Source organism: Strigops habroptila, chromosome 8 (genome assembly GCF_004027225.2).
Source record: "Strigops habroptila isolate Jane chromosome 8, bStrHab1.2.pri, whole genome shotgun sequence".
NCBI lineage: Eukaryota > Metazoa > Chordata > Aves > Psittaciformes > Psittacidae > Strigops > Strigops habroptila.
This window is the reverse complement of record NC_044284.2, coordinates 53,219,407-53,359,158: the sequence shown is the minus strand read 5'-3', so window position 1 is coordinate 53,359,158 and position 139,752 is coordinate 53,219,407. Positions and strand designations below refer to the sequence as shown.

At 47.2% G+C, this 139,752-nt stretch overlaps 7 protein-coding genes across 22 annotated transcripts in view; 4 read left to right on the top strand and 3 right to left on the bottom strand.

The window, feature by feature from the left end:
- The window catches only part of DMBX1 (diencephalon/mesencephalon homeobox 1), a 21,701-nt gene extending 16,593 nt beyond the window's left edge, over positions 1–5,108 (top strand). Inside the window, exons 3-5 of one of the 2 annotated variants that reach the window (XM_030495183.1) lie at positions 2,720–2,898; positions 3,880–4,234; positions 4,708–5,108. In XM_030495183.1, the coding sequence (XP_030351043.1) occupies positions 2,720–2,898; positions 3,880–4,234; positions 4,708–5,108 (935 nt within the window). Of the gene's footprint in view, positions 1–2,702; positions 2,899–3,879; positions 4,235–4,707 lie in introns of both variants that reach the window. The other variant, XM_030495184.1, reaches the window with a different exon arrangement.
- Positions 5,109–37,676: 32,568 nt separating this feature from the next.
- Positions 37,677–79,148, top strand: LOC115611544 (fatty-acid amide hydrolase 1-like). 2 transcript variants are annotated; one of them, XM_030494640.1, is made up of 16 exons: positions 37,686–37,941; positions 39,008–39,121; positions 39,824–39,967; positions 40,285–40,418; positions 41,461–41,667; positions 42,092–42,132; positions 43,270–43,394; positions 43,609–43,734; positions 44,891–44,988; positions 45,372–45,468; positions 45,762–45,802; positions 46,442–46,481; positions 47,028–47,136; positions 47,461–47,606; positions 47,699–47,711; positions 78,567–79,148. In XM_030494640.1, exons 1-16 carry the CDS (start codon positions 37,771–37,773, stop codon positions 78,824–78,826), a joined length of 1,866 nt encoding a protein of 621 aa, XP_030350500.1. In that variant the 5' UTR covers positions 37,686–37,770; the 3' UTR covers positions 78,827–79,148. The 2 variants fall into 2 exon arrangements, with proteins under 2 accessions (XP_030350501.1, XP_030350500.1); XM_030494641.1 differs by lacking the exon at positions 78,567–79,148 and having other exon boundaries at positions 37,677–37,941; positions 47,699–48,048.
- Positions 50,806–62,348, top strand: LOC115611543 (vitamin D3 hydroxylase-associated protein-like). Of its 8 annotated transcripts, none has more exons than XM_030494635.1 (16): positions 50,867–51,208; positions 52,170–52,283; positions 52,631–52,774; positions 53,117–53,250; positions 53,577–53,783; positions 53,881–53,921; positions 54,163–54,287; positions 55,062–55,187; positions 55,945–56,042; positions 56,669–56,768; positions 57,321–57,364; positions 57,547–57,675; positions 58,013–58,052; positions 60,254–60,362; positions 61,288–61,397; positions 62,112–62,348. In XM_030494635.1, the coding sequence occupies exons 1-16, from the start codon at positions 50,999–51,001 to the stop codon at positions 62,238–62,240; spliced, it is 1,860 nt and encodes a 619-aa protein (XP_030350495.1). In that variant the 5' UTR covers positions 50,867–50,998; the 3' UTR covers positions 62,241–62,348. The 8 variants fall into 8 exon arrangements, 5 of the variants coding, with proteins under 5 accessions (XP_030350495.1, XP_030350498.1, XP_030350494.1 ...); XM_030494634.1 differs by having other exon boundaries at positions 50,871–51,208; positions 61,252–61,397; XR_003992609.1 differs by lacking the exon at positions 60,254–60,362 and having other exon boundaries at positions 50,809–51,208; positions 61,252–61,397.
- A 510-nt stretch (positions 79,149–79,658) lies between the features above and the next one.
- On the bottom strand, positions 79,659–84,203 carry NSUN4 (NOP2/Sun RNA methyltransferase 4). Its single transcript, XM_030494642.1, has 6 exons — positions 84,067–84,203; positions 83,086–83,507; positions 82,769–82,923; positions 82,454–82,608; positions 80,828–80,952; positions 79,659–80,096 (listed from the first exon to the last, which is right to left on the bottom strand). The coding sequence occupies exons 1-6, from the start codon at positions 84,172–84,174 to the stop codon at positions 79,826–79,828; spliced, it is 1,236 nt and encodes a 411-aa protein (XP_030350502.1). The 5' UTR covers positions 84,175–84,203; the 3' UTR covers positions 79,659–79,825.
- A 922-nt stretch (positions 84,204–85,125) lies between these two features.
- On the bottom strand, positions 85,126–87,488 carry LOC115611428 (cytochrome b-c1 complex subunit 6, mitochondrial). 2 transcript variants are annotated; one of them, XM_030494328.1, is made up of 4 exons: positions 86,927–87,488; positions 86,818–86,841; positions 85,807–85,968; positions 85,126–85,356 (listed from the first exon to the last, which is right to left on the bottom strand). In XM_030494328.1, the coding sequence occupies exons 1-4, from the start codon at positions 86,966–86,968 to the stop codon at positions 85,324–85,326; spliced, it is 261 nt and encodes an 86-aa protein (XP_030350188.1). In that variant the 5' UTR covers positions 86,969–87,488; the 3' UTR covers positions 85,126–85,323. The 2 variants fall into 2 exon arrangements, with proteins under 2 accessions (XP_030350188.1, XP_030350189.1); XM_030494329.2 differs by having other exon boundaries at positions 86,818–86,838; positions 86,927–87,043.
- A 142-nt stretch (positions 87,489–87,630) lies between these two features.
- On the top strand, positions 87,631–95,706 carry LRRC41 (leucine rich repeat containing 41). Of its 5 annotated transcripts, none has more exons than XM_030494324.1 (10): positions 87,631–87,779; positions 87,866–87,960; positions 88,531–88,601; positions 89,373–90,528; positions 90,901–91,146; positions 92,044–92,208; positions 92,543–92,641; positions 93,116–93,238; positions 94,164–94,239; positions 95,210–95,706. In XM_030494324.1, the coding sequence occupies exons 3-10, from the start codon at positions 88,575–88,577 to the stop codon at positions 95,442–95,444; spliced, it is 2,127 nt and encodes a 708-aa protein (XP_030350184.1). In that variant the 5' UTR covers positions 87,631–87,779; positions 87,866–87,960; positions 88,531–88,574; the 3' UTR covers positions 95,445–95,706. The 5 variants fall into 5 exon arrangements, with proteins under 5 accessions (XP_030350184.1, XP_030350185.1, XP_030350180.1 ...); XM_030494320.1 differs by having other exon boundaries at positions 87,640–87,779; positions 87,866–87,952; XM_030494325.1 differs by lacking the exon at positions 88,531–88,601 and having other exon boundaries at positions 87,866–87,952.
- Positions 95,645–114,187, bottom strand: RAD54L (RAD54 like). 2 transcript variants are annotated; one of them, XM_030494326.1, is made up of 18 exons: positions 114,106–114,187; positions 113,947–114,027; positions 112,859–112,978; positions 112,040–112,100; positions 110,131–110,266; positions 109,283–109,352; positions 106,584–106,872; positions 105,989–106,113; positions 104,598–104,748; positions 102,972–103,098; positions 100,780–100,854; positions 100,218–100,348; positions 100,002–100,112; positions 99,745–99,868; positions 99,382–99,460; positions 99,096–99,275; positions 97,630–97,793; positions 95,645–96,510 (listed from the first exon to the last, which is right to left on the bottom strand). In XM_030494326.1, exons 1-18 carry the CDS (start codon positions 114,106–114,108, stop codon positions 96,309–96,311), a joined length of 2,229 nt encoding a protein of 742 aa, XP_030350186.1. In that variant the 5' UTR covers positions 114,109–114,187; the 3' UTR covers positions 95,645–96,308. The 2 variants fall into 2 exon arrangements, with proteins under 2 accessions (XP_030350186.1, XP_030350187.1); XM_030494327.2 differs by lacking the exon at positions 114,106–114,187 and having other exon boundaries at positions 95,807–96,510; positions 109,283–110,460; positions 112,040–112,978; positions 113,947–114,018.
- Positions 114,188–139,752: the final 25,565 nt, after the last annotated feature.

Below are 139,752 nucleotides of genomic sequence, written 5' to 3'. Positions count from 1 at the left end.
CCCTTATCCAGCTGCTAGCAGTGACCTCCTTAACATGACTCCTCAGACCACTCACTGTGGCCTGTGGGATCTCTGGGGGACTGTTGGGCAGAGCTGGGAGTTGTTTTCCTCATCAAGAAGGAACTGAAGTGGGATCAAGGAGACCTGGACTCTAATCCTGGCGCTACTGCTGGGCTGCAGAGTAATGACAGTCGGGCACTTTCCTTGTCCTGGTCATCCATCCCCTCCTTCCCTCATCCTTTCAGCACGTAGATGGTCAGATGGGAGTAGATGGTCCTGAACTCTGCAATGTGCCTTGCAGACCTTGGGTCTCAAGGTGCTCCTTTCCAAGATGCGAGTATCTCTTGAAAGATTTTTGTGATCACCTGTATCTTTTACAGCAGAGCATGGAGGACTTAATGTCTTTGACCCAATCTATGGTAAAGCAGAGGGAGATAAAAAAAGAATAAAAAAGCTATTCTCGTGTTCTTGCCCAGGAGATTCAATTGGTTTTCTGACCTCTTATCTTTAAAATTAATAACCCACCTGGAAGACTTTCCAAATTAAATCCCACAGTCCCCTTCTCTGCTTATATCATAGGCAGGGTAGGCATTATATACCTACGAGCTGGTTCCTTTGTAGTTGCTTCACATTCTGTTACTTCAGAATATCTTTCAGTGCAGGTTATAGATCTCATTTGCCTTCCAGGGACAGTCAAAATAAAGCAGCACAAAAGCAAATGACCTTAAGTCAGAAAACAGAGGTTTCTGATTGTAACTGCAAAGCCTCACCTGCAATTTATATTCTCCTTCATGCACAAAGCCTGAAAACATAGTTAAAACATTAAAATAATTGCTGGTTGGCTCTCGTTGGAGCGACCAAACTTAATGCATGAGCTGCCGCCTCTGGGGAACTGGTAGGTCTAACCTCTGCTCTAGAAATTTGGGAATATTACAGCCTGCAGGTAGGGTGTTTAACCAGTGTCCTTTCTCCTGATGTCTTGTACTTGAAACACAAATGTTAGCTTTGTAAAATATTTTGGGGTAGCTTCAATTTCTTGTGCTGGAACATCCCTTCTCCTCTCCTGGCTGCACTGTGGCTGTGTCTGAATGCATCAAGGATGGTCTCTTTACCTCTAAAGTGGCAACTACTACTACCAGCCTTTTAATTCTCTGAGTTGCTCCAATACTTCGAACACAAAAGTCTCTTGTATGCCATCAACACTATGTTGTATTTGGCCAAAGACCTTTAGCCTGATCACATCTTTTCCAGCTTGCCAAAACCACGTGGCTTTGGCAATTGCTCAGAAAGGCGCTGCAAATGCTGACCTAGAATGAAACAGCTGGAAGTTTGGAAGAGAAATGTTTGAGCAGTGCAAAGCTGATTTGCTACGCTCGTTAGACAACGTATTTGGAACCTGGCTGTGTGGTTCTAGGGCTAGCCTGACAGAAGGTTTTATCGTTTAGATTCATACCACAGTGCTCGTGACAAAAGCACAAATAAACAGCAGCAAGAGCCTTCATCTGGCTCCACAGGCTGATAATGCTGACTTTCCTCTCTGTTAGCTTGTTTTCTAGTGCGTTCATTCCTCCCTTCTACTGGAAGTCACATTCTTAACTGAATTAAAAATGATACCAGATACTGCTCTTTCTGCATTTCCTCTTTGAGAACAAACCTTTTGCCAGACTATTTCATTCCAATGCTGTAGCACAGCATGTCCCAACTTGCACAATAAAGGTTTCTTTTTTCTTTATTTTTTTTTTTTCATTTTAAATAAAGTAACTTATTTTCATTGATTTGAGATCTTTCTACTCCCACTAACTGTTGTGCAATAATAACGCCTCTGGTAAAATAATAAGCCCTGTAATGTTTGCCTCAGATTTTCCCCAGTCTGAATTTCTTCTCTGCCTGTTATTTTGCAAGCGCAGTTTGCAAAGTCAGACTTGTGAGTGGCTCCTCTAGTGAGAAGAGCTCAGCACATGAGCCCTGGGCTTGCAGTCAGTGGGGCTGGACTTGGTCCTGGCTAGTGTTTCCACCCCAGATGCTGGAGAGTGTCTGCGCTCGGTAACCCAGAACATCTCTCCAATATCATGCCTTGATAACTACAGTGAGCTACATACGAGACGCTAAAGAAGAGCCAACTCAGCCTGGTTTCGGGGAAGATGCACGTCTTTTAAGGCAGCTGCAGCCAACAAAATGAGCTAGAGGCAGCTGTGCTCAAGCTGCATGTACTCTTCCCACCGATCAGCACCTCGTGGCAGTGATGAAGCCTGCAGAATCTCAGCCCTCGGCTTTAAGGAGAACACAAGACATAGTGCTGGGCCCTTCTTCTGATTACAGTGGTGAATATCCCCACCTTGTTTTTAATTGTGTTTCTTAATGAAGGAGGCTTATTTATGCCACATTGAGGTCTGGGCATCTGCATGTCCTGCCCTGCTGCTGTTGGAACAGATTGGTTTATTTCAATCAAATTTAGCATTGGAATCTCAACAGTTTCTACAGCTGCCATAGAAAGAGGTTCCCTCTCCAGAACAAGCTTGCTAGTGAGAGGTTTTATCACCTGCAACACCTCAATTAATCAACAAAATGTGTGTATGTGTTTCGTTAGATCTAGAGCCATGAAAAGAATGTTTGATAGGTTTGTCTGGTGTCTGCGAGTGCTTTATTCAACTGTCAGCATACAAATTCCAATAATTAAATTGGCCACTTTTCTTGTCTTCCAACGGCTGTACATTTCAAGACATCATTTTGGAGGCACGTTATGGATCCCAGCACCGCAAACAAAGGCGAAGCCGCACAGCCTTCACTGCCCAACAGCTGGAGGCACTGGAGAAGACCTTCCAGAAGACTCACTACCCAGATGTGGTGATGAGAGAGCGGCTGGCCATGTGCACAAACCTCCCTGAGGCCAGAGTCCAGGTACTGATATTCTGTGGGTTTGCGAGTGGGGATGTTTAAAAGAGTATAGAGGGGTTTCCAAAGGCCTTTCAAGATCCTTCCAGTGTAACTAAAGATTTTGGGGCAGTGAAGTTGTCAAAGATGAGGGTGGAGGCAGGGGAGGGTGAAATCATCCAAAGTCATACATCTGCTAAAGAAATTCTTAATCCACACGCACATTTTTTAGATTTAGGATTGTCTGAAGTGTACACTGGTTTTCATTTGTTCTTTCACATTTCTTTGGGGGAAATTTTAGAAACATCAACAGAAGTCTACTTATTTATTTATTTGTGAGGCTTTTCTGGCTTTCTCAGAAGAGCAGAAACCCAAGTAATTCCAGCTGCTCTTTTCCACCAATGTCAATATTTGTAACATCTCAGGCCAAGGTTTGGGTTTGTGTTGTGTGGTTTTTTTTTTAGTTTCAACTAGTGCAATGTGCTTCATAACCTGCTGGTGGGAAGGTTCTTGCATTGCTGGGCTTTAAAAGACTAATAGCAAGTTCTTCAGTGAGAAGTGGATAAGTAGTAAAAAAAATAGTTCTTTTTTACAAATGTAAAGACATTTTGAGCTTTAAAATTTTTGTTTCCTCATCTAACTAACCAAACAACACTAACAAGATTTATTGTTTCCAATCCACATTTACTGCTTTAGGTTAAAAAAACATGGATTGTCTCCTCCCTCCTTAAATTCAGTTCCCAGATAGCAGCCTATGCCTGTAATGAATTATTTTGAGTGTTGCTGCCACAGTTTTGGTACATTTATAACCAGAGTGTTTTAGAAACTAACAGAGCACTGTCCTGTAAGTCAATGTAAGGTCATCGAACTCAGATATGAGACATTCTGGTTAGATGCAGCACCTCATTACTTGGGGTTACCCTGAAGCTTCCGGGCTGAATGGTGCTGAATCTGTCACTAAGCAGGATTCTCACCAGCTTTTTCCCCTTGCTGTTTGTGGCACTGAAGGTTTGGTTCAAGAACCGGAGAGCCAAATTCCGGAAGAAGCAGCGTAGCCTGCAGAAGGAGCAGCTGCAGAAGCAGAAGGACTGTGAAGGGAGCCACAGCGAGGGAAAGATGGAGCTGCCCGTGCTGGAGACCCAGGCCGCCACCCCGGACACTGAGAAGGTCCAGAGCCTCCCGAGTGAGGTAGGCACGGACCTCAACCTAACCCTGTCGGAGCAGTCAGCAAGTGAGTCAGCACCTGAGGACCAGACTGACAGAGAGGAGGAGTTTAAGAGCACCTTGGATGAGGTTAAAGTGGACAAGAGCCCTGGTGTGGACAGCAAGACTTTGAACTGCAAGAGAGCGAGCCCAAAAGCAGGTGAGGAGCAGCATCCTGATGGGGGTTGGTGTAAGTACTTGGTGTTTCCAAGGGGGACGTTGGTGGTTGGATACAGTCCCTTATTCCCTATGATGTGGGTGCTTGTATGTAGGCTGCCCAGACTTGTCTTCTTGTCCTCAGCACTAAATGGGACACACATAGGGGCATGATGTCTATTTTAGCAGCAGCACATAAAGAGCAAAGACCTTATGCTCAAGTCAGAGCTTGGGGAGAACAGTGCCCAGTGAACGCAGGAAAGCCATAGCAAGGAGTTCAGCACCGTTTCCATGATGTAAGATACTAAGTATAGAACAAACACAAGTTTAGCTCTCCTGAGCTAACACAACCCCTCTCATTTGCCCTCTTGGTGCAAAAGAGAAGCCCATGCTGCAGCCTGAGCCTGGCTGGGGTGTGGATCAGCACCTGCATCCAGCTGTAGAAATAACCCCCATCCCCTCTGTCTCCTGCTACAGAGTCCCCTATCAGCGTGACTGTGACGCCTTCATCCAGCAGTAGCTTGGCTCAGACTCACTCCTACTCATCCTCACCCCTGAGCCTCTTCCGCCTGCAGGAGCAATTCCGCCAGCACATGGCAGCCACCAACAACTTGGTCCATTACTCCTCCTTCGAAATGGGGACACCATCTGCTATGCCCTACTTGGGCATGAACGTCAACATGGCCCCGCTGAGCTCCCTGCACTGTCAGTCCTATTACCAGTCACTCTCCCACGCTCAGCAGGTCTGGTCCTCACCCATCCTGCAGGCCTCCAGCTCCCTTCCAAGCCTGAACAGTAAAACGACGAGTATTGAGAATCTGAGGCTCCGGGCAAAACAACATGCAGCATCTCTTGGGCTTGACACCCTACCCAACTGACTGCCAGATGAGCTACCAGTGCTCATGAGAAGATGCACCAGAGGTTGGCACTAGACATGTTATTCCTTGAGCCCCCGCCTACCCTCATCTCTTCCTGGAGTAAGGTGCTCCCTTTCAGGGAAAACTTTGCATTTATTAACATCCTGTTAGCAACGCGATTGCATCAGGCGTTGCTACTGCCCTGGTCTTCACTAAATATTTAAGGAGGAAGGGGGAGAGGATGTATGTTTAGACAGATAAACTGTCCTCTGGACTGCCATGAGTTAAGTCTGTAACTTTCAGGAGAAGCCTCCTTTCCTCATCCCCGCGATAATGTGCCAACTGTGTTATATACACCTTTTTTTTGTTGTTGTTACGTTCTTTGGGAAAAGAAAGAGTCCTGCTTTGTCTTGTACATAGTTTATAATGTTGACAGCACCCATCACCTGCGTGTTACTGTCAGTGTTACTGAACTGTGACGTCTTTTGCTTTTATTCCCCCTTCCTTCTCAATTTTAGTCGCTAGTATCCAAGTTACAAATCAGCCATCCTCCCGACCTCAGCTCGTAGCTAATTGCACTTCTTGGGCCAGCATTCTAAAGGTGTCTATGACAAAGAGAAATAATCGTGCACTTCACTGCTCTGCTTCTTTCTCTGCTAAACCTAATTTTGTAACACCCGGGAAACTATATGAAGGTGAATTTTCTGTTTAAGCACTTCCTATAAGGCAAGTATTTTTTGTTTATTTTTTTAATAGCACTTGTTCAAAGACAGAGGACAAAGTATTAGCCAAATGCTGCTGGCTGGGGACAAAAATGACAGCCAAATTCACGGGATTGTTTTTGATCTAGGTTGTTTGCTCGTTGATCTTCAGTGAAGTGTAAACTCCTCTATTTACAAACTATGGAGGGTTTTTTTCTTTTGGACAGCATTTTGGTCTAACTTTGACAATAGAGAATAATAAAAACTTTGTATGAACTCCTGGTGTGTTCATACACCATGAATTATATGGTTCTTTGACAAAAACTTGATTAATGCAAGCTGTGTCTAGAAAAAAGCTCTGATCACCAAGTTCTACCCTCAAGCCTTGCAGCTTCAGAAACTGGTTAGCAAGTGAAAATGCAACAAGTGAAAAATGCTGAAATGCTGGAGGCAAAGCAGGTGATAATCAGGGGCTTTATATTTCCTTTATATTTGCTGAGGCTGAGATGAACTTGCCAAAAATGACAGGCTTGCAAGTAACCAAAACCCGCCATCTTCAAAATTATTTCAGTGAACACTTTCATTGGCTGACCCATCATTCAACCTAGGGTGGTTTTCCTTGTTGAGAAGCAATGTTTCTGCCAAATCACATCATTGCTGGCAGAATAATGGACCAAATTAATCCTTTGAACCCACTGCTGTTATCCTGAGCATTAGGAAGGGATGATAACCAGATCTAATTTCTAATATTGCCTAGGACCAAACATCTGGACTGGCTCTGCGGCAGGTGCTAGGTTTGAATCCTAAGGGTGTCATCTGGGTTTGCTGCTAACACATTGGGCAGAACTGTGCTAATTCACTGCAGATGATCAGCTGGTCCATACTTGATTTAACCTTGATGAAGTGTAGACCCATAGCCTACAGCCCTTCTGTTCCACCTTGCTTCATACCAGGGCAGAAGCCAGGGGTCAAATTGCATCTTTAAACATGGGGGCGAAGAGTGTTTCAGCTTCACTAATGCCTCTTGAAAAAGCATCTAACTCCTGCAAATAGAGATGCAAGAATAGCCAAGTTTGATGGGAAATGGTGTTTTATCCCTCATGAAGTTGTGGTAAGAGCAGACCTCTGGAGGGGGCAGCTCATCGACTGCCCCAGCTTCCAAAATGGAGCAACTTCCTTAAATATTTCTGTTCTGCCAAACACTGCAGTTTTGGGATTTTTTTTTTTTTTTATTTTTTTTTTTTTTTTTTTTCTAATTTAGTTTTTCTGACTTTGTCAAATCAGGCCCCGTGAATGGCAGAATTCTCTACTTTGCTAAAACCAAATGTATTCATAGGAAGTAGATTTTTGGCCACCATTTTCAAAGGAGTCTGATTAAATTAAAACCACCAAAGTACATTTACTGTCTCCAAAAAGATCCTTTGAAAGTCCCAGCTTTCATTTTTTAGCCTGTCACTCAAACCAGGGACACTAGAACAAAGCTTTAATTTTTCTCCTTATCCTTCCTCAAAAAGCTATATTCATCTTTATTTTTTTCTGCCTCCTGCTAGCCTCAGAGCATTTGTAGGCCATGGAGTTGCTTTGCCAAGGCAGAGCAACTGCAGATTTAATTAATGCCCCTTCTGACGTTTTTCCCTAGTGCCAGTCTATACTGAGCTGACGAAGATGAACAGGGGTGGTAATAGGCAATGAGACCAGATCTGGATTTCAGCTCTTCTTTAAGTAATTAAAGATACCCATGAAACTGTGACTCATGTCAGTTGGTGGTTCAGGCAGAGAACAGAGGGTCATAGTTGCTCTTGTACTGTCCCAGGTCAGACAGGCTTCTCTTCTCTGCTGGGTACCATGGCTCTGGAAAGGACAAAATTAGCTTAGATCAGGGCAGAAGCAGCCTTGCTGTAGTCATGATGGATACCACAGCACCTACCACAGGAAGGTCAAAATATGTGGATTTATGCTCTGCTTCTGCAAGACAGGGACAGGGAGCACAGGAGATAAGCTCACTTAATCCAGCACTAGATTTACTGTGATCCCCGAGATAAGACCTTCCCTGCCAAACCATGGAGGGAAACTCACCCCCATGTCTCAGTGCAAAAATTCATTTTAACATTCACCATCTTCACACCTCTCGATGGACCCTGGTACCTGGCACCCTTCATCCTCTGTGGTATCACTAACATTCCCACAGCAGGCTTGGAGCAGTTACTGGGAACTTCCCAGACTGAGTATCTGGCACACCATTAAAACAATGCACATCAGGATAAAGTCAGCACAGCTCAGAGAGCAAACTGAATCAAAAGACATCTAGATATTCATCAGTCCCTAGGGATATCTGCTCAGTGCCACCTTCATCTGCCTCTGTGTGGTGCCACAGCTGACCAAGGTGCAGCTGGTCCTGGACCACGTGAATATTTCTTACATGGAGATTATTTATCCCATTCTGAAGTAGGCTGAGAATGCCTAAATTTTAAAAATAAACAAAAGAAAACAAAAATTGCCCTAAATACGTGTGAGTCCCTGAAGTATTTTATGCCAAATTTGGGTTTTGACTTCTTATGGTCAAAACAAAACATCCATGATGGGAGCAAGCTGACACGTAAAGCCAAAATTGATATAGAAATGCAAAAAAGCAATAATTTAGGATCCCAGCTTGCAAAATTTTAATTATTATCCATCAAAACTGACACTTTCCTACATCTGTTTTAATGGCTCTGGGCTTTTGGGCTTTTTCTGACAAAAAAAAACAAACCAAACCAAACAAACCAATAATCAGAAAAGCTCCCCATCTAATTCAAGCAAGTGTATGTAGCGGAGAGACCACAGGAAGCAATACTGCATCATTCCTCTTTGAACTTTGCAAATGCAAACACTTTTTCAGGTGGGAAGCACTCCTGCAAATCTCCCCTGATTTACAATGTGAGGTCTATTTGTTCCCTTCCTTTGCAGCAGTCCCAGCTATTTAGGAAAGTGAGATTGCTGATGGAATCTCAGGAACAAAATGGAGTGAGTTTCCTCTCCCCTCACTCTCCAGGCAGGTCTGATGCATTTTAACAAACATTACAGTTGGATATATCACAGTTTCTTCCATCACAGGCATAAAATGCTTGGAGTGTAACCCTAAGATCCTACCTTGTCAGATAGATGAACTATTGTGGGGGAAAAAGAGCTGTCTGTCTTCTCTGAATGCTGTGCTAACCTGGTGCTGGGGCAGGGCATGCCCAGTACAGTTTCAGCCACAGGGAGATAAGCACAAAAAGAGAATCAACATTTCATAATGCAGACTATCAAGTTGATTTTTTTAATGCATGAAAGGAATGCCAAATAAATACAGAGCAGGGCATGGATGGTGGGAGAAGGATATGCCCAGTCCTTTAAAAACAGTGATGAAGAGAGTGGAACCAGTCTAACGAATTCCTATTTTGAAACAGGTTATGATGTAGAGATTTCTTCTGTAGGTCTTTTCTCCTTTCTATCACTTTGCTTACACTGCCTCTCCTTGCCTCTCTGGCTCTAAACCCCACTTACTGAATTTTTGAAGGTTTTAGCTATGGTCCTTGTGGGATCAGGAGAAAACAGCTCACAGTATTCAGGGTAAGACTTTGCAGTTAAATTTCTTCTGCTCTTCAAGAGAATTCTGATAGGTATTAATAAAATAAAGGAAGTATTTAAACAGTGCAGGACAAATACTAAATACTACCAGTGCTAAAAGATCCAGTAATGATACTGGGAGGCAGAAAGAGAACCTCTTTTTTCACTTTTTTATTCTTTTTTACTTTTTGGCTAGCAAGTGGAAATATCTTTGATGGTGAATAAGCGAATAATGAGAGTGAGAAGTTTTGCCTGTGTTTCATCCACCAAAAATCATCATTTGATGTGTAGAAAACACAAAAATATTCCCAAACACAAAAATAACCATCGATATTAAGCAAATCCCCCCACATCTCATTTCTCATTTAGGTATTTCACCATGTAAAGGATACTAACCAGCTCTAGGTTTCTGTTGCCACCGCAGCCAGCCAAAGAGATGCTGAAGAAACACCAAAGTGGGTGGACACAGAGGAGAGAACTGGAGATATTTCTGTCCCTGTGTGCCCCATGTAGTACTTCCATTGACACGACGATTTTGAGCACTTTCAGGACACTTCTGAAGAGTTCATACGTAAAGGATTAAATAAACTTCTGTAGAAAGGCAATGCAAATTCAAATCCACCATATTCTATTAGTTTAATTACAGTAGCTATGAAACATAATTCAATTAAGCTGGAAAAAAAGTCAATTACAGAACTTTCCTGCTGGTTTTTACAAGCTGTGTTGATTTTTCTTTTCCTCCCTCCTTACCCTTCCATGTGCCCCTTGCTGATTTTTTATGGTGTGTTCTAGAGCAGCATAATGCATCTACTGTTTTTAATGTTGAGTGAAAAAAGCTATTTCTCTGACTGGGTCTGCTCTCAGACCAAATCCATGGCAGAGGGATAAGAAAAGGTTGGTGTTATAAACAAAAACAAAAAGCCCCAAACAAACAAATTTCCAGCAAAGCAAGATCAAACAAACAAAAGAATCCCCTGCTCTGATGTGTGTGTGAGACTTTCCCACCATGTTACAAAACAGCCCAGGAATGATTAACGTCCTCTGTTTTCCACAGACTTTGCAGACGCGCTGTTTTTTTCCCAGCTGCACAGATAGCAGTGTCCATGTTGTCCCCTGCTTTCTCAGGCTGCCTGGGGAAGGGATGCAAGACCTGAGACGCTAATGTCGCCTGTTCTCTATACGGGTGCTTCTCATTAATGAAGGGTCCCATTAATGCCAATGCTGAGTGTGGCCTTAGGACCTCATACAAAGTTCAGGATGTGTTCCAGGTCAGTCAGTCTTACTGGTTTCATAGGAACCTGCTGTGACTTGTAAAGTAAGACCCAGACACTACGTGAAGACCCTCATCACTGTTGTATAGTGGAGTAATGGCACTGAGTTCAGTGGAGCAATGCCACAGCTAAGGACAAAATTAAGCCACCAAATTAATTTCAAAAGAACATAAAGTTTGTCATGTACCAACAAAAACATATTACTTTTTTGAATTTTTTGAATAGTCTGGGCTCCAAGATATAAGCTTTCTGCAAAAGCTGTCTAACAAAGACACACATTAAACCCACAACAAGTTAAATAGCACATCTAGTGCCCTACAAATGGTCAAAGCCTTTTCTAACTGCTCTAGCAATTGAGCAGGGCCATCTCATACAGCAGAAATTTAGATGTGTCTGTGCAATGGAAAATAACTTTTTGGTTTATTTTCTCCTGCCAGGAGGCAATCAATTTATTTTTTTCCCAGCTTCTGACCCAAGGCATACAGTTAGCTCCAAAGTGTAACCGTGTTTGTGTGTCAAACCTATCTTGCAAAGGAACAAAGGCTTTTAAAGAACAAAAAGGAAATCAAAATAATATACTGTACAGATCGCTGTAAAATTGAGCTGTAGTGTAAGAACTTGTGCTTTAGAATTCACTATCGAGGAACTCAAATGTGTATCATATTTATTTATTCTGGTAGGTAAAAGAAGAAGAAAAAAAGAGTTTATATTCATTTCCAAAAAGCTGCAGCATGATGCTATGTACCAATTGTGCCAGTCCTGCTTTCTGTAAAATTATTGCCTGTTTTCATACTCCGCTAATAAAAAAGGAAAAAAAAAAAAATCAAGGAAAATTTATTTTGTGAATCCTTCATTAACACCTACCTGAGCCATTGGGCAGGGGTGCAAGTAAAAGCAGACTGACCTGTTTTGTACCTGAGTCACGTCACTGGTGGGCTGTGAGGTGTTTTCTAGTGCAGGAAACATGGACACAGAAAGTGGGTCAGGTAACAATGCTTACATCAAAATCCGTGCTCCCTGCCTGGCCCAACGGCACCATCACATCCCTGCTGATGGTGGTGAGTGCCGTTGCCTGTGGGCTATAGGAGGCTGGCACCATGCAGAAAGGTCTGCTCAAAAAGGTGCAGAATATCAGCTTCACACTCTTGGGGTCACTGTCTCCATCTGGGGTGGCAGGAGAAAAGCCCCCTTTGGTTGCAAGACACAAGGGGTCCACTCTCTCATCATCTTCCAGCACAAGCCAGGAGACAAACTCATTCCTGATGAGCTGATGATGGCAAAGGCCTGACCAGAGATCTTGTCTTTAAAAGCAGTGGCGCAGGATAAATCTGGCTATTATCAAATCACTGGGGCTTTCATGAAATTTTGGGGATATTTCTGTTGTTTTGATGGAAGACCTGTCCCCTTTTCTAGATCTAGCCATGGTGGGCTGTGCTCAACAAAATAGCAGAGAAGCTTTTACAAAGCTTGTTTCTCTACTATGCTGCTCCCTCAGGGTTACTTTGAACATCACCTAGATGATGAAACCTGTATTTGGGCAAGAAGTTACTAACAATGTCAAGCGCTTTCACAGAATCACAGAATGGTTGAGGTTGGAAGTAATAGCTAGAGGTCATCTAGTCCAACCTCCCTGCTCAAGCAGGGTCACCTAGAGCACGTTGCTCAGGATTGTCTCCAGATGACTCTTGAACATCTCCAGGGAAGACTACACAACCTCTCTGGGCAGCATATTACAATGCTCAGTTCTCCCCATAGTAAAGAAGCTCTTCCTCTTGTTGAGGTGGAACTTACTGTGGTTTAGTTTATGCCCATTTGCTCTTGTCCATCTTTGCTACAGGAATAATTTGGTGCCTGTTGAAGCTGATGGAAAACAAAATCTGAATAATGTTGAGATTTTCCTGACGTCATCTGATAATGATGCTCTTGAAAAAGAATCACATTATTCAGTTTCAGAATGTCATCCCTCTCCAATATGATTTCCTAGTTTCTTTTCTCAACCATAGAAACATTGCATAGGAAAAAAATCATAGTATGGAAAAAGTCATCAGGAAGTAAAAGCAAGTGCATTTGCAGTAATAACTAATAACTTTTCTGACATTCTCAAAAAAAGTGACTTTCTCTTAAACCAGGCAGAGAGCTGGGAACAGTGGGAATAGGCGTAGAGCTTGGGAACACCCCTGCCTGAAATATTTTTAATGCTAATGTTTTTGACACGATTCCATCAGTGCTTTTGAGGACCATTTGATAACATGCACCCAAAATACCAGCCAGCCACAGTTGTCCTAGACTACAAGCATTGCTATTTTTTTCCCCACAATAAGGGGAATATTTTCACTGCTGTTACAGGTTTGCTTTGAATACCAAAAACCCTGTGGATAAGGAGTGTTTGTGACCTTAAAGGCAACCAAACAGCTTGGTCAATTCCTGCCTCCACCAAGAGGGAAATGAATGGATGAGCTATGATGATGTCCTTGCACATGGTTTTCTGCAATTAACAATAAGACCCAATTTTTCCCCTCTCACAAGGTTGATGAGGTGAAGTCAACCGTCTGCTAAGACTAGAATCCAAACTTGCAGGAAGTTTAAGGTGATGTTTTGGCCTAAAGACCATGTCCTAAAGTTATCAGGAGGTTTGTTCCAGAAAAATACAATGTAAGGGGAAAAATGAGATTTGAAAGAGCTCCAGAGCTCAGTATTAACTGCACATGTGGCATTTTGATCCATTTCCATAAGGCATAACATAATATTTGCTAAAGAAGGAGGAGGAGGAAAGGGAAAAAAAAGACCACAGTTAATATTCTCCTTCGGATCCCCATTTGCTGATTACTCTGCAAGCTGTGTAATTGGGTGTCTCTGGCAATATGATGAAATGTGCCACAAACATCAAAAAACGGTGCTATATTAAATCTGCTTTTCATAATCTCTTCTCATTTCCCAGACCTGAGACATTTTATTCAATTTTCCTGACTAAGTTGGTATGTAAAGCCATATAAACATATCAATGCAAATAAATACATATATATTTTTCAAATGCTCATCAAAATGCAGTCATTACAAAGATTTGCATCAAGGCTCTCTCACATCACCCTTAGCCAAAGAAACCCATTTTTTTAATGTTGCATTATTTTTAAGAATAGTTTACGGAGCTACAGGCTACTTCTTTGTATTTCATTAACTAGCCCAACTCTATCTATCATGTTTCAGCCTTATCTCACCTGATTAGAAAATCATTTCCCTATTTGCATTAAGGGCAAAAATCTATGCAAAGTCACCATAATGTTATTCAAGCCCTGGAATAGCAGTGAAGATCCTATTACACACTGGGGCTGGCTCTGTTTTGAGGAGCTGCAAGCCCAGAAAGGACCATGCTGTTCTTTTATTTTAACCTGCTGCAAGGCACATGTCAGAGAAACCTATCTCACCTTTGACAAAGCAAGTATTAATGATGCCTGAGTGACTTAAATACCTTCAACTTTTGTCCATATATCACTCGAGGCTTTTGCTTATGTTTTACTTGGTGTCTTCAGGATTTGTGGCCGCTTTCTACTCCACCCTGGGAAAATCTGCAGCTCCGTTCCTCTGGTCTCTTCCAGCACCAGGTACGGTCAGCCCAGCATCCCCAGGTAAGCGTGACTTCCCAGTGGCAAGAAGCCCAGCCTCCCAGCTGTCAGACTACATCCTTTGATCCTTTGCCTCTTCCAGTTGATGGAGGAAAATATTTCCGTTGCTGTAGCGGCTAGATAGTGTCCAAGTGCAGAAGTGGTTGGACTGCATCTCACCTACACTATACTTACCAGTTTAGACCCAGAGCCTGGAAGGTGTTTAGCTGCCTGACTGCCATAGAAATCCACAAATGTGAGCGAAATAGTTTTCTCCAAGCCCTGATTCACCAAGGACTCATCCAGGTGGGTCAGCCAAGACCTGCAGTTAGTGCCAGACTCACATCCATGTTGCAGGTCTAGAAGCAGGGTGTCTGTATATCACACTTGCAGCCCTAAATACTGCTTCTCTTTCACAAACCTGCACCCAAAACTGTTTTCCTGTGGGGAGCAGGGCAGTGCTGGGGCAAGCCAAGTCCATTTCTCAACTTTGCTTTTCCTGGAAGCCACCAGGACAGAGGGCTTTGCAAATCACTTTCTCGGCAAGTGCTGAGCAGGGAATGCAGGGACCCAAAGCAAAGTTAATTCACTCAAACACAGAGGCAAAAAAGCACATCCAGTCTACCAGCAAGGTATAGATTTCCTTCAGCTTGGCTTTCTTTCAAACGTATTCTCTCTGCATAAGTAAAGCAAAATGTCAGAGTGTTGGACTGCGCTGTATTCACAAGAAAACACGTGGGCAAACTGACAAACAGGGATATGAGGTTATTTCAGGAAACATAATGAAAGGTCCAATAAATGGTGATATTGGTAGGATTTTTCATCTCCCTGGAGATCAAACTTCCTCCTTATGTTTTTTATAGGCACCATGGTGAAAAAACATATCACACAATGACTGGTCCACTCTGGCCCATGACTGAGACAGACAGTGCTCTGTGTTGGTGACATTGCGCAGCACTGTTTTCCACTCCACCTCACACTGCGAATGTCCAGCTCCTAGCACAGCTCATGCCCAGTTTGCAAAGTCCCCCAAACCATGGGTTCGTTCCTCATGCACTGGAGAGAACTGGAGTGCTGAAAGAACAAAAACAAAGTCACTCCATCACCTGCAAAGCAAATTAAGGAGGTCCTGTTTTCAGAGTGCATCATTAGCTGTGGGGAACTTTTTTCCACAGGACATTAGGAGGCTAAAAGTTATGTGATATTGGACATGCAGATGGGATCTGACTGGAACTCTTCCATACCAAAAGATGCCCATGGGATGGCCCATGAGATCACACCACCGTCAGGGAGCTCAGGTGAGGAACCTGCTATTCTCAGACTGACTTGGGAGCTCTCATTTTTGCACAGTAAACTTTACACCACCCGTTACTACAAAGGCAGCTGCAAGCACAGTTTCATCCCAAGTGCAACATTTATGCTGATTTACCCATTACTTCTTTCTTATGGAGTTGATTAATAGGTCATGAGCACCACAAAGGCTCTGTTAGCTAAGCCAAGTGGTCCATCTCAGCAGTTTGGTGACCATGGCCAGGGCGACTGTTGGGGACAGGAGACCATCTCTCCAAGGATGCCATGAAAAGGAGCAGGGAAAAACAAAGCCATTCTGAAGCCAGCTTAAAATCTCCATGCAGATCTCCACAGTTACTCTAGTAAACACATGGGAAAAGCTGAAATCCACTGTCTTACCATGGAAAAACCTTTGCTGATGGATTTTCATGTACACGGTCTCGTCGTTCTTAAAAAATGAATTTTCCTATACAAGATAATTCACACGCCTGGTGGAAGTGGCTTTATCTCCCTTCAGCTTGTGTTTGTTGAAGGCAAAAAAACCTACTCAGTAGTTATGTGTCAGCTTCAGTTTTGCTTCACCTTGTCTGACACCTCCCATAGTCCAGCATCCTCCCTTCCCCAAGTAAAATTGGGAACCACCTAGTAAAATTTTGTTTGGTTTGCCCTGTGGAGACCACCAAAGATGAAACTCTTCCCCTGAGAGATTATCGTTGTAGATAAACCTGCATGTTAATTAAGAACATATTTATTGCTGTGTCAAGAGAAGAGAGAAGCATCACAGGTTCCTGAAGACCAGCCCCGTTCCACCTCACTCCTCTCCCCCAGCTAAGCCATCCAACATGTTTGCCTCACCTCCCTGTAACAGGCATCTTAAATAGGAAAAACAAAAAGGCCTTCTGATCCACTCTGAAACATGAGATATCTCTCAAACCCTCAATAACATCTTAATTTCCTCTCCTTGCTCTCTGTGCTGGAGACGATTACTCAGGCAGGAATGTTTCTGAAGTAAGACAAAAAAAAATTACATTAGTGGGGAACAATGGAGGGGAGACCTGATGGAGCAGAAGCAGCAAATTAGTTTTTCCTTCGGAGACACCCACAGAGAAAAGAAAGGTGTCTGAGTTGCCTTAAAGTAATTCCCCTTTGCACATAGCTCTTCTAACCAGCTGAAACAGAGAGAGATGAGAGATGTGCTCTTAATTTAAGCCCCATTTCCCCAATTTTGTTTGTTTGCTTTGCTTACACCTGTGTTTTTAAGTCCTTCCACCTCCCAGGACGTTACCTGCAGGAATGTGTCACCTCTCCCTCAGGTCTCAGCGCAAGAATCAGGGCTGGGAGGGCAATTCACATCTGCCCATGTTCCTGCTGTTTTCAGCAAGCATCAGGGGGAAGAGGGGAAAGAAAAGCAAAGCATCAAACTGAGATGGAGCTGTGGATTTTCAGAATTAGGATATAAGGATATAAGGTGTCCCTGCCCATGGCATGGGATTGGAACTAGATGATCTTTAAGGTTCCTTCCAACACAACTCATTCTATGTTTCTATTAATCTAGGGTAACCACAAGCAGCAGAGAAGGCTGTGGGAGTAAACAAGGGGAAATGGGAAAGCAGGGAAACAAGAAGAGCTTTTCACATAGGTAATCTAGAAGGGCTGAAATCCCAAGTAGCCAGAATTTTGTCCAAATGCTTTTTAGGTCCAAGCAGATTATCACATATTTTTCCACATTTCACTTCATTTTTAACTGAAAAAAAGGTTCTTCTTAGCACTAAACAGAACCTTTCTAATGGACCATTTTTCTTTTCATTTCCCATCAGCACCGGAAAAAAACACTATGTCCCTGCCCCAAAAAACCCCAAACCTCGCATTTCATTCCCCATTACTTGAAAAAAACATTGAAGTTAAGCCGTCAAAGCCTGCATCAGGACCTCGGCTCGGCCCTTCCAGTTGCCCTTTAAAACATGGCATTTTGGCACGTGCGTGGGGAGATGAGGGGCTCCTATCTGCTGAACTTTCAGATTGTCAGCCAAACAAAAGCAAGCACAGCTCTGTTTTTTCTTGAGGATGAAGTGGAAAACACGCACCAGCCAGGACGTCTTGTACATTGAAAAATTCCTGTGCTGTCACGCTTAACTAATAAATCGGCGAGCTATGTAAACAGGGCTGGGGATGCTATTTATTTATTTATTTGTTTAAAAGGGAGGGGGAAAAACCCAGCTTGTCCACAGGTTGCTTGCCAAATGCGTGTCAAGTGGTAGGGAGGAAGGAAAAATAAACCACAAGGGATTTTAAAGACAAAATATTAAGAACCCCAAATTGGGTGAAAATTGCTTTCTGACAGATAACACCTATTGCAAACGAGACAGAAATACAAGTAATCTTGTAAAATGAAAGCCAAGGACAGACTTGTACCTGCCTTAGATGAATAAGTATCCCATTATCTTGAAGAATGAGGGCCCCAGGCTGTGATTATGCCACTATTGTATTCTAAACACCATGGTTTGTCAAATGGAATAAATCCCAGCAAAATCAAACAAAAAAAGGGATCCAATTTGAAGCCCAGCACACAATTTATTATTTTGTTTAATGTCGCCCTCTCGATGTTACTGATTATTGGGCAAATAGCGCCGTGTTTAAGCATGTGTTTAGAGACGCCTGTCCCCCTTGCAGGCTCCCAGCTGCCACCTTGACTGTCTCCCAGTGCCAACAAGCCTTTTGCTGCCACCTTAGCTTAGATATCCGTGGCACAGGACAGCATCATGGGGAAAGAAACTCAATATTTGGGTTTCTACTTGGATGAGTGTAGTGGTGACTTTGAGTGATGCAATGAAGAGCACTTTGCACCATACTGGCAGTGCCAAACCAACCGGGAGCAAACAGCAGACAGCTGCAATAGAAATTTATGAGGTAGAAGAAAATTTCACACTGATCTTCTTATCTTTAATGGATTTGGAGTAATAGTCCATCTCCCTGCAATTCTTAAAAATGTTTCTCCTTTTCCAAATCATCCCTTGGTTTATGACATCTTAACTTTAAAAAGAAATGCCAACCTTGGTTAAAAAAAGAAAGTTAATTAAAAGGGCCAAACAGATTATATAGAATATTAGGTGTTATAGAATAAATACTTGGTATTGCATTATTTGCTTGAGTCACAGGGTAGGACTAGACATGAAGCTGGCCTTGCACAAGGTGGAGGCATTGCTGCAACACTGGGATTATGAGTATTAAGAAGCCAGATCTAGTCCTGGTTTGCTACAGTTGGCTTCCAAAAGTTGTGTTGCTCTCCTGGAAAAGCCCTCAGAGAGCTGCCCTCAATATCTCCCAATTACACTCAACAGTGGGTATTCAGGAGAAGCTGGTACAACCAGACAGATGCAAGCTGGAGGGAAGGAGTGGGCTCACTGCTCTTGGGCATGTTCTTGAGCAATTTGCTGGGGAAGCAGCATCAAAGTGTTTCTCATACCCCAGATCACCTCAATGGAGTTACTGTAACTGCCTGCCATGGCTTTGAAGGTGCTCTGAGTTCCTCAGCTGAGAGAGGAAGCTAATAACACTGTCTTTAACTGGCATAATCTATTCATCATGTCTTCATTTGTATAAACTCCTGAGTTATGTAAAAAACACTCACCCAAGAGCAGAATAGGAAAAGGAACGTAAGATAACAGCCTCAAGCTGTGCCAGGAGACGTTTAGATTGGATATTCGGGAAAATTTCTTCACAGAGAGGGTAATCAGGTATTAGAACAGGCTTCCCAGCAGAATGGTGGAATCACCGTCCCTGAAAGTATTCAAAAAACATATAGATGAGGCCCTTAGTGACATGGTTTAGTGGTGGACTTGACAGTCCTGGAGTAATGGTTGGACTTGATGATCTTAAAAGTCTTTTCCAACCGAGCTGATTCTATGATTCTATGATTCTAATATAAATGTGAATGTTGACCACAGAGCATCTTTTGCCCAAACAGCCCTTGTGATGTACCCTTCTGCTCCCATAACCCTCTGTCCTTGTGCTCACCTCATACGACGAGTTATTGTTCATATTCTGGTACTTTAAACAACTGAGGTTTATTGGAAGCATGACTTTTAAGTGCAAATTTACAGCAGTTTGAGGCAGGTGCTCTCATGGCATGCAAGTGAATTGCCCTCATGCAACAAGGGCTGATCATAGCAGGGAGCAACGTGACAAAGTCTAGGAGTAATAGCTAGGAATGATGGATTTAAAGAGTCAAAAAAAAAAGCGGGAACATTTTATTTAGGCAAAGTTCCAATCGAAATCAATAAGTACCATAGAATGTAGCCTTGTAGTTTGACTTGAATTATTTCTTAAGGACTATGAAAAACGGAGGAATTTAAAAAGTCTAATTTATTTTACATCATTTTGTGTAGGCTATTTAACTTTCATGAACCTCAGTGTTTTTGAACATGGTGATGTCATTCATTCCCTGTTTCACTCAAGTTTCACAGTATTGCCAGCCATGAGTGTGAAGAAAGTTACCCTCAAGTCCCTAAAATAATTAATGAGATTTTGTCATGTAGATAAAGAACTTCTTGACTTCAGTATTTGCCCCTCAAATTTCCATAACCTACAAGCGAGAAATTAATTTAAAAGCAAAGATGCTTTCATATTCACAGGTCTCCAGGAGCTGGGGTTTAATCCCTTTGGCTTTCACCCCCTTGCTCCCCAAATGTTGCGAACTCTGGGGTAATAGTTCCTCTTGCTCCATTTCTACTGCTTCTGCTGAGGTCTTGTTCATGAATGGGTCTCTTGACAAAGTTTTCCTGATACTTTAAATCAGGCAAGGGATACAGAAAACTGCAATCCCTCATTATAGAATAGCCACAAGTAGTCATCATCCATTAAGATAATTTGTTCCTTTACCTAGCTTTTTTTGATCAGCCCAGAAACGATATTACCTGCAAGACTTCCTTTTCCAACACAAGCCAGAAATTATGGCAAGGTTTCTGCTTGCTTTGTGCAGAACAAGTGAAAAACATTCCACACCCGCATAGTCTAAATACGTTAGTCAAACGAAACCCAGATTTAGCTAAGTGAATCTGAATATCTTACCAGAAACGCTCCTTTTCTACTGGAACATGCACATCTGGGAGGACTCACATGGGTCCATCTGTTGTGTCGCAGGCTGAGAAAGGTGAGGACACTGGACCCTTCAAAATCTTCTCTGTTATAAGGTCCTAACCTGTAAAAAAGACAAAAATCATCTTACAGGTGGAAACATCAAAAGCCTGTATGCCTTTAGCTTTCAGGGGAACTTATTACTGCTTGATTCGATTGCCCAGGCAAGGTCAATGTGTTTGTATTTTTGTTTCATATGAAAGTAGCTTCCGAAGTTTCCAAATTTTCTTCTCTTCCACAAGTATTTTTGCCTCTGTAGGTTTTCAAAACACACTTTCTTGTTTGTTTGTTTCTTTTGTTTTTTCCCTTCCTTATTTCCCAATTCTTCTGCTTTTCTGGAACTTCTGCTTCTTATCATCTGGAACATTCCGAAGCAAGCCCCAAATATTTCCAACTAAGTAAGTCCCCAGCAGGATGTCAATCCCACCTAAAAAAAAAAAAAAAAGGAGGGGAATAAGAAAAAAAACCCAACAATTAAAATACCCAGTGAAAGGCATGAAATCCCATGTGAAAAATAAAAATAATCAAGAAACTGAGCTTGGGACTTTCAAAAGGGTACACTCTTCCCTTAATACGCAGGTTTTCACCTTAAAGTCTTCCAGCCACTTCAGCACTAACCACCATTGCCTTTTTATTCTGCATTTTTCCCAAGCAACTGGGCTGCCTGCCTACGACACCCGCAGCAATTCCCTGACCCCCTCTCCCAGCTTCTGCGCCATGGGGTGAAGCCTGCAAGAGCCCACCTCCCCATTCAGGGCGATGATTATGCTTTCCCCGCCACACTGAAAGCCCTGTGCAGAGGGGAGGGAAAGAGGGGAGAAGAATCCAAAGGCATTCTGGCACCCCGGCCCGATAAGAAACTTTAGCCCTATTCAGCGGCTGACAACCACTTGTAGAATATGATCTTAATCCTGTTTCTAACATTCTTTCGCCCTTCGGCCGCCCCATTCCAGGCTGTATTCTTCTAACCGCCGCTTTAGCAAATCCCCCAAATAGAATTACTGGGGGGAGATAAACATCAAAGGGAAATTCAAGAAATCTACAGTAGGTTCACACAGTAGGGGAAAAGAGGGGCAGGTGGGGGCCAGTGGAAAGGGCTGTCTCTCCCCTTGCCCTGTGTCCTTTTCTGGTTGCATTCCTCAGGGCTGCCTTGCTGGCTTTCCGCAGAGCGGCCCCACAAACCTGCTCAGCAGCGTGCTATTTTTAGTGTTTAGCTTTTATCCTGCTTGAGGCTTTTATTTTCCTCAGGAGGATGAGAGCTCTGTGGTGCAAAGTGCTGTACATGGCTATCGTGTGTAAAAATAACGTTTTCCTCAGAGAGGTGCATCACCTGTGTGGAGAAGATGGAGGTAGGAGGAGAGGACACAGAGGGACTTGTCCAGCAGCAGGTAAGAAGTCTGCTGCAGAAATGAAACAAGTGAACATAATTTGGGATTTCTCAGAAATTCCCATCTAAAGTAGGAGCCTTCAGCACTCAGAGACATGTAAGTCCCATGGCCTGCCCTGAAGAGCTTCCCAAAACAGTTTACCAACTCCTTCATGGAAGTAGCCTCCACCTGAGCCCACGAGAAGTATTCGTATTTGTCACATAACTCTTCGCATCCTCTGCTGTGTAATTACAACAGCACCATATGCTACACCAAAGGAAGGAAAAGGTGGACCTGAGGACAATGCCAGCCTTTCCATCCTGTCTCACTTCAGCCCTCTAGAAATCAGGGACCTGCGTTCTTCTTACTGTACAGCTGATGAAGGATGAGCTGCTACCAACCCCAGCTTCACATGCTGTCTAGCATGACCAAGGTGAGGTATGGAGTCCTCCAAAGACTCCTTCTCACCCAAATTATTGCTCTAAATACTGTGATTGAAAAGGAACTGCCTTACAAGGCACGGAAAATTAGGGTCATTAAAGAGAATGCAGAGAACTGAGAAAGCTAAGTTATCTGCAAAAGCATCCTCTTACTAACTCTCCCAGGATCACCATCCTTCATGCTGTCCATAGTTCACAGTTGCATTCACACTAGCCCCATCAGCACTTTCTTCCTAGCCGTTTTTAGCAGCTGCAGCTGACAGCAGCTCCAAGAAGGACACAAAGATGATGGAGCCAAAGCTTTCCGGTATGAGACGATGGTATGACAAGGTACAAAAGGCACGACTTGCAGCTTAGGAGATTTGGACTGAACACTGAACACTGGACTGATCAGGAATTCCTGATGCTGACAGTGGTACAGCCCTTGGGCAGGACACCAGGGGTGGGGGATCTCCATCCTTAGAGAGTTTCAAAACTTGGGTAAACACAGCCATAGCCAGCCTGACCTGGTGTTTGCAACAGTCTTGCTCCAGGCAGGAGGTGGGTCTGAAGAGCCCAGAGATGCCCCAGCACCACCCAAGCATTGGTCCTCAGTTGCCGAATGTTAAAAAACAGTTTTATTCTGAAGCTGAAACAAGAAGAGCACTGTGAGACTGTGTGGCAGGAGGTAAAAGTCTGATCAACTATAAAATAATAGAGAGACCTAAAAATAGAACTCCCGCCACCAATGCCAGAAGATTAACTTTCAGTTAAGAAACAGGGCAGCCTTGACCTTGAGCAAGTCAAAGATGCCCGTCTCGTTGCTGTTGCCTCCACTGCCCCATTACCTGTGGTTTGGAGAAAAGGCTTCACATTCTTGGTTCTGGTTTTCCTGTTTTTCAAAGGAGGCAGATTATCCTTGTATGTTCATTGATGCTCTAGATTCACAGCTCATCAGATTTACCCCAAACCTCAAGAGCCTGGCTGACTGCAATGGATCATCACCCATTCTCAGGGTATGAGCTGTGGTAGGGTCTTTACAGATCTTTTATCTTGCAATTCTATGGCAAAACTTGTTTTATGCAATGCAGAAAACCTTTGACTGCAGCACACTGATGAAGAGGGCCACCTTACCACAGTTATTTTGCTTTCTTCTAACTCATTTTGTGGTTTTGGCATCTCTCCTATGCAGAGAAAGCTGGGAGGGAGGAGACACATTCCGCATTTTCATCACATTCAACAAGAGGGAGAAATCACTAATGAATGTGCTATTTTCAGCCTACATAGCTGCTGTCACAGATTGTCGATGTAACTGCTTGATATGACTCTATGATTCTATTCTATTATTTGAGCCATATGATACCCATGAGGTACTTTTACAACCATGGACAACCCTGATAGAGGGACATGGGGATGCATCTTCTGTGTACTCATCTCTGGTTAGACTTGAGATGGAAAAACATGTCTGGTTCTGAGTACCACTTCAAGAAAGATGTGTATTAACTGGAGAGGGTCCAGAGAAAAATAATAACTGGAAAACAGTGTCTATAAAGACAAATTAAGACTATTGATGTTGTGTAACATGGAGAGAGAAAGACAAAGGGAGTTTCAGATATATGCCTGCTTTAACTACTGTTAATAGAGCAGGAACGAGTCCCTTCACTATGTCCCCAGAACACAGGGCAAGCCCCAGGCTTAGAAATATACTATTTGAATTGCTAATCAGAGTATATCTGGGTTTTATGCCCTGTGAGAAGCTCCTGGGTCTCATATCTCTTTGGGATACCGTCGCTCCCATGTCATTTGATATGTTGGGAATAGTTATTTACTTCTCACACTTCACGTGGCCTGAGGACACAGTTATTGCTAGACTGGTCCCGAAACCTCTGTTCCAGCTTCGTAATCTAGTCCGTCACCCTACACATCACAAGCCAATGGCGAATTAACTCCCCCTTGAAACAGTGAATCCATCCTCCAGTCTAAAGTCTGCCAACAAGGAGGTACCCCTCACTTCACCTTCAGCTAACAGTTACTGTGGTTAATTACCCTCCCAGTCCATGTTAATCTCGCTATGAGATCCTGTCTTATCTAAGGCTCATACCTCCTTCTCGGATTGCTTGAGATTTCACCCCTGATTGCTGATGGCATCCATGATCCTGCTGGTTATGAAAAGCTCAGCTAGATCAGTTGCACAGGGAGGCTTAAGTGTTTCCAAGACCATAATGAAAATTCCTTTCTGTAGAAACTGTGACCCAGACATGAAACCCAACCCTCAGCAGGAGACTTCTAATTTCATAGGAGACAAAAGCTAAGCACACTAAAAAAAATTGTCACTCTCTTGGAGAATGGGATTTTATCATTCAGGTGTGAAGTGCTCCATCAGCCTCCACACATTGGTTTACTTAGGGATGTTTTTCTTGGGATTTATTTTAAATCAACAGAATGGGTTTGGGAACACTCTGTGTCTGCCTTGTCTGGACAATGAGACAACCAAACTGCTGGGCAGTTTTCAGCATCTAAGGCTCCTTTCTTTTTTCATCCTGAAAGTGCTTGTTTGGACTTGAGGACTAGTTTGTTGAGGATTTGGGAGATGGGGTGTTGACCACACATCCCTCTCCTAGATGGTGCCTCTAGGCAGTGAAAACAACTGGGGGGAGCACATCTATGGGGTATTCAGCCACCTCAGCCATAACCTCCATATGTAGTTCATATGATGGTAACTGCATTCACCAGAGACTGCTCTATATGTCCAAGAAGCATCTCCATGCCTGGCTTGATGTCAGGATGTATGAGCCCAGCACCAAAACTTCTATCACATGGAAAAGAGTAGATACCTGTGTGTAAATTGTTATTTGATTTCATTCACCACAATGTTAGCTCTGATTTATATTTAAGTAGAAAAATATTCCCACAAAGTCTGTGCCTAAGCAAAAAAACACCCCATAGAAACCCTCATCTCCACCCCCAAGGGTTACCGGAAGCTTAACAGAGAGCAGGAGAAACAAGAAAAGGGACATGATTGCACAGTCCCCATATTGATTCCACAGCTTTTCGTTTTAGAGTCCTAATTCACCCTTTTTTTCATGAATTTCCCTAGTGAGTAGAAAGTGCTGTAGAAATGGGTTAAATATTTGGGCATCTGCTGTGTCCAACACAAGAGATGCTTTTGTATGGCCAGGCTCAGGACCGATCCTGTAAGTTCATGCTCAGCAACGTTCAGCTTGAGCATCACTTCCATATTCAGATGAGTCCCAGGATCCCACCATAATCCTGATCCCTTTTCCCCAGTAATAACATTTGAAGAGGAGGGCTGGAGGAGCAGGATTTGTGGGCTGCAAAGTGCTCACGTGCCACGCAATGTGATCACAGCCGCAAGGATGTCCTCGTGCCGGGGAGGCTTTCACCCTTTCTCCATGTCAGACCATTGCAAAATCAGCTTCTGGGAGGACTCTGCTTCTCATTTATTTCTCCTGGGCTTGCCTATGTCTCCCCACTATTAACCTTGCCAAATTTTAGTTTGTTCTTAAAAGAGTTCCAATTAAACGGCTTTTCAATCAGTTTGATCACAAATGCTCATGCCAGAAGTGCGGCACACTCGTGAAATCAGGAATTTCCTGCAGGACAGCTGCTTTCTGAAAAAAAACTTTGGATTTTCTCTTGGAAAATGATCAGCTCAAAACAGAACTATTTGGCCTCGTAGCCAATATTTTTCTTTTTATTTCTTCCAGAATTTGGAGTAGATTCTCCCCCTCCCTGTAAAATTTTGTTCTCAGCAAAATATTTCATGGATAAAAAGCAAACCAAAAGCACTCTGCCCTGGCTCAGGGTTCAAACAGGCAGGAATTTTCACACAGCCCAGACCTGGGGCTTGGAAAGGCTCTGGCTTCTTGGCAAAGCCCGTTCAGTAAAGTAGCTCAGAATGCCCAAAGGCTCACCTCCAACCAGTTCAACACTGGGGAGGCTAACCCAGTTTGAATGACTTATAATATAGATCTGCTCAGGCTTTCCTTTCCAGTAAACATTTATTTTTTGTTAGAGACCTACTTTCAGGGTTGGCTCTTTCCCTCTTTCTCAGCCTCTTGAGGACCAAGTCATGATTTTATGTGCATTGTGTTATTTCCCTCATTCTACACTCACCAGTCCAGAGGATCGCTGTGATTTTTTCAAGCAACAAGGGTGCACCCGGTGTTTATTCACCCGACCAGATTGCTGTGAGATAGAAGAGCTGGGCTGTGCTTCCCCCTGCTCCTAATGCTAAGAGATTAGATGGGAAAGCCAGATAGCTTGGCTCTGGAGGCAAGCAAATGAGCAATCCTAAATACCTTCGTAGACCCGGTGACCGTAAGTCCTTGGCAGTGGCTGGTCCTTGTGGGATAATGCCAGGAATAGGCATATTAAGCACATGAATGTCAAGTCCTAATTCATCTCTCTAATGTCGTACAGTAGCAGGACTGTACCCCCCTGCTGTGGTGTAATTTCACGCTGAGGAGTCTGATGGGGCTTCCTGCAGACTGATCCTTTATGGATCAGAAAACTCACTTTCTCTTTGTGTTAGAGGGCCCGGAGATTATCTGATTAACCACCTCCATGCCAGCGCAGATTAAACACCAGGCTCTGCCTCTTCTGAGGACTTCTTTTAGGTCTTCAGTTCGCTTTCTATTGGTTCATGTTGCAGACATGAAGAACATTAAACACCCAAACCCCTACCAGTGGGTTTCACACCTACATGAGCAGATGGACTGTTTTGCATTTTCTTGGCTCAGATGGAACACCGGCCTTGCTTAAACCCTAAATCATTTTAAACCACTTGGTACATCCACTTTAGGGCTCCTGTATCCCCTTCCCAGGTTCTCTTCTCCTCCTCCTTCCCCAAAAGGAGCAATGTTTGAACTACTTCAGAGCGATGCCCTACAGGTACAGGTACCACCAACCCCAGAGCAGCTAGTTTGACTGCAGGAGTGGGTCCACCTCAGATGCTATACTCCATAGAACCTGGCCAGCTGGAGGAAGGGCTTCTCCTCTTCCACCATCTCAGTCCACCAGACTTCCACTCCTGCACTGGCTTCACAAACATCTCCCGACCACGCCATGGGGACAGCAAGATGTGGCAGTGACCAGTAGGATGCTCCTGTAGCCTGTAAGGGTGTCAGGCACTGCACGCACATCAGGAAAGGGATGCAGGAGGGAAGGCAGAAACCAAATCTGTTTTCAGACACTCCTCAGGATGGGGGATTTTCCAATGTGAGGAGACAAAAGCCTTCTGCTTTCACCACTAGACCATGGCTGCTTCCCTGAATGATGCCAGAGGGCCACCCTGTAGCCACATCCCAGCGTGTAACAGGGGATGATAGTTTATAATCTCATTTTCTGGGCTGGCTGCCCTTCTGGTGCCCCTCATGCTCCACGTAAATCATCTGGAGTCCAATTTCTTTGGCTCACAGGGCTGTTTTTGCCTCACACGCTTCTAACAGGCTCCTGGCTCAGAAGGGAGCTTGTCAGTGAAGACAGTTTTAGGACAGTCCCACCAAAACCCCTGCAATTCACTCTTCTTTGGACAAAATGCTGCAGCCAGGGCTAGGTTCCCATCCACACATGGTTTCAGCAGATTGTGAGAGGCTCTGGCATGCTCACATATCTCATTCAATGTGCATGTGCCTCCCACCTATCGGTACCATTGCCTGAATCAGGATCGTCCCATCTTTTCTTCACCTGATGCACTTGAAAACAGCAGTTCCACACAGCCCTCAGTGGATTTCAGTTATTTTTAGGATATTGCTCATATCTGCTTGTGTTGTGTCGTGCTACAGACCTGGTGGCAAGTTTTGCTGCCACAACAGCCCTTTTGCAGCTAATGAAAAATAACCTGCTTTTTATCTCCAGAAAATAGCATCGCCTGGATCTTATAATGGTAAATTATTTAATGGCTCTCCAAGCATTAAATAGTCCTTCCCTGTCTATAGGGCTGTGTTAACCTCTTTCCAGCTGCTATCCTGCTGCACTGCTGAGCACCCCCACTTAAAGCAGGGAGCCAGAGGGGTCCCTTGCATTGCTGGAGGCAGAGGGGGTCATGAGCCCTCTTCCACGTCCCCAGCTCTTCTCCCCCAGCACAGATCACTTGTTCCCTGGAAGGACACAGGACAGCAGGACTCTGTCTTAGGGAGAAAATTGCTGTAGTCCTGCTTGAGGACACAGCAGCCTCCCAGCGGGACCCCAGGAGGAGAGGCAAGTGCTGAGCCTGCAGCCCACCTCCACTGGGAAATGAAGCACAGAGAACACCAAGCCCCCAGATTCCCAAGCATCTGACCCTCTCTTGTTTGCAGAGGAGGGAAAGCCACCAATCCCATTTGCATTACAGCCTTCCCGGGAAAGGGGCAGTGCTGGGACCCAGCACCCTGCATTAGGCTGCAGCACCCAGCATTAGGCTGCAGCACCCACAGGAGAGGCCAGGGCAAGAGCCCAGCCTGCAGCTTCCTCTCCCTCTGCCACAGTCAGTGCCATGGCAGCATGGCCAGAAAAAAGGGACCTGTCAGAGGGAAATTGCGAAGTCAGGGTCTGTGTTAAGAATTTGGTCGTGAATAGGGTGGTTGGCTTTTCTTTTTGAAGGGTGAATAGTGAAGGATTTGTTGTTTTAATTGCAATATTATTCTCATTCTTATGTTGTTTTTTTCACAAGGAAAGAAACAAACCCCTCTGTTGCACCCCAGCTTCACTTAAACTACAGCTATACAGCAAAAGGACAGCAGTGAGAAACCTCTTCTCAAATTCTCCAGGAGGAACTGAACTATTTCTTTTCTCTTTCTTTTGCAAACAACCTACTTAAGAAACCCCTGGGGGAAATGTGTAACTTGAACCCTTTATTTTTGCATTTACAATCTGGCAACTCTCTCCTTTGCCCACATGAACTGGGTCAGGTTTGGTTCAAGCTTGGGGCTTCCAGGCTCTCTTTCCAGGCAAGCCTATGAAGGTGATGGGGGAAGGCTTATGAGGGTGATGGAGGAAGGGTTTTGAGGCTGTATAGGTCCTGAGGTCCCACTGGATGGGAAGCAGAGCTAGCAGACATGAGGCAGGCTCTCCAGCCACAGAAGCAAAGATGAAGCCATCAATAGCAGAGATTGCTTTAGGTTGCAGGTGAAGCAAACAAGTAGGTAGCTCCCCTGAGGACGTGTTAGACTGACCTAGTGTATGCAGAGCTACTCATTTGCTGTGGGGCTGGAGCAAAAGCTAATGCAGAGTTTTGCCTCTCTGCACAGCAGGAGTGGAGCTGCAGGTCCCCATGCCCAATCAGCAGCAGGCAGAGTTCAGGGGACAGCGGGGAAAGCAGCATCCTTGTGGCAGCATCCAAGGAGTGCCTTCATCCGGCAAAGGGGAAGATTTTCAGCCTGAATAAATGCAAAGCCCCCTATTCTGCTTGGCGCAGTGGGTTTCTCTGAGACTCAGCCCATGCCTTAACGAAGGACCCTTTCCAATCCGCGAGCTGTCAGATCCCAGAGCAGAAGGGAGGCCTGTTTGTTTAGACCTGTGTGGGTTAGGCAGCTCAGACTTTATTCTTTCACTTTGATAGGTTCCTAAATGAAAATCCAATAATATTTTAAGCAGAACGAGTTCCCATGAAAGTAATTTCTAAATCGCCTGGCTCATCCTACCTGTCGGCTGGATTCTTCATCCCCACTGGCCTAAGCCCGGTGTAACATCCCTGCTCCCAATGGCGTTACTCCCGGGAGCCGAGTCCGGCCCTGCCACAGAGAGCAGCCGCTGCCGCCTGCCTTTAATGAACATGTAAATAGACGGGAGGCTTCGGAGCAGAGAAACCCTGCAGTCAGGAAGTTCTCCAAAGCAGCTCGGGAGAAATAATACTTTATTCCTGGTGGTGCAAATAACTGATAGGGACTGGCTAAGAAGGGTTCATGCAAATACTCCCGAATTAAGCTCCGTCTGAAGTTAGAAAGGAAAGATGATAAACACACCCAGCTTTAAAACTGCAAAATATGCTTTGCAGGCATGAAGCCGGAGGAGTAACAAAACTATCTGACATCATATTAAACAGCAAAGCAATTCTTATTCTCAGGGCTGCAGTTACCTAAAACCAGAGTCCCATTAAAGAGTCCTAACTATTATTTACATTTCTAAATCTTAAAACCATTAACAAAAGCTACTTAATTCAATTACTTTCCCTTGGCGTCGATGTTATTACATTATTGTCACGAAGCTGAGTTTGGCTCTGGGTTTCTCCTTTTTTTTTTTTCCTTTCTTTAAATTCATTCCTCTTTTCTCCACGCCGAGTGCCTCCCCCCACACCTCCCCGTCTTCCTCTCCCCCGATGTCATTGTGTAGAGCTAATGGGGTAAACTGAAATGGTATCTGTCCTCATTGACAGGTTTATGAGAATTTAATAAAGCGTGGCATGGATAAAATGAGATATTACAAGGCCACACAAAGCTGATTGACTTCTCCACGTCAGCATTTTTATTTGGTTATTTATTTATTTCTTTTCAACACAGGGGTGATCTCACCAGTCCTTCCATAGTGCTGGCCGGGGAGAGATGAGAGCAGGAGGGAAAACACTGGTGGCGGGAGGCACCAATCGATCAATTGACTTGTTTGCTTGTGGCTTTCTGATCACTCTGAGAAGATGACAGAGCAGGAACCAGCGAGGGTCCCCCCGCCACTGCCTGTGTATGTTCATGGCCCTTGTACTTCCAACACACCTTGCCTGCAGGTGAGGGTCCCCACCGCTTCTCCATAGCGAGGTTTGAACACAACCAGCTCCTGATTGTGCAAGACACTGCACAGACACATGGCATGAACAAGGCAGGAGGTGCATAGGTGGTGTTCAGTGTCCCTGTAGGGATGACATCTAAGTGGTGCTGAAATAGCCCCCTATATCCCCCCCCGTGGACCCACCCTAGATCAAAAGGATGTTGACTCCGATTGACACCAAGCTCACAATCTGCAATAGGTCCTCAAGAAGAAGGATGCCACCAACCAGCTCCTCCACCAAGGCATGTGCTTGCTCTGTGCCTGCTTCCTCTCCTGCCCGATGCCCACCCTGCTTGTGTAAATGTAACTCGCAGGTCACCCGGGGGCCTGCGCAGATCAAACCTTCCCTCTGGGAAAATCGATGTGTGTATTTAAGTGTGTTTGCTCCCATCCCACGGCAAACAGGGAGAGCTGGAAACCTGGGCTGTGCGGTAACTGGCTGGCTGTCTCCCTCTCCTGGCCTGTTCAGAAAGCAGAGTTAATTAAAAGAGAAAAAACTTAGGGTCTGTGTGCTTTTTTCAGGCAAGGAAAACCACAGTACCAGTAGCCACGAATGCCCACATTCAGCCCAGTCACACTCAAAGATGCGTAAGGGCTCAGAACCCCGCTATGACTCAGGACCCTGCTTAAATCTTGACCTCCAACTATGCAGTAACTTTGCTTTGGGGGAAGACTGTCAGGATGAAATTTGGGGCTGCCCCTCTTAACTTCAAAACCTGGCCTGTGGGGCTTCAAACATAAATAATATTAATTGTTTACCCCCTCTCTGACATGCAGAGAAGGTGGAGATGCCCCTGCTCCTTCGAAAGTGCAGCAACCTGCCAGATTTCAGGCTCAGTCCTGGACACTGCAACAAAACCTGGCAGCATCAGAGCTGTAGGTCTCTTGACACTCTCAGTTTGCAGGATCAAGTCCTGCTGGGATGTCCTCCTTAGCAAAACCCACCTGGCCCAGATGGACCAATAGCAAAACTGCCATCATTTTATATGAACACTTAAACCCATCTGAAATCAAAGCACTGCTCCTCACCAAAGCTCGGGTTGTCCTATCAACCCGAAGAGCCAGGAAAGGGTTTTCTGCTTCGTTCAACACTCCTTACAAGTTCACAGTATCTAGTGCAGGGTTTCAGGACACAAAGGCCTCCGAACATGAGATTTCTGGCAGGACAGCGGCTCAATCCTGCTCTCTGGTGGCTCACACCCGAAAAGCCAAACGCATCCAGCAACGACGTCTTTTCGGAGCAGCAAGAGATGCACAGCACGCCTCGCCTGGTGTTCCGCGTGGGCTGGGAAGGGTCTGTGCGCCTCTTTCTTTGTTAAATAAGCTCAGGATACAGCTCAGAAGGCACCTGTGCACTAGAAGATGGAGATCGCAGAAGGCTTAAAGACTTCCTGCTTGAGAGAGGCATCGGTCCATCACTGGAGGGCGCCTGCAGGCTCCATAAAGGGGCTGCAACCCACACTCTTCTTTTAAAAGCCCCCCTTGGCATCGTGTCAAGCATGCTCTGCTCTGCACAGATTGCTCACAATTACTGCAACAGCCTTTCCTGCAATGCCCCAGTCTGTAAACATCCCCCCAATATCACATCTCCTTGCTGAAGGGCCATAAGGTGTGGAGCAGGCTGAAGAGCAGCTCTTCTAGATATCCTCACCACATCCCTGCTGAGACATACCCATGCTCCCAGCCCCACTGATGTGGTAGCATGATGGGCTCATGGGAAGCACAGGGCATGAGCAGATGTCCATTGGGAACACCACCTCTACCATTCCCACCATCACCATTGATCTCCCAGGGCTGAGCAATGACTGCCTGTGACCCAAAGATTGGTTTTATTGATTCAGCACACCATAAGCCAGCACCCTATAAAGTCTGGGCTCCTCTCTTGCTATTCGGAGGAGCATTTAACCATCTTCTGCACACTGGCTTTACCCCGTAAGGTTTTAAACACAGAGATGATGCCCCATTCTTCAATCTGTAATGCACAATAAAGAAAAGGAAGGGGTGAAACCTGTTCGCCCCCCAACAGCTTTGCTGCCCTGGCTCTTCTCTCCCCTTCCTGAGCACCAGAGTTGCTCAGCGTGTAAATGTATGTAAATCTTTGGCAGTATCCAGAACAGCCCCTACCTTCTGCTCTCTTCCTCTGAGCCGCCGGAGTAATTACAGTGTAGTGGTGCCAGGACAAGGCATTTCTGCTGATGAATGCACTCAATCTAAGCACAGTTTTATGTATCATTAATTCCTTTAGCGTTCAAAAAAATAACTTTTTTGATGGCAGATAATACTGTAATCACTCACAATTGCCAATACAATTATCTTCATTCGGCTGTGTAAAACAACTACAGCAGTAATTTTACCTACTGAAATTTTCTTTCTTCTCTCTTTTTTTTCTTTTTTTTTTTTTTATTTTATTTTTTAATGTTCACACGAAATGCAAAGCTGTTTGGACTTAGGTTGCTGCCACACTGGCATTCCCCATCTCTATAGAAAGGCAGTTTTCAGAGCCTGAACCTATTTGCTTAAGGTGTCCTCAGCAATCTTAGGGATCTCCCAAAGGGTCCCCCCACCTTAGGAACACCACTACTATGATCTCTTTAACTTTTCCTTACTCTCCATCAAGCTACCATGAGCTGCCAGGTACACAAGGAACAAGAGAGTTTGAGCAAGTGTAAGCTGCACATGCCAAGTCATGGTCCTCTTCTAGGTCAGCTCCTCCTCCACTCTGCTGATGAAGAAAACACATGAGCACTCGCTAATCTGCTTCAGAACAGAGTCCACAAAGCCAGCACAAACTGTGTGTTCAACCTGTTTACGGTAACTTAGATACCCCAGCTTGAAGCAGATTTGGGAGCAACCAGCCCCTCCCGCTGTCAGAGCTCTGGAGCACAGTGAAGAGGACTAACAGCTTCTATAGGCAAAAGTGATCACAAAGTGAACAGCTTGGTTGAAACAACGATTTCCTTGCAGGGGAAAAAGGAATCCCTTCCACGTGACACTTCCTCTTTCCTGAGCTGCTGGACAACCTTCTTGCAGGGGTTAAACTCCAACTCTGAGAGGAGCTGCTTCACCTTTTTGCAGATCATGTTGATGAATCCCAGTTGAGAATCAGGAACCTACAAGAAAAGGAGAAAAGAAGCAAGAGGGACTGATAGCTGTTGTAAATGAAGCTTGGATCTTCTTCCAGAGGGCCAAATCCCAGAAAGGGGGTTACTGGCAGCTTGTGGCAGGAGCAGGTTTTAACCTCTGGGAAACTATCTAATAGCAGCAAGGTGAAATGGAAGAACAGAAGTGTATAAATTCCCAGGTGAACACTTTTTTATCATCTCTTCTGAAATAAAGGGCAGGAAATGAAATCAGCTGAAAGCAGCAAACAGGAGATGTCACTTTCCTGTAGAATGTGGATAAACCATGGCTCTCTCTGCTGCAGGACACTCTGAGTGCCAGAATCAGATTGCATCACACCAGAAATATCTGTATGAGCACACAGCTATTAGTCACTGAAACCTAACCTCTGGCTTGAGACCTCTGGCACACTAAGAGAAAGCATCAAGGAAAACGTTGCTGTGTGCTTGCCATGCTCTTGGCATCTGCTCTGGTGTCAGATAAATGGGAGCTAGCTGGTCCTTCAGCCTGAGCCGGTCCAGCTGATCACGTGTAATATGTCAGGCTTAGAAGAAAGTGATGCCTTTCTGCCCCTCCTTTGGTAACCACAATGTTACAGCATCTCTGGGGTGTGGTGGTACCCACCCAGTTGCAACTCTGTGGACACAGGGAGGGGTGTGGACAATGGGGAAGGAAACTTCCGGAGATGCAGCTGATCCTTTTTGCCCTCCCATACCCATAGGCTCCAGCCCTGCCAGGCAGTGGAGGACGTGCAGGGGCAGGATTCATCCTTGTTTCCAGCACCCTAAGACTCATGGCAGTGGGGTCGGAACCAGATGATCTTTAAGGTCCCTTCTAACCCAAACCATTCTACGATTCAAGCCTTTTATGCTGCTGGACATAAACCTCCACTTGCTCATCCAGCAAGGACACACTGGTGTCCCAAAAGGACATGAGGGCATCACTCACCCTACCAGCCAGCAGCTGGTCCCCTATCCCAGCCCATGGGGAGCAAGGCCAGACCCATTTTACCTCTTTTAGGTGGTCCCAGGCACATCCTCCTGGACAGGGTATCCCCAGCCATGACCTGCCTATGCTGGAGCACCCCCATCCTCTGCCCTGTCCCATCCACTGGCCCCTGTCTGCTGGCAACTGGGTCACAGCAGAGACCAGCTGCATTTTGGGGTTTCCCATGCCCTGGGTTAACCTCCTGGAGCTGGCTGGCCCCAGCAGAGATGCAAACCTTGACACTGTCCTGCCTAATGCCTTAACCCCATTTATTCACCCACATACACCTGCCCTGGAGAGGGGAGAAAGGGGTCTCAGGCAGCAGGCTGTGGAGATGCAGGTGCTTCAGGCATAAAGGTTGTGGGTTTTTTTCTTCCCTTTGACAAGATGTACTGCAGAAGTTGAAAACTGTTCCTGTGTGACAGGTTTTAAGCAGGGTTTAAACTACGGGGAAGAATGTCAGAGAAGTAATTTTGTCTTCAACCGGAACTGTTTTCTAACTTCTCTTTCTCTAAAGTTCACTACTTTTCTTGTTTTCTTGTAAAAAGACTTCAGGTGCACCTGGTTTTACAGCCTGCAGGGAAACAGCCCTATTTTGGCATTGTGCTGCCATGGGGTGAAATCAGTGCAGCTGCGGAGTGCGTGAAGCCTCCTGTGTGAGAAAGAGCTAGGAGATAGGGACCACAGCATCTGCTCTCACCAACCTTGAGCTGATTCCGTCCTCCTGGCAAGGGCACCCCAACCAACCTTGCTCCCTTCACAGTTCCTTGTGCCCCAAGTGTTCTGCACACATAGGACTGCAGTGCCCTTGGAAGCTCTGTTACTGAGCCCCACAGTCTGAAAGAGGTGAGGAGCGAATAAAAAGAAGAATAAAAAGAAGAAAACAGTGAGGGAAAAAAAAGCTTTTGTACATGTAATTTCGTTGACCCAGATTACAGGGGGCTGCTTATCCTCAGACACAGAGCGAGAAGCTGTAGGCCACAAATTCGGTGAGGGCTGAGTATTTCCAAGGCTCCAGCAGAGCCACAGGATGCTGTATATGTACAGCACAGCACTTCCCTCCAGGATAGCCAGACTCTGTCACAAGCTGCTCAGGTGCTGCTAGAGCAGCCCTGATGACCTGAAGGCTGAAGTAAAGACAGTGGCCTGAGCAATAACACCAGGAAAATCAGGCCTGGGGACACTAACTCCATCACATTTCCTAGCTCAGCATCTTCCCAGGTGTGGTTTAGGCACAGGTCATCCCACTGGGAGGCAGAGGGAGAGAGAAGACATCTCAAATCCTTCCCAACAGGTTTTCCACAATGTTATGTGCAGCATCTAAACTGGATAGCTTCAAATAGTCACCGATAAGCTTTTGCAAGCAGTGAAGGTTTTTTAAGGACAGACCCCACATGGGGCTGGCAACAAGGAAATTATCTTGGAGTTTCGCTCAAAACGAAGCGAAGGCCCCAGCACGCTCACTGCCCTCCCTGAGCAGAGATGCCAGATTTTGATGCTGGCAGCCACAGCACTTTGCAAAGCACAAGCACACTCATGCTCTGACAGTGATAAAGTGGAATTTGCTGGGCACAGACTGGGATATTTATTCTTTTCCTGACCCAGCTGCTTGGCTTTAGGAATCGCAAAGGATGTGGGTAACTTTGGGGCTCCCCCTCTGCTTCTTTGGTGCTCCTAGTGAAGATTATACCCAGAGGGGATGAAAAACAACAGGGAGATCAAAGCCTTGCTTGGGGAACAGCAACATAAACAAATCTTATCAGCAAGAGGGTGAAGGGCCTGAAGCACAAGTCTTATGAGGAAGGCTGAGGGAACTGGGTTGTTTAGCCTGGAGAAAAGGAAATTCAGGGGAGACCTTATCACTCTCTGCAACCACCTGAAAGGAGGGCGTAGAGAGGAGGTGGCTGTTCTCCCTAGTAACAAGTGATAGGACAAGAGGTAACGGCCTCAAGCTGCGCCTGGGGAAGTTTAGATTGGATATTAGGAACAATTTCTTCACCAAAACGGTGATCAGGCTTTAGAACAGGCTGCCTGGCAAAGCGGTGGAATCACCATCCCTGGAAGTGTTAAAAAACACGCAGACGAGGCTTTTAGTGACACGGTTTACTGATGGATGTGGCAGTGCTAGAGTAACAGTTGGACTTGCTGATCTCAAAGGTCTTTTCTAACTTAGTTGATGCTATTGTTCTCTTACTCTGTAAGAGCCCACCCAGCACAGCAAGGGCTGAGCTTTCACCCAGGAGCTTTTCCTACTCCTCCGTCTCCTCCTCCCTCCCCGTGCTACCGCCGAGTCAGCAAACGGGTTAAATCCCTTCCCACGGAGCCCCACCTCTCCCGGCCGGGATCCTCCCCAGGTTTTCCCTCCCTCTTCCCCACCTCTCTCCACCCTTAGTGCCTCGGAGCGGACAGCCGGGTCGGTCGGTCGGTCGGTCGGTGCCGGGCAGTGCCGTCATGCGGCTGCCGCTGCCCGCCCTGCTGTGCTGCACGGCCGCCAGCCTCCTGCTGCTGCTGCTGCGATGGCGGCGGCGGCGCGGGCTCTGGAAGAAGGTGAGGGCGGCGCGGCAGAGGCAGGAGCGCAGCCTGGTGCAGATGGAGATGGCCGTGCAGCGCTTTCGGGAGCAGGTGGGTGCGATAAGCCGCGCTTCTCCCTTCAACACCCGGCTCCTTGTCCTTCCCTTTAGCATACCCCGTCCTTCCCTTTAGAGGGGTGTCCCTGCAAGGGGCAGCTGCCGTGCTGATATGGAGCTGTTTGGGATTTAGTTTTAGTATTGTTTTTCTGTCCTAAATCCATGTGGTCACGCATCCCCCCAGCGATGCAGCTGTCCCCTCTGTAGCAGGGATGGGGGGAAACGCGACCTGGGGCAGCCGGTGCACTGGGGACACCAGCACATAGTAATTGGCGGCGAGGAGAGGGAAATCCCTGCTCCTTGTCTGAGAGCTTCCCGGTGGGAGGCTCGGCCTGGCTGCTGAGGCGGTGTGTTGTCAGCACAGTGGCCGCACAGCCCAAGGACTCTGCCCGCGGGGTCAGAGTGTGAGGATGAGGTACCACCAGTGCCCCAAAATCTGGCTCACCCGCTGTAATCCCATCATACTGCTCAACCTGTGGCTGGAGTGGGCTCGTTCGGTTCAGAGTCCAGCTTGGGGGATGAGGTTTGATGTTTTTTCTCGTGGTGTTTAGTAGGAGGAGAGGAAATCTCTGCTGACCCCTAAAATGACCTCTTTGCTGGCAGCTGAGGGGCTCCCTGTTTTGAGTGCTTCCCTGTAGGATATCTTGGTGATGCCAGGAGAAGAGTTAGCCCCAAGTCCACTTTTGTTTCTTGCTGGAGCTGTGTCTATAACCATGCTGCCACTTCCCACTGTAATTCAGCAGAGAGTAGTTCCCTTGGGCCTGGACAAGACCTGTCTGAACAAGGCTGCACAAAAGGCTTTCTCTTAAACAGCAGGTGTTTGGTGGGGCCGGTCTGGCCAGAAAGACAAGGCTTTAGAAAGCCTGGGTTACTGCTGGCCCTGCACGTTTCATGTCATGCTCACTGGTAGGAGCAGGATCATGGCTTTGAGGCATATATTGTGTTCGACCTGTAAATGACAGATATACTTTTTGGATGGGTTACGGTGTGCACCAAGGAGAGAGGAGGAGCCCACCAGCTGAGGCAGAGGTGTGTCATTGACTGTTCAACTTTTCCCTTAGCATCCTTCTGTGAACGTGACCTCCATCCTCAATCTGCCTTTGCCGGAGCTCACTGAGAAACTCCGGGATGGCTCCCTACCTCTGGAGCACGTCTTCTATGCCTATGTGGGCAAGGTGAGCAGCAAGGGTGGTGGGCAGTGTCTAAGCCCACAGTGGGGCTGGCTCTTTATGGGAAAAGCCTAGCACAAGGCTCAAGCTTGGTCCAAATGCTGCTGAGCATTTGTTCACTGGTTAGTGCTGGGCTCTTCTGTGCTTTTCTGTGAGTGAGGAGAGAGCTGGGCATCTGGCTGCCATGGCTCTCAGCTTGGTTTGGAGCAAAAGGGAGCAGCAAGCTCAGCATCTGGGAAGCCCATACCTTCCTAAGGGCAGGTATAGCTACAGGGAAGTTGCAGAGTGCTGCTGTTGTCTCCCCTTCATTTCCAAATGGGTTGTGAAACCTCAAAGACTTGGTGTGCACTTTCATTCTCTATTTTTTCCATAATGCCCTGATCACCTCCTGGATTCCCGTTTTGGGGTTATAATTTTATATCACCCCAGAAGCTCAGTGAAGAGAATAGCCTTTGGTATTTTGCTGGGCTGAGTGCCTCTCTTCATCACACACCACACGGTGCTTTGGGCTTTCCTGTGTTCAGGGGACACTTTGGAGTTTGGCATGAAAGTGTCTTGGAAAGGAAGAGAAAGGGCTGCCCTGATACTGGCTGCCTAGATGGAGAGGTGGAAAAGGGGGAAGAAACAAGTGTCCTTTGCAAACCAGAAGACTGCTGTGCAATGCTATGGGCTATGTCTCACCTGTGGGCTTTGCCTGCTTTCCCCAAGGCCCTCCAAATGGCCACAGAAACCAACTGCATCACAGAGTATCTGCAGGAAAGCGAGACCCAGGTCCAGAAAGCGAAGCCAGCGGGAAAGCTGGGTTTGCTGTACGGGGTGCCTGTCAGCCTAAAAGACTCCATCGACTGCCAGGTAACTGCGTGTATCCCGAGATCCCTGGGGTTTGAAGTTTGGTGGCAGGGAAAGGTTTGACCTCAGCATGTGGCTATGGCTTTGTCATAGCTGATGTGGGAGGGCCTGCCCTGGTAGGTGATGGGGTTTGCTGCCCATCTCCCATATAAGACAACAGAGAAGACTGGTTGGATTTACTACCAATACGCTATGCGATGTGTGTAAGATGGATGGGTTGTTGGAGATGCATGCACATGCTTATATATATATAGATAAAAGTATCGTGTCAAGGGAATTGCAATCCTCCATTTGGAAACTTCATTTTCCTGTGTTCCCAGGGTCATGATACCACATTGGGATTTATAAAAAACATCAATAAACCCGTGGCTGAGGACAGCGTGGTGGTGCAGGTGCTCAGGAGGCAGGGGGCAATTCCGTTTGTCAAAACCAACATTCCCCAGTCCCTCATCAGGTAGGTGGGCGCTCCATTCCCTCAGCGTGGTAGCACCTCTCCCTCCCTCATCTCAAGTGAGGATTTCTATCAAGTCTAATTCTAATTTCCTACTTCTTTTTCAATAATAGCACTTGGTCCCCATTCTTAGTGTCTTTTCAGTTTTACTAAGTGAACATGTTTACGCTAAGGGTGAAAATTAACTCTATCTCCAAATGAAATAAGGAGGAGAGAAATCACTGCCCTCCTTTCCTGTGCTGGATGTTTTTAAATCACTTTTCTTTAATCTTTTTAAAACTAACTTCTCGGAGATGCTCCTGTTAACTCTACAGTGCCAACACACATTCATGGAAGGGGAAGCTGATTAAGCTAATGACCTTAAATTATCCTGCCCCCAAACCTCCTCCTCTATCTGGAAAGACCACTCTCGATGTCATTAATCTGGGGTTGAGGTCAGGTGTGCTCTGCTGGACAGCCACCCTGCTAGTGCCCTTGCGTCCTACCAAGTGAACTCTGTCAAATGGAGTGAATAGCTATTGCCCAAGCCATGTGCAATGCCTTCCTTAAGGTGACACAGCAATGACTGAACATGTTTTAAAAAAAGCCACACAAAGAGTTTGCCTCGGGGGTTATCAGATTTTTCACCAGTTCCTGGGAGATTCCGATGTTCAAATATCACTGCAGCTGGCATTTGGCATGTTCACAAGCAGGGGCTAAGCAATGCCTCCCCTCAGGGGGGGTGGGCTGCTTTGGATGTCCTGCGGCACTTGGGACCACCTGAACAGGGAGGCTCTCTGGGAGGGTTGATGTATTTGTGCTGCCAGAGGGTCTGTCTGGGTAAGGCTTGATGACACCGAAATTAGCTGGCAGTGAATCCAGGTCCTGCGACTGCCATGGAAAGGCTGGTGGAAAGCTTTGGGAAACTCCTTCAGACTAAGTGATGTCAAGATAACAACTAGTGAATTACCTAATTACCTTCTGAAGGTCTTTTTGTAGTGACTAGTGTCCACATCAGATAGCTACATTCCTCTCATTTGCCATCTCTCTCTCGCTCTCTCTTTAGCTATGACTGCAATAACTTAATCTTTGGCCAGACATTCAACCCACTGCTCTACACCAGAAGCCCCGGAGGCTCCACTGGTGGAGAAGGGGCACTTATAGGAGGAGGTGGGTCCATCTTGGGCTTTGGGACGGATTTAGGAGGAAGCCTGCGTTTCCCTGCTGCCTTCTGTGGGATCTGTGCACTGAAACCCACTGGGAACAGACTCAGGTACTGCGAGTGATGTCTCTGGGAGGGATGCAGCTATCACCCTACTGACTGCTTGCTGGGATGCTCCTGCTCTCGTGGGCAAGGGGAAACTCAGGAGGAATTGAGAAGCACTTGTTTCTTCCTTCTGCCTGGATGTTTTCTGGGGGCCATATAAAGGGAAGCATTGGTTTCTCTAGAATGGAGATGGGGAAACCTCTCCACCTGCATGCTAAGGGGGTGGTTGTTCCTGATTGACAGGGTATAAATCATTCTGGCCTAGGTTGGGTCTCTCTTGGGCTTCCCCTTGCCCCTTCCTTTTTGCCAGCCTCTACATCTGCAGAGGGAAGGCAGTGTTTTCATTACCACCTACTACTGCTTAAAGCCTTTCCCCTTCAACAAAAACTACTCAGCTGGTGTATTTTGTGTGTCTCTTTTTTCTTTGCAGTAAAAAAGGAGTAGTTTCTGGTATCCGTGGGCAGAAGGCAGGTAGGAACTGATGGCTGTTCCCCAGGGAGGGTGGTAGGGCAGGGGTGAGAAGGACCCACAGCTGGTTATGGAGGACCTTCAACACATTCAGAGAGAGAAGCAGGTTCCCTTTCAGGGACTGTTTCAGAAAGCCACCCTGTGATTCCTGAGAAACTGCAATGCGTATGAGCCTAGAGGAGCTGTTTGTGTAACACACAAAACACAACACACCCTGTGTTCCAGGGATTGAAGGATTCCGGGTGGAGAAGGACGTAAGCCACGCACACACACACACCAAACTGCTAGAAAGTTTATTACAAGATCCAGGATAGATATAAAATCCAGAGATATAGCCAGCTAGGAAGAGAGATCGAGATAGGTACCAAATGAAGGTACCAAAACCTAGGTTAGGCACAGATTCTTGCCAACCCACACACTTATACAGTGACCAAGAGGCCAGCTCCAAGGTGCATCGGGAAGAGATGGGGTGTCAGGCACTACTTTAGCAGGCGTCTCCACGGAGGTGAAGTCAACCATAAAAGTTAGTTGGATCTGCCTCCTTCTCAATCTCTCTCAAACCCCGGGCTTTTTATATGCCAAAAGTGCAGACTCATACTGACGCAGGGGGCCAACCTGTGTCAGGAGGAGTGGCTTTGCTGGCTCTTTTTCCCGCGCAAGCTCATTCTAACACAGGGGGCCAGTCTGCACCAGGAGGAGTGGCCTTGCCGGCCTTTGCCATACACACTCATTCTAGATGATTGGGGTGGTCCCCCAGGGACCAATTCCACAGTGTTAGACCCATCTAACACACCCTGTAACAATCAGATTGCTGTGTGGTTGCCACTGCCTCATGGAGGCGGGATTAGCAGTCAAAGGGGGCATTTTATGTTGTCCTTGTGTCATGACTGACAAAGCTTTTTGTTTAATTTTGTATATCATGAGATGGAGCTGTTGGGGCACGTTGATGGATAACAACTCCGGGTCCACAATGATGGGCCTGCTGGTGGGAAAACACCTGTAGGCATCTCCAGGCCAGTTTTCAGTAAGGAATGGTTGCCAACACTAGACTAAGTCAAGCAATGCCAAGAGATCCTGCTTTTGCAGGACATGCGCTTGAAAGCCACTAAACCAGGAATGCTCTCTTCTGGTCTCTTCCAGTGGCTGCAGCAGTGGGGCCACTAGCAAAAGATGTGGAAAGCCTGGCTCTATCCATGCGGGCACTCCTGTGTGAGGACATGTTCAGCCTGGACAGCTCAGTGCCCCCCCTTCCCTTCAATGAAGAGGTAAAGCACCTCAAAGGGGGTGAAGGTCTCATGAGAAGAGCTGCTGTTGCTCAAGCTGAAAACATCAGTGGCTCATGGGAGACCTCTGGGACCTGTGGGTAGCCATGCGGACGAGAGGAGTGCTGCTTTCCAGACTCACCCTGCAGCATGTGTGTGCTGTTGGCTTCTGATGCCACTGACATCCATCCAGCTGGCGCTCTCCCTTGCTCTGCAGGTGTATTCCAGCACGAAGCCCCTCCGCATAGGCTACTATGAAACTGATTTCTTCACCATGCCAAGCCCTGCCATGAGACGTGCCATTCGGGAGACAAAGCAGCTGTTGGAGGATGCTGGCCACACGGTAGGATGTTGCGTGAATCCAATAGGCATGTTGCATCTACCATGTCTTTGGGACCCATGGGTGAACATCTAGCAAATTTGGCAAGGAAAGGGGGCCTGGAATCCACTCAGCTTCCCACAGCTTTAATGAAAGTAGATAGCCGCTTCTGGAAAAGAGAAACTATTTATACTGCAACTTGATTTCTCCTCTTGGCAGGATCTCAGTGCTCTTTATGTGCTGGTGAACACAAAAGGGAGCCCACCACGATCCATAACATGCTGGGGAGTAGACACACTGCTGTATGTCTTGTTTGTAGTGGGCATGCTCACACCTTGGCTGAGATCCACATTCCGTTGGGTGCTGTACAGTGTGGCCTGAGGAAGTGCCCATGTAGAGCTTACAGTCCTTGTGTATGGTTACTGTCAGCTCGGCATGTTTCATGAGCCTCATGGACCATCTCTCTTAATGGCTGTGACAATCCGTTGTTAAAGTGCTTATTTAGTGTATTCTCGAGCCAGTTTCACCTCTTCTGCATCATATCCTGTGGCAAACAGTTCCATAGACCTATTGCATGTTGCGTGGAAAGCTACCTCCTGTTTACATGTCTGGAAACAAGGACCTAAGGAAAAAATAAATGGGCAGTTGCAGATGGCAGATCTTTTATAGCCAAGCAGTCCCATATTGACCCAGACCCATTTCTAGGGTCTCAGGTTTCTGGGGTGCTGAGCAGAGACTGTCTCCTTGCTCCTCTCTGCCATTTCAACAAGTCATCTCCTGTCCATGAGGCATGGTTGCAGCTGCACGCCTCCCCCTTACCCTTGCACAAGGATTAGGAGTGAAGTGGGGAGCACAGTTTTATGCTCCCTGTCACCCACTGCCAGTTTTGGAGGGACCTTTGTCCCTTTGTGCCTTGGGGCTGCTTGGACGTGAGGGGGCCAAGCCCATCCTGTCCATCAGTTTTGACTCATCAGTTGTTGCTCAAAGGGAGAACAGTGATTTCAGGGAAGGATGGATGGGATGGGGAGGACCTGGTGGCCTCAGATGCTGGAAGGAGGATTTCCTGAAGGCTTGTCAGAAAGTCCTCAGCCCAGCTTGGCCTGTTGAGAGCTTTCAATGGCTTCTCTCACACAGCTTGCTTGTGCTTGTGCCACTGACTCCACTCCTGTTGTCCTTCCAGCTGGTGCCCTTCGAACTCATGAACATGGACTACACGCTCTTTAACTTCTGTGTCAAGGGAGTGTTTGCAGATGGATGTGCCAGTTTCCTCGGGAACTTGTAAGTATAGCCTAGAATGGTTTGGTGGGATCAGTGCCTTTCTATAAAAGTCCTCCCTAGGATCTGGCTAGCATCCAGATACACATAGCAGATCTACTGGATGTAGATATGCTGATGTGCACTGGGATTTACTGGAGAGCTTACCATAAAGTGATTCAACTGAACCTTGGGTCCCTTTGGGGTTGTTACCAGCCTTTACAAATGAAAAGAAACTGGATGATGATATCCTATAAATACTGTGAGAATCAGAGGGCCCAGGGGAATGGAGGAAACCTCTTTTTGTCACTTAGATATGTTGTTCAGAGGGGTTGGCCTGGTGAAAGCTGTGGTCTTCTGTGATTGCTTCCTAATGCTACTCAGCTAACTGCCCTTTTCTCTTTCAGCAAAGGGGAGCTGGAAGAAAGCAGCTTGGGGCTGTTCTGGTTGATGAAATCTCCAAACTGGCTAAAAAATGTCCTCTCCTGGATCACCAAACCCTTTGTAAGGTCCATTTCTTTCTAGCGTAGATGGAATTAAGCAATAAGTGGTGAATAACTTGCCTCCCATTGCAGTAAGGCTTTATTGTAGAGAAGCCTCTAAACATTGCTTCCTACCTGTGCTTAGACACATCTCCAAACTGGAAAGATGCTATTTCTGGTCCTCCTCTCCCTGCTTTGGGGAAAATCCACAAGTCCTGCCTGAACACTGTGTCAGCAGCTTGTATTTGTGGCTGAGCTGTCTCAGAGAACAGGCTGGGATTAATTGTTTTCTTTCTTTTACTTTCTCCTCCTCAGATGCCTCGACTTTCAGCCATGCTATTGAGTGTGAGAGCAAAGTGAGTAAATCTGAGCCTGAGCTAATGTGTGAAGATTTGTGTTTCTTTTCTGGAGAGCAGCAGTGTTTGTTACATTAGGCATGCTGCCCCAGCTGCATGCATCTGAGAAGGCAGAAAACACAAGGGTGGGAGCAGTTTATGTCAACACCATAACCCTGCAGGGTTTGGCAAACTGCTCTAGTGCAGAGAATGGGAATGAGGGTGGAGGCTCACAGCCTCTTGCTTAGGAACTGAATGAAGCTTGTGATAAATGAATACAGTGTCAGCTTTAGAACTGGTTAATGCATCTGTCATGCTGTGAGATAGAGATGCTGTAAGACAGAAGGAGGGTAAATACAAAGGGAGGGAGGCTGGCTCTTCCTTGCTTCAGTGTTAGGCAGTTATTGGCACTCGTCTGACCAAAGCAGCACTGCAACAATCTGCCTTTTAGGCTTCAGCCCTCCATCATGTGCAGAAGCAGAAATAAGAGCTCTGGCCCTTCAGAGGAAAGCCAGGACTTTGCCAAAGTCCTCTCTTGTCTTGGCTGCAGCTCCATGGGCAGAGCTAACCTGTGCCCATCTGCTTTTTGATGGTCTTCTCTGTCTCTAAAGCTGCTTTTTGCAGTGCCTCTTGATGCCTTTCATTGTTTATCTTTTTCAGCACAGTGGATGAAGTATGGAGTCTTCATCATGAAATTGAGGTGAAGTATTGCAATTTGGGGTTAGTTTTGGGTTGATTTCTCTTTGGAAAGGGGCAGATTCAGTACCCACCAAGGTTAGATGATCAAGTCATTAGTGATGTAAGGTAGGAACATAGGTCACTCCTCAACAGATCTCACTTGGGAGTGCAAGTTCTCAGCACATTTAAAGATTAGGATGACACGTAGACAAATTCATGATCCTGAATCAGACCTGAATTTTTTAGTCTTACACTTGAAAAGAGGCCATCGGCTGCAGCAGATATGCCTTTATTTCCATTCTGGTTTCCTCAAGACCCATGCTCACGTCCACATCACCATGTGCCCTACATTTAATCTTTCCCACCTCCAGTTTCAGCAGGGGAGGGGGTGCTTTGTACACTGAGAGAGCTGTTGGCCAAGCAGAGAAAGGTGGCTGCATTTTAGCGGGATGAGGCCTGATGTAGTCTGATGGCTACTCCTGGGGAAGGGCCAAGAACCCAGCTGGGTGCCCAGGGATCATGGGACAGTGCATCCACCCCACTGACCACCAGTGTGTTTCCTCCTCAGGAGTTCAGCCAGCAGTTTGTCGCCCAGTGGAAGAAGCTGAATCTGGACGTCATGCTTTGTCCTATGCTGGGCCCAGCCCTGGGCATCGGCTACCCTGCGAAGCTCTCAGGTAGGACTGCCAACGGAGGATCTGTGCCTCCAGCATGACCCTGCTGCAGCACTTGGTATCAATGAGAAGCATTCCTCCTCCTCCTCCTTCCATCACATCCCAAGGCACTGCCCAATGGTGGGAGGAGCTTGGTTCTTGCGGCATCTGCAACCCCAACCTAGGGGGTACAGCCAGGACAACCCTCCCTGCATGTGGATGGCAAGGGGCACGTTTCCATCCTGTGGTCCTGGATCCCATCCTGTTAGCGGGAAGCTTGTGTATGCACAGAGGGGTGAAGGGTTTCCCTGCAGCAGGCTGGCACTACAAGCTCCCACTCTCCCACAGTGGCAGTCAGCTACACCATGCTCTACAATGCCTTGGACTTCCCTGCTGGTGTAGTCCCTGTCACAATGGTGACAGATGAGGATGAGGAGGAGCTGAAGGGCTACCAGGGGTACTATCGAGACTACTGGGACCGCACCATGGCAAAGGTGAGTGGCGCCAGGTTCCCCTGGGGTATGAGTATCCCCATCCCACCCCCTGGACACCTCCCTGCCCTCTTCCCCTTCTGTTTGTGCCACAGGCTTTCCACGGCAGTGTGGGGCTGCCCGTGGCTGTGCAGTGCGTGGCCTTGCCGTGGCAGGAGGAGCTGTGCCTCCGGTTCATGAAGGAGGTGGAGACGCTCGTTCTGAAGAACAACAGGCTCATCTGAGTCCTGCATGCTCGCCCAGAGCAGGATCCCAGCTAACATCAGTGCAGGACATCCTTTGGTCCGACTTGCTGCAGGACTCGTGTTCCCCTCCATGAGGATGCAATGATGGCTGGGCTGGATGCTGGCTTTGGGGTGCAAGATGAAGGGAAAGCGAGGCGAGCTCCGTGGTGGTGGAGCGCTTCCTATCATTGTCCCAATACAGTGATTTTTGTAATCAGAAAGTCTATTATTTCAGGTCTGTGTTTGTGTGTGGGATGGGAGTGGATTTTAATAACCCTCTCAACACCTCCCAGGGAAGTGCAATAACAGGATCTTTCTCTTACAAATGGGGAAACTGAGGCACGGGGGCTGGTTTTGTCTGAGATGTTCAGACTCCTGTTTGGAGTGCTGTAGGAAAAGGGATTTTCCCCTCTGTTCTCAGCTCCCCGAGGGCAAAATCTGGTGTTTTCCCTGCTGCCAGACCAGCAATCCAAAGCCAAAGCTCAGCCTGTGTGCAGGCTCTGGCAAGTAGAGAGGGAGCTGGCCCACTTCCCACAGCACAGGGCTGCTGGCACCCTGCATGCCATGGAGGGGAAATCTGGAGTGATTCGAATCTGGAGTTTGATTCATGGGTTCAAACTTAAACAGGGGAAATTTAGATTAGATACAAGGACAAAGCTCTTTACTGTGAGGGTGGTGAGGCACTGGCACAGGTTGCCTGGGGAAGTTGTGAATGCCCCATCCCTGGCAGTGTTCACGGCCAGGTTGGATACAGCCTTGGGCGACATGGTCTAGTGTGAGGTGTCCCTGCCCATGGCAGGGGGGTTGGAACTGGATGAGCTTAAGGTCCTTTCCAACCCTCACTATTCTATGATCATTAACTCCCCTCTCCTTCAGACACCTACTGCTGCTTTCCCCAGAGCAGAGGTGTGAAGTGCTTCAGCTCATGGTATTGCATGTATAAAGCAGCATGCCAGGGTCAGACGGCCAGCTAGACAGCGTGTCCTGCACACCCGCTCTTCCCATTTGGCAGTGGGGCCATGCCACGTTTTCCAATGAAGATTCCAGCTGCTGGCAGCCACTGACTCTGGGATTGGCAGCACCGGCTGCTCCAGGCAGGTTTCCAAGGGTGTTCCAGAAAGGGATACCACAATGCAAAAGAGTTCTTCCAGTGCAGCAGTGTCACAAGCGGATTGTGTCAAAGCTCTGACAGGATTTATGTTTGGGGTTTTTAATGTATTATTGTTGTTTAAAGCAGAGTCATGCAAAAAGCTTGGGGTCTTTCCCAAAGCTGGGCAGAAAGGTTAATCCCAGCCTAGGGGAAAGCAGTCCCTAGGTCCCTGATTCTTCATTAGCAGGCTTGAAAAGGAGGAGGGAGTGAGTTCCAGGCATCCCAGGACTGAATGCTTGTAAAGCCAAGCCCCAGAAGAGCTTGGGTGAGGTTTGCACCAGTTGCAGGTGCTCCCTGCCCACACAGAAAACGCTGGATGGGGTTTATCTGTTTGCAGTTTAAAACTCAAGCCTGGAGCAGGTTGTCCCAGCAGAAGTAATGCTTCACCCATGCTCCTGGAGAGCCAAGTACTGCATTGCTTTTAGTTTAACCACTCTCTCCCTGGCATTGAGATGTGCAGGGTGCTGGAGTCAAAATGATGGAGACACCAGTGGACCTGAACCAGCAAATGGTCCTCACTGGAAGCTGTGAGCACAGACCTCCAGTGAGCCATGCCCACTGTCATGGGGCACTGCACCAGGCAGGGCCAAAGATGCAGTGTGGCTTTGGGGACTCGAGGTTGCCAAAAGAGACCAGCTGCTGGCTGCTCCCAGGGAGAAGTCGGTATGAAGGACAGGGATGGGGCAATGAAGACCACATCCCCACAGTCAGTGGGGACAGGTTGGATTCATCCATATGGAGTCATTTGACTCTTTTTGTCTCCGTTCTGGCCTTTCCAGTAAGCACTCAGCTTCTGTACAAGGTCTTGCTTCCTCTCCAAGTTCCCTCCCTGCTGCAGCAGGGATAATCCCACAGGACATGTCTGTAACAGGGGAGGTATCATAGCTTGATCATACAACAGGGAAGGAAGGTGGTAGCTTGATGATCGCTGGCGTTTGGTCCCCAAACAAGACTGCTCCACCAGACACCACCGATTACCCTGGATGCAGCCTCCTTACAAACTCTGCTAAATGTACTGCCTGGAGCAGAGCCAGCATCTCTCCAGATACAGCAATGTTGCCTTGCATCTTGGCAATGAACTTTGAGGCATCCCCAGCTGCTTCCCTGGGGGCTTGCCAACCCTTGAGGCTTGAGAGAAGCTCGATCTTGTTCAGTCTCTCCTTTCTGCACTAAGCCATGGGACAGTCGCATGGGTGGGGAGCATCCATGGCAAGGGGCAGTTCATTGGGCTGGTAAGGCTTATGTGGTCCAGCTCCTTTGCTGACTAGAACATGGATTAGAGCCTGGAGAGCAGACAGGATGCTGGGTCCATCAGAGGGGCTTTCCCAAAAGTGCTCACCTCCCAAAAGGCATTTCAGTGGGCTTTGGAAATGACACAGAGCAGTCACTCTCTTTGAAGGCATCTTCAGATAGCTCCTTCCTCACTGCCTTTCCAGAGTCACTGTGGCCTGTTTGTACCTTCATACTCTGTTCTGAGCTCCCTCCTCTCCAGTAGGTGTAATTTCACTCCCTGCACCAGGTCCCCCAGGACAAGCAGAGCTATGTTGTCCTAGACTCAAAGGGCTACACATGCTGCTGCCTGAGAGATGATGGCTGAGCATCTCTAGTTACTGGGCTGAAGTGCTAATTAACTATTAAACATGGGTATAATAGGGATAGCCCAGACCTGGCTTTTGCAGATGTTCAGCCTTGTTAATCAGTCGCCTCCTGTGTGTAGCCAGGTACAGCAGCAGCCAGTGGCTTGGGGAGACAAAGCCTTGGGGAACACCCCCCCAAACCCAGTGCGAGCTGAGCACGCTGCTTTGCAGCCTGACCCACAGTGCTTCTCCAGCAGGCAGCCCCTTTCAAAGTCCATGGTGTAAAAAGTCCATTCCTGGACTTTGTTAATGCAACTCTGCTTTAGAGCTGATCTTGCACAGCAGGCGATTGCACAGTCTGCATTCATCAGCCCTCCTTGGGAGAAGGTGGGAGACCCAAGTGTCTGTAGCTGGACCAGAACGGGAAGGACTGGGAGAGGAATCATGACCCAAGAGCGACTGTGGCAGGTCCTGGATCCATTCTGGGGAGACCCTCGCACCCTCTCAGCTCTGCTGTGCAGCTCGGTGGCTGCTGTTGTGCTACTGAAGTGGCTGGAACGCAGGCAGATCCAGCAGAAGATGGAGGAGGCGAGGAGGGCACGGGATCTGGCCCTGGAGCGAATGGAGAAGGCAGCTCAAAGGTTTAAGCAAGAGGTACTTTGGGGAAAAGTGTGTGTGGGAGGAAGGGATTGTATTTTAGATAACTGAAGAAATGGAGGAGTGCTGATCAATCCCTCTTTGACTGGGGGTTAGGGCATGTGCACATTTTGGATCATCGCAGTTTCTTTGGAGGTTCACCACCCTCCATTGTCACGAAAACACCTATGAAGACAGCATAAAGGAAGTATTTCTTCATACAGATCTATTGAGGGAATCCTGAGGATAAAAGGTGGATTTTGGGACCCTTTGAATCAGATCACCACCCCAGACCTCCCTATGCCTTTTTCTCCCCATCCACCCCTGCTGCCAAGCCTTTCCTTTCCCATCCTCCCTACCTTTGCCCTTCCACAGGGACCTGTCTGCCCCATGATCCTCAAAGTACGAGGAGGTGGGAGCTTCAAATCCCTCCAGCATCTGCACATTGGTAACAAAAAGCCATACCTTCCTGGCCGTGCCTGGGTAAAGAAGCACCTGGATTTTAGGAGGTCAGGTCCTTGGGATTTGTCTTAAACCCATAATAAATACCTATAGCTATTCTTTTCTTGGGGAAGGGAGGTTGGAAACAGCCCACACACTTGTTTTCCTCCCATGTTAATGATAGATTTTGTAAAACTTTAGCTGGTTGAACTGCTATTCACCACACAAGGGGGTGAGTAAACACAGATAGGTAAAACCTCTCCTACAGGTTCATGCAACTCTCCAGTCAAGCAGCAGTTTTCTGCCTATTTTGGTTCTGTTCTTATGAAATAAGACTCAGCAAATTCCCCATCAGCACATTCCCCACTCCAGCACACACAGTGCTGTGTGGGACCTCTGCATTTCTACAGGAAATGTCTGCTAAAATTCTCATTCAAGGTCACTGCTGGGCACATGTTAGAATTGGGTATTTGCAGCCTCAACATCAGCCTCTTCTGTCTGTTTCTTCTCTCTGCACCCAATTTCCTATCCTTTGCAGAACCCAGGCACTCAGACTGCACAAATCCTCTCACTGACAATGGTGGAGCTGGTGGAGAAGCTGAAGGACGGGTCCCTGTCCCCAGAAAGTGTCCTCTACTCTTATATGGGCAAAGTGAGTGATACCTCCAACATGGGAGAGATGCTGCGGGGCTCTTCTGCAGTGGGGGCTTTCAAATTAAAACCCAGCTCATTTGCTGAGAGGACCAGCAATGCTGGGGGTAACAATTTGTCAATAATGCGATGTCTGAAGGGTGGCTTGTGGGCAAATATGTATGACAGAGATACAGAAAATTATTGCTGCAAGAAACATCTAAAGTTTGTAAGTAAGTAAGGCCTGAATAATGGAGGCTTGAGATTGAACTTTCAGCTCGAAAACTCAATTTAAATACCATTTCCTTCCTTCCTTCCTTCCGTCTATCAATCATTATCTATCTTGCTGCTCTTCTCTGTTCTGGAGAGGCTTTGGAGGTGACTCAGGAGGTGAACTGTGTGACAGACTTTATTCACGGCTGTGAGGATCAGCTCCAAAAACTGAAGAATCAGAAGGAGAAGGGACTGCTCTATGGCATTCCCATCAGCATCAAGGACCACATTGACTGCAAGGTACATCCCTAATTCCCATGCCTCTTGGCCTAGGGCTGGGAACAGGCCAGGATGTCCCATCCTTATTAGGACTGGCTAAGAGTTCCTTCAGACAAGAATGTTCTGAACCAAATGTTGTGGGACCAGCAAACCTGCCTTTCTTCTGAGGGAAGATCTGTTTTATGCAGAAATTTCTCACCTGATCTGATCTGGTTTTCCCTGGGGTAGTCAAGTCCTGTTCTGCTTGTGAGAAAAGTTAAGTGGGAACTTTGACATGGGAGGCATCAGGGCTTATGTCTGTTATTGTCACAGATCCAAACCGTGTCTTTTCTGTACTTAAAGAGCTTTGCTTCCCATCCCAAGGGCCACATCTCCTCTGGAGGGATGGTGAAGTTTCTGGGCCAAGTAAAGGAAGAAGACAGCGTCATTGTCCAGGTTCTAAAGTGCCAGGGGGCAATCCCCTTTGTGAGAACCAACATTCCGCAGACGATGATAAAGTAATTGCGTGTTTGCCTTCTTGAAAACACTATGACATGTCTCTTGCTATCTCAGAGGGTGGGTCCACATGCACAAGCTCCTACCCTTGTCCAAGCTAATCATGCAGGTTGAGTTAATTTCCTCCTTGTTTCAATTTCAAATCATTTCTCTTGCATTTGATGCCCCTTTTTTCTTAAACTCAGCTGTCCCAACAAATCTTGTTCATGCTGATGCTTCCTGCTGGGGTTAATTCCACACTCATCCGGGCACAGATGCTCTGTGACCTGTATTTATGATTTGCAGACACAGAATTACCTCACTGACCTGCTCATGATCTTCTCCCCAGCTATGACTGCAGCAACCTCATCTTTGGCCAGACGCTGAACCCTCTCAACCACCAGAAGAGCCCCGGGGGCTCCTCAGGAGGGGAGGGAGCTCTGATCGCAGGAGGAGGCTCCATCCTGGGCATCGGGTCGGATGTAGCTGGCAGCATCCGCCTGCCATCCAGCTTCTGCGGGCTGTGTGGGCTCAAACCCACAGGCAACAGGATCAGGTACATCGCAACACTTACTAAATGGGAAGTCTGCAACTCAGCATGGTGACCTACTTTACAACAAGAAGCTAATCTGCTTCTCCCATTATGTTCCTAGCAAACTGGGTGTTGTTTCGCCTATCATAGGAATGAAATCAGGTAAGTCCATTCCGGTGACATCTTACTACTGTCAAACCTTTGCTTTTTATATCTCCTACTGCTGAAATGCCAACAGATGTGCTCATGGCCAGTCACTCGGTGCTCACTTCTTGCACATAACACTGGTTCCCTATTCCTCTTCCCTGACCTGACTGAAACTCTTTCATGCTGGACCCCTACCAGTAACTATGAGGCAGCACCAGCCCATCTTTCTGTGGTGATGGGACCCCTTTGCTTGCAGTGGCAGCAGCGCTGGGGCCGATGGCGAGGGATGTGGACAGCCTGGCCCTGTGCATGAAGGCGCTGCTCTGTGAGGAGATGTTCCGGCTGGACCCCACCGTGCCCCCCATCCCCTTTGATGAGGAGGTAAGGCTCAGAGGCAATCCCATGTCTCCATCTGTCCAGCAAGAGAAGTGAGACCTTGGGAGATTCTGATCAGGTTTCATGTTAAAGATAGACCCAAGGAAGCAGAGGAACCACAGCATGAGCAACCAAATGCAGGAAGCAGTCACACAGCAGGGTTGGCAGGACCCTGTTGGCTTGTAGTGATGGAACCTGGCAGATACTGACCTCTTCCCATCCCAGCAATGTCCAAAACAAGCTCGTTGGCTCCATTCTGGACCAATCCCTAAAGGAGGTGATTTCTACTGATCAGAGGAATTCACCCCTCAGGCTTTTTTAATTAGAGAGCCTGATTGAACAGTCACTGACCTAAGAAATCATTGCCCTTTGCTGTTAACTCTCTGCTTCTACCATTGTGTCGTGTCTTTCTAGCTCAGGTCCCAGGATCTTTTAGCTGTCCCTGACACCCAGACAATACAGAGCAGTCACTTACCCTAAAAGAAGAGGCCCCTGAACTCTGTCCATGCCAGGCATCCCAGGCATGTGGTCTGTATAGGTACTGTACATACCTGCCATCTCGAAGATGGGACATGTTCACATGGCAGGAGATGGTGTCAGAAAGACCATACCAAGGACCACTGCTGCAGACCAATGATCTGGACAACACTCTTTCCACCAGCCCTATTGCTCCCCTCATTTCTCCGACCCAGAAAACCTTAGTTGCTGTTTCCCTCAGCCCTAGGAATGGTCCAACCTCATGTGTGTCATGAGTATGAGTGATGGCTCTTCTTCTCACAGGTTTACACCAGTTCGAAGCCACTTCGGATTGGATACTATGAAGGAGATGGCTACTTTCAGCCCTCGCCCAGCATGAAACGGGCCATCCAGGAGACAAGAAAACTCCTGCAGGATGCAGGGCATACGGTGGGTTTTCATGCATGTGGTTGCCTGGACCTGTTATCCTGCTCCTCATAGAGTTTGGATAAGTCACTTCCCAATTCTGCTTTTGCTGCCCATAAAACAGTGACCATCCCTTCCTGCTGCAAGGATCAAGAAGAGGAAGGCAAATGCAACAGTTTGCTTCCCAAACCAAAGCAATCTTGCTTATATTCCTTGCCTAGCAGACAGGAGAATCACCTTCAGATATCTCTAAGTCACTCCTCTTCTAAAGCACTGGGGTTTTTTCCATCATATTTAGTGTTCCCATAAATATCAACCCCAACAGTTTCCACGATCCCTCAGCCACTAAATGCAGTTTACAGATGTCTTGTTGGGTAAGTGGGAAGGGGGTTGGAACAGTTGATCCTCCAGGGACATCTTCTAGCCTAAATTATTCTGTGGTTCCACCAGTGAGGATTTCTATATGGGAGCTGTTCCAATGATGCATATTAAAAATACTTGGTGTTTTGAAGCTTCTAAAAATCCTTCTTTAAGTTGGAGGAATGGAGCCTATGGGAGGTCACAATATGTGTTAATGCCTTGGAAACAAGGAAGGGACAGTGGGCAGATGCTGTTAACCCAGGTCCCTTGGAAAACGGGGTCTTGCTGTCCTACAGCAGCAAGGAGGGACTAAGTTTCCCACCACTTCCCCCTTCACCTCACTAGTGAGGCAGGGCTGTTGATAGAGGGCTCTGAATCGTTGGTCTCTGTTGCTTCTTGAATGAGGATGGTTTTGTTGCAGCTTGTTCCCTTTGCACCACCCAAGATTGACTATATGGTAGACGAGCTGTTCACCAGAGGGATTTTCTCGGATGGTGCTGCTCACCTGGTGGACTGCTTGTGAGTAAAAACCCCATTTCAGTGTGGCCATGAGACTTGGCACTTGCTAGCCAGTGGTTGCATCCAGAATGTTTATATATTATGGGTGAAAACTGAATAATGAGCAGCAGGGGAGCAATTTCTGAAATGAATTTAGTGTGAGCAGCAGCTAGTTCACAAGAGCAGTTCACACACACGGATAATGGGGTAGGGTGATAAGATGACACATGTCAGCAGTGCTGTGGCAACTGGTTTTGTGTGCGATTAATCCATTGGACATGGGAAACATCACACATTATAAAGCTTCCTATGGAAGTGCGGTGAGTTGGCCCTGGCTATGGACTATAACACCCACCTGGCCACTCCCTCACTTCATGGTGAAACATGCCCAGGGTTGTATGTGGTCCCACCACTGCAAAGCACTCCAGAGCCTTTATGGCACTGATAGCTTTTGCAGTGAGCATTTATACCTGAGCACCTAAACCCTACATCAACATACTTTGTTCAGTGTTTTAGATTAAAACAGGCAGGTTTTGTCTTCTAGCAACTCCCCTCAAAGACAATCCCTGCTTTGGAAACAGCACTGTTGTTGCTGTAGCTCTGGCACAGAAGGCTCATCCTGACTTCTTCGCTCTCTGCCCTTCCAGCAAAGGAGACATTGTGGATCCCGCCCTGAAATCCCAGTTCAATACTTACAGGCTTCCTGCTCTGGTCAAAAGGATCTTGGCTATAATTTTGAAACCCATAGTAAGTGTGTGGAGGAGTCTTGTCTGTGTTATAGGGAATCTGCAAGGTGGGGAATTTTCTGCATGCAGACAGATAGGCTGCTCCCCTCTGGGAGTGCTTTGCTGTTTCACGTTAAGAGCCTAATGGACGTCATAGTGAAATACACTTAAATATACTTAAATACACTTAGTCCTGAAACCCAGGCTGAACTTATCAAGTGGGTCTGACAGCCTTCTACGGGGATGTCAAAATACGATACATTTCAGGAACCCATGAGCCACATAGAGAATGGGCTCCAAGAGGATGAATATCACTAGCAAGGATCTAAACAACATCCTTGAAGATGCTCTCCAGGGCTAGCAGTGTGGCCTAGAGCCTTATTGGTGTGGGTTGTTGTGATTAAATATATAAATTAATGTGGGAGTAAAACCCCTTCACTGAAAACCATACCTGTTCTTCAGAGCCGCTTCTGCTGGGACAAGAAGTGTGCCCAAAGTGCAATCCCATGGTAGCCAGCTATTTCAGCTGCATTGTTGTTGACTAATCCCAAGTTTTTCCTCTTCCCTCTGAAAGTACCCAAGAATCGCTCGGGATCTCAGCGCTCTCTGTGGAGTGGGGTAAGACATGATGAAGTAGCTCTAGAGAAAGGGTATGCACGTCGGTGTGTCCACTGGCTCATACAGGTACATGCTTGTGCACAAAGCCCTGTCACAGGGCTGTGCGGCACAGGCTGAGCCAGATGAATAAGTGCTGCCTCAGGACCACCTGGGCTTAGCACAGTGTTATCTTATGCCACCAGGGATTATTTTAAGAGCTCAAGGATCCTCATCATGGCAGGGTTATGGAGATCAGCAGAGAGAGATACAGGCTACTTTCCCCACCAGGTGGATTCTGGTACCCAGAGCATCGCGTGCCAAGTTAAACAGAGGTCTCTGCATGGAGGTGCAGTGTGGTGTGAAGTACCTGCCCCCCCAAAAGAAACAGAGGCACACCAAAATGGGAGTTTTTCACTTCCAAAGTGAAATTGGAAGACTGCCATGATCTTTGTCTAGGTTCCAAAGCCCCAAGACATGATGGCATGCTTTTAACATAAGCTCTTTTGCTGTACCTGTAAGCACATGTGAACCCAGTGGAATCAGCTGGGTGACACTTTAGCTTGTTCCCAGAAAGCTCACACCATTTCCGTAACAATGGGCTGGCTGCATTTTGTTAATTGTGTTCTGTTGCCAAAGTCCCAAAGCTGATTAATTCTGTCACCTTTCCAGGTCTGCCAAAAACCTCTGGGATCAGCATGGAGCAGTGGAGGTAATGTGAATTTGGTATTTTTCCCTTACTAAATATAGTGAGAGATCCCTAAAGTTTCTAAGCAATTGTTTTGAGCTTTGTGATGGATTCTGGGAATGGATCAGATGAAAATAAAGCAGCTAGGCTCTTAGAAAGTCAAGCTTTGTAAGAAATGCTAAGAGCTCAAGGAAATAGATGTTCATGTGGAGGTCTCTGCTTAGTGGAGGATGGGGAAGAAAGATTATCCTTTGCCCTGCATTTTCTAAGCAGAAAGAGCATAAGTACAGCCACTAAAGATGAGTCTTCATTTTTTCTGTCTCTTGGTGCAAATCCTTCATTTCAGACATTAGATGCTATTGTCACGAGCTAAGATCATGCTTAAGCTATCCAGCAGAGACCTTGGGAGTCAAAAACCTGTGGTTATGAACTCTTCGACTTAAGTGGATTTCGTATGAACTCATTTGGGATCAGGAACATAGGACAGGAAGTGTTCTCCTGCACAACTGAGTCTGGTGCTGCCCAGAAACTGCTCAGGTTCTTCTTTAAAACCATTTGAGTTTTCTGCATGTTTATTGTAGCTTTTTTATTTTTTATTAGCTGGCTCCTCTCCTCACTGCTCTGATGGTTGGCATCCTTCATAATTCCTGCGCTGTTTATTCACTTCCAGTGTGTCCTCATTTTATTCCTATCCTTGAGTTTAAATAGAAATTCTCCTCTCTGGTATTTTCCACTGCCTCCCTCGTCCTTGATCTATTTATAGAGAGCAGTTGTATCCCCTTTCAGCTGGTGTTTTGCTAGGCTAAAGAAGCCGAGCTGTTTTGGTTCCCTCCCATAAGGCAGGATCTGTGTTCCCTGGGGCACCCTCACAACCCTCCCTGAGAAGAATCATGGCCCCAGCCTGCACCACGCAGCCTCCATCAGTGCCAGTCACTCGACAGACATGCTGCTCACTTGCAGCAGGTCTAACATTATAGGGCAGAGTTAAAACTCCTCAAGACCTGCCTGGTCACTGTGCAGATGTGAGTGTTTGGAAGGAAATGGGTTTGGGGGATGTTTTTTAGGTGAAAACAGATTCCTCTCCCCCACCCAAACCACACGCACACAAAACCCAACCACAAAAACAAACAAGCAAACAAAAAAAAACCCCTAAATCTAACAACAACAACAACAAAAAAAACCTCTTTAAAAGGTTTGTTGGCCTCAGAGATACTTTAAATTGTTTTCTTCCATGAAACCATATTCACATTTTTTCATCTGCAAATAAGAGCTGATTCAAAACTTTTGGCTAGAGAACAGCTTTTCTCTCAGAAAAAAACCATCAGTTTAGCTACATCGAGTGCATTTCCTGGAAACCTATCTATCTCCTTTGTTCCACTGTCAGCAGGAAGGATGTCAGGCTGCAGATGGAAACTGAGGTCAGAGTAAAAAGCCTCATGGTTGGGGTTTTCGTGAGAGGTGTGGAAGACCCTTGTACAGAATATTTGGAGTTGTGCAGAACAGGGGCTGGACCACGGGACAAATGTGTCCCTATAACCAGCATATGGCTGCAGAAGCAACCATGTTGTGGTCCATCTGTGCCTACTTGCTAAGACAAAGTGGAACAGCTCTTTGGGGATGGATTCATTCATAGCCTGATGTTCAGCAAAGCTGTGGTTACTCAGACTACAAAGCTAGATATCTCTTCGATCAGTACGAGCCTGAAGCTGTGCCTCCTGCATTGTGAGGGGAAGACCTCAGGCTTGCCCCGCTGTCTCTTGCTGATGCTTTTCCTTACCTGTAGCCTGATGCAGAATGAAAGAAGGTTTTTTGAAAATACTTTGAATTCATGTCTTCTAGGTTCTCCTACCAAAATAACAAAGCTTTTAGGAAATTTGACTTTTTAGTCAGCTAGACATGGTTCTTCAAACTATCGTTGACCTCCATTCAATAAAATTCAAAGATAAAACCAGTCATAGGAAGGATTGTATTAATACTTGAATAAATTAACTCTGAAATACTTGCCTAGTATTAATGTCTGCTGCTGGGCAGCACATGGTATTCTGACAGGAAACCTAAAGATGGAAGAACAAAATCCATTGGTTCTTACAAAGCATGTTTCAGATTTTATTTTACTTTTTGGTTTTATCCAGGAAGGGTTTTTTCCTCTTTTTCCCATGCTGTAGGCATTGATCTGCCACTATGGTCCAACAGATACTGTTTGTCATCACTGTCTTTCCTTCCAGGCTTACCGCATTGAATTCATTGCTAAATGGAGGAAGCTGAGGCTAGATGTGATTCTTTGTCCTGCGCTGGGACCAGCCTTTAACCATGGCTATGCTGGGAAGCTATTTGGTAATCTCCATTGAGGTGCCTCTGGATGCATCCATGGTGGTGTTTGTGGGCAGAGTTGGAGCAAGATATTTTGGTCTTTTGGACATGCCCCAAACCATGTGCGGTGCTTGGTCTTCCCTCTGGGGAAGAAAGCAAAGTGGAGATCTCCCCTGGGTGGATCTTCTCATGCACCCACTTCATCAGGTGTTTGGATTATTATGGGTCAGCAGTCAGTGGCACATCTGTCCCAGTCATTCACGGGCGAGTTTGCCCTGCAGGTAGAAAGCCCAAGAGCTACTCTTGCAGCAGAAGGTGGCTGTGAGGAGAGTTGTCAGAGGGGTGGTGGACCTTAGTAGAAGGCCAAGCACTTCTGAATGTGGCCATCTTACATTACCAAAAACTCTGCAAGCAGCAGAAAAGCTCATTGCCTGTGACTTGCAGCCAAAGGCAATTGTTTTATAGCTTCCAGCAAATAGTCAGGGTCCTCTACCTCTCTAGCAATGGCCCTTTGGGATCCTAAATTGCCAGGATGGTGTTACAGAACTGGACATCTGGATTATCTTGAAAAGGTGGCTGGGATTGTTCCCTGGGGTATGTGAGACATAGATGCAGACTGTGAATCAGATCAAATACTCGTGTCTGCCTCTCCCAGAGCAGATCTAACCTCCAGCTGACTCATAGGTAAGGGATGGGTCTCTCTCTGTTCTCAGCAGCCATGTGGCAGCCATGTGAGCCTGTGGCTCAAACCTCTCCATCAGAAGTCCCTTTGAAAGCAGAATGTTTTCGTGGTCTCTTCACATCCAGCAACTCCAGTCTGCAATTCGTGCAACCCAAATTATCATCTGACTGTCGTTGCTGGCCCAGCACACTAAATTTTGCCATTCTGCATTTTCTGTGTGATCTTTTTCAGCTGCGACCTCCTATACCAATTTATACAATGTCTTAGACTTCCCTGCTGGGGTGGTGCCGGTCAGCACGGTCACAAGAGCCGATGAAGAAGAACTGAAGCATTACCGAGGGCACTACGGAGACCCTTGGGATAAGAGGCTGAAAGAGGTCAGTGGGGAAGAGCTTAAGTGTCAGCTAAAGGTTATGATTGGCACAGTGACACCTTTGGTACATTGTCCTGAGGCTTGTCTACATCTCCTGACGAGAGTGGGAGCTTGTTTAGTAATGCAGTTTGTGTACACCATGTTACTACCTTACATGTGGTGTAGGTAGGTAGGCTGCTGTACATCAGCCTGACACTGCCCCTTGCATGTCTTTTCCTATAATGTCATAAAGTCATAGAATGGTTAGGGTTAGAAAGGACCTTAACATCATCTAGTTACAACTCCCCCTGCCACAGGCAGGGACACTTTCCACAAGCCCAGGTTGCTCAAAGCCCCATCCAATGTGGCCCTGAACACTGCCAGGGATGGGGCAGCCACAACAGCGCTTGGAAACCTGTTCCAGTGTCTCACCACTCGCACAGTAAATAATTTCTTCCTTATATCTAACCTGAACTTCCCCTGTTTTAGTCTGAACCCATTACCCCTTGTCCTACCACTACAGTCCATGATGAAGAGTCCCTCTCCAGCATCCTTGTAGGCCCCCTTCAGACACTGGAAGGCTGCTCTGAAGTCTCCACGCAGCTTCTCTTCTCCAGGCTGAACAGCCTCAGTTTTCTCAGCCTGTCTTCGTATGGGAGGTGCTCCAATGTCAAAAGATAGCATTCTTTCTTGTTCTTCCCCAAGTGTTCTGACTCAGCACTATGTCTGATTGTTGCAGGCTGTGGAAGGAGCTGTGGGGCTGCCAGTGGCTGTCCAATGTGTGGCTTTGCCATGGCAGGAAGAGCTGTGCCTTCGCTTCATGAAGGAGGTGGAGATGCTTGCCCACAGCATGAAGAGAAATGTGTGATTTCTGGGAACCAATAACCACAAAGCAGATAGTGACCTGCAGACTCTGAACCACTGTTTCAATAAGCTGGCAATAAATGCTGTTTAAAAACAGCCAGCAAAAATCTCATCTCTGTCCAAACTGTCCTTCTTTGTTAGGGTTAAATTTAGTTAAAAACCAAAAGAATGAGAGTTAATGCCAGACCAAAGGAGTCCATATATATATAGTTACACCAGAGTGTAACTCTATATAGTGTGCATATATATAGTCATATATACTATAGTATATTTAACTGTATGTATACTATAGCATATTGTATATAATATGCTATATATACTATAGTGTATATAGTATAGTGTATATGTAGCATATATACTATATGCTATAGTATGTATATATTAGTATATATCCTAGTTATATATATAACTAGTATATATAACTACTATATTATAAACCCATTATATTTATATTATATATTACTGTATTATAGTAATGTAGTAATATAGGGTTATATATATAAAACTAACTAGTAATATACATATATAACTATATATACTATATATAGTGTATGTATTATATATGCTATTAGTGTGTGTATATACATAACTAGTGTATATATACTAGTTACATACACTATATTTATATAGTATCCTGTATATACTGTATACATATAGTATATATAACTGTAGTACCAAAAAGCTATTTACCCCAATATTTTACTTCCAACAGTGGGTAGGAGCAGATGTCCATGGCAGAGTCTAACCTGGTAAGTGCAGGATTCCCCCTCTGGTTGTGCCATTGGTCTCTGCCAAAAAGAGATATTTTGGCAAAGACTTGCAGTCAGCCCATCAGCTTTAATAGCTGCTAAGAAAGGTCTCTGTGAACTTGTTGGGCCCCTTCCTGAGCTCATTTACGCTCTTGATCTCTGCACCATCCGGTGGTGGTGGGTTCTGCAGTTTAACTCTGCAGCGAGTAGTGGAAAGCTTAGTTTTATTTAAGCATAAGCTGTGAAAAAAGGGCTACTGGTCTGTCTTCACTCCTGTTCCTTATTGTTTCTTCCAGTTAAGCAATGGGAAAAGAAGGCCAGGGTTTTTTTATTGACTATAATAAACACTTCAGGGAAAACTGAGTTTAAGCATTTCTGTGGTTACGTTTTGACCATTCTCACTATTTAGTGCTTCCAGTGCCGCTGTGACAATTGTGTGCTGTTTCTCGACCTGTCCTTCACTCTCAAGGTGGAGGAAAAGGCTGGAAGGGAAGGTGAGAGTGATGAAGGAGACCAAAATGCTTTGAATAAGCAAGCGTGCCTGGAAGCAGGGCATCAAGGTTAGCCATGATCTGTGCCTTCTCCAAGCCTGCAGGATGGGAGCTCACCATTAAAGAGGTAACCTGCCCAGGTATTATTCCTGGCTAGATCTTAGCATGCAGAGGCCTTGTTTTGCAAGGAAAGGAGTGTTCTTTGCTCTGGTATCCCTCCCTATCAAAGCTGAATGAAGCCAAAGGGTCCTGTTCCTAAAAGGAATTTCCCCATGCATACTTGCGCTCTGCAATACAGCTGCTCTTTGTGGGTGGCTCTGGAAGGGATTCATTGTTTCTCCCACTCTCCCCTCCCCTGTCTCTAGCCAGGCATTAGATCTAAGGATCCTGCAGCATTATCTCCCAAAGGGAAGTTCTCACTACGATCCAGCAGATAACTGATGCAGAGTGAACAGGTGATCTCAGCCCTGGTCTGCAGCTCAGCCAAAGCTCTCCTGGCACTGACTTCAGTGTTGAGGATGAGGTGCAGACATATCCAGAAGACGATGCGTGAGGTGTGGGGGAAACAAGATACAGGTTTGGACCAGATAAGGGTCTGTTCAGGGCTTTAAAGAGCAGGTAAGTGCCTCAGCTTGGCTGAGAGCAAAGCACTTTCCTGATTAAAGCTCAGGGTCCTGCTCAAGACAGGGTGTCCATGATGTCGGCTGTGGAGGGAAAAGTGGTGAGGGTGATGCTGTCTGGTGAGTCCAGGCACTGAAACTCAAGGAGGGAAAGGCCTTTAGCAGAGCTGGAGTAAAGATGCCAGCTCCTTCCCACACCCACCAGCACAGTGCTGCTGTGTTTCAAACCCTTCTGTGGCTCCTTCACCATAAGCTGCTGGCTCAGGCTGTGCAGCCCTTGCAAACCTGCGCTGTGTGTTTGCAGAGTGCCCGTCCAGCTGCCTGGCACTGACCAAAGTCCAGGCTTTCTCTGCCTTACTAGATAGAAACACTGCTTGGGCCAAAAGGGCTTGCTTTCTATTAGTTTCTCTTATCTCTAGCACAATATCCCAGCTGCGATCTTTGCTTTGATAATTTTTACTTTTGATTTTAATAAGAATTTAAATCTGTTTTGCTCAAGCTACGTTTCATGCAGGTAGGTAACTGAGCAAGGTTGAGAGACTGAGACATCAGACAATCTAGCTCTTTTATTTGGTTTTACTTTATTTTGCAGAGGGGTTTCTTTAGTTTGCAGGTTAGACTTTGTATAGTCACATCATCAGGAGCAAATAGAACCCTCTAGAGGAACTGATAAGAGCAGATCATGAGTTGCTAGGACAACTCCTACATTATTGTTACATTTGTAAGAGCTGGCCTCTTACAGATCCAAAGCAAACAGAGCTCTATGGTGTAACAGAAAGTAGCAGACAGTGTTAGACACAAACATCCTGAGGATCCCAGACATCGGTTTTAAACAAGTTTCAAGGGCGGAGATAGTTGAAGCAGCTAAAAGCAAACTTTTAAAAATAGCTTGTCACAGCAAGGCTCAGCCTCGAAACACAAAAATGCAAGCATTAGGGTTGGTATGTCGTTCACTCCGAAACAGCTGTTAGCTGCACAATTCCTCATCTCTCCAAGCATGGTCTCAATCTGATTTCCTTTTAGTTTTCTTTTTTCTTTCCTTTTTATTCTATTTTTTTTCTTTTTTTCTTTTCCTATTACTGTTCTCCTGCTTTGCACTCAGATATCCCTGCTCCCTCCCTGCCCTACTTACCCAGTGAAAAGCCCAACTGCCTGCTGTAAGCGTTGTGCCCAGCTATGAAGCAGCTAGGGACATCCCTTCACCATCAGGGCACTGAAGTCTCTGCTGTCCCTCAGTGAGGACAGAACTGTGCCAGACTCCAGGTATGACAGAAGAAGTAGGAATGCTCCTGGACTTCTGGTGAAGAACTATCAGTTTTCTGCAGTACCTTCACTGATGCTGTGTCTACCTTGGTGGAGAAGTTGTAAGTAGGATCTCTACAACCCACTTGGCTATGGAAAGGCCAAAGGAAAATAGTGCAATACCCACAAAAGTGGGAAAGATGCAGAGATGGTCAGGAGACAAAGCAGCACCTGCTGTCAGAGGGTTGGTGTGGGAGGTTTCTCTCCCCATCCTATTGCAGTTTATTCAGGGAGAGCAAACATGGTCCTGGCTAAGCAACACGAAAAAGGGTTGATAGAAATAGACCCTCACCTCTCAACTACTGTTCTTGGTTGTTAGAAAGGTTCAGATTAAGTGGTGGCAAGTTTCTTACCAGCTGTTGATGTTCTGTGAGTGTTGGTGGAATTGGGCTGGAATTTATGAAAGTCTCATGCTTTAAACAGATACTCCAGGCTGAAATGACTCAGGAACTGGAAAGTTCCCAGAAAATATTTATTCATCCTTCTGAGTCAACTGGAACAACTTTTCCAGAGGGGACCAGCCCATTCCACTGTCATCTTAGCATTTTGTGAAATGTCTTTAAAGTACTTTCAGAGCAGCGTAATTTACATGTGCTGTTTTGTAAATTGTTATGAAAAAGTGCCACAGAATGTTTGGTTCCAAACACATGAACAGGAGATACAACTGTCAGGATTTATTCTTTGTGATTTTAATAAAAATGGAGTCAAAGCTGACTTAAAAATTATTATCACCAATTTAGAGGGAAGACAGTTATAGGACATTTCTGTCCAAACCCAGCCTGCTTGAGAGCTGAAGGTGTTGGGTGGAGTGTGATGACAATAAGTCAGCGCAGTTTTGCTTTTGCAAGCAAAGACAGTGTATCTCTTGCTGGGGACAGGAGTGGACTGAGTTGGTCTATCTGCGTTTTTTCTGGATGGTCCAAGTGGAGGAGATGTTATAGATGCCAGAATGAAATTCTAGACAGGCTGCTACAGGCTGACTCCTCTTCTGAAAAGAGTCTTGGCTTTCATCCTAACTCTGCTGATGAGTTTGACCTGGGACCTGGATTGATTAGGTGAGGAAAACATCACAAAAACCAAGGCCAATGCTTGGCCTTGGTTGCTCAGTGCACACTAGTGTGGTGGGGAGGAGTGAGCCCTCACCTGTGAGTCAGGCAAGGCTGCCTCCTCTGGTATAGACTTGAGATTTGACTTGGGACATCCCTTTGCTTCCCTGCCTCGGTTTCCTCATGGGGCCAGTGGTCTCTTTCTCAACAGGCTTTTCTCTCAAGCACCCCCTGCTCCACTTTGCCTGGATGTGGGTCCACACAAAGCCACCCGCTGTGACCCAGCACCTCCACCTCTGTGTAACTTCTCCTCTCCATGGCAGGAACTCTTTCATTTCATACAGCTCCTGCAGTGCCTCAGCAGGTCTACTCAGAGGGTGCAAAACTTGGGGTTTGAGACCATCCCTGTCCTGAGGGTGGATTTAACCTTCACTCCCTCCAGTCACTCCCTACCGCATGTGTCCTTGCTGCAGGCTGTGGCAGGAGCCTTGTGACTGCCCATGGCTGTGCTGTGCATGGCCTTACAGTGGCAGAAGGAGCCATACCTCCGGCTCATGAAGGAGGCGGAGATGCCCACACATTGATAGGCAAAGGGGCTTCCTCAGCAGCATCTGGCTGCCTGGAAATACGCCTGTGCCTGCTGATAAATGCGCCCTTTGAAACACCAAGTCAATCTGGACACTGCTGGTTCTGTCTCTGTTAAACATTTGCCAAGTGTCTAAAGGGCAGGATAGGAGCACAGGTCCCAGCATGCAGCCAGATGTGGGAAGCCAATGCCCTGACGCTCCTCAATGCAGGGAAAAAGCCTGCCACCTGCGCTCAGCCCATCACAGATGTTATGTTGCTGTCACATAGGCAAAGAGCCCACCTCTTTCTCAGGAATCTCGCACGGATTCTGAGAGGCTGGGAGAGCGCTGGGTATTGCTGCCTGCTGATCCTGTCCACATGCACCTTCCAGAGGTACCTGCTGCAGCCAGCACCATGGGGCAGGAGCAGGAGCTGGATGGGCTGCAGGCATGTCCCCATGTCACTGCTTTCAAAAAGCCAGCAGCGCCTTAGCTGAGGAGGCTTAGCTGAGCAAGGGAGCCACTGAAAGGGAGCACTGTAAAAGGCCAGCTTAATTTGTTACCACATAGCTAATTGCTGTCAGCTCCGGATTGTTTCTTAGAATTGGCTTTGGCATCCTCTGTTCAGAGTCCATAAATTTCCCCACTTAAGACCCAAGAGAAGAACATTTACTGCTGGCACAAATTGTTACAGAAAACAACAGTGAACTCATAACCGCTAAGAATGGACATGACAATGGGTAAAAAAACCAAGCATTAGAGGACTACCCAGCCCTCATGGGAGAAGACTCTTCACTTTCCACATCCAGTTCTACACTCTGCTGGAGCAGGATCAGGTTCTGGGCCTCTTTTCCATAAAGTGCAACCTTTCAAAGGTTTGTAATGCAAAATCTAGCTGCCCAAAAACCTTTTCCAAAGGTGGGACCCAGAGGAGGGCTCACCATCCACAATCAGCAGAGACCACAGACAGACCATGACATTTATTCTGGGGCTGATGTTTGCTGGGTTATTGCTTTCAGCTCAGTGCCTGGTTCTTATGCGCTTGTAGCGAGAGGAATGTGTGCTGGGAACACCTCAGACACTAGCCATCACAATGTCTGTTGGAAATAGTTTGCTTCTGGCCTGCAATCCTGTGGGATTTTCCACTCCTATGGCAATACCGTTGCGTGCTGTGCCATGGGGTGGAACGGCCTGTCCTTATCTAGCATGAAGAAATCACAGCAGTACTGAGCCCTATCCCACAGGCTGCCTGAAGCAGTCTCTGGCCACCATAGGAGCAGCATAGGCTAAGAGATTTGGTGAGCAAGTGGGTACCCCACAGCTCTGCATCCTTTCGTCATACCATTCCGCATCCCTGTGCAGGGAAGTCTTGTGTTTTCAAGCTGTTTTTTCCCCTTCTCCCATAGTCCTGTCCAGCTACACAGGAAATAGAAGACCAGCTATATTTCCTTGCTGCTTTTGTTCAGCTGATCCCACAGCCCTTCCTCTCCAGTGGAGAACTTCCTGCAGCCCAGAAAGCCCCAATAAACCCAGTGCCCCAAGGTTCACTGGCCAAACTTCACCTTTCCCATTTCCCAGTCAATCATTCTCCACTGCATGCTCTACTGAAGGCAGCTTTGCAGAGGTCAGCCTTAGACTTACAAACTGTTTGCTGATCTGAGACAGTGGTGTTGGGAGAAGGGACAGGTCTGGGAAGGCAGGGAAGGTCTCCTTTCTTACTCACTCCATCCCTGGGGACAAGAAGGCCACATTATGATCCAGCAACATCTGAGACAGCTCCTGCCAGAGAGGCAGGTGGATCCTTTTGCTGCCTTTGCCCTGCTCTGTGGCTCGGCAGCAGCCATGGTGGTCTGGAAATGGCTGGACAAAAGGCAGATCCAGAAGAAAATGGAAGAGGCTCGGAGGACCCGGAATGAGGGTGTGAAGAAAATGGCAAAGGCCGTCCAGCAGTTCAGGGAGCAGGTAACCCATTCTTCTGGGGGGTCTGAGTCCCACTGGGGTGTCTGCTGATGTTATTCAGCTCCCCCTTCCAGCTCATGCCTCCATAGCTTTTATAACGAGGAGTATAGGGGAGATGTGCCCTCAACGAGAGGAAAGGCTGCCTTGGGAGGAAGGGAGATCACTGCTCTCCTCGAGCTGGATGAGATGCGGTGGGAGTCTACAGCCGGGGAGATGTGAGTTGCTCACTGGAAAAAGGTTTTGAACACACAGGTGATGAAGCACGGTGGACCTTAGCACTGATCCAAACCCCAGATCTTTTGGGATCTCGAAATGTCTCTTGCCTCTATGCATAGAAGCAAGAAAGCTTTTTCCTCTTCGTAGCTCTAAGTTTACACATCTGCCCACATCTCTGTATCTTTGCCTCCAAAACATGGCTTCTGGATGGTGCGTTCCCAGCAAGTGAGACCTTCTGGCTCAGAAGATGCTTGGACTAACAACATTAATGAAGCACAGGGCATTCAGTGTCCCCTGGGAACAACCAGGGCACGACACAGAGATGAATGAGGCAGGCGCCCAACCAACATGGACGTGGCCCTGAATTCTTACTGCAACACTGATTTCTAACCACCTTTCCTTCTTGCTCCATTCACTTCTGAGTAGGGATACTGGTTAAACAAGCTCATGTTTACACAGGTAACATACCTGGAGGTAAAGCATACCTGCTACAAGTGATACGTATCTTTACAACCTTTTTTCTTAAATATATGTATCTATAAATATTATATAAAACCTTACAAAAAGCTGGTGACGCTGAGAACTGCCAGTTTTCTTCACATGAATAGACCTTACCTACCTGTGAGTCCCTACTGACTCATCTCTAGTCTGCTGGGCTTGAGCTATGAGATGTTTGTCCTCAGACCAGGCTGACCCACACTATCTGTACCCATTCTGAGGGGCGAAGGGCCAGGGGTGAAGGGCCAGCCTGAGACTTGTGTGCAAGGACTTCGGTACTTTCTGTCCAGGCTGGTGTTTTCTCAGCTAAGGTTAACTCTTGGTCAGTGGGTAAGTTCCACAGTGCCAGGAGGAAGCCTCTGATGCGAGGCATTGCCTTGTCCTCTGCTGCAGTGGATGCATGAAGCTCTTGTACACCATCAGAGACAGCTGGGCTCCTGTGTGTGCATCGTGTTCATGGCAGCCAAACTCAGGATGAAACACTCAGCAGCTCAAGGTCCGAAGCCCCACATGCAGGATCCATCTTTCCAGCAAACTCTGTTGATAGTGTTGGCAAAACTCAAGAGACTTGTCCCCTCTGAGGCAAAGAATAACTGGAACTGCTGTCCTGGCATCCCCTTCATCTTCTCCTTGCAGGTCCCCAGTGTCCAGACAGATGCCATCCTGTCCCTGCCCCTGCTGGAACTTACTGGGAGACTGCAGGAAGGGTCTCTGTCCCCCAAGACTGTCCTCTACACCTACATAGAGAAGGTGAGTGCCTGGCTTTAGTGTGATGGGCAAACCACCTGGGTTCTCCATGCCATGGTGTGCGGGCGAGTGGCTGATAAGACTTGGAGCTGGTGATTATGGCAAGTCTTTAATATAGCAGGTATCAGGGTAAAGATATGAAAAGGCAGGGATCTCTCAGTCTTCTGGGTCAGGCCCATGACTAGACAGTCCTTTGAGCTGGGATGCTCTGGGGAGAGGAGGTTACCATTCATACCAAGCCACTAGCCCTTGTTTTGAAGATCCAGGTAGCTACAGAATGCAGCTGTGTAATGATGCTGTTCTTAACTAACACCTATTCCTCCACGTGTCCGGCAAAGGCCCTGGAAGTGACCCAGCAGACAAACTGCTTGCGACATTTTATCCCAGAGTGCGGGGAGCAGCTCCAGGAAGTACAACGGCAGAAGGAGAAAGGGCTGCTCTATGGCATTCCTGTCAGCATCAAGGACCACATCGGCCACAAGGTGCTTCCCTTTGTGCCCATGAAGTGTCCCATCGTGAGCTGGGCTGGGTGGCGAAGTGATGGAACACAGAGAATGGGAAAGGGGCCTGAGCCCTCCATGCTTACACCATGGGAAGCCTGGCTGGGACTGGGGCCCCACATGTTGTTGCAGCTGCAGTCTGGCAGTTAGAAGTCCCCATTAGCAAAAAACCCCAAGGGGTGAATAGTTATACACCCAAAAACAACCAGAGGTCAGGTTGGAAGGGGCTTTGAGCAACCTGGTTTAGTGGAAGGTGTCCCTGCCCATGGCAGGGGGGTTGGAAATAGATGATCTTTAAAGTTCCTTCCAACCCTAACCATTCTATGGTTCAAGTGATTTCTTTTTTGATACATGAGACGGCACAGGCTGGGTTGTTTGGGCCATAACTCAGACTGTTACTCAGAGGTTTGCAGTATCGGGGAGAAAAACATGGCTCAGCTTCTAGAAAGTCATTAGCAGCAGGATCCATTAACCTCAAATCCCTTTTGTGCAGTAGCCTGGCCACTGAGCCCCTTAGCAAAGAGCTTGTGCGTGAGACACACCAGGACCCCCCTCACAGACAGGCTCTGATGAGGATTGACCACATGCTCCTGAGCTGTATCTGTTAGGCAGCCTCTTCCATATTGACTTACCAGTGCAGTTAAGAGGGCTCTAAGCCCAAAGCAAGCCCTAAACACCAAGGCTAACTGAAAAAGGATTGCACTGTGTTTGCATGGGATGTATATTTCCTCCCAGTACATCCACTGGTGGCTCCACTTGGGCAGCAGGACACTGGGTTTGATCCTGAGCTAGTGTACCTATGGAGTGGCATCTGGGTCAGGGGAGAGAAATAGCATGGAAAAGAGCAAGGGCAGCTTCAGAAGCCCTAACCCTGTAAGTGCTCCATCCAAGGAGATGGAGTCCTTGGCCCTTTGTGCAAGGGCTTGCAAGGGAGTGGGTTAGTACCCCCTCACCAAAGGGGACACCAGATCATCCTTCCAGAACTGCAGGGGAGCTGTGCTGACCATGTCCCCTGTCACTTCTCTCTGCAGGGGCATCTGTCAACCTGTGGGCTTGTGCAATGCCTGGGCACTGTGGTGCAGGAGGACAGCGTCCTAGTGAAGGTTTTGAAGAGCCAGGGGGCCATCCCCTTTGCAATGACCAACGTGCCACAATCCCTCTTCAAGTAACATACATCGTTAGAAATCTTCCCTCTGGTTGTGCTCCTAAAACCAACCCTGTAGGTCCTGGGACAGGTTTCTTCCTGTCTCCTGAGAAGTTGCCTGGATGAGTCCTCCTTCCATCAGCTGCCAACAACCTCAATTCAACTGAAAATAGCTTTCAGATAAGATTAAGAGGAAAAAAACTACCATAACATAAAAGAAATCAAGTGTACTTATGCCTGGGAGGGAGAGCAGAAGCTCATGGGATTAAGCCACGTCCCGAGGGATTTACAGGATGGAAGGGTTAGGTTTGGCTATGCCACACTCCCACTGCAAGGGAAAGCCAACAAACTCAAGGCATTATGCTGTTCCTGACAGCCCACTTGCTGGTTTTCTTCTCCCCAGCTATGACTGCAGCAATCCCACCTTCGGCCAGACTCTGAACCCCTTCAACCACCAGAAGAGCCCCGGGGGCTCCTCAGGAGGGGAGGGAGCTCTGATCGCAGGGGGAGGCTCCATCCTGGGCATCGGCTCGGACATCGGAGGCAGCATCCGCCTGCCATCCAGCTTCTGCGGGCTGTGCGGGCTCAAACCCACAGCCGAAAGGCTCAGGTAGGGGGCTAAAGCAGTTAAATAATGCCAAAATTGAATGGTTTTTGTTAAACTAAAGCTAAGATTTATTGGGGGGGTAGGGTTTTTGGTTTGGTTTCATTTTGACCGCAGTTTTCCTTTTCACATAAATCAAATACTTCTAATAACTTTCCAGTGGTTAGGGTCCTGAACTGCAGATCCTGCTCTGCTATTCAAACATATTTGGAATATCTCACCATTGCTGAAATGAGAATGTATTCCTTTTTCTTTTCCCACAGCCTGTCTGGAGCAAGCGGCCCATTCAGTGGGATCCTGGCAGGTACAATAATTACGTTTAATTGCTTTTCTCTACATGCTGTGAAGAGCTCTATGTCCTCCTCTAGGCCTGAGGAGAGCCTGAGACAAGCAAGATCTGTCTGAAGTCCACCTGAAACATCCCACCTCATTGCCTGATCATCCTTTGCAGCCAATGTGGCTGTGCAGAGGGGTGAACCAGTGCTTGGTGCACCCGTTTGCTTAGCGTGGATGTTTGCTCTCTTCCCAATCCAGTTCCTTGTGCTCTGGGACCGATGGCGAGGGATGTGGACAGCCTGGCTTTGTGCATGAAGGCGCTGCTCTGCGAGGAGATGTTCTGGCTGGACCCCACCGTGCCCCCCATCCCCTTCAATGAGGATGTGAGTCCTTAAGTCAGGAAGCCCTGGTTCTTTTGAGGGTGCTGGACACTCAACACATTCATTCTTTAAGAGCCTAGTTATCTTTATATTACTGGTTTCCAGTAACTTGTTAGCTCTCTTTGAGGGCACAATTAATAATTAGTACAAAAAATAGGTTAATGAATAGTTATCCTTTCTCCCTCCTCAGCTGGCATGCAGCTTATCAGATTGAAACACCCCAGAAAAGAGTGGAGAGGAAGGCAATACCAGGAGCAAAAAGCTGGAGATAATTAAGGGGAGACAGGATCAGAAAATCTTTTGGCTGAGGACATTTCCTTTCTCTCTGCAGCAGAAGAACTACAGGAGGTTTTTCTACCTCCATCCTTTGTAATAACGATTTAATGTACTGGTCTTAAGTGGCTGTGCTCTGTCTGAAGGGAGGGATGAAGGGGAGGCTGGAGAAAAAGGCAAAGGAAGACATTTGGAAAGGGAAACCTATGGAAACTATAGGCAGCAACCAAAAATTAAGTTACTCCCTAACACATAGAATGGTTTGGGTTGGAAGGGACCTTAAAGCTCATTCAATTCCAACTCCCTGGCATGGGCAGGGACACCTTCCACTAGACCAGGTTGCTCCAAGCCCCTGTGTCCAACCTGGCCTTGAACACTGCCAGGGATGGGGCAGCCACAGCTTCTCTGGGCAACCTCTGCCAGCGCCTCAGCACCCTCACAGCAAGGAATTTCTTCCTAATAGCTAATGTAACTCTGCCCTCTGTCAGTTTAAAGCCATTTCCCATCGTCCCATTACTACATGCCCTCGTAAAAAGCCTCTCTCCAGCTGGAGCTTTTGTCTCCTTCTGCAGTGAGCCTCAGCACGGGGCAGTCCTACCCTCAGTGGGGTTGGAGATGCTTCACTGGTGGCTCTTTCCTCCAGGTGTACTCCAGCTCTGCTCCTTTGCGGGTCGGGTACTACGACACAGACAGCTACTTCCCGCTGCCCCCTTGCATGAGGCGGGCAGTGCAGGACACCAGGAGGGCTCTGCAGGCAGCTGGGCACCAGGTGAGCACAACCACATTACTACAGACATGTAATACAATGGAGACATGGTCCTATATGGGGTAGCAATGCATCTCATGGGGAAACAGCACTGGCAATTGGAGAACTTGTACCTGCAAGGGGGTGAAACAAATCCGTCTCTGCTCTCCTGGTTGCTGTGGTCCACAACAGACAGCAGCATCCATAAAGTGCTGTGTTTGATCCTGGAAGGTTGCCCTGGAACTTTCTAGGTCTGTCCTTCCCAGCAGGGCTCTGAGAGGTGTTTTTCTCCTTCCTTCCCAATGCCCGTGGAGACTTCTGACCATTCTAGACCACTGAGGGAAAAGGGCCATAGGGCATGGGATGGGAAATATCTTTCCCTCCATCTAGACCTACCTGTAGAAACATGCTAGTGGTGCTTTTCATAGCAAAGTGACTCCAGGTCTAAGATGTTGATTGTGCTGGGAGAGGTGGGAATCTGGTGCAACTTCTGGCTCAGGAACTGCCTGGAGCATGATGGAAGAGGAAGCAGTTCTGGAGGGATCTGAGAGCTGAGCCAAATTGCTGTCAGGGAGGAATAATCCCATGGGGAGATGCCTGGGCTGGTGAAGGGTTGAATTGAGGCCTCTGTTGGCATGTGGAGCCCAGGGAGGTGCTGCTCTGCCTTTGAGGCATATCCACAGTTGGGCCTTGGAAATTAGCATGTTCCCAGGCTGCCACATAATCTTGTGTTCTGGTGCAGCTGGTGCCCTTCTCTCCACCTCGGATCCACTATGTCATGAATGAACTGTTTCTGAAGACCTTTTTTGCTGATGGAGGCCGAGTTTGGTTGGACCTGTTGTAAGTAGAAGCCCTCGGGCAGCAGTGCTGTAAGACACCTCTATCCCTACACCCATGAGCACAACACACAGGCAAAATGAGCCCAGCTCTCCCACCTCAAACAGGAGATACTCAGCTATCTGAGAAAAGGCAGCTTCTCTGGCATGATCCCCTCCTCTTGTCTTCTCTCAGCACAGGAGATACTGTAGATCCAAGCTTGAAATCACAGGTGAATTGCTGCAGGATCCCAAGTGTGGGGAAGAAGCTGCTGGCTCTGATTCTTAAACCTCTGGTGAGTCCCTGGCCTCAGGATCAAAGCAGAGCAGTGTCAGCTCTTGAGATGCTTGAAAGCATGATGGAACTGAGAGAAACTTTTAACTAGAAACACTAGGATTTCAGGCCAAGGCACATGCCATCACTGTGGAAGGTCTTTTCTAGACCCCTGCTGGGATTTATCTAGTGCAAAGGGAAATGAGAGAAGAACCTGCCAAGAGCTGTAAAAGGTTAATGCAGACTCTATAGCAAGTGGTTTTTCAAATGCTAGAGCGTGCAGTGCCCAGTTTCCTACAGATTCGTGCATTGGGATTACTGCAGCAGAGGGACTCAACATTGAAGTGTGTGTTGGAGGCCTCCCAAAGATCACGCTTTCATGGAGACTCCTGGTGATTAATAAGAGCTTGCCCTTTCACCAGCTGAGCATTCTTTTGTAGGGCTTCTCTGTTTTCTCTGCCTCCCTGTCCAGTTGGGTTACTTTCAGCTGAGAGGATCAAAAAGGTAGCAGTGAGTGTGAGGCAATCAAAGTGCTTGTGGAGGTCTTGTTTCTGTGAGATACCAGCTAAAAAAATGTTTGATTTATCAAAAATAATGAAAGGTGACCTGCTTCGAGTCAGTTCATTCCTCTGTGAGCAGGAAATACAGGGCTGTAAGAAACACATTGGGAAACAACAACCAGACATTGGAAGCAAAGTAAATTCAGAACCATGCGGAGCATTTTTAACCATCACCATGCATGCTCAGTGCAGCATCCCCAGGGATGGAAGCAGGATAGGACCGGGGGTTTCCCAGGGTGTCAGAAGTCACTGCACCCCCATGTCATGTCCCTAACAAGTACCTCTTCCCTTTCCAGTTTCCCCGCCTGGCTGACTATCTGAGCGCCTTGAGTGGAATGAGGTGAGATGGCATCATCCCCAGGATGTCCATGGAAACGAACGGGACAGTGTTCTCCTCAGTGTCCATGGTGGAGTGGGGCTGGGCTTACTAGAGGCTCTGACCTGCTCTCTGCAGGGGCTGTCCCTCCATCCTGGATATGGCTTCAGCCTTTAGGAACACATCTCCCCAGTGTTGCACTGCCCCTAGTGTTATCCTGAAAGGATTGAGGGACTTGGGTGGATAAGGTCATTCAGGAAGCCTGTGGTGGAGAGGAGGACTGAGTCCAGGCTCACAAGAGAAACCTTTTCTCTACCATTTCCAGACATTTGTTGCTTAATTGCTTGGCCAAATGCCGGAGGAAACTTTAGACAAATTGGAAAGATGTGTTGTTTTAAGTAATTGATAAAATCCCTGGTGCTTACAAACCCGGGGGATTATTTAAGCAATTCCTCCTTTAAAGCTTAAAAATGTTGCTACAATTTCCACTTGCAGCTCAGTGAAGGAGATGTGGAATCATCAACATCAAATAGAGGTATGTTTTAAGGAGTTTTCTTTCTGGCATCATGATACAAGTTGAGGCTTTACGACAAGTGCCAGGTCAGAGCGTCATCAGTTAGGATGAGGGTTAGGAAAGGGGTTGTGCAGTGGGGTGCTGGGGAGGAGACAATATGGAGGGAAAGGCACAAAAGAGAGATAGGAATGGGGTAAATGAGCTTTTGGGTCAACCCAGCCAAGACTTTATTAGTTGTTCACAGTGCTTATGCCCAAATGCCCACACATGGCAGTCCCAGCACAATGATGGCTGTCCTGGAAGTGGGAACACCTTTCCAGTAGCTGGCTGCTGTCTGGCTATGTGTGGTGGAGGCAAACACATGCTCCTTTGCCTCTTCACTTGAGTACAGCTGCCTGCTGCTGCCCCCTTGGCTGTGCAGAGCCTGATGCATGCCCTGGAGCTGAGATGCTCCAGGCATGGGCATGGCCTCCATGTCATCTCCCCTCTCCTCCCCAAGGTGTACCGCACTGAGTTCATCGCGCGGTGGAGGGAACTGGGGCTGGATGTTGTGCTATGCCCTGTCCTGGGGCCTGCCTTCACCACGGGATACCCTGGGAAACTCCTCAGTAAGTGAGTCTGGGACCTTCCTGGGAGGGCAGGTGACCACAGTGGTTGAGACTGGACAGAAACCAGGAGCTTCACCACGCACCTAAGCATTTTTATGGGCATGAGGAACGAAAAATAACTAGCATAAGGCTACCTAAGCAGATGGAGACAGATGTGGATGAAGTCATCTGATGGCAGTTGTTTCTTGCAGTAGAACTTGGACCTACAGACAATCAGCCTGTGTAATCTCTCTCCCAGCAGCAGCTGGTTCTTCAGTGAACATGCAGTGTGTAAGTTTGAAGGAAGGCAGGAGGCTGTGACTACCTGCATTTCTCTCTTCTGCTTCTCTCAGCTGCCATCTCCTCCACAATGTTGTACAATGTCTTGAACTTCCCTGCTGGGGTCGTACCCGTCAGCACGGTGACAGAAGCTGATGAGGAAGAGCTAAAGCTTTACCAAGGATGCTGTGATGACCCCTGGGACCGGACGCTGAAACAGGTATGCAGCATGGGAAGTGGTGGAGCAGAGACTGCGGATGGATGTTCAATAGTTTCACTGAAATTAGGGGCTGCTAAATGTGTCCATCAACAAGGCACAATGCAAAAAATAAATCACCTTTATATACCTCCTGAAAAACCCTTTTCTCCCAAGCCCCCCAAAACATAAGTCACATAAGCTTTGGGAGGACTGGGGGAACACCCGCAGGCTGGAACCAGGAAGGAGGCATGCAGCAAGGCTGCTTTGAGTAGGTCCTTGTGCCAGCCACAACCCACAGCACTGCCATGCACTTTCCTCCTGCTCCATGATGCCTTCACCAGGCCCAGGCTGGCAGCAGAGCATGGACCAGGAGCAAAGATGCTGAAGGAAGAGGGATCTGTCTGCAAGCTCAGAGCAGAGCTGGCTGGGGGTTGTGTGGTGGAATGACTTAAACATGCTGCTTTGGCAGCCATTTCTATCATGAGAACAGCAAGAGCCTTCCCTCTGCTCCAGCATGCTAACGCTGCTCGAACGGCAGGGCTCAGTCTCCAACCTCCCCACTCTCTGCAATGAGCCACGTTCCTAAACCAGGTTTCCAAGAGCCGCTGGAGGTCTGAGTTCCCTGGTGCCCCCTCACCACTTGTGCCCTCGCTGCAGGCTGTGTCTGGAGCCGTGGGGCTGCCCGTGGCTGTGCAGTGCGTGGCCTTGCCGTGGCAGGAGGAGCTGTGCCTCCGGTTCATGAAGGAGGTGGAGACCCTCAGCCATGAGAAGAGAGCAGCACAACCTCCACGGTCCCACAAGCCCAGGGCCAGTGGCAAGGCGAGAGAACAGCGCTGCACCACTTCTCTTTGCAATCCACAGCGCAGAGATGACAGCGAGGAGGGAAAGAGGAAGGAAAAGCCATTTCCTGACCCCCCTCCTTGCCAATAAGCACGGATCCTGTAAGGAACCAAGATGCTGTGCAGAGGGTGGGACTGGTTTAAGCTGGGTTCAAATGATGAAGTGCACCTTTGTGGAAGGGTGGACATGGATGGGGGTTCATCCTCATTTTCATCTATGCTGAGAGAGCAGGATTACAAAAGCTGAATAGTGTTTTCTTGCGGACGCTGGAGTACTTCCTATGATGTAAGTATGGGCTGCCCTGTAAGGAATACAGCCATGTCTACCCTTCCCATCACTGTATTTTGCACACAAAAATAAAAATGTAGCTATTAAGCAACTCTCATAATAAACTCCAGTAATCCTTCACTGATGGCTGTGATTATATGAATGCACAGTTTTTACTCAAAATCATACAACCACCTTCCCAGTGGCCATTAAATAGCACCTAATGTGGGAGCGTTCCCACCTTCCATTTCAACCACAGGGATGAGGGATAGCAACAGTCACTGGCCACGCTCCTTCCACCACCAGATCTCGAGCACCCCAAGCACATTTCCAACCTCACAGCAGGTACATTCTTAGGAAACCTCTTATTTCAGGACCTCAGGCTGCTCTTTCTGAAGGTCGGAGATAAGCAGAGACACATGCAACCCAATTAGGCAGATAGATAGTGAGATCTGGGACAGAAAGCCTGAGATCCCCAGATGGTGTCTGTTAACCCAAACCTGTGTCTGCAGGATCAAAGCAGTCAGACAAGAGGGAGAGAGCAACATCCACAGCGGGCCATCTACCCCATCCTGAAATGGATGGATAAATCGCTCCCTCTCATAAGATCTCTGTCTCTTTCCTAGATTAAACACCTCAGTCTCAAACAGATAAATATTGAGCAGACTCCGCAGCAGGTCTTTCTCATTTATTCTCTATGTCTGCAGTAAAAAAGCTGACCTCCTGTGGGACATTTTAAGAAGAAAAATAAATATAAAGCAGTTCTGCTTTCCCTGGAAATCTGGGGCATTTCCTGGTAGCCAGCATAGTCTGTCACCCCTTCTACACCCGACGCAATTTGCAGAAATACATAGGTCCAAAGTTGGCCGTGAGGTGAGGGAGAACAAGCTCCCCCAGCCGGCAATCCGAGAAGGAAAATGTGTCCTGGAAGAGCGTCCGGAAGTGGCTCAAGTCCTCAACGTGGACAGTGATGTTAAACTGGGTTTCTGCAATGTCCACCGCTCTCTCGATCACACACTCGTTCTGCAGCGAGGAGAGGGAGCACGTAGAATACACCACCTCTCCTCCCGGCTTGGTAGCGAGGATCCCAGCCCTGAAAGCAAGATGAACACACACACTGTCACGGGAAGAGAACTGTGTGAGACACCAGCATTGCCACACACTGACATTGGGAAGACAGCATGTAACTCATAGGAGGTCAGAGACAAATCTCCTTGAACCCCACAGGCTTGACAGTCTCTCTGTATCACTGTAGCTTGAGGACTGGTTTAGACCAGGGCAATATGAGTTAAATAAGATTGATAAAGTACTTAACGCAGGAGAGCAGCTAGAAGGAGTAATCCTGTACTCACCTGCAAAGGCAGGGGGTCAGAGTGTGTACAGGGGAAGATGCTCTTGCAGTTCAAGTGCTGCCACGGGACTCTAATCTGTTTCCTTATTGCCCCAGCTCGCAGTCAGCCCATCCAGCCTTCCCATGGAATGGGGTGAAAAAGTGACCCCATGTCCTCCCATGTGCTGGGAGATGTGGACACTCAGGAAACTTCCAAGGCTAGCTGCCAGAACCTAGGAGGTTCACACTTGCACAAAAGGACAACACTACACCCATCCTGTTCCTTGGACTCTCCTCCTTACCTGCTATGGCTGCTCTCTGATCAAGAACACTTGCATGTACTATGTACTATGATTTAATGTGTTCAACTATTGCCATTCCAGAAAACTACACATGGTTTCCACGTTTCCCAGCCAGGGACACACAAAGAAAGAAGAGGTTTCAGTGCTACCATAACAGAAACAGCCCCAAAACACAGCATCAAGCTCACTCACATCAGCAGCTGCAGCTGCAGCATGGGCAGCATCTGGCGCTCCTTGGTTCGTCTCTTGTGGAAGATGTTGTTCTCCTCCTCCATGACAGAGTGCCTGTCTGTCGTGCAGGGCACATCCACCAGGACCTGCAGCAGCAGAGGTTCTGCATCAGTCCTCAGACAAGGTCCTGCTCAGTGAGCCTCCTGCAACCTGTCCCTTGCCTGACTCCTCCATCCTTGCCATACTCTGAGCAGCTCTTGGTACCTTGCCTGGCTGATACTACCCGAACACCGGTGTGCATCCACACTGAACTGCAACTCATCCGGCTGCTTTTGCATCTCAGGAACATGCAGACAGAGAAATGGTGGATCACAGAATCATGATCCAGGCCTCTGATCATCCTCATAGCCCTCGTCTGGACTTGCTCCAACATTTGCATGTCTTTCTTGTGTTTGGATAACATCACGCTCTTACACGTGTCTTTATTTAACGTTTCTATTCTGTGCATCTTTCTGGTAGGCATTACTACAGCACCTACTGTTGCAACCATAGCTCCTGCAGTGACACCTCCTGGAGAAACGAACCCAGCTCCCAAGGCTGGATGTGAATCTCTGGCAGCACGCTCCCCAACATGTCCTTTTTCCTGCTTAAGCAATAGCCACCAGTGGTGGTCATGACAGCTGCATCTAGCTTAAGTTGGACTTTGGGAAAACAGATAACAACGCAGTAGCTAAGAGCCACAAATCTTGCTCAACAGCTGGAAATACAGCTGGGGTGCAAACGTGACCTAAGTTAATCATCTTACTCCATAAATAGTGGGCAGCCCAGGGCCTCTTGAGCAATCCTGCACAGCAGCAGGCTTCATGCCAGCTCCATACCCTTGAGTAAGGATACCTCTCAAGGTTAAAGGTTATGCCTCAACGTTGAGGAAATCCTTGCCAGAGCAGATCCTCAGTAAGTGACTAATAACAACATGCTGAACTTTTCAATCTTAACTAAGTGATATAAAGCATTGATTGCGTGCATACAATCCTATAGACATAAATCACTGACCAAGTCAGGGACTAGGTCTGGATCCAGCTCTGGATTCCGCTCTGAGAAGGAGTTTAGAAAGCAAGGGAGTCCTTTCTGAACCTCATGACTCAACAGGAAGGTCTCCCTGACAGTTTTATCTGACCCTGTCCTCTATGCAGTGAATAACCAAGTGTATCTCAACACTTAATCTTGTGAAACCACTGTCACATTTACTAACAGCTTTGTTAAATCATTGTTCTATACCAATAAACTTATCATTACTTCTCTCGTACAAGTGAAGAGTGTCACTCCATCTGCAACAGGCTGAGAAACAACAATTATGTAATCTTCACATTTAATCCCTTGCAGGTGATGAATGAGAACAGGATTTTTAAGGGATATTACACAGGTAAATAAAGGTACAACTCCAGATGCCCCTATGCTCCAGGTCCTGCAGGAAGGGAACAGCAGGAGGAAGTATTACTCCTGATGTGGCTTAGCCTTCTCTCTTCCTCTGCATTTAAGATTACGGAAAACAATATAATTATACTGGAAGGTAAGTTGCTGTTTTCCTCTGGAACAGGAGGGAAGTGAAATAGATGGGTTTATCTTCACTGGTTCCCAATTACCTACCTTATGGAAAGTGCCACCTTCCAGCTTCTCCCAGTCCCTTCCATCATAGGACGTGACACTCACAGTTTCCCTGATTTCTTTGGGAACATAGCTGTGGAGAATGTTGTACAGCCTCTTTGTCCGGGAAATGGAGACATCGTTGGCTGCCAGATGCCCTGAGAAGACAAAACAGGCACACTGGGAATGTCACTCTTGCAAAAACACACTGGATTCCCAACTCTTACAACCAGAAATGATTAACAGTCAGACATTACTGGGCACAGCACACTCTTCCAGCCCTGTTTTACCCATGGGGGACAAAGAACACCCACTTACCACAAAGCCCAGTCTGCAGCAGAGCCAGAGTCTTGCCACCCGGAGCAGCACAGAGGTCAAGGACCAAATCACCCCGCTGCACGTTGAGTGCCAGGACAGGCAGGACAGATGCTGCGTCCATGAGATAATAGTCGAGGAGCCCCAGACAGTCTTGCCTGGACACCACCAGTTTGCATAAAAAAAGCAAAGGGGTCGGGGGGGGAAAGAAAAGAGCAGTTAGAAGTGAGGATGGGGATGTGCAGCAGCAGGGAGTGCTCACACGTGCAGCCCATGAGGCTGGCAAGGAGAGCACGAGGCCTGTCCCAGGGATGTCTCACCGTGCAGGGCGGAAGCGTGTGATGTCCCCCCTGGGGTAGGTGTAACACTTGATGTTGGAGCTGATGGAGGCACGAAGCGGGAGCGATGTCTCTGCCTGTGTCATCGTCTCTGTCTGCATCACTGTCCTGACCTTCCCAGATGCCTCCTGCAACCTGCTTTCCCCCCTTGCCACTTCTTCCGCAGCTGCACCCTGCTGTGCCTTTTTGGAGCCTTCGGACACAAAATCGGTGGCATTCATCAGCTCCAGCTCCTGGGTGACATAGTTATCAGCAGAGAAGTTGTTGAGGAGGGCACCGTACTTCTGCTCACAGAGCAGGCTGGCACGGACAGAGGGCCACAGGTCCTTCAGCTGCAGGCTGTAGCTCATGTCGAAGTGGTGCAGGGCCAGCCGTGTGCATGGGATGCGGGGAGCTGTGGCAGCCTTGGGGGAGAAAATATCAGAGGTATTAAAAGACAAAATACCTCTACATCCCCCCCATCCTCAATGTTTTCCCTTGAGAATCCAGTGTCAAGCTCTGTGCTGCCAAAACAGTGGCACAGGTTGCCCAGAGAAGCTGTGGCTGCCCCATCCCTGGCAGTGTTCAAGGCCAGGTTGGACACAGGGGCTTGGAGCAACCTGCTCTAGTGGAAGGTGCCCCTGCCCGTGGCAGGGGGTTGGAACTGGATGAGCTTTAAGGTCCCTTCCAACCCAAACCATTCTATGATTCTAAAAGTACTTAGGGCCTTTCTGCAGTCCCAAAGAGTGACTATGCCCTTGACACCCATGGGCTGGTGGTCCCCTGGGGAGGTTCGGGACCGGGAATGGCTGAATGGGGCTGGAGCATGGGGTGAGCATGCAAGGAGGGGAACGGCTGTAACGGGGATGTAACGGGTGAGTGGGTGCTATAGATGCAGCGAGAGGTGCAAGGCAGTGAGAGATCAGAGGGGTGCAAAGGGGTTAGCAGAGAGAATAGCGGGGGTGCAGGGCAGGACCCGCTCACCCACTTCTCCTTGTACCGGTACCGCCGCGGCACCGGCCGCAGCCCCGGTCCCGGCCTCCGCAGCAGGAGCGCTGCCGCCGCCGACCCCCGCCCGCCCAGCGCCGCCATCACCCAACCTCCGCCGCGGCGCCTTCCGGGGCGGGACCGGCAGCGGCACCGGCGCCGCTCCGCCCCCCGGGGGATCACCCGCGGTACGGGGCGGGAGGAGCCGGGCTTGGGTATCCGCTGTTGGAAAGAGCCCAGCAACAAACGGGGCTTTGCGGCAGGAGAAACACACCCAAAACTCCCAAAATTAACGTTAGACTTATCCTTATAAAGCTGCATTTCAATCCATTAGGGATTAAACCGGGAATCCACCAGCAGAAGCATTATGGGTAGCTGCATTGATAAAGAACAGCCGAATTTAAAAGGTGGTGGTTGTCTTTCTACTTTGACGAATAGCAGAGGAAGCTCTTGCTGCCCTGTGAAGCAGCCCGGTTTTCCTGCTACTGAACACCCTACTGGGAAGAAAACCGGGAAGAGGGTGCACAGGACAGTCCCAGGTCAGCAAAAAGGATTGGTGTCTTGTGCTTCAGAGGGGGCTTCGGTTCCCCCAGGAGACCCTTAGTGATCCGGTTGAGGTTTGAGCAGGTTGGAACCCTCACTATGCCCCTCTGTAGCCACGTGGCCAGTCATTTTGGGTAAGGTGGCAAAGCCAACCACAGCCAGGAGGCTCCTCTGGCAGCAGTAGGGGACAGTGAGGGACAGTTGACAGTTTCCCCCCAAGGGGATGAAACTTTCCAAGAAAAAGGTCACTGCCTTCAGTTTCATTTAATTTAATTAATTTACTGCATTAACAGTATTGGTCTTGTGGGGCTTGGAAATAATCTTTGTGGCTCCAGTGGACAAATCATTCCCTGTGGGATCAAACTCCCGCCACTACACATCATGGCTCCGCAAAAAGAACGCTCCACAAGTGAGGAAAAGTCTCCCCCCAAACACCAGGCTCTGACACCCACTAATTCCACCTTAACCCAGTACAAGTGAGGAGCATAGGAACTACGAAATAAACAGAGGGTGTTTCCATGGGAACTCAATGTTTAATATGGAAAATTACAGAACATCAACATGGGTTTTGCGTAGCTGCACATCTTCCACGAGAACAGACGCAGAGACAGGCTGACACTTGGCTGCTGCCAGGAACGGGCAGGAGCAGAACTGTGAATCCAGGAACCACCAACATGGGCTGTGGAAGCAGATGGACAATCGTGCCCGCCTTCACTTCAGGTTCTTAAAGAGTTTGTGAGCAACCTGAAAAGAAGAGGCAAAGCCGTCAGTAACTCATAGGTTAGGGCTGGAAGGCAGCAGGGTGTTAGCACCTGCATCTTGGCTTTCTGAGCCCCACAGCTGTTGCTTTGCGACGAGTCATTCAAGAGAACTGACAAGCTGAGATTCCTCACAAAATTTCAGCTCAGGTTAAAAAGGTTCAAGTTTAAAATGGCAAACACAACACTGAAACAGCAGAGTGCCTTCTGCAGGGCAGAAACAACATGTTTGACTTATTCAATTGTTGAATAACCTACTGAATCCCAGCAGGAACTGTTGCAACAAGGAGGAAACAAACATCTAACATGAAAAAGCATCAAGGCTCACAGCTCTTCTGACCACGTCTCACACCTGAGCTGCCTGCACTCCCAGAAGCATGGCTAAAGCTTCTCCCAGCACCAGCAGAGACGCTGCACCCATGGGTGCTGCACTTACGCAGTGGTCCCTGGCGTGCAGGAAGTCAAAAAGCTCCTCTGTGCACTGCTCTTCCGTGTGGGACCTGGAGGACACCCGCGCGTCGCACTGCTCCAGCCGCTCCCGCGCCTTCACGCATTTTTCCGTCTGCTCACAGTGCTCCCGGACCGTGGTTAAAGGATCCTGCAGGGACAGGGCTGCCATGAGGACAGGGACAGCCTGAAACGCCATTTCCCTTCCCACAGCCCCCTGAGACCTACTGCTTTAAGAGGGAGCCATATATCCCCATGGAAGCTGGAATTTGAGCTGCCCCCATGCTAAGCTGTGGATCTCTCAATCACAGAATCGTTTGGGTTGGAAAAAACCTTAAAATCATTTAGCTACAACACATGGGCAGGGACACCTTCCACTAGATGAGGCTGCTTCAGGCTCTGTCCAACCTGGCCTTGAACACTGCCAGGGATGGAGCATTTACCACTGCTTTGGGCAACCTGTTCCAGTGCCTCACCACCCTCACAGTAAAGAACTTCTTCCTTATATCTAACCTGAACTTCCCCTGTTTAAGTTTGAACCTATTACCCCTTGTCCTATCACTACAGTCGCTGATGAAGAGTCCCTCCCCAGCATACTTGTAGGCCCCCTTCAGATACTGGAAGGCCGCTCTGAGCTCTCCACGCAGCTTCTCTTCTCCGGGCTGAACAGCCCCAACTTCCTCAGCCTGTCTTCATACGGGAGGTGCTCCATCCCCCTTATCATCCTCGTGGCCTTCCTCTGGACTCGCTCCAACAGCTCCATGTCCTTCTTATGTTGAGGACACCAGAACTGCACACAGTGCTCCAAGTGAGGTCTCACAAGAGCAGAGCACAGGGGCAGGATCACCTCCTTCGGCCTGATGGTCACGCTAAATACCCCACACGTCTATATATTGGCGCTGCAAGGCGCCGGGCATCTACCCCGGGATCGCTGCAGAAGCCACACGCCTCCCCCGCCGCCACGGAGCACGACAGTTCCCCGGGCCCGCTCCCGACTTACCACCAGCTCTTCCTCCTCCTCCTCCTGTGAAAGAAAAGAGAGCAGAGCCGTTACCGCCTGACCGCCCGCCCGGCCGCGTCCCGCGGGGCTCCGGCGCGGCCGCGCTCACCTCGGGCTCCCCGGCATGAACGACGCTGTCCCGCAGCCCCATGGCCCCGCCGCCGCACAGAAGGACTCAGCAGGGTCACCCGCCGGATGCGCCGCTGCCCGCCCTGGAAGCGGAACCGCCCCGACACAGGGCGGTGCTTCAGGCACGGGAACGTCTCTTCCAAACGTGGCGGCTGTCGCTGCGTTCCCTGTCCTCCTCTTCTTCTCTTTAGGATCATAGAATGAGTTAGGTTGGAAGAGACCTTTGGGATCATCAAGTCCAACTGTTCCCCAGCACTGCCAAGTCCACTGTTAAACATGCCACTGTCACATCTCCACATCTTTTAAATACCCCTAGGGATGGTGATTCCGCCTGGGCAGCTTGTTCCAATGCCTGACCACCCTTTGGGTGAAGAAATCGTTCGTAACATCCAAACTAAACCTCCCCATGCGCAGCTTGAGGCCGTTTCCTCTTGCCCTATCCCTTGTTCCTTGGGAGACCAGCCCCCTCCTGGCTCCATCCTCCTTTCAGGTAGTTGCAGAGAGCGATGAGGTGCCCCCATAAGCCGCCTCCAGCTCGACTCGACCTCCCCAATATGGCCGCCCGCTCCCTCCTCCTGCTCGTCCTCCCAAGATGGCAGAGCTGGCGGGAGGGCGCGTCCCTCCCCAAGATGGCGGCGGGGCGGTGGTGAGCGTGGGTATGGCGGCGGCAGCGCGCGGGCGGCCGGGAGGGTGTGCCCCTCCCCAAGATGGCGGCGGCGGTGGCAGGACGACGGTGAGAGGGGCGATGGCGGCTGAGGAGCCGCGCAGCCTATTCGCGCTGAGCGCGGCGGCCGTGAGCCGCAGCATGGCGGCTCTGGAGCGGGACGTCTGGGGTAAGGCAAGGGCGGCGCGGGGCGGCGGGGCGCTGGGCATGGAGCCTGCCCGCACCCTGCCGCTGTCTCCCTCTGGCTCTCCGCAGCGCTGCCCGGACACCTCCTGCGGGGGCTCCTGCCGCTTCTCACCGTCTTCCACCTGGAGCGGGCTGAGGGCGCGGCGCAGAGAGCAGGTGACACGGTGGGGACGGCGACAAACCCTTGGGATACTCCGGGTGGGAGGGACGAGCCCCCAAAGTGATAGGGTGGACAAACCCCCTCCCCTCACACTGAGGGGTTCCCCCCGGCCTGGGGGGATGAGCCCCACAGCAGAGGGACCCCCGCTTGGAGGGAGGAACCTGCTCTGGAGGAACAGACCCCTCCAGGCTGGAAATGGGAGTCTTGAGCCAGAGGGATGGAGCCCTCAGTGGCATGGGGGGCACCGCGGAGCAGTCCCTGCTACCACCAGGGCTTGGATATCCCCCGTGTCCAAAACCTTGAGCCCTGTCCCATAGTTCATGCAGCGCTGTGGGTGCTGCCGTATCTGCTCCGTTTGAGGATCAACAAACCCTGCTGGTTTTAACTCGCGTCCCTTAAACGGCGGTGGGTGCTCATCCCCTCACTGCAAAGCACCATCCCTTCGCCGCAGGGGCCTGGGTCTGCACCCCCAGTGCTACCCCTTGTCTGTCCTGTACCCCTGCAGGCTCTGAGGCAGGGCACTGGGGCGCAGAGCAGGGGTGACGACTCCCCGTTGATTATTGTTGTCCCCCAGGCCTCTCGACACAGCCCATCTGGCGCAAGCTGTGGGATGATGTGATGAAAACCAGGCCGCCCAACTCGGAGGTGAGGAAATGCTGGTGGGAAAAGGAGCACAATGCAGGCAACCCATTTCTAACCCTGATGGTGCTGCTGGCTGCCTCCAAGCCATTGCTGGTGTTCCTTTATAAGCATTGGTAGAGCTCTGGACCAAGGCATGACCCTGGTAGCACAGTCATTTTGGGAAGTGGGGTTCATAAAAGGGACCGTAGAGTACAAGCATGTCCATCGTCTCACAACAGTGAGTTTGCCCAAAGAATAAATCCTGTCTTCGGAGATGTAATTCTTAGGGAAACAGGATAAAAACAGTATCTGATATCATGCTTACACCTACGCTGGCAAAAATTGTGCTGATGTCTCAGAAAGCGCTAGAGAAATACTTAGAGAAGACTGAGTTTGGGAGAATGGTTTTGCATAGGTAAACTGAGGCAGCTCCACTGATCCAGCATCACAAAACAATCGTTAACAAGCAGCTTAATCACAGCCTATAAATTGATGGTTGGGAATAAAATTCCTGATGATGTGGTTTTTGAAAGGCAAAACCAAAGGCTTAGCTTCAAACCACCAAATGTGTTTAAATTAGGCCAGAGGCAGGGTAAAGAGAGAGCAATGGGAGTAACTCGTTTTCTCAACAGGTATACTTAGGAAGGGTGCTGAGAACTAAGAAGGTAGTCTGGGTTGTGCTAGCAGTAGGGTTTTTTGGACACCACATTTACCATGTGAGCAGACAGCAATAATTTAACTTAAAAAGAGAAAAAAATGTGGCTTTGTTAATGTGTCCCTGTTGTTTAATTGCAGAATATAACCTGTTGGAGGAAGAAGTTCCTTGAAACATTCTTCTCGAACGTTCTTCACGGTGTCTTGGATGTCTCCTCTGACTGGCGTCTGCACCACCATCACTTCTCGCCGCTGCTCCACAGCTCCCCACACGTTTCCCAGCTTACCCTCTGCAACATGCTGCAGGGTGCGGTGGAGCTCACTGCTGAGCACAACCAGAAGGTGCTTGAAAACCTGGCTGGCTCCCTGCGGATCCTGAAGTTCCAGCACCTCCTCTCCTCCGACCAGTCCATCAGGCGTTCGCTGGTTTTACTTCTTCACCGGCTGATTCACCATGGCTCTGTCAGCCAAGTGTCCATGTATTCCTGGCCTGTTCCCGACACAGTTCTTCTCGTTCTCATTTTGAGCATGAGCGCTGGGTTCTGGCGCTCAGGCAATGCCCTCACATATCACAGCAGCCCATGTGGCTTTTGCAAAGAGGAGGACAAAGCCCAAAGCCAGGAGCTGGCACAAGAGCGAGCAGAGAGGGGTTGTTATGATGAGAGGGAGCGGAGCAGTGATGAGAACCAGAAGGAATCTCCCAGGGAAGCTGACATGGAGGTGAATGGATGTGGGGCTGATGCTCATCTGAACTCTGTTCTCTCTGGATGGAGAAGTTCTCTGCAAAACCAAGTGTGTGAGGAGGAGGCAAGCAGCAAGGTGCCCTGTGACCACACCAGCGTTCAGGGAGGATCTTCTTGTTGTGTCTCAGATCAGCTGTCCTGTCACCGTGTTCTTCAAAAGACCCGCAGACGACTAAAATCTGCCGTGGGGAAGAAACGTCGCTGTGTCAGACGAAGCAGGGGACCACATGCTGACCAAGAAGACCTGTATGATTTTGTTTTTACTGTTGCTAGAGAGGATAATTCAGGGTTACTCAACAAAAACAATGCCACAGAGAGAGGAAACACCGAGAACTGGACTAGTTCCTCCCCAGGATCTCCGTGCACTGGCCATGCTGGCTGTAAGAAAAGAGGAGGATCTGCTGGGATCTTTTCTCTCAAAGCTGCTCAGCGCTTCCGAAGCGTGTCCACGCTGGAATTGTTCTCCATTCCTTTGACTGGGGAGACATGTCGGACTCTGAGTAACCTGCTGAGCTCCTGGGTGTCTTTAGAAAACTTGGTTCTGTCTTACAACGGTTAGTGGTGTGAACAGGCTGCTTCCTTCCAGCTTTGGTCTAATGGTCTGACATGCTGCTCAGGTTTACCCGGATTTTATTTTTACTGGATTTGCATTGTAAGAGTATTGGTACCTGATCTTGAGAATGGCATTGGTAGAGATGTTTAATGAGTGTGAGGACTTGCTTGAGGAAGAGAATAGGGCCCTTCTGCCCCAGAACAGTCCCTGGCCTTGTGCTTAAAGCCTGTCTAGAGAGGGCGAGTGTGGATAAAGCAGTCTGCGAGTTTAGCCTTTGACTTGGGTTGTTTGGCCATTGGTGCAGCTCCAGCTGCGTGTGCATTGGTGCCTGCACAGGCACAGCTAACACCTTTCTGTACAAATGCTGTTCCAGGCCTGGGTGCTAACATCTCCTGCATCCTCTCGGCACTCCGGGCCCTGTCCCGCCACTCGGACTGCCACCTCCGCGTGCTGCGCGTGAGCGACGTCTTCTCCCACATGTCTTGCATGGAGCTTGTTCGCTGCATCCTGAGCGCCTTTCCCCAGCTCCACACGCTCTCGGTCAGCTTCGACCTCAAAAACCAGCTGGAAGGGAACAGGCCGGAGAGGAATCCAAGCTGCAGTGAGGTAGAAATCCCAGGTAGGAATCAACGTTCTGAGTAGTGACCAGGATGTGGCAGGCAAATAGAGCCATAAAGCTTGGCACGTAGATTCGAACTCTACACTTACACATTACTGTAATTAAGCAATTACAGCCTCACCTTTCTGATTTAGATGGTGTTGCAGTTTGTCATTTCCAGTCTGTGATGAGCTCTCTGGAGCCTGAGTGTTGGACAAAGCATTTTGTTGCTGTAGGCCAAACTGCTGCAACAGCAGCTTTGTACAGGGCCAGTCATAAGCTGCTAGCAGTGACTGTCCACGCAGCCCATGGGGAGTGTGTCCCACCAGATCTGTGAATTGGTTGAGAGCTTCTGCTTTGTCTATCGTATTGACTGTGGGGCTCTAAGCCTTAGACAGACCCTTCAGCAGAGGGAAAGCATCTCTTGATCATCACAATACATGGCAAAGCATTGCCCAAGCCTCTGTATTGCAGCCTGGGAGCTATAGTGGCATATTTTCAGTTCACAGGTCTCCCATCATCCTCATTAGCTCTGGATTGACCAGAAAAGCAGTAAGCAAAGCCTAAGCAAATATAGAGTGGGGTGAGGGAAGAGCTGTGCTCTGGGAAGTCACTGACAGGTTTGTGGATGAAGGGTGACCTTTTCTCAAGCAGTTTTACTGCCAGAACACAGTAGAAATTGGTGGCCCTGTGGTGTGGGAGGAATCCTGAAATGAGCCTGAAGTGATTTACATTACCATGGGTCTGAGTTGCCATCCAGCTCTGTGGGGCCGGGCACATTGCACAGGCATTTTCTACCAACCTAAATGATAGTTGTGTCAGGCATACAGATTCCTTGCTTGCTGTAGGACCTAGCTACATTGAAGACGGGCACTCCAGGCCAAGCTCTTTCATTGTTGTTTGGTTTTCTTCCCTTAGCAAGCTGCCTGGAGCAGCTGGAGATCCGGTTCCCTAGGGAACCTCTGCACACCGCATTGCTGCTGCCAGTGCTCAAGGCATCAACGTCCCTCCAGCAGTTATCCCTTGACAGTGCTACGCTGCCCTCTTCTCAGGAGCTTGGGCTCCTTTTGGAGGCTCTCAAAGGTACTCTGCTCACCTGCATCACTGTGACACAGAGTAGCTTCCTTGCTGGGATCTGCCATCCTTTAGCATGAAGCCAGCTTAGGTGGGTCCATTTCTTCAGTGAGGAATCCTTGAAGTCTCCCAAGAAAAGGAAATGGGCATCAGCCATTCCACTTTCTGTGCTGAGCATGTGAATGATCCTGCGCAGCAGGATGGTTCCTTTTGAATTCCCCACAATCCAGCACAAATTATTCACAGTCCAATTCAGTTTCTGGGCATTAGCCAATAGTTGGGTCAGGGTCTTTTTATCCCAAGGATGCACAGTACTTTACCTGAGAACTTGTTTTGCTTTTAGAGTGTAATCCAAATTTGAAGAAACTGAGCTTTCATGACGTGAACCTGGCTGAGCACCAGAAAGAAGTTCTGCTTTTGCTTCAGGATCCCATCCTGCAAGGTACAGGAAACTCCTGGGTGCTGTTGCTTGGAAGGATGTTGCAGATGGCTGCTTTGGGCTGGCTGGTGTTGAAGAGATGATCTTTAGATGTGTAAAGTTTAGCCAAATGTCACTGTCCTTGGAGCAGATCTGTAGCTGTTGGCAGAGTGGGAACACAGCTAGTGCTTTGTGCCAGCAAGGCAGAGAGGAGCAGCTGCAAAGCTGGCGTGTGCTGCAGAGGAGTCCATAGTCTTGGCTATGAAACAAAGACTATTAACCTGCAGAGCATATCCACCTTTAACTGGGTCAGCTGGCAAAGCCATTCCTTGGGTGTGATCTCTGCTGTCTTCCTGTGCTGTTGTGTGCAATCCACTGCAGGGGAAGCTTTGTTCTTGCATATGGATTAGGGGTTGGAGCTGTCTGCAGGATGTAATTATGGAATAATGAAGCACACAGGGAGTACTAACATGTACTGTCAATCAATTTCTTTCCTAGAAATCACGTTTTCCTTCTGCCGGCTGTTTGAAAGCTCTACTACCGAGTTCTTGTCAGAAATAATTAATACAGTGAAAAGAAATTCAGCTTTGAAGAGTCTCAAACTGCCTGGGAATCGCCTTGGTGAGTACTGTGGATCTTGCTATGGGGCCTTGACCTTAGGCTAGCCCTCAGAGGTAACTTCAGGGTTGGAGTTCACCATCGCTAGCTGCTGACCTCAGTGCTGACCCGAACGCACACATGGACAGAGTAGATTTAGTTCACAAAATAAGGAGCACCGAGTTCATTTTTAAAGGCAGAATTTCAGTTGTGTTCAGCAATGTACCAAGAGCCCAGGTGCTGTGCGGGCACTGCGGTTGCTTTTCTCTGCATCAAAAGCAAGTATCAGCACGACTCCAGCTTTGGCTGGGCTCTGATCTGCTTCACACTCTTCAGCAGGAACAGATCCAGCAGCAGATGCACCTCTGAAAGAGAGGCAGTGCAGGTTTTGCCCAAGTTTGGGCATTTTGTGCCTTAAAAGCTGTTGGCAGCCACTAGAGGGATGGGAACAAGTAAAGGAAGGATTTGTGTCAAGGAAGGGGAAGTGAATTTACAGAAATGATAGGCTTTTGGGATCACAGGCTAACTAGAAACATTGTGAGAAGTGAATTTCATGTAAACCCAGAATACTGTTTTCTGTTCTTTTAATGACATGAAGAAGGAAAACTCGGGATCACCCAAAATGCACTTAATTTCTAAGGTCTGGGTTTAACCCTGTAATTTTGGCCATTTTTAAAACAAAGCTGCATATTGACTCCTCAGATAAACCCAGGATTTTTCTAGTGAAACAAACTGCCCTCTGAGCAAATGTTTCCATTGCCTTGAACACTGCTCTGGGGGGAGAACTCGCTTTAGGCCACTGAGGGGGACAAACTGAGGGTGCAGAGATGAGCCCTGTGCGCACATGCTTACAAGCTTCTTTCTGCACTGTTATCCCAGCCCTGTAGCCATTTAAATGTTTAAGACGGCTCCCAGTTTGCATCTAACACCCCCATTTCTCCCCTCTTAGGGAATCACAGGCTGGTTGCCCTTGCAGACATTTTCTCTGAAGATTCCTCCTCTTCTCTTTGCCAGCTGGATGTCAGGTATTCTGCTGCTCTAGCATTGAATTTCTTGTTTCAGGAGGGCCAGAGCTGAACTGGGCTCAGAGAGGAGGAGAATGGGTTTGTACCTTCTTCATTGGAACACATGCCCAAGAAAAGCTTAGAGAATGCTGCAGTAAGCACATACAACCTCAGGGATCTCCAGCATCTTTGAGACATCTCATTGTCACTTCTATAAATGAGTCAAAAACTCCATCTTAAAAGCAGCTTTGGTTTGCTGCTCCCTTGGGAGGCTGCTGCAAGCACTTCCTGCGTCCCTGTGTACACTTGTTCTTGGGCATCAGCATGAACAGCTCTGTTCTCACTGCCCCCGTCAGAGCCTGTGAATGCCTCTGCATTCTTTTAATCATCTTTGGTCTTCAACCTGAACTGCTTCTCTCTCCTTGAGCCTGAAGGCTCAGGTTGCTGAGAGTGCACAGGCTTGACAGTTTAACCATGGCCGCTCCTTCAGCTGCCTTGAATCCTGATTGTCACTGTGCCTCTCACAACATTAAGTCCAGCATGCAACTTCAGATTTATTTACACATTATGCAGGGGAAATAAGTTAATCTCCTAGAAACCCCCAGGACCTGACACATGCTCTCCAGATTTTCTCGTAAGGAAGAGATAAATGATTACTTACTGCTGGGGCCTGTAGGTTGGACCAGGCAGTTGACAGCTGCTGCGAGACTGCAGTGCTTCTGGCACCACTTAACCAGCAGCTTGGGTCCAGCAACATTTTAAGGCCACAGCTAAGTCTACTTCAGTCAGTAGAAAGGAGGCCAGGATACTAAATTTAACTTGTCAGTGGTTACCACCTTCATTTTAAAAAACTTCCAGCCTTTCATATTGCTGTGCTTAAGTTTTATTGTTCATCGAAACCAGCAGTTACCACAATGAACAGTAATTTAAACTGCTAAAATTATAGCCTAGACTCTTAATGACTTCTTTTTCTCCTCCTTTCCCTGGAAAGCTCAAATTGCATCAAACCTGATGGGCTCCTGGAGTTCACACAGAAGCTGGAAGGCTACATTCAGCAGAGAGGGGGACAGATTCAATTCACACACCTCCGCCTCTTCCAAAATTGGCTGGACCAGGATGCTGAAACAGCTCAAGAAGCACTTCGGCGTCTCAAAGCTGTGTGCAGTGTGGTCAACGACTCGTGGGACTCCTCCCAGGCCTTTGCTGACTACATCAGCGTCATGTGATGGTGTCGCAGGACAGATGGACACAGGAGTGGGAGAAAACTGAACAGTTTGAACTAAGCAGTTCAGTCCCTGGCCAGGTAGCCTCCTGTTTATCTGCAGTCATGTTGCCCCCTCCAACATCTGCAGTCATTTTACAGAGGTTTTGAATAGTTTGTTCTTTTGTAATGTTTTTATAACAAAAATATAACTAAGACCCATAATGTAGCAAGTGTGATTTTTATTACTGGTTTGTAATGTGATCGAATTAAAACACTCTGCTAGATCAGGGGATCCTGCCCATAAAAAAAGCAAGTGGTTTTAGAAATCGAGTTACCTGAATACTGCATGCATGATCTTTCAGGCCAAATGTTCAACACAAGCTGAAATTGTTTCCCCGTGTACAAATCCTCTTGTTCCTGAGTAATCAGCAAGGTTCACATTTCACAACAGAAATGGATCCTGCAAGTTTCTGATCAGCAGCTCTAAGCCATGCTGTCAAGGAAAAAAGCATGACTCTGCACATCAAGTACTATAAAACTCCAGGCTTAAACCTGAAGACAAAACTTGGCTGAGTAGAAGGCACAGACAGCAACAGTTTGAGAACCAGTGCTGAACCTGATCAAGCACACAAGGTCCAGTTATTCCCAGTTCCCAAAGGGCTGTTTCCAGGCACACAATACCACAGCAGAGAAAAGCCACTGACTCCTTGCTGTTGCAGTAGACAACAACGCTGAGGGCCTTCCAGCCTCTCAGAAACCACGCCATTCTGGGCACAACAGTCTAGCATGTACTGCTACCCGCTGCCCCTTTCCTTGAAAGGGATTAAAGTGGGGTGGACTGCCACAGCAGCCTGCCCTTGCCCCCACAGGGGACAGTAATCTCCTGTTAAAGGATCCCTCGCTGCTCCTCATGGGAGTGATGATGGAAAGTGAAGGTGACAGCAGCATCCCACGCAGCCTTCAGCACAGAGTCCTGCAGCCCCCGCTTGTCAGCACAGTGGTGCCACTGGGAGAGGTCAGAGGTGCAGTCAGACCCTTCAGGAGGGGGCCGGACCTGGTGGCCGTTCACACAGCGACGACACTTGATCCTGGCACAGAGTCAGAGCAAGATCAGTGCAAGGTTCCTCCGCTTCAGCACACAGGTTGTTTTAAAATGCAACCCAGTAACATTGGGATTGACTTCCCACCACCTGCAACACTGGCAACTGGATTTTCAGACAGGATTAATTGCTACCACATTTCATTTAAGCACCACCACGTGACAGATAAGGAATGACACACATTTTGAAAACCCTAGGGTTGTTTTTTTATAGCACCCCCCCCCACCATGTTTAGCCATGATGAGGGATGTTGCTTAGAACAGATCTCAAGTGAACATCCCTGCTACTAACACCTTCTTAGGGCTGTGCCAGGCTTCCCACGTGCGAGAGAGCACACCATGTTCCAAACCACTCCATCCTGCCTCCCACCACAGCCACGGGTTGTGCTCAGGCTGTTTCAGGGATGCCCTAGTGAGCTGCCACGTAAGGAGACAGAGCAGCAGCAGCCCTGCCAGCAAGATTTGTTGCCAGGCAGACAAGATACCCCCACAGAGCTAAGCTTTGAGTCAGCTTAAAACTAATCCTCTTCACTTCTTGCCTGAACTAAGAGTCTTAACTTCCGCAGTGAAGCATTTTCCTGACTCCCTGTCCTCTTTCTGGTGGCTACAATATCACAGGTCTCAGGGATGGGGGAAAAGGGCAGATGAAGAAAAGGATTCTTTTAGTCCCCACAACAGCATTTGGGTTGGCCTCATGAATTCATAGCAGATAGAGTAGCCCTGGCAGTAGAAGCAGTTCAGCATTTGGAGATCACAAACCACCAGGAAGAGAGCAGCAAGGAAGGACCAAGTTGCACTCCACTGATTTGAACAGCTCTGATCAATTCCTCTCTTTTCATTAGCACGCTATTTCACAGCCTCCAAACACAGGCAGCAACAAAGTAGTTTGCTCACTGGACCAGCCAGCACAGCTCTTCTAAGACCACAGGAAGGGAGGACAGCAAGAAAGTGCTCATGTTCAGGTGGCTAATAGCTTCAGAAGCAGAGACACTAGAGGCCATGTCTCTCTGAGCTTTCTCCTGCTCCCTGAGGAACACCTGAATCACTGACCAAACTGAGGAGGGTTTTTTCTTGCTGAACCCAGCCATTAGTTATTCAGTATACTCACTTGTCATGGGTGTCACTGGTGGTGGACTCATTCAACGTGAAGAGCTCCTTCAGCTCCCCAAGTGAGAAGTGCCTTTCTACATCCTGCTCCTCATCCACCACGCAGCTGCTGAGGGCCTTCTTGTGGGTCTGGCGTTGGAATATCTTCTCCTCTATGGTCCCCGTCTACAGGAGAGAGAGTCAGAGATGAAGCACAGTTGGGACACTAATGTTAAAGGAGCACTACACTGGGAAAGTATCCCAGATCAAACAGCAGTAAGCTGTCAGGACCATTTAGTGCCTTGCCAGACTAGTCCAGGTGACAGGCAAGTTTTACTAGCTGCACTCCAACCACACTTGCTGTGGTTACAGGAGTAATTCAACAGAAATGTGGATGAAGAAGAGGTGAAGCTGCCACTGTGGCTGGAGCTCAAACTGCCCTGGGTCGTACACACAGGAATGAAGGGAAAGAAGCTGAGCAGCTACAGCCACTCCTGACAAAAAACTAAAACCAAAACAAATACAACCTCCTCCCAAAAACAAGGGCTTGCCCTGTGTGAGAGGAGCATCAGCAGCATTTGCTGGTCAACCCCCACTGTCTGGAGGGAGATGACTACTTCTAGAACAGTTGTGCAGAAAGCCCAGTACACTACATTGTTAAAACAAAAATCTAAGAGCAAAATGTCTGTTTTGCAAACAAATGTAATACAAAGGAAGGGGTGATTAGCTGTGATTTGCAGACCAGTTTCCTAGTTCTAAAAGCAAAGGAGCAGCCTGCTTCCAGGTGCAGCCAGGTCAGAGGAAAAAAGAAGAGACAGACAAAGAATATCTGTTTTGTCAAAGTAAATTAATAACTGATCAAGGAAAACAAGCTTACAAAATAAACAAAGAACTAACCAAAACAAAAAAACAAAGTCTGAACTACTGAGGAGGTGAAGGTGAACAAGGGCAGACAGGGAACAGTTCTGAGCAGTAATCACTATTGGCACTGCTGGACAAAGTGTTCAAGTAGCAAGACTAGTCTCCTCTGTGCTTTTGCTGTACAGAGCAGCTACCCCACTTGCTAACTGGCAGCCCCATTCCAAAAGCTGCTGTATTTCTGGGAATTGTTTAAGTACACATACGCCCAACCAAAACAGACTGCAGCCAGACTGGAAAACAGCAACTGTGGCACCAGACACCTCACAAAATTAAATAAGTCTGATGCTCAAATGACATCAAAGGAGCATCTTATCTGGAAAGCCACAGTTGTTTCTATTTCTGAGAAGCCAGTCACCATTACAAACCAAGGCCTGCAGCAATAACCCTCCAGCTTGAACTTTCATGGTTTTCCACAGCAACATAGCTAAGGGCAGGAAGCAATTAAGTTCCAATCAGTTCTGGTCACCAACATGAAAGAGTTCTTCCTCTTCTGATCCTAAACACAGCTGCAGCCTGGGCTGGCACCAAGAGCTCCATGTTGAAGAGGTGAGAGGAGTTAAGACTCACCGAAAGCAGCCGATAGATGTAGCATGTCTTCTTTTGGCCATCCCGCCACACACGAGCCATGGCCTGCTCATCATTAGCTGGATTCCAGTCTGGGTCGAACATAACCAGTCTGTTAGCCCCGATCAAATTCAAACCACAGCCACCTGCTTTGCTGCTTAGCATGAAGATAAACTCAGGGCTCTGTGGAAAAAGGTAGGCTTGGATTAAACTACAGAGGCAGCCATACTTTTACTCACAGCATTCAGAGCTGGCAGGAGAGCTGCTCACATGTGGTAGTTCTACTCACCGAGGCGCTGTTGAATCGCTCCACGACTTTTGCTCTCTTTTTAATGGACATAGTGCCATCCAGCCGGACATATAAATACCTGGAATACACAGCATTTACTATAATCAGACTGCTGCAACCTTTAGAGCATCCTACATGAAAGAGAAATCTTTCACAAACAGCTTTGTAACAGTGGCCTGGGCTTTAGGTGCTTTTGCAGAGGGCCAAAGCACAAGCCACATTAGTTCCAACTCAGGAATGTCTGAGGTAAAAGACAGATCTCAAGTTCCTGCTGATACAAACTTTTAAAATAACCAGTTTCTTTTACAGTGTAGGCTGCAAGTACAGTTTTGCAGGATTAAACAAATGAACCCAAAGACAAACCTTCTGCTCCTGCAGAGCTTCTCAAATAGGTCCAGTGTTTGAGTGTAGTTAGACACTAAAACCACCTTATCATTACTGGTGCTTTTTGTAACGGCAAGGATGTAGTCCAAAACCAGCATCTTTCCTGGATAAAAGGGAAAGAAAGAAGAAAGCTAGAGCAGAAGTTCCCAAATTCCAGACCTTGGAGGGTCAAAAGATGCTAAATACAGCCTCATGGTTGTTAGGCAGCATGTTCATACTGTTGAGTTCCACAGTACCTGAAAGCTGGGGCTCCAAAGATTTGGTGCTGTAGCCAGCAGGGAACAAGTCCAGGGCTCCCATAAAACCTTCTTCCTCTTCCACACACTTATCATGGATAAGAGCAGGGTCTGAAGAACAAACAGAGTTCAGAGTGTGGTGTACATAAGGGAGACCCAAAAAACGCCCCTCAACAGTGCAAAACCCAAACCTATTACATGAGCAGAACAACTCACGATTGCAGAGCTTCTTCAAGGAAGTGATGGAAGAGAGAGACGACACACTGATTTTGCCCTCCTTCAGCTCCTCCACTGGCTTGGCTTGCTTCAGGAAGTTCTTGTACAGCTCAGCCTGCAGAGGTGTCAGTCTGAAACAGAACAAGAGCACTGCAGTCTCAGCCTGCAACCAAACCAACCCCATCTTTCCTCCTTCATCTATGGAAGGGTGTTCCTTTTAGCCCTATTATTTTTTTAGCTACAGCATGGACAGCCTAGAACTGCCTCCAAGGCTGGTGGTAGAGCACTGATCTCTCAGCCCAGAGCTGGAAGAGAAGCTTGCAGATACTCTGCACGGCCCAGTGCTGTACACAGATGCCCAGAGCACACCAGCTGGCTGGCAGAACTACCAGTTGTGGCTTGTTCATCCATGCTTCAGGAGGAAAAGCAACATATTGCCAGTGGCTACAATATCATTCCTAGAGGGAAGCAGTCACCACAAAAATTGGAGGACTTTTTGCAACTTTTTAGTCCTTCCTGTTGTTCCTCCCGTTTCCCAGGCAGAGCACATGCATTGTGGTACCTGCAGCACACCACCTGCTCGATCTTCACCGGCAGGTATTTGGATAGGATGTCTGAAGTTCTTCGGATTAAACACCTGAAGGAAGGGAAATTAAAATCAGATGCTTGGATGACATCAAATCCCTGTTTTATCACTATTATTCCTCATGAGTTCAACACACAGTACCTTTGATATCTTATCTCCAAACATTTGTGACAGTCCAACACATGGCAGAGACCAGAAACTATCATCCACACAAAACTGTGCTAAGAGGTTCCATCAGCCCATGCTACGGAGCCCAATATAACCTGCTGTCTTTGTGAGGCTTCCAAATTTAGCTCATGAGATTTGGAGGAATCATGCATGATTTCACCTAACAGAGCCCAGTCCCTTACAGGAAAAACTCAGCTCTTCCTCAGACTCCTTCTCAACTTGAGCTACAACAGACCAGCAGCATGGACAGCAAAGGAGGACAGGATTTAACCACCACACACTATGGACATAACCTGAAGTACAAGCAGGCAGCTCCCCATATAATAACTTAGCAGCCACCCTCAGCTAGGATGGGTTCATTGTCCAGCCCAAGATTTCAAAGGGCATATGCTTTGGGGTTCTAGACATGCCCCATGGAGCAGTTCTATCACACTTTAGAAAAGATGGGATGGACTAAAAAAAGTGCTGAACTGAGCAACCAGAATAAAAGAAGTGCAGAAACCCAATTCTGCCAGGAAACATCAAAAATATGTTATGAAATCTATAGGAGAAAAACAGCAGGGATATATGACAGCCCCCAGATCTGTCAAAGGCTGTTAAAGAAAAGAATAATCTGGTCTCCAAACCCATAGCAATAGGATGAAAAGTAACAGGCTTAAACTGCAGTAAGGAAGATTTATATTACACATTAAGAGCATTTTCTAACTACATAGACAGTGATGCCCTGGAAAAAGCATCCTGGGGAATTTGTAAGGTCTTTAGTGCTGGGTGGGGGCTAAGTAAGGGACAGTTTAGGTCTAACAACTTCTACCTTAGGACAGCAAGATGGATTAGATGGCTTTTCCAGGCCCTTCCAGCCCTGCACCTATGATTCCACGTGTCTGCATCACTATCTCATTTGTAATTCCTACCAAATCCAGCAGATTCATCTGTTACTATTTACATGCTTCACCTTCCCTATTTGTGTATCATGGCTGATGCACAACAAAGCAAAGGACAGTCCTCAATACAGCCAGGTATAACTATTCCTGAACACACTTTTACACGTCTTTTCCATCAACTGTAACAAGAAATAAATGCATCTCAAGAAGGAACAAGCTCTCCTCCTCCCAACCTTTCCTTTCTCTTGGGCTTCTACAAGCAGACCTGAGTCAAGGTCAGGGCTGTCTCTATAGAGAGGCTCTACGTAATGTGAAATTCAATTTACCATGACTATGAACTGCAGAATTCTATTTGTGATGGTTGCAAAAGATCAGATTAAAAAAGAAAAAAAAAAAAAAAAAAAAAAAATGAAGACACACTAGCAATGCTGAGAATTCAAGAGAGTCTCTAGTAAGAGCTCTTTCAGACAAGCAATTGCCAGCAGATGTGGATGTATCCATGGTTGTATCCATGCATAGAAAAGAAACCAGATTTAAACATACACCAAAAAAATCAACCAGAGAGAAATAAGACAGCATTTTACATCACAGCGGTGCTTCTTGGGGATCAAAAGTCACATCTCTGACATTAGAAGTCTAATCCCATTATCCCTACAGAGCCAACACAGCTATGAAAGTGTGAGCTGGACTCTTCTGTGACTTGGGCAATTAGCACTAGAACTGAGTGATATTCCTCATACTCTTTCTGTCTGCCACTCAACATCTGGGCTGGATGGACCTGAAGTCTGACTCAGTCTACACGGTAGTTAAATTGACACAAATAAAAGGATGCTGCCTGGCTATTCAGATCCCAGGAGAAAACAGAAACATAACAGTCAATGATTAAATACCTGAGCACATTTGCTTGGGGGTGACTGCAGCTACCTGTGCCATTTCAGTGTGCTATTTTTCAGACTAAAGCTACACGCTGTGTAGATTTCTTAGGCAATAAATACTTGCACAATCGCTTGCTGAACAGAAGTAACTGGCAAGAGAATTCATTACAGCTACAACTGTAATTTGGAAAGATACCAGCATACACCAAGGGTTTCTGCAAAAGAGAAGAGGGATGAAGTTCACCTGTTCACAATACTGATCAGCTCTTTAAGCCTCTCTTCTCCTTTGTGTCTCTCAGCTTCACTTGCATCCGCATCTCTGCCTTTCAAAATTGGAATTTCAAAATGTCTTTTAAATTCCTGCGCAGTTCCTGTATGAAACAGAAGTGAAAAGATGACAACTACTGGTAACTGTTGATTAGTACCCCACAGCCCCAGTTATCATACCACAAACACAGGACCCAGCAGATAAAACAAACTCTCGCCCCATCAGCACAATTTGTTTTCCTTTCTAGCCAGGAAAGACTCAAACAAGGCAGACAAACCAGTACAGCAGAAAACCAGTTCATATTCCAACAACAATGCACTGCCAAAGGTCACACAATTTTAGTTAAATCTGAGTCCAGTCAGGCACACACTGGTTCTGCTCACATTCCAGCTATACTTTCACTCCCAGATTTTGTCCTTGCAAACAACAGCATAGGCATTATGTGTGCCTGTTCCAAAATTATCTGTAATCAGTTGCCTATTACTGGCCACAGGCTGGGAAAAAAAAATGACTACTGCATGCATGCAGCTTTGCTGGCAGGAGTTACAGTATTAATCTCACTCAGAAAGAACAAACTGGAAGTACTGAGACTTGTCTTGCCCAAAGTACAGGTCAAGGGGGGCAGCGGAGACCACATCAGCTCCCTGTAATAACTACCCAAAATTGAAGTGCATGGAAAAAACAGATGTAGAACATCTACTACCCCATTCCATCTTTTACTTCAGAAATCCTGGGGGCAGAACAGCTGAACAGAAAATGGTACGTCCCAAATGCTGCTTGTAAGACTAAGAATCTGACGAATGCTGTTTAACTGGAGTTGTGCATGCACTAGAATTAATGAGAAGCCTCTTGGACTGGATACCCAACAATCCAAGACAAACATGGGTGATGAATTACAGCAACAAGGAAATGATTTACAGATTGGTTTGTTTTCATTCCTTGACAGAAAAAATGACCTCTCTTGACAAAAACAAGCTGTTCCACACTGGAAAGAAGTAGACCTGCTCCTAATCTAGTGATGTAGGAGAGGATGCAAAGACTACTTTGCTTTTAAAATTAAAAGAGTTTGGAGACATAAGCAGAGCATAGGAACTAAAGACAGAATATTTCAGTCTGCTACCAGCAATTATAGGAGGTGTCTGATCCTGAAAACTCACACTAATCAGTATCTCTCCTCTAGACACTTTTCTCTCAGATGAAGTTAACCTCATATTCACATGCCTCCATTGCTGTAAAAATCAAGAGCGGTCTTAACTCCAAATGCTAGGCATCACCCTTGGCTTTCTCTGATTATCTGAAGGTGGGATGGCTGACTGCCAGAAATTCAGACTTTGCTGCCTAGCTCTGCCCCAAGGTACACCATTCCACCTTGCACCAGTCACTTTAGCTTCCAGTTGGATACAAGATACATACAACCTCTAGAAAAGGGGACCATCATCTAGACTTTCTGGATACAAACTGAAGGAGAATAAGTCTTCAACCTGTACACGACATTTCCTCTCAGTAATGGCTTGGTTGCTGCCTTTGCTGGCACTGGTAGCTAGGGGAGGCCTCACCAGCAACTTCCCCCTCCCTCATGTCTCTCACACATTCACCTCTTACCCAGGATGCCAGAATTGACAAAGTGCACCAGGCTGAAATATTCAAGCAGGTCGTTCTGAATGGGGGTGCCTGAGATAAGGACTCGTCGAGGTGTATTTAAGCTGTTGAGAGCTTGGTATGTTTGGTTTTCAGAGTTCTTCAGTCTATGGCCCTTTGGAAACAAGAAAAAAAAGGAATGAAGCTGATAGATCCAGTGGCTCTGATGAGAAGCAGCTTGGACATCCTCATCAACACTCATATGCTGTAATCTCTCACAAAGCATCTCACTACTCTTCCCATTCCTGGTAGCGGACTAAGCGTTGTATGTGTATTCAGCTGTTACCCTCGTCAGGATGCTTGCTCTTTTTAAGCTCCTCTCGGCAGTGTTCTAGCAAATACAAAACCAAACCACTGGGTGGCACCGCTATGTAACAAATCCCCTCTAACAGGCAGCAGAGGACGCCTGAGGAGCAGCTGAGGCCCCCACTTTGGTCATTTCAAGCAGGCAGAGGGCATTTGTTTTATTTTGTCCTTCAGAGCATCTCTGGCTCTCACTGCCTTTAACCACATATAGGGAACGATAAATGAAAAAACAACTTCATTTCAGCCGTGTGAAAGGAGAGCACAGGCTTGGCAAAGCTAGATCCAGCACTCGAAGCAGGGAGTCAAGCTCGGTCTGTCTCCTCTTGAACAAGCACCACATGAGGTAACTCCTCACCCAGCTTTCCTACCTCTGCCCCAAGCAGGAGACTTCAGAGAGGGGAAGAGGGTCCTGCCATGGGAGTGCCCTTCAAACTCCCCCACAAGCACAAAATAATATAGCCACATAAAATGGCTGACAGCAGCCAGCACTGCACACAAGAGCATGCTGAATCACAGAATCATTTAGGTTGGGAGAGACCTCAGGTGTTTCCAGTGCAACCTCTTCCTTAAAACAGAGACAAGTTAAAAATTAGTGGGCTGAACTCAGGGCTGGCTCAAACAGAAAGTACTTCTCACTTTAGAAAAGACAGACAGAAACAAATGAAAACCTGATTTGGTGATCTGTGAGCCAGGGCACTCCCATCCCAACAGAGTAAAGCCTCTTTCAGAGTCAGAGACAGGCAGTGGACCTCCTTTCTGCTATGTATTTTACACTGAGAGGGCTCTAGTAGGTTCTCCCACCCTGCCAGGGTTCTACGAAGCAGCCCCAGTTACTACCACTTTGATTTTAACCCCATCTCAGCTCCTGAAAATACTCTCTGTTTGGGCTCACCCAGCATGGATGAGCCAGTTACCCAGCGCCTCTCAAACACCACAATGGGTGCTGTCCACAGCTGAACCTGGTTTCCTGCTGACCTCCCCTCTCTTCAGAAAGCAGAGCCATTTTTGCCCAGATATGAATAAAACACCAGGAAAAGATTCCCCTCTACCTCATCACATATGACCAGCCCAACACTGCCCTTCTGCAATGCCTCAGCGTGGAGTCGGAAGGTCTCATAGGAGATGATAAGGATGGGTGAAGGCACTCGCAGGCCACGCTGGTTCATAAAGCCAACTGCAGATGGAAAGGGTAAAAAGAAAACAAAGAAGGATGAGGAAATCTAATAGAAAAGGGTTCAAGCTCCGCAGTCAAAACCTCTGCCCCAAAAATAAGAGGAAAATCTATCTGTTTCAGTACTCTACAGTATCCCTTAGACCCACATATAACCATATTCTTTTCCCCACAACTGTCCCCATCTCCATTCCCCACCCTCACCTCTGCCCAATCCTTTCTTCAGCTGGAGCAAAGAGGCACGGGGAGCTCCCTAACTTAAGCACATGATTAGACTCAGATTATTCCAAAAGATCAACTATTACCTAACACGTAAGGGCCTGATCTTAACATGTTGGTGGAGAGACTTTCGTCAGTCTCCAGAGCTCTAATGACAGCTGAGAGATGTTCACATCAGCTGCCGTAGGCTTCTTCCAATGCAAGACTTTGACCTAAGACAGCCAACCACACACCATTTGCAAGCATTTCTGTACCTAGTTTACGGTCAATCTCTTCTTTGGAGCCTCCATCAATGGCCAGTGGCTGGATCCTTCCTCCCAGCCATTTCTCTACTTCATTGTACCAGTTTCTCACCAGGCTGGAGGGAGACACCACCATGGCTTTCTCTATTTCAGGCTTGCAGTCTGGACTTTGCCGGAGAAGCGTCCACATGAGTGTGATGCACTGCAGGGTTTTGCCCAGTCCCATTTCATCTGCCATGATACAGCCATGGCTCCCGGGGATGCGCCGACTCGTCACACAGTCCCAGAGGAATTTCACTCCCTGCCAAAAAATTGTTCTCTCAGAGCGGGATGGGGACATCAGCAAAATGTCAACTTCATTACAGCTTCATTGCCACAATGCATAGAACTAATACTACAACAAACAGCAAATCTGTGTAGCACATCCCTGGAGACATGCTGTGTTCTAATGAGACAGAGGGAAATCACTTGAGACACAGCTAAAATGCAGCCACATCTGGTTTGGAACAACATTACTGGTGCCAACATGTACCTTATAACATGCACACAATCTTACTACATTTTAGCTGTACAATTATAACTAGCTTCCTGACATGAATTCCCAGAAATTTCTACCCTTGGCTGCACTAGCTAGGCCCAGGCCATCAGCTAACCTGCATCAATCACTGCAAAGAAGTTGATCGTCTTAACAACACCCAATTAGATAGTTCTAAGAAAGCAGAATCAGAGCGAGCAGAATTGTTTCTGCTGCCTGATTAACTCCCAGAATACCCTCAGCAGCCTTCATCGCCTCTGTCTAGAAGCACAATGACTCACCTGGAAACTCAAGATCCAAAGCCGATTTAGCTTCAGAGAAGACACAGGGCTGAGCCCACATCGCATGGTAGGAGAAGAGCTTAGCCCTGCATTAGGCTCTGACACATCACCAAGGCAGATAAAAGAGGAAAAATAAAACCAAACAGACAGACTCTGTAAAATGTTCCTCTATCATGTGATGACAAGAGTCAGGAAAAAAAACGGGACACTGTGCTGGGAACATACAATCTCCCTGCTTTGTGTCAACAGAGCAGGGAGTGAGGGAGACAACCTAAACACACCTGGATGGATTCACCCCTCTGTACTTCACTATTTAGGACTGGAAGACTTAGCACCTTCAAGCCTTTTTCTTTCTCAGGCCCTTAATGAAGTTTATTTAAGCCAGTTGAACAATTAAAAAATACATTACTGACTAAAAGAGTGCATTTGGCTGGGGATCCAGTTAGATGACCTCCCAGCAACTGGGCAAAAGACATGACAAAGAGCAAGGTTGTACAACAGCCTGGGAGCATCACCTGAATAAAGCAGCACAGAAATCTTACCAGGCAGAGACTCATTCATCAGACTAGAACAGAGACTGCTTTATCAGTGATACCTAGCTGTCAAAAAACAGTGTGCCCAGGACACCAACATAACTATTGTTACTTGACAAAAGCACCAGCAGGCAGTATCTTACCCAAAACCAGAGTGCCTCCAGCTATGTAGCTAGAGATGAGCATTACACTGGGTCACAGGTTCAGTACCAACTCTGAGATAAAAGTACAAGCTAGGAGCAGCCTACAGCACTCTCAGAGCCATCTGAAGATCTCCCATGCAGGGACACAGCCAGCTTGACCTGTGTAGCCTGCAAGATCAGCAATCACAGCTTCCATCTGTGCTGCCTCTAGGCTTAAATAATAATATCCTGCATCTGTGATGAACTTCAAACTGTCCAGATACCTACATTAGATATTTGGAGGTTAGTACCTACTGTTTCAATATTGTGATGTTATATATATTTACGACATGAAATGTTTTTCAGCACTCTCCAGTGGTGAATTCCATGTCTACGTAGGTCACAGACACCTCACACCTACAAAGGGTAGTCTCAGAATAATACACAGTGAAGCAGGAATCTACTCCACACTGTGTAGGGAACCATGGTACCAGAGGGAAGAGCTTCAGTGTTTCCTGGCTCAGAGGCCACAGATCCAAGCCATTCTGCTGACCAGCAAAACAGAGCCTGCTCTGCCCAACTCAAGCCTGGGCTGCAACATAATTTATTACAACTATATCCCATCACATTCCACACAGAGTTCTACTTAGTAGAGCTGCATCTCCAGTCTTCAAGATAAGTAAAGACAGGACCTTCAGCCCTGACACTGCAAGATCCCACACCTCCTGGCAGAATTTGGTCTTTTCCTAAGGTATCACTGGTGACACAAAAGTCAGCCAATGCACCTTCCTAGACCTGTGCACAATTGTCACAAACTCCCTGGTTTCCACTATCAGCTAACCTGACCTACAACCCCACAGAGAAGACACCCGTGCATTAGGCAGCTTCATTTTTGGGCTGACAGTGCTCTGACCCTCCTAGATCAGAGGCAAGAGCAGAGACAGTTCTTACCCACAAGCAAGCAGTAAATTTCCACATTATTTTAGGACAAATAGGACTGTTGTAACACTCCCAGCACATCCTCTTGCTTAATACAGGACAGAGAATATTGGCAGCAGTCAGGCCTCTAAGAGGATGGTTAAAACAAGTGTTTCACTTTGCACTTGCAACAGATTAGAGTCTCTTAGACTACCACAGGCTGTTAGTCTCCTCACAGTTGGTGGGTAACAATTCCAGCAGAGGAACTACAGCTTTTCAAAAGTCCTCCAGCCATACCCTCAGGTCCCAATGGAAAACTTACTTCTCTCTGATGGGGCCGTAAAACACGACTGAGGACAGGATCCACCACAACATGGACAGGTGCTTTGTCCCTGCAGGAGGCAGTCGAGGAAGAAGACAGTGTGATTAATGAACTCGGCACAGCATATGTTTAGGTTTCTTAAATCTCACTGCTATACTGAGGACTCCCCAGTGGCATGAGGGAAGCAACTGCCAACAAGAAAGTGAAAAATGGATTAATTCAGTTTTGAGAATAAAGTCACAGGGGCCTGATCTACAGTCAAACACATCAGTGAAACCATATATTCAGGCTGTAGTTAAAGGAAGGGGAGAATGTGCTTCAGAGACACAGCTGAAGAGTCATTATTATTTTCCTTGTTTCAGTAACAATATTGTAACTGCATTACTAGAGAGAGGAACCCCCTGCTCTGTCCATGAAGATCCAGATGACAGGCCTTTTAAGTTACAACTGCAGCACAAAAGGAACTACTTCAGAATAAAGACCATTAGGCAGCCTAACATTTGGCTGCCAGTCATCTCCCTTTGCTCGTCCTTAGATGCTGATCTTTCCTGACTAACAACTAAGCCATAAGATTTTCTAAGCAGCTTCTCCATGTGTGCACGCTCATTCCCTGCCAAAGGTTTGAACTTCTTATAAGTGGGAAACAGCCTGTGGAAGAACACAAACAATCCAACACGGGTACATTCCTTCTTCAATTGTTACCATACCTGAACCAATTCAGAGGCAGAACACTCAGAACTAAACTTCCCTTGATGCTTAGACCCCAGCTCAGACACATTTGGAAGAAAGCACATAAACCTACATGAACAAGGACAGAGCTGAAGCATTTGTGTCAGGTGATGACTCACTTGTCTATTTTCAGCTGGTCGTGGGCACTCAGCAGTGGGGGCTCGTACAGAACCAGAGCTCCTTCCTCAAAAGGGTCATGGAGAGGACTCCTCAGCCCTGCCCGTTTGATACCCAGCGCACGCAAGCCCAGCGGCCCTGAAAGCAAAGGAACCCCTCAAAGAACAACCTCTTCCTGGAAAAAAGCAGAGCCTTGCAGAAGAGTCCGATTATGTTTAGGAACAGTGAATTAATCGGGTGCTGGAGTGGAGATGCAGGCACAACTGGTGCAGACAGCAAACCTACACAGTGTGGTTGTTTATCAGCACTCTGCCAGCACACAGCAGGTAGCTCTGCAGCAGGAAAGAACAGAACAAAGAAACAGAGGCAAAGGTGGAACAATGGGACTGCCTGGCACATTGGGTGCACCAAAATGGGCACAGCTGGGTGCAGCAGATGACATATATGCTGACACACAACAGTATATGCTGTCTTGCAAGGTGACTCATGGTTTCATCCCAGATCTGTGCTATTGGCATCCAGCCACAGACAGGCACAACAACTTCCTCAGCAACCTCTGGGCATCGGAACTACTCCTGGTACCCAAAGGTTGTTGTTCCAGTCTTTTGAAAGACAAGTGGGGTTCCAGAACACATGCCTTGGCAGTTCAATAAATACATTGCCACATATAATACATACTGGGTCAAATCCTCTTTTTGGATAACCTAACCCAGACTTAGCCAGAGTTGTATCTTTTATGCAAGGTCAGGAATTGATCTTTAACAGTGATGGAAGTTCTACAGTATCACAGTTTGCACCATACTGCCATTACCTGCTCTAGGGTATTATTTGCTCTCTGCTGAGCAAAATTCATGTTTGGCCTTAGAGGCAATTTCTGCAAAAAGCAGAAACCAAGCATGAACTTCTTTTCCTAGTATTATATTTTGATGTCACAGTTTAGGAATGGAGATAAACACAAAAAGAACATACATAAAAATCCCTTTTCCCATCAAAACTCAGCTAACTGTGCTCCCCGCATTGATTTTTCTTGGGAAAGATTCAAGCAGGGTCAATTTGTCCAATGAATGCTAAAGCTCTTTGCAAAATGAGTGTGTCACAAGCTGAGGCAATATGAGTGCACACCAAGAAGAGAGCACATGAAACAGCCTCATCTCCTAATTAAGAGAGGAAGATAACAGCCACAGAAAGCAGCTTCCCCAGTAACAGTTCTGTTTCAGCCTCCTAACTGAATTGCTTTTCCACAAGCTAACTTTGTCAAACTCTTTTTGGGCTTGACATTTCACAGTCAGCATCTGCTAGCAGATATGTCTTCTGTAACTGAAGTTTGAGTGAAACAAGTTGATCTGCATTTGAATTTTTCAGCTGGAGGGTGAAGGGGAAAAAGGACAAAACAAGCCCATTTGTTTTTGAGATCTTGTGTTTCACTGATTCAAACCAGCTGAGGCTCTGAACTTCAAAACTGCCGTGCTTTGAAGATCACCTTGAGGCTCAACACACCAAGTCAAGTAGAAAGAAAACTGGCACATACTATCTTTTTCACCTACTGCCTTCTGTCTGTTAGTATCATTAGGGCATTATTTAAATGGCAAGCCTTCCTAACTTGGAATTCATCTTGCGTTTGTATTTGCAATATGGTGTACAATCTTCTGGCTCTATGTCAAATACATAGCAGTAAGAATACAAAATCCAATTCTGAAGTGTAGGATTATCCAAACTAAATTCTAGTAAGAAATATGAAGACTTTCCTAACGTGCCAATACTTTTCTTCCAAAATTAAGTCACGATTTCTGGAACATATGCATCAGTGCAAAAAATAACAATAATCCCCACAGATATATTTGACAGGCTTGAGCATCATCTGTTTTACCCGAGTCAGTCAGCACAGACAATCCTTAAACCTCTTCATCTTACCTTTATAATTTGGAATGGGGACTTTGAAGGGTTTGGACAAAATGCTGCGGATAAAAGCCTCCTAGGAATTCAGAAAGAAAACATGCTTAAGAAGTCTGAAATCAGAGATTGCTCAAGAAGGCAAGCCCAGGACATTCTGAGAACTCAATTTTGCCAAGTGCTGCAAAAGTCCATCTATTCGACCTATTCAAGCTTCAACTCCAACTATTTTCAAGAATATCCAAAAGAAAGTAACAAACCAGCACAATTCCCCCCACCAATTCTGCTTTTTAAAACTACTTTCCTTTGGGTTTTCTAATGTGCGAAATTGATCTTTCGTAACTCTCATCTTCTTATATCCACTGGCATTATTCACTTCTTTAAATGCTATTGCTTTCCTCTGCCTTGGTAATGTAGTCAGGCAATTCATTTCCTGTAAAGGAGCTGGGCTGCCATTGTAGGAACATCCATGCTGGATCAGGAAGCAGCCAGTCCAGCCCCTGGTCTCAGGCAGTGGAAGCCCAGAGAGAACTGGGCAAGCAGACAGTACTTGAGAGATCTGTGTGGCAAGCTACCTATGTCCCTGGGCACTGCCCTTCACCTAGGCCCCACAAAACAATCTTGTTCAAGATCTCCATTACAGAAAATAACCCCCACTACACTTCCTTCAACATTAAATGGTTGGAGCTAGCAAAAGATCTCTCCTAAAGTCTCTCTGTGTGTGGTGCTTCCATAATACCTCTGATTAAATGGGTCCACGGAAGCATTTGGACTTCCTTAATGAATGAGCTCCATATGCAACCCACCTGCTAAGGTGTGCCAGCAGTAACACCCACTTACATGTTGACTGCTATCCAAGCAGTGAGGTCTGTTGGTCAGTTGAGCCAAGGGTTTCCGGAAAGGCGACCTGTAACATTCTCCACTCTCTGCCTCACTGACAGGCTTCTGCCTCTTCCGAGTCTGAAAAACAGAATCAAGACAAAACAACTCAGAGGCATCTGGTGACATCAGAAGATAGATGCATTGCTGTCACACTCAGTAAGCACCTAACCACATAGACAAGCCAGCTGAGTACCTCTAAACAGACACAATCATTACTCACCCCCAATGCCAAAGGACAGAGACAGCAACACCACCAAGGTCATGATGTCCTAAAGTTTAACTATATGAAGCTTAAAATATCCTTCTAGTTAAGAAAATACCTACAGCCTTCTAACCTGGGGGCAGCTCATCTGTGCTAAGATTTCTCTGTCATGTCCCCTCCAAAAAAAGCGGAATAGAAAAAAGGAAGGGTCAATAGCATGGAACAAAACATATGAAGGCCCCCAGAGGCTCCCACAGCATCTGTTGTTTCACAGGTGAAAGGCCTTATACTGAAACCTAGATTTCAGATACTTAGCAAGGCATGATGATAAACAAGTCACTGATGTGTTTCCAGATTTAACAGAGTCCTCTTCAGATTGAGGCATGGTTTTAACCACCTGCTGGCATAGAAAAAGGGATTTGACTCAGAAAGCACTAGGTAGGACTCTTTGACCTGCATGACACAGAACCCAGCATTGTAACATTGCTTTGTGTTGCCAATTCCTAGTTACCAGCCCTGCCACAAAACACCTGGAAGCTCTCCTAGGGACAGCTTTTTCCATAACCACAAAGCATGACCTGTAAACAATTAAGTTATTCTATCAGTTACACCCCCCAGACACAGATATGCAGCGAAAACCTATGGCCTGGCCCTCAGTCCCCAGAAGATGGGGGTGATGACAACCCCCAGCCAGGCACCAGGGGCTGACCTGGGCAGCAGTGGGTCCACCACCACCACCACCACCTCACAGTCCTTGCTAGCGGCTGCCCACTGCGGTACCTCACAGCACCGAGCTCACTCCAACCCTGCCTGAGCCCGCTACATCCCGGAGCGCCTCACTCACCGTCGGGGGATGCCAGTCCTCCTCCTCCTCCTCATCGCCCACCTTCCTCTTGGCCAGCTGGCTCGGGGCCAGGCTCCTTCTCTGGAAGCACACACACACACAGTGAGGGTCCGGCGGGGCCGGGCGGGGGGAACCCCGCAGCCCCCAGCCCGCACTCACCATCGCCTCACGGGGAACGGGTGACAGGGAACCGCAACGGCCCGCGCGCGCCCCGGAGAAGGCGGGAAACGCGCTGGGCGGGCTCCGCCCCGCCTCTTCGCTATAGCGACAGGCGTGGCCAAGCGAGCGCCGAGCCGCATCGACCCGCTCGGGGCTCCGCTGGGCGAGTGGGGGGGTGCGATCAGTGTCAGTCAGTCTGTGCAGGGTGAGAGTTGGACGTTTAAAATGGAGCAAATTAGGAGCTGGTTGTGAGGGTAGAACCCCGTGGTTTTGCTGGAGGGGATGAAATTAGTGGATGTTGAGCTTGAATGAAGCTGGGTGTTGTGATCGAAGCAGACGGGGGACCCCTCACATCAAGGAAAGAGCTGTGGGGAGGGAGATGCCTTCCCTTTACAGTCGCGTTTCAAAACAGACTGGCGCTTTTGCACTGTTTTATGTTATTTTACATACTTACCTGTTTATGGCTGACGCTAAGGCGCTGATTATGGACTAGCATCCGTTTGTGCGCTCACAGAACAAAAAGGCAATCCATTTCGTACATCCTAAAGGGTATTTGGAGGAGTTCAGGGTGAAGAGAAACAGCAATTTGAGAGTAGATTGTTTTTTCTTGAAAGAGAAGGGCAGACTGGTCCTCAGGAAAGAGCGAGGCTGTTTCTGTCACAGCTGACATGATAAATGACAACTGGTGCTCACCTAAGCAATTTAAAGGACAGACTTACTACAAATTGCAAAACCACGATGTTTTGTAGAGAGCCAGCTAAATTCTCCTTCTAGCTACCCAGAGGGAACCCTGAACAACTCCATGAAATAAGCCATGGTACATGCAGTTAACTCTTCCATTGACAGGCAGGGAAGACACCCTCACGCTGAGATTTCCATACAGCTTGTGATACCAAGATGTATCTCACACAGGCCTTGGAGCACATTCTCTGGAGCCTCTGGGTTCCCAGAGTCCTCAGCAGTGGATAGAGTGTCCTGAGATAAATTTAAACTCATTGACTTTCCAGATGCTGCCCATGGAACACCTAGGGACAGGCAGGGAATGAAATGTGTCCTTCAGTGCAGTTCAGTGGAGAAAACAAGCCAACATGCAGTAGCCTGCAGCTCTTAAAAGGACTTTGTCTTTTCTTCCTCCTCCAAGGAGGAAAAGGAGTAAGGGAAGGACGGATTTCCCCTTTGTTGTTTGTTTCGCTGGTAAACAAATTAAAGGAAAAAACTTACTTCAGTTCAGTGAAGTTACTTCAGTCACTTCCAGTTGCACAGGGACTTTCTTAAACATCAAGAAACACAAGAAGCCCCTTTGGCAGTATCCCAACCTCAAGTTACATACTAATTTTCTGTTCAGTTTATTAAACATCTATGTTAATACGATTATGCACCTTTAAAACGTAGGGGGACTATAAGATAAAGCCAAATTCTTGCATCCCCAGGATGTGAGGTGTAAGTGGGCATAGATTCCCTGCAGCCCTTTACACTTCGCGAACATCTAGTACCTTAAAACTTTACTTTTTTCTCCCGTCTTTTGCAAGTCCAGAGCCATTTGTCACTATTTTATCCCCGAAGTGCTTCCAGAGCTCAGTGACAAATGTTAGATGTTGCAACTACTGGCTTGCTGGGCAGAGAGTGGCTCTATAGGAAGGTAATTGGCAATTTTTCCTGGCATGAATAATATTCACATTAATAGCCTCCCTCACCATGGCTTTGAGAGCAGTTCTGCTGTGTGCTTTTTGTTTGCAATGGGAACAGATGCATTTTCTGGCCCAGGCCAGGCTGGGTCAATAAGAGGAAGGAGAGGCAAAATGTTCTTTCCTGCTCTGTGTAAAGTGACAAGAAAGATTTTAGTCATCTTAAACCGGACATAGAACCTATGAGGACTCCATCCTGCAACAGCTTTTCTCTTCTAACCATTGGTGACAAGTCCCAGAGGGAAATGTGGGATGATGCTAATGCTTGAGTGTGGCCAGCCTGCTCGTAAGCAAACCGTACTGCAAGCCTGGGGCAAGGTGTGCATGCACAAGGGAGATCCCCTTTCTTCCCAAAGAAACTGGCTAAGAGATACAGGAGAAAGAAATTTGCATCTTTCTCCAGAGGGAAAGACCCAAGGGCTTGCCCAAGGCTGCAGGAGCAGCCAGGAACGAGGTCAGCAATGGCCCCTTCCAGTGCTAATGGGTCCCAGCGCAGACACCGCTCAGTGCTCTCTTTTCCGCTCTTCTCTCCAAACTGGCACCTTCAGGCAGAGGTTGAATCCTCCCCTCTTCCCCCTTTCTAATTACACAATTTACTCCTTTTCTAGCTGTAATCAGCTCCCATTTATGCAGCCCTGAGAGATCACAGGATAATCACCATGGGGAATAATCCTGTGATTTCTCTTGCCGTCTCTGCAGGATGCTGAGTCCCTCCAGTACGAGCAAGGATGCCAAACATCTCCCTCAGGGACCCTACAGGATTAGGCAAAAAACACCAAAACCCAGCCTCCCCAAAATTAAAAAAATCATAAAACAAAGCCTGTCTTCCAGTCACCACTATGGTATGAACTCATGGCACTCCCTCAGTGTCAACCATCACCACATCTCCATGGGACCACTATTCCACCCAGTCCCTGGTGCAATCCAGTGACCTTCCTGATTTGTGGGATCTCCCTCATTTACATCCCCTTATTTTTTGGGAGGAAGTGAGATAGCTCTTTCCTTTCCAGGCTTTCCCCAGTTCCTCACAGAAACTTTAAAGAGATGTGTTGCAGGAACTGAGGCCTCGTATCCAGCTCTTTGCAGGCAGGAATAAGGACAGGTCCTGCCTAAGGCAGCTTGCGACCTTTGTAGCAGACATAAAACAGCATGGGGGAGAGATAATGTGAGAAAACGTCTCCTGATGGAAGGACACCTCAGACCTCATCTAACAGCTTCAGCCATTCTGCGATGAAAAGCAGAGGTGAAAATCAGTAACCATGATAAGAAGGGCAGAGCTACAGCTTTAATACAATTCAGCAGTGCCACCTGGATCTTCTCAGGTGAAGCTCTGAAGAGACCAGGACTGCAGGATGAAAACCCCTGTGCAGCCCCAAGCATAGCTTGACCATATTCAGCTGAGAAAGTAATTAGTTAAATATCCTTCCAGTTAATTCCTTTGCAAACCACGAGAGGGAAACTGAGTACGATCATACCAAGTTGCTGTCAGCTGGAGTTATGATCTCTTTTCATCATTGTCAGAGATAGCTCAATTGCCCTTCCACCAAAGCCACTTATCGAGAGAGGAAACATTGAGTGCTTTAAAAACATTAACTTCAGGGAGAAAAATCTTTTTCCTTTCTGGAGGTCGTGTGCCATTCAACATGCAGCCGGGCTGCATACTGGATGGAGGCAAAGTTAGCAGTGAGGATCCCAGCACTGCTGCTGCTGCTTTTGGCACATTTGCATGAATATGACCTGAAAGAAAACTGAGTCATGAGTCCAGAATGGTGCAAGTGGAGCAGATAATATTCTTTGCACCCCCATCCCTCTGGCTGCTGAGCTGCCACAGTGCTTGAGCACTTATGGCTATGCCCAGCAGCAAAGGGCTGTGGGTATAGGGCTGACACACATCCCACCCACCCATCCCTGCAGGACCCTCCTGTACAGCACCCACTTCAGCCTGAACCCTGCTGTGTTGATGAGCACGCACAAAGGCACAGCTTTCATGTCCCATAGTGGGGTGGCACAGCTGGGTTGGCTTTGCCTGCTTCAATCTCGGAGCTCTTCGCTATCATGCATTATATACTAAATTTCACAGTTTCTTTTCATTCATTTATGACTGCTGTCCCTTCTGCCCCAGTGGTACCTAATCCTTATTACTGTTAGAAGAGAAAAAAGAAATCTTTGCTAATCTTGTTTATTTACCAAAAAAAGACCCACAAAATCCTATTTCCTTCAAGCAGCAAAGGCAAAAGGAGCAAAGAAAAGAATCACAGCTGCTGCTCCAGTGAGCTCTGAGCCCCAGAAATGCTGCACACCCATTTCCTTCCTCGCAGGTTTGGTGTGTCCCTCTCCACATACCTCCTTGCCCCTGTTTTGTAAATCAAAATGCCCTCCCCTTGAGGGCAAAGACCTCCACACAGTGGTGAACTACACGCCATGACGTGAAAGCCATGAGATGGAGAAGGGACCAGTGGCAGAGAGGAGGAAGAAGTGGGATAAACTGGGAAGAGGAATAGGGTAGGCCTCCAGGTAATGCAACTACCTTCCCCAAAGACAAAGCCCCGGCTTTCTCTCCCCACACTGCTGCTGCATCCAGCACTAATTACGGTCCCTGATGCTAATTTAACATTAAGCATCCAATTCCTCTTCAGGCTCATGGCATTGGCTGAAGAGTACTTGGAGGCAGAGACTCACCCACCAGCCTGGGCTTAGCATCCCTCACCTACAAAATGAAATCCCCCTACTCTAAGAAAAAACATAAGCAACTTGAGTGCTTCAGCTGTTTCCCACTCCATGGGACTGCTTTCAAGAGCCAGCCCTTCGTTCAGGAGGAAGGTTGTCTCCATGGGCTATTTTCCCCCTGTACCATCTTTGTGGGTTTTTTTCTTCCCCCAGATTTTTTTTAAACATGCCTAAGTCTGACTCAGCAACCCAAAATATTTCATTTGAGGCAAAGCAAAATGTTCTATTTTGTTTAGAAGCTAATTAGCCAGTCATGTACCTCACCTTCATAAGAACAGGCAAGCCAACAGCACAACCTGCAAACATAAAAAAGGCTGGTTTTAGGAAATGTCAGAGTCAAGCTGTGTTGGCACTTCCAAAAACACATCTCTCATTTCTTAAGGGGAGGAGCGGAAGCCAAAATGACTTCCCAAATTCAGCTTGATGTTGCAAATTGGTTTAGCCCTGCTGAAGGTCCATTTTTGCAAGAAACTTGCAATCAGTTGTAATTTTCCTTGCCAAGCTCAGGCACTTACAGAGCACTCAGAGAGCTCCAGAACAAAGCCAAGGGCAGATCTCAGCCTTATGGACCAGGGACAGCCCCTGATCCTCCTGCATCCTCACCACTCACCCAGCACTACCACCAGAATTCTTTGGGGGCTGCACTCAGGGCTGCTGCTCATGGATACGAACATGCCTTTACGCAAACACAGTTGCAGGACCAGGACTGAAATAAATAAGATTGCAACTGTCTTACCATTACAGCTACCTCCATGATGTCACTTTTGTGACACCCACCATAGTCAGTCTGGGTGTGAAAGCTGAAGGACAGAATATATATATAAATATGCATACTATATATACATACAGATACATACACGCTTACTTTCTAAGCAGTTAATCTACCAAGCACCCTCCGCCACATTTAAAAATATTTGCTGATCAACTTGCATGACTAAGACAGACTTTTCTGCAAATGGGTTTTCTCCAGGAGGAATTGCTTCTCTTCCTGCTGTGTGAGCTTGTGAGCTCTGCAGAGACCAAGCACTGGCTCCCTTGGGAGAACAGTTTGGCTCCTGAATATGATGTTTGGTTTTTATACAACCTCCAAGGCTGGCTGGCATCAGGGGTGCTCTTTACGCTGGGACCTGGGTTTAAGGAAACCATCTTGATGGGTGGTGGATATGCATCCCTTGGAAGGCATCTTTTGAAGTGTGCATGGTCCCCAAACACTTTAGCTTCTCTATTTAAAGTGGGGCTGGCAGGGGTTGAGTATAACACACAGGCAACAGGATTTTCAGATTTTGTGGCAACACATGGTCTTTCCCACTATGGTACCAAGTTACCCCAGATCCTGTATGGCTCCAGTGAGCTCTGGGGCCAGCTTGGGAGCTCCAAACATGGACCATGCAACCTTAAACACACCTAGTCTTACTGGGTGGGCAGATCATCACATTGCTCAGCTGATAAGGGATGTGTCACCTCTAACCATGTGTGACTGCTCTCCTCAACAGCTTTGTCTTTATTTAGAGAAGTCCTTCCTCTGGCAGGAGGCAAAATATTCCTCTCTCTGCCCTGATTAAATCTCAATAAAATAAATCTGGCTCTTCTAAGTAATGGCTCAGGACAGAGGAAACGTCATTTCATTGGGGCAATTAGTGCAGTCTAATCAAACCCTAGTCTTCTGATCAGGCTCTGCTGATTAAGTGGGTTGCAGACACTCTGGATTATATTAATGAAATGAATCAGTTAATTACATGACAATCAATAAGAAGCAAAAAGTAGGGCAAGCAATTTGCCTTTAAATGACCATCTAAATTCATCAACATGATACATGTTTGTAAGTGTTAAGGGAAGGGACAGACATGACATATCTCTTAGGTACTAAGATGATTTCTGATAGCTGCAATTCATGAGAAGCAGAGAACTTACGGCATCTCCCTGAAAAAAAAAATAACTTCTTTTTACTAATAGTTTACAAAACAAGCAGGGCACCAGCAAACTCAGCTACTGGGGGAAAAAAACACCTTCAAACTTCACTCTTTAATAAACTGAAAGTCTTAGTTTGGAGTTGTGACCTAAAATGGTCAGCATTGCTTTGAGCCAGAGACATTGTGATCTTGAATGATTATGTGACTTAGAGCTCCCATCCAAATTGAAAACCTTAGTGAAGTGGGAACTGGAAAACGACATTGTTAAAGAGGCAAATTTTGCCCTGAAAAGCTTACAGCCTGAATGGAAGGACTTCAAAAAATAAAGGGGAAAAACTATTTTGTGAAAAATACGCAAAATTCTGTTGTTCTCATTTTGCAGGGTTCAAAACAGACAGACCACAAGGGATTTTCAGCGTTTGTGATGAGCGGTTTTAATCATTTGGGTTTTAAAAAAATAAGTAACACAACAAAAAAAGAACTCCAGAAAGCATTATCAAGATGGCTATTGAGAATTTCTCCTCTCTGAAAGCAGGCTTTTCAGTCAAGCTAAAAAAGCAATAACATTTTCAAGAAAAAAAAATCAGTAAAAATGTCATAAGAAATGAAATGTCTGACAAGCACAATAATCTTCCCAGCCTTGAAAAAGGGGATTGGGTATTTTATTTTTGACTTTCTGCTTTCTGATTTTGGCTGGATGGATAATGCAGAATTAGGAAGGTGATTTTTCCTTCTTCCAGAGATGGAGATGCAAGGTCCAGAAAGATGAGTCTTACCCCAAATCATGCCTGCAATCACAGCCTCATTTAGGTGAGGAGCGACCTCTAGAATGAGGACCTCACCTCATTCACCATTCATTTAGCTGAATGAGGACCAACCCCATTCTCCAATCAGGGCCAGCTTCAAATATTAAATTGTTTTGCTCTGGGCTTTATCTGGTTGAGCTTCAAAGATCTCTGTGGATGGACACTCCAGCGCCTTCATCCCAGTCACAGAGACATTGCAAGTTCTCAGCCTCCAGGTTCAGTGCCCTGATGAAAAATGTCCTAATGCCCCTCACTGCCTTAGGATTGTTGCAGAAGAAACCCAGGAGGGTTGGCATATGCAGTGGCATCTACAATCACAGGGGAAAGAGCCTCAAAAAGAGGCTCTGTGGGCCAGAGCTTGCTAAAACCTTCAGGCTCTGTACAGAGCCTTCAGGAGGGACATGAGAAATTGAGTATGGGTGCTCTTTAAATCAGCCTCATCCAAACCAGCCATGCTGTAGACACTCAGCCCCACTGCAAGCCAGCCTTCAATCTATACACCAAAACTGTGATACCTGGTTTGTCATCCTTGTTTGTTCCCCCCTCCATCAGTCTGCTAGCTATTGCATTTCTGGGAGCACAAGGACCATTTATGAGTCTCTGCATCAATAAAACAAAAAAGGAAGAACCTCAATGCCACAACCTGGACTACCAGGCAAGGAATTTGTTTGCCATTTGTGGGCAATCTTGCACGGGAGGTGGATCAAGCTATCGCGGGACTTTCAGCCCCAAAAACCACGAGAGAAAAACTCAAACTGCCAGGAAGCAGAGGAGAGCGGATTGCAGTGAGATGGCTCAGCTGTCCCAGCGGTGGGTTTTACTGACACTAAGAACTCCAGGCTCCTGGAATTGCTTTCCCAAAGTCTCTCCAGCTGGCTGTCGAGGTAAAGCCTGCAGAAAATTGAGGCAAATACGTTTCATCTTTCTTAAGCTTTATTTCTGAAGGAAGGAGAATTATGCTGCTGTTCTTTTTTTAATTTTTCCTAATAACTTTTAAATCCTTTGGCTGCTTGCACCAAATTTTTCACAAGGGGACCAGATATGCGTTTCTGACAAGTCTGGAGTAAACAGGCAGCTGGGGAGAGGAGACAGAAACTCCACAAGCACAAAATGCCTCTTGATGACAGTCACAAAACATCTCATTTACTGGGCACTGTGGAGTCCAAGCAGAGCTTGACCTCCAGGAATAACTCCCTGGGAAGTGAGTTGTGCTGGTTCAGCCCATCTGTCTCCCATGGCAGGACTTTGCAGTTTGCTCTGAGCAATGCTTGTGTGCAAGCAGCAATAATTTCTAGCATGGAAAGAGGTGGGGCTCAGGGCTTCTTTAGTCCTGACCTGCTGGAGACACCCCATGTGCAGCTGCTAAAAAGCTCTGCTACACCCTGGGGTATATCATCAGGAATAAGCCATCAGCTGCCTCGAGGCATCATTCGTCTCTACATAGCTGCAATATTGTGCCATTTTGGGTACCCAATCTCAATGTCAAGAGGTGAGAAGAGTGACCAGCATTATCAGAGGCCTTGAAAATAGGAAGTGCAGAAGGAGACTGAAAAGGCTGTGATTGTTTTAGTCTCAGAAAAGGGAAATATGAGAGCAGTCTGTGAATTTGCAGAGTTTTTGTGAAGAAGGAAGTTTTCTTTGTAGTCACAACAAGCAGGAAAGGAAGTGGTAGGCTTCAGTTGCAACTAGGCTTCAGTTGCAACCCAAGAGGGTATGGGTTAGAAACTAAGGAAAACCTTGCCAAGAGGAAAAATAATCGTTCTGGACAGGGATGGCATTCCACCTTTGGAGTTTTTAAGAGCAAGCGATACACCCTTTCAGCTGGATTTCTGCTTTGGATGGAGATGACCCCTAGACCTCCCTCCCGACCTAGTTTCAAGTTTTCCATAAGGAAGCCACAATCACTGAGGAGACCATCAGCAGCTTATGCATCAGATGGGCAGGATATAAACTTTAGAAGAGAAGATGCCAGTTTGTCAGCTTGCCTGGTGTGCTTGGTGCTGCACAAAGCCCAAGGACAACTCCTGCCCCATTGCTCTGGACAATAAGGATGCTGCAAATTCCACATTATCATCCATGCCTAAATTTCCTATCCGTATTTGGGAAAACCATGGGACTTTCCTCCATGCCACAACTAAATGACAGTGAATTAGCATTTTAAAAGCTCTGCTGAATTTATATTCCATAAGAGCAATGCAACTGTTACTAATTTAAACTCAGCCAAACCACTATACTACTATGTAGTGGGGAATTTCAGTCTGGATCTGGACTTTGACTTTTCTATCTAGGACATTTGCGTGTCTGGATTAAATCAGCCCTTCCAGCCTGAATTGTAAAACTGCACTCACATAGGAAGCACCTACCACACAGACCAAAAATCTGCACATTTGCACAGCAAAGTGGCCATCGTAGATGTCCAAAATATATGCGCAGTGCATATGGACATGCTGGACACTACCAGTGCTCCTCTGAACATGGGAAAGAAGGCTTTTTCCTTTCAAAGGCAGCCTACTAACTCGTTCTTGGAGAGTCTCTCTTGAAGGCACAAGGTCCCTAAGTCAGCTGATTGTGCCACACACAGTCTCATCAGCAAACCTGGCACGTTTGTGTGCAGAAGAGGAAAAAAATCCCAAACAACCTTGATCACTACTTGCCTTTTACCTTAACCAAGCCTGCCTTGATCTCACAAACCCCAGGGTGCTCAGAGTACAGAGGCACAAGTTCAAAGAGACAGCAAGAAGTTAATCTGAAAGCAAAAGGTGTTCTTCAGGCAGGCGGGAAGAAGTAATTAGAAAACTGTTCCAAAGCTTCAATAAATGACATCAAGGCAGCCATTATACACTCACTACAGCACGAGGGTCCTCTGCTCTTGTCAATCAAGAAAAAAGCCCAGGAGTGTAGACATATGGGCCAGACTGCAAAAGGAGGAGCTGCTAGGGCTCCTCACAACCCTGCTTTAGGAGGCAAAGGCAAAGACTCTGCAGTTGAAGCAGAAAACAAGCAGCTTCTGGAGGCCCACATCTGCTGAGGCTGGGTTTGGGTTTTTTGGTTTTAGTTATGCCTCTCCTCTCCCCTCCCACCGATATCCACTGTGCTCCACGAGCTCCATGGAACTCCATGAGCTTCAGCTTTCCGTAGGCAATGTCTCATTTTGGTGTTACCCATAGAAAATGTACTGACTTTTTAGTTCAGCATTTTAGTTATTATTTCATTTCACCTTCAAAAACTACAGACTGTCCTGCTCTGGTCCCAGGAAGCCTGGTGACAAATCAAAGGGCACTTAAAGCTTTCATGTATTCCAGACCTAGGCAAATGTAAAGCTAGATTCAGGATCCTGTTTTTTCAAAACTGGAGATGCAGAAGGAGATTCCCTTCTGCATAATTTTTCCATCTCAAGCTTCTCATCTGTAAACTGGAGCTAATCATTGCGCAGGTTTTGTTATTTAGGCTGTAAACTCTTAGGGGCTATTCAAGGACACTGCGCATGAGGAGCCCCTTCATCAGACAAACAGAAGATAACTTGCATGAGCTGAATGCAGGCAAGGTTGGCAGTGAGAGATGGCATCTTTTATCAGAAAAATTGATTCACAAAAGCCAAGAGGAGCAGTTTTCTCTCCAGCAAGCAACATCAATACACACATATGGATCCAGAGCTAGTGCTTTTCCAACAGCATTTCACCACCCCGCTTTCAACATCCCTCTCTTACCCCTGCCCTGCATCAGTGTGACATTCAGACAACTATTCCCAGACTTGCACATCCTACAGCTAGGCCCGAATCTCGCATGGTGGTGATGCAAACCCCAAACCTCTTTCCTACACCAGATGTGCACCAGCTGCAGCTGAGCAGCACGAGCTGCGATCCTCTGCTCAGCTGCCTCTGGCTGAAGGAGCAAGTGGAGGTTGTGTAAGTGGAAGGGCAGGAAGGGAAGAGGTACCACTGAGCAGCATAGCACATCCCTCACGCAGACCAGCCGCTCCGCTCTCCTTCTCCCCCAAGCCCAGGAGGCACCAGGCACATTATGCAGCGTGATGCTGCTTCTGATCCTCGAGGGCTTGGAGAATCGCCTGGACATTAAGCAGGCTCCCACTGGAGTTCGAAGATGCCTCTGTGAGTGTGTGATCCCTGCTGCCACCCTGTGCTGTCAGCTCTGCTCACAGGCACATCTCTCTAAGCCTCCCAAGCCCCTGTGGAGCTGGGGCTGCTGGCAACAGTAGGAGCCCTTTCGCCTGCTGTAAGCACTGATCCCTCCTAAAACCTGAAGCGACTGCGTTAATCAGTTTGCTTCGAAGTAGGCCATGCAAAATATGTTTGAGCCTGGCTGGTAAAATGGGGAGAGGAAGAAGTGCAAGGAGATTAGAAAGGAATCGTGCTTAATTTGGGAACGTCTCTGAAGATTTATTCCAAAGCATGAAAGCCACGGAGAATGCTCCCGCCCAGAGATTAAAGATGCTCTGACTCACATCTCTGAGGCCTGACAATAGCTTATTCAGGAGAGCTGCCTGCAGCCACGAGACAGAGGATACAGTTTTCCCAAAGCATTTCAATTTTCGAGAGGAAAAGACTAGACTTCATTAATTTCACCAAATAACAAGAGCTGCCATGGTACCCATCTCTCCTAAAGCTGACTATAGATCCCCGTGCTTTTGTTGCCCTGAGAGAAACCGCAGCCAGCAGTTAGTAACATCTTCTGAATGGCCACTTTCTGGCATTTCCAGAGATGGAATGGCAGGTATAGGGACCAGTGGGATTGCTGACAACAGAGTGACCACCCTGGAAATCCCTTTGGGAGTGCTGGGGGTGAGCAGCAGGTCACCTCCACGGCTTCAGGAAGAAAGAATCGGATTCAATGCTCGGCTGATTTGGCACAACTTTGACATCATCTCTTACAACTACTGTAAACACAGCCCTGTGTTTTACTCACAAGGACCTTTTGGTAGATAACCTGGTGAAGATCTTGTGGCTGATGCTATTGACATCAATGCCAACAAGGTGACAGCTGATGCAGGTACAACATTTGGGGGGTGCCAGCTCTAATCTAGGGAGTTTGGGCTGCTGCTGCAGCAGATCATCTTTGATACATCATTCCAGGTAGTCCTTTCTAAGCAGCTGCTACTGCTGCTCCCTGTTCTGTTCTCCAAGATAGCTGGAGCAAAAACAAACCCAGCCCCATAAGAGCTCTGCAGAGTTAGTTTTGATCTTTCTGCTGATGGGGAAGGACAGCCAGAGCCTGCTGAACAGAAGAGGCTGTGTACCAGCTCTGGGCATCTAGGTAATTGTACTCATCTCCCATCCATCACCCAGGAATGACAGCCTCTGTTGCCACACTTAATGCCCTTTATGCCATTTCTTTCTCAGAACTGGCTTGAAATTGGTTTTGAAACAGAAGCAAGAAGCAATATCAGTTTTCCCCTTGGAGGTGTCTGCTTTCTGCCAGGTTAGGTTACTTCTGTTCTCTATGTGTGTGTGTGTTCCCCTGGGTCTGTTCACTGAGACAGGCAGAAAGGATCCCACCTTTCTGAAGTCGGTCTTGTGGAGTAAGGAGATGACTGATAACATGATGTAGAAGAATGATAGCCACCTCCACACTTTACACTGTCCATCCCCTGCGCCCTCACTGGCTTTGTTTGCCAGGAGAAGGGCTCAAGGAAGAGATCTGAGGCAGAGCCTTTCTGCAGTCAGCCCTTCCCAAATCATCTGCCAAATCGTGGAAGGAAACTGGGTTCAAAGGCTAATGCACAAGGTTTCCTCACCTATGGCAAGGGCATCCCATCAAAAGGCACCCCCAGATTTCTAAGCAGTGGAAGGTCGTAGGATTGCTCTTTTATATCTTCTTTCTGAGATTCCTGTTTTAGAATTTGTCTTTCTAACTAGAACCTGTAGCACTGAGAACATGCAAAGAAGTGACAGCCATGCCCATGGATCCCTCTGCTCTTCTGCAGCCATGCAACAAGATTATGACCTTCTGACTGGAGATGGAGTTGCCAAGAGGATCCAACATCAGAAAGAGGGTGGATTTTTCTTTTTTCTTTTTACTAGATCACTTTCAGTTTAAATATTAACAGAACAATCAAGATTTCCCCCATTCTTAAGCAGAAATCTTATAGCAACATCTGATCTTGAAGATTCCCATTAACAACACAGCATTATTCAGCAAACACAGCTGTCAGATCTGGTCCGGTGGCAGTTTGAGACACTGCCAGCTGGTATAGACCTGGTGTGAAGGTAGTCCTTGCAGCCGGGATCCAAGCAGGGCTGGAGGAGCCTTCACAATGTTAGTCCATCCCTGTAAAAGAATCTGAGACTATATTTGTTCAACCTGCCCTTTAAAACCTCCACAGAATCACATAGTCAGAGAATGGTTGAAGTTGGCAGGGACCTCTGGAGGTTATCTCATCTAGGTGGCTAAAGCAGAGCCACCTAGAACTGGTTGCCCGGGACATGTCCAGTCAGCTTCTGAATATCTCCAAGGATGGAGACTCAACAGCCTCTCTGGGCAACTTGTTCAAGTGCTCCATCACCACAATATACTGGTGGTGCTTGGGGTAGTTGCCTCTCAGATGCAGGACTTTGCACTTCTTGTTGAACTTCGTGAGGTTCCTGTACTGTCAAGGCCCTCTGGATGGCAGCATGACCCTCTGGTGTATCAGCCACTCCTCCTGGTTTTCCATCATCAGCAAACCTGCTAGGGTACACTCTGCCCCATCATCCAGATCATTAATAAAGATGTTGAACAAGATTGGTACCAATATGACCCCTGGGGTACAGCGCTAGCTACTGGCCTCTGACTAGACTTCATGCTGCTGATCACCATCCTCTGGGCATGGCCATTCAGCCAGTTTTCAATGCACCTCACTGTCTGCTGAACTCTGCAATGGAGAGGTCTTGCTTCTGTCTGCAATTTGTTTCACCACCCCGCCTCTTGTATTTCTTCCTTACTGCATTTTGAAGCTGACTTTCAAACAGTCCCTCCTTGCACCTGGCTAAACCTTGGTGCCACACACAGAGAAAAGTGGGGAGAGAAGATGCTTCTCATGATTTGCTCTGTCACTGAAGGAAACAGCCCCGGCTTGTAGCACAGGCTTGTTCAGCCACGTTTCATGTCTGTGCATCTGAACCTCTTGTTTTCAGATTACTCTGGGGCCGGTTTTATTAGTGGTTGGTTGAGTGGTCTCAGCATGGCTCTTGTGGAATACCCACATCTTCCGTTCACCACAGAGCAGACGGAAATGTTCTCAGTGAGACACTCATGCATGTGCAGTATCTACAGAGGAGAACATCTCAGCTATTATTGCTGCTGCCAACAATGCCTCCTGATATTTATTTGGGCAGTATCAGAAAGAAGCATTGATGGAAAAGTCCCCAAGTTGTGTAAAAATGACATTGATGTTCCTGGTAGAAAATCTTCAAATGCTGTAAGTGTCCTATTGAAATTGCTTTTTTTTGTCACTGGGTGTTGAAATCTTGACAAAATGCTTGAAAAAAATTCCTTTGGAATGTTTTGACCACCTTTTCAAAAAAGATGTGATTAATAAATACAATGGGCTTCTTTCCACTTGAGCAGCCCTTTATACCTGGGAGTCTTCTGGGTGAATGAGATTAAGGTGTGAAAGACTTCAGGAAGCAAAACCAGTAATAGATTTGGAAAGGACAGAGCATAAAAGAGAGTGCCAGACACTCACATTTAGGGGTATTCTGGAATTAAGCCATTTTTGTGTTGCCCAGAGGTTATATGGCTAAAAAAGGACATAGAAAGCAGTCCTGTAATCAGACTCATGATGTTGGCACCCTTATGTTAGGAGAAATGATGGAAACAAGTGGAACTGCTCTTTCACCAGTCGGAAGTGGATGCTGTGGCTAACGCACCTGCACAGCAGAAACACAGAAACAGTATGGATTTTTATGTATGGCTGAGTGAACTAATGACCCTGTGCATTCCTTTTTTGCCTGTAATGCAATAGACCAGCTCTCCTCTCCCACCTGCTGTTTTTAATTAATGGATTTGGGGTTTTTTAAGTATTAAAAAAGGCATGTTTGCCATCAGTCATGTCTGTCTAACCCTCATCCTGGATCCAAACTGTCCCTCCACTGACCACAAACATCCTGCAGTCAAAATTCTGGTGTTCTCAGCAAGACCCAAAAGCCATAAATGTTTCTGGGGTTTTTTTAGTAGAAATTGAGTTTTTCTTGTTCACATGTAGACAAAAGTTTCTGTAAGTGCTATCTTGAAGCCTGTGAAATGCTGAATAGATGAACATTAAAGCACCAGGCTCAGGCAGTGCTTGCATTGATTAACTGATCCCTGGTTGATGCGTGGATGCTTTATGCTTTGTTCTCAAATGTGCTTTCTGCAGTGTTAATAAAATTTCCCTAGAACAAGAGGGAACAGGTGATCACACAATCATGTGTGTCTTGTCTGGCTGATTCAGCCTCATGTTGTCATAGCAGCATCGCTCCATTGCAGGCTCCTGCGTTCAGGTAGGGCTCTTTTGTATGTGCTGGTCTGCGATTTGCAAGTAATAAACAAAACCTGGTGCCCTGCTTTGATACAAGAGGATTTCCTGTGTTGTTGGAATTGTAACTGCATTTAAATGCAGGAAGAAAAATGGAGCTGATTGTCAACACCCTTAGGATACCCCTGTAGGGATTTCCAAGGATGAAAATGCAGCCTAGATTTGACTTTGATTTTGGGAGTCAAAGAAAAGTGCTTTTAAATTTGTTCCCATGTGCCCTGGAGTGTAAGTCAGGTTCCCTCTCCTTCCAAAGGAAGCATACATACTCTTTGGCAGTGCTGTATCACTTCTCATGTAGCATGACCCAAAGAACAGAGCTTTAGTTATCTAACTAGTCCTGGCACATGGTCCTTTCCAGCCCCTGAGCCACAGGTCCACACCTTGCTCTGAGTCTGTGCTGACCACCAGTCATCCTGGCATTGTTCACTGGGATCACTAGCTGGATCCTAAGAGGGATGCAAGGCTGTGGGATGATGTCATGTCATGCAATGTCACGTAGTGCTGCCCTGATCACAATCCAGCTTGTTGGCTGCTTAAATTTGCTCTTTGCGATGCTGGCCACATAGGTCTTGAAGGGCTCTTGTACCTTTCAAGCCTGTCTTTGTGTATCACCACAGTCCAAAAGAACCATGGGTTTCTGGAGGAGATATGAAACAGCACTGTGCCAATGAACTATGACAAAACATGCCACAAGAACTGAGCGTACTGGAAAGACACGACAAGTCTAGATTTATTTGTAGAAGCATCCAAGTCTGAAACCTGCAACTGTTCCATTATTTCCCACAAACACACAGGCAATAGTCAGTGGGGCATTAACTATGTGGAGATGTTCGGATACGAAAGAAGCCCACGTCCAGTGCTCCAGCTGCGACCCTTGGAGAAATGACTGACTATAACCAGTAGGAAAGTCTCACAGTGACTGAAGCCTTGTGCCAGCCCCACCTGGGACATTGCACTGGGCTGTGACAGTGCATGTGAAGGACTAAGGTGAGTGTCACACACCCTCTGAGAGCCAGCATGTCCTTGCGGGAGGCAGGAGAAGTGCCACTGCTCCGCAAGTCTCTTGTTAACACTCTCAAAGAGGCATCTCTCCTTGCATCTGATCCCTGTGGCTTCCTGCAAGTTCAAATTGTCATCCATGGAGGCAGATCCTCAGTCAGGGCAGATCACCATCTGACTAATTCAACTTGCGCCATAAAGAAAGGGCCCGAGCAGATGCAAGTCCATTTGAGGTTGGTTTGAGCCAGTTGTGGTTTGGGGCATGTGTTAAAACAACAGAAAAAGCCAACATGCACACACATGCACAGAACAGGTAAGCAAGAGGAGAGTAGAGATCCTTACAGGATCCTGCATCTAGGACCAATCTGACTGCCACCAATTTTCCTTCTTAGTTTGCCCTGGAGGACAAAGCCCAACATGATTCAGGTGTCTAAGGAAACTTTCAATCATATGTAAAGAGGGAGAGAGAATGGAAATTAGAAAATGGGATGGGATTGTACTGTGATGCTGTGACCTGTCTGTGCCCCGAGCTCTGTCTTAAATTGGAAGGAAAGTGCCAATTAATCTGACACTGAACAAGGTATGGGCAACAAATCCATTTCATGTCTGCTCATTTCCCCCCATGACATGCAGTCCTCTCCACCTTGCTAGTTGGAGATAGCTTGCTAACAGCTCTCTGATATGGGTTTAATTAAATACCTCTTGAATGCCTCAGAGTGGTGGGTAAGGGCAGCGGAGTCATTCCAAGTCTGACACACTGAGGAATGGCCTCAACTCTAGGGCTGCTCGCTCCATCATTGAAAAAATGCAGATGCTGTAGGAGCATTTCTAATAATGACAGAGCTAGAAACTAAAGGCTGACAACATCTGGCTATGGAAAGGAGGATCTTATGGAGAATAGCTTTAAGATGGCAGGGTAGATTTAGATTAGAATTAGGAAGAAATTATTTACTATGAAGCTGATGAGGCACTGGCACAGTTTGCCCAGAGAAGCTGTGGCTGCCCCATCCCTGGAAGTGTTCAAGGCCAGGTTGGACGGGGCTTGGAGCAACCTGCTCTAGTGGAAGGTGTCCCTGCCCATGGCACAGGGTTGGAACTGGATAAGCTTTAAGGTCCCTTCCAACCCAAACCATTCTGTGATTCTGTGATTCTGTGATTCTATGGTCTTCCACATCCCAGCAGTATATTACTGCAGAGAAGATGTTTGGCTATCCTGTGGCAAAGGAAGGGCTCTGAGGAAGGGGAGACACCTCTCCAAGGGATATATGCAAGACAAGGATGCTGCTGTTATGTCCCAAGAAGAAAGGCTGCAGATCCTTAACAGGGGTGGAGTAGTGAAGGGTGGAGAAGTGAGGAAGATGTGCTTTTGAAGGGGACAGCCAAAGAGAGGAGCAGCAGGCACTGGATATGTTGGAGCACAGCTCTGTCTCAAGTCCACAAGAGTCACTTCAGCAGGTCACTTCTGTTTGATGGATGCACACTGATCTTGGTGCATTGTCTGAGGAGAAGCGTTCCTGCCTGGGAACTGGGGCTGCTCTATGCTGAGACCTTTTGTGCCCTAAATAAAAGGGCAAAGCGTGATTGATTGATTTTATGAAGGGTGAGCTTTGGCATGTGGAGATGAAGGGGGAGCATGCCATGGGTACCAGGTAGATTGTGGGCCAAGTAGATGCTCCTGCAGTGAATCCAAAGCCTCAGCTATGACACAACTTTTCCCGTTTCTTTAAAACACCCATTTTCCCCCCTCCCCATCCCAGTAGGAGGCTGGGAGTGCAGTGTACAGGCTGAGTGCTGCAGGAGAAAGCTTGCAAATAATCTGAGAGCAAGAGAAAAAATTTCAATGAGCCTTTCAAAGAGTCTATTTAGCTTATCAGAAAGGAGGTCAAGAGGTGATTTGATTACAGTGCGTAAGTGCCGTCAGCAGAAGAAAACACCAGTTTCTAAAGAGCTTTTTAATCTATCAGAGAAAGCCAGAACAAGAGCCCATGGCTGAGATATGAAGGCAGACAAATGCAAATAAGACACAGGGAGCATATCTTTAGCAGAGAGGGAGAAAAATGGGAAGAGCAAGCTCAAGGAGAATGGCTCTCAGTATCTCTGGGTGCCTTCAACTGGGATTGGATAACAGGCTTAAGTCAGAGAGAAGCTGGGTTTTTTCCAAGGTGGCGTTTAGGAGCCTGTGGTACATGGGCTTATGTATAAAGTGGTCTGGTGCTTCATTTTCTCTTAAGAGCAAGAAGATCCAACTTCCTTGCTCTTGTGAGGGCAGAAAAATGTTTGAGCACAGGCTTTGGGCAAAACCTGGTTCAGTCAGCAGCTCAATGTTCATGATTTCTAAGTCAAAACCGTATCTTGGCTTCCAAAGGCTTGGTGGTCTGAGCCTGTTTGGTGTTCCTTTTGGCAATGGACCAGCCATATGCTGGTGAGAAATTCCAGCCTAGTAGAAGGAAAGGCTCTGCCATGGGTAGGAATTAAGGTATTGCCAATTAAGAGTATAAACCAAAAAAATATGTACCAGAAGTCCATCTCATCATGCACCCGTGCCTGGCGCTGGTAGGGGACTCGAGCAGGAGTTTAGGGGAGAAAGAAACACGTCTCAAGTGATTATCCCCTGAAGTTTCTTCTTTGTTTCCAGCTATTTGTGGCTGATGGATGCCCAAAGTGGAGGCTGACACACAGCTATTCACAGGCCCCAAAGGATATTTCTCCCATGAAATTCCCAGGCTGCTTTTCGATCTATTACACTTTTGCCTGGAGCAATAGCATCCATAATTCAGTAACACGATGTGTGAAAAAGTACATCCTTTGCTTGTTTCAAATCCTCTGATCCTCTCACTGGTACCATTTTTTACGGTGTGAGGAGCACAATATAACTACTAATTGCCATTTCTTTGTGCTATTCAGGATTGCTTAGGCTTCTCTCCCACCCTCCTGGATATTTAGGTTATGGTATCCTGATGGAGTCAATCCCCTTCTGTGGTCAAAGTGGCATATCCCCTTCATTGGTAGATGTGTCACAGTCGGCCCACCAAGGTGTTCCGCACCAGAGGCTCACAAGATACTCATGCTAGAGCCATCTTCCAGTGTTGGATTATAAAGAATATATACAAACAGTATGCCAGCAAATACAGCTTATCTTGGGTTGGCCAGGAAAATTCTTATTTTGTGTTTTCAGTTTGCCCTGTCTCTAACCCCATCATCTCTGGGCATCTCTGGGAGAATGGACACTAAGCTCAAGCAGTAGAATTTCTCAGCACTAATTTCTGTTTCTCATCTGAATCCCTCCTATTTGATGATAACAGAGGGTTTCTAAGTCTGAATCCTCCAGGGATGTCTTGGCAGCTATGTCTTTATTATTGCTGTGTTTTCTCCTTTTTCTCTGTACATCTGTGTTCAGTAAAGGAAAACTTTTAACAAATAAACCAAGCAAGACCTTTGTGACCCAGGAGCCATTTGCTGGTGACGCCAGTATTTAAATATTTACCACTTGAATGCAAAGGAATTTCCTGGCTCGTGCTGTCTATCAAATAAGGCAGCTTATTCAGCACTGAGTTAAAGTTCTGGTAAAGTCTAGGAAATAATTTATTTCATGTCAGTAATGAGTGTAGGTAAATCCTTCCATGACTGGACCCATCTTCATTATCCTTAGTTCCACTAGCTGTGGTAATAAGGGTCCATCCACAAGTGGGAAAAGTGAGCCAAAAGTGGGTCACCCTACCAAATGTTTGCCAAAGCCTGCTGAAGGCAGCTATTTTGTCTGAAACAAACAAAAAACCCATGTAAAAAGCACTTTGAATCAGTCCACGTTCTCTTTTTTTTATATTATAAAAAATATATGGCTCTAAAAATAAAATAATCCAGTTTCATACATCAGCTTCTTCTGAATTATTAATCTTTTAAATTCAATTTATAAAATAGCAGTTATAAGGTTCTATAAGTTATAAGTTATAAGTCAAATAAAGGTTAACTAGCTAAAAAGAAAATAAAACATATCAGAATATGTAAGAGAAACATACTACTTGCCCCATGCTGAGAATTAAGTAGTTTGGGAGTGTAGCAGAAGTCAGCATTGAACTTTCCAATCCAGCCCATGCTGGATTTTTCAGCCCTTGAAAGGTATGTCGGTTGTGACAGCTGTTTCCCGTGTTTGTTTGGGTGGAAAACTGGAGTGAACAATCCTGCCTATTCCAGTCATTAGGGATGTATGGGAATTTTCCTTTCTGTTTGTTACAAAACAGCATGTGCCGAGTTTCCAGTGAAAATTACACCACCAATTCCCAGCCGGACAAACTGGGAGGTAGTCTTGACGTGGAAGAGTTTACAGTGTAAATACACAGACCAAACACTGTTAGTACATAATAAAGCCCAGACCCTCTAAAACTGGAATGTAATTATTTCAGTAAAGGCTAGAGAGTCTGCACAGAACTTAGCTTTCATTTTCTGAATCTGTTTCAACCTTTGCATACTCCAAGAGTTAAAAAACTTGCCCAAAACACCACTTGATATCATGGACTTTTTCCTGACGACCTACTTAGGGTGAAGGAAACACACTGTTACATGTGGGTCTTCCACAATTGTGTTTAATCACTTTTATTCCTTGGAAGCCGCATGAAGATGTAAGCACGCAACAGCAGCCATCTGGAGATGGTCCAGGTCCAGGCAGACTGTCACTGTTCCCGCTCACTCTCACAGCAGTGCCACCCATCCCAAGTGTGCAGTGAGGATGGCATGGGGTCCCAAGCACAGGTCGGAGTCATGCCTGTTGGGATGCACATTGGGCTTTTTGCTCAGCACCATCAGCACTGCTTTTCTGGAAAGCAGGAACAACAAAGCCTGGCTTCATACGCATTCATGTCATCCTGCCCCTTCGTGCTCATGCCATGGTGACCATCCCTGGGTGCAGTGACAGGATGATTAAATAAACAATATATGGTGCTAAAGTTCCCGAGATACAGGCTTGTCCTGCTCTGGGTAAAGGAAGGACCTCCCTTTCTTCACGCCAGAGAGTGAATTTCAAGGGTTTAAAAATCACATGCCTGAATTCAAAAGGTAATAACCCATTTTGCTTCAACGATTTTTTTTTCCTCTGAGCCTTTCAGGGCCGTCAAACGTCATTTCCCAGTTTAAGGCTTCATCCCCATCACTGTGGAGCTGTAAAAAAACAAAGTAGAAAGGCAAGGTGGGATTCTCAGCTCACCCCGTGACTCCCTGAGGCTTTACCCAAAGCATTGATTTTCATGCGACTCATGCTACAGCTTCCAGGAAGACAGTGCCAGCAGCCGCGACATGACGGCATCCAAACACCATTCATCAAGCCAGCATGATTTGCTTTCAGCTGTTTTTAATCTTTCCCAGGCTCTCTGAGGGAACAGCTTGGATCCTCCTATGAATTGGAGAGTTCAGTCTCCCTCAGCAGACCCTAGATATGGGCAGTTAGCAGAGACAGGCTTTTCAGCAGGCACATAATAAAGGGATGGATTTTTTTTTTTTAAGGGATTCTGTTAGTGTTCTGGGAACAGCCTGGACTCGTACTCATTAAGTCTGCAGTCTCTGAAGTATTTATAAAGAGGAAAAGAGCATAACTGGTTGAAATTCTTACTGTTGTAGCAAATGATCAATGCACTTATTCGCAGAGTCATAGTGTCTGTGATTAATTCATAGCCAGAAATAATAGTGGAGTACCTGCTGCGTTGCTATTACTTTATCTCTGCCTCACTGGTTGATTCTTAGGTACAAGCAAAACCAACCCTTAATTACTTGGTTAAAAACCTGTTGGCTGCCAGGGAACAAAGGGAATGATACAGCCACCTCTGCTGCTGCACTTCACAGCTCCCAGGGATAACTGAATGGAAGGAAACACACTTCAAAGTTCCCCAAGAGCCAGCACTGACAGTAAACATGCCCTAAGGAACAGCCAGGGACTAGGGAATGGCCAGATGAAGGGATGACCTGTGCCAGGAGTAAACTTCACACACTGGTGTAGAGCTGGGTTATTTGTGTCCTGCTTTCAGAACCTTTGCTATCCTATTCACATACCCCTCTCCTGTTTTACACACATCTGTGATGTTCTCCATCTTTTAGAGAGAAGCTGATGCCTTGAGACACTCCTGCCATGCCTCGCCTGAAGCAAGAGTACCACTGGTTTTGGGCATTCACCCCTGTAACCCTGCCTGGTGCTGCTGTGCAACCCCTCCAAACAGGAGAGCAGGCAGTGTTACCTACAGCCCAAGCAGCAAAGCTCAAAGAGGGCCAGCCAGCACTCACCACACCTCCAGTATTGGCTAGGGAGCTACAAGCATCCCATGGCCTCAGCCAAGCAGGCACAAGCTCTGGAGTCCTCTGAAGTTTGGTACTACATGGGACCTCCAGGGAGGCACGTGGAAACTCTGACCCTCTCTCTAGTGGGATGCATCCACCAGCAGGATGCTGGGGCGGATATTCCCAGATGTCCTCCAATTGTGAACAGCCTTGACTATTAACTCCAGGACTGTATCCCTCAGTCTTGCTGGTGTCATTGCCCAGACATGACTTGTTCATTGGGCCACAGAATAATTTAGGCTGGAAGGAACCTCTCTGGAAGCCTCTGACCTAACACCCCTTAAAGCAGAGCCAACTTAGATCAGGTTGCCTAGGGCTTCGTCCAGCCAGTATCTCTAAGCATATCTCTTGAATATCTCTAAGGCCTGAGATTCCTCACCTCTCTGGGCTTCTGTGCCGATGTCTGACCATCCTGAGGGTGAATTTCTTCCCTAACATCCAATTGGAATTTCACTGGTCACAACTTGCATCCATTGCTCTCTTCCTCTCACTTAGCATCCCCAAGACTCTGGTTCTTTCTTCTCAGGACCCTCTCACCTCAATCAGTGGCTCTATCCTCAAAATTCATTTTCATCCTCCTTCCCTTTCTGCCTTGCTGGCTACACCAACATCAGAACAGCCATCACATATGGAGATGTGTCTGCACAGTGGTTCTCCAGGTGGGTTGGGACATCCTCTTAGAGCCAGGCTTTCAGGGCTGTGTAGTTATGGAGGAGACATTTAGATGCCCTTGATAGGGCAAGCAGCCAGGCTTGTTCATGCTGCAGTAGGACACTGCTGCGGGATGGATGTTATTGCTTCTGAGCCGCTCTTTTTAAGAACACAGGCAAATAAAAATGCAGGAGAAAATCATCCGCATTACATGGTGATGCTTTTAATTGCCTTGGCTAAATGGGAAATTAAACACTGGAAACTTCAAGTCCTGTTTGATGTTTAGCATCTTTTCTCCAAAAGGATGGTTTCTCCGGGCATGGCTTTGGTACACCCAGGAAGCGTGAAATCACTCCCAAATTGTTCAACGTGCAAGGTAATTGACTTCCATTGCCTGGAACGCTCTGGCTGCAGACTCAGGGAGCAGACACCATCTCCCAAGTGGAACAAACTGTGAGATGCCACAGGGGCTGTTTACGTGGTACCCACGTGCCTGGCATTGAGAGCTCCTTGTCTGACTGGTGCAGAGACCTTCTACTCCTTCTTTGGAGGAGCTCAGTGGCTGGCAAGGTTGGGGAAATAAGTCCCTGAGACAGAGCAAGAGAGATTTCCTATCATCAGCCCTGTGCCATGTACTTTCCATTTTCTCCTTGTTATGCTCAATCAAGACACATTTGATTTCATATTAGGAGGATCTGAAAGGAGAAAAGGTTGAAAGTGGCGCACGTTAAAGCGTGTTTCTGCTGACGGAGAAGCCCATGCTCACAAAGGCTGCCATGTTTGGAGCTCTTCCCTCCCTAAGCTGGAATTCTTGTTCTCTGAAATAGGACCTGTGATGGTACCTCTCCTGCCAGTTTTGGTGCCATTTCTACTCTTTCCAGCTCTGCGATGACAGCCTTCTTCTCATCTCCAGTGATAACACTATGGATAACACTATGGACTCTGCACATCTGTTGAGAATGGGTCAGCCAAGGTGTGATCACTGCATGCAGCAAGGATGCTCCAAGGCCAAACAGTCCCACACTCTTTGTTCCTTGTACAGGCACGTCACACACCAGTGGCCACCCTTGCTGCCTCTCCCATGTTCTGCCATGCCTTTGGAGGTGAGTGTGGGGACAAAACACATTGTTAAGGATTCATGTTCATGGATTTATACAGTGGCTCAGAGATTTTCCCTGCTCTCTTCTTTTTTTCTTTCCTACTTCTTGCAACAACAGGAGAGGTCACAAGAGTACATTGCATCCCCCCAAAGCAGGGCTGAGATCCAGCTCCAACCTCATGGACCAAGCTTCAGCAAAAAAAGCCTCCTCACATTTCAGGACCATCTCCCCACAGCTTCTGTAATCTCCATAAGCCCAGAAACCCCCCAGGGAAGGTGCAGCAGCTCCCATCCTTCCACACTTCTCAAACCTGTTTCATTAGCAATATTCCTGGGTACGATCTGCTGCCAGATTGCAGGAAATCTTGGCAGGCTCATGGGATGTCAGGGTTTGGGCATCAGCACAACAGTCCTTTTCCACACACCTCACCCTGATGGTTCAATGCTGTTGGCCTCTTCTTAATTTTCAGCCTCCAAATATTTGCTTAAACATTAGTACCAGAGGATCACGACTGGAAAGAGTTGGAGTCAGGGCGATTTGCCTTCTGGTTTATTAAGTCCTGCCAGGGCCACATTGTCATCAAATGATAAAAACTAGGGACTTCCAATAGACACATCTCCTGCCCTTTGGCAGGACTCTGTTCCGCCCTGTGGCAGTGTGTCTAATATCCCTTCCCCAAAACTTCTAGAGAAGGCATATCCACCTCTGCCCCCAGGAGGCATCGGAAATCACCACGCTGGTGAGAAAATACAGGTTAACAGGCAGTGTGGCCTTGGCAGATAAAACCCTGTTGCCAGGGGAAGGGGCCAGCCGATGTCAGTGGGAGGGAGGCATCAGGAGCAGGGATGCTCAGGTCCTCCGGACACCACGCACCCGATGTGCAAATTGCTTTCGCTGGCTGGCAGGTAGGGCAGGAGGGAGGCAGCAGGGTTTGCCCAG

Bases quoted from the DNA above. Each gene is read 5' to 3' on its own strand.
- LOC115611544 (XM_030494640.1), top strand. From the start codon at position 37,771: ATGCGGCTGCCGCTGCCCGCCCTGCTGTGCTGCACGGCCGCCAGCCTC. The intron at 42,133-43,269 runs GTAGGAACTGAT...GGTCTCTTCCAG, and splicing joins TATCCGTGGGCAGAAGGCAG to TGGCTGCAGCAGTGGGGCCA. The intron at 43,735-44,890 runs GTAGGATGTTGC...TTGTCCTTCCAG, and splicing joins TGGAGGATGCTGGCCACACG to CTGGTGCCCTTCGAACTCAT.
- LOC115611543 (XM_030494634.1), top strand. From the start codon at position 50,999: ATGACCCAAGAGCGACTGTGGCAGGTCCTGGATCCATTCTGGGGAGAC. The intron at 56,769-57,320 runs GTAAGTGTGTGG...TCCCTCTGAAAG, and splicing joins CTATAATTTTGAAACCCATA to TACCCAAGAATCGCTCGGGA. The intron at 58,053-60,253 runs GTAATGTGAATT...CTTTCCTTCCAG, and splicing joins ATCAGCATGGAGCAGTGGAG to GCTTACCGCATTGAATTCAT.
- LOC115611428 (XM_030494328.1), bottom strand. From the start codon at position 86,968: ATGGGGCTGCGGGACAGCGTCGTTCATGCCGGGGAGCCCGAG. The intron at 86,842-86,926 runs GTGAGCGCGGCC...TTTCTTTCACAG, and splicing joins TTCATGCCGGGGAGCCCGAG to GAGGAGGAGGAGGAAGAGCT. The intron at 85,357-85,806 runs GTAAGTGCAGCA...TCTTCTTTTCAG, and splicing joins TGCACGCCAGGGACCACTGC to GTTGCTCACAAACTCTTTAA.
- RAD54L (XM_030494326.1), bottom strand. The intron at 106,114-106,583 runs GTACAGAAATGC...TTCCATCTGCAG, and splicing joins AGAGATTGACCGTAAACTAG to TTGGCTTTATGAACCAGCGT. The intron at 103,099-104,597 runs GTAAGAGGTGAA...TGTTTCATACAG, and splicing joins TGTCAATTCTGGCATCCTGG to GAACTGCGCAGGAATTTAAA.
- NSUN4 (XM_030494642.1), bottom strand. From the start codon at position 84,174: ATGGCGGCGCTGGGCGGGCGGGGGTCGGCGGCGGCAGCGCTCCTGCTG. The intron at 83,508-84,066 runs GTGAGCGGGTCC...TTCTCCCCCAAG, and splicing joins ACCGGTACAAGGAGAAGTGG to GCTGCCACAGCTCCCCGCAT. The intron at 80,953-82,453 runs GTAGGTAATTGG...CTGCTGCTGCAG, and splicing joins AAGGTGGCACTTTCCATAAG to GTCCTGGTGGATGTGCCCTG.
- LRRC41 (XM_030494320.1), top strand. From the start codon at position 87,692: ATGGCGGCTGAGGAGCCGCGCAGCCTATTCGCGCTGAGCGCGGCGGCC. The intron at 92,209-92,542 runs GTACTCTGCTCA...TTTTGCTTTTAG, and splicing joins CCTTTTGGAGGCTCTCAAAG to AGTGTAATCCAAATTTGAAG. The intron at 94,240-95,209 runs GTATTCTGCTGC...TTCCCTGGAAAG, and splicing joins CTTTGCCAGCTGGATGTCAG to CTCAAATTGCATCAAACCTG.